At 38.0% G+C, this 144,179-nt stretch overlaps 1 protein-coding gene across 2 annotated transcripts; it reads right to left on the bottom strand.

The window, feature by feature from the left end:
* Nucleotides 1-71,802: 71,802 nt before the first annotated feature.
* On the bottom strand, nt 71,803-143,680 carry Hectd2 (HECT domain E3 ubiquitin protein ligase 2). Of its 2 annotated transcripts, none has more exons than XM_076834306.1 (21): nt 143,515-143,680; nt 125,461-125,596; nt 108,217-108,355; nt 107,460-107,562; nt 106,988-107,077; nt 100,271-100,335; nt 98,813-98,858; nt 97,347-97,456; nt 95,775-95,923; nt 95,070-95,193; nt 92,629-92,725; nt 89,346-89,453; nt 88,391-88,523; nt 85,253-85,341; nt 81,648-81,806; nt 80,147-80,221; nt 79,490-79,577; nt 79,304-79,410; nt 77,934-78,049; nt 77,000-77,143; nt 71,803-74,062 (listed from the first exon to the last, which is right to left on the bottom strand). In XM_076834306.1, the coding sequence occupies exons 1-21, from the start codon at nt 143,650-143,652 to the stop codon at nt 73,942-73,944; spliced, it is 2,337 nt and encodes a 778-aa protein (XP_076690421.1). In that variant the 5' UTR covers nt 143,653-143,680; the 3' UTR covers nt 71,803-73,941. The 2 variants fall into 2 exon arrangements, with proteins under 2 accessions (XP_076690421.1, XP_076690422.1); XM_076834307.1 differs by having other exon boundaries at nt 125,467-125,596.
* Between the last annotated feature and the right edge of the window lie 499 nt (nt 143,681-144,179).

Raw genomic sequence — 144,179 nt, 5'->3', positions numbered from 1 at the left:
AAACACTCTGAAGTGTGTCTCTACATGGAAGCAATGCAATGAGAGCAGAGGCTTAGAAGGTTTGGCCAGGATGGCTGAGGGAGAGAGATGGGGCTCTGAAGGTCAGTTCTGGAGTCATGGTGGTGAAGCAGCTGAGAAGAGATTGACACTTGGGCTGGGGGTGTGCAGTGGGTCTGACTGGATGTGAGGGGAGCAAGGCAGCCCCAGCTCTTCTTCTGCACTAGCTGTTTTGGGGCCTTGAGTATGGAACGAAAAGAGACTACTGGCTGGGCTGGTTTGGCCATTGTTGTCCAGTTAATGCAAAGTGGCTTGCTGCTTGTGAGAATGACCCAGAGGATAGTGCTGGGTGAAATATGCTTTTGGTGCCTCCTAATCCACTTGAAGGTGTAGCATCTGTGGCTGTTTGCTTCTGGTTATTTGTTTTATATAGTAAATGGTAATGGCCAAGAATTGAAGGTCAGCGCACATGCCATGATTTTGATTTGGTTCGGTGAGTGAGTTTTTGATTCTTCATTGGAATCCAATTTGCAGAAATTTTAATTGCCAACTCTTTCATCAGAAAGGACTCATGTGTTTACTTTTTGTTTTTCAGAGCATGTAACTGAACAATGATGACTTCTGAGCACTCGAAATCGTGAATGAGGAACTTGCACTAAGTTTTAGCTATTATAAGGAGACATCTTCCTTAAGGATTTCCTAACTCAGAACCTAAACATCTCCTTTGTCTTAGCTCACAGAACAGTGGAGGGTTAGAAAGTGTTGGTGTGTGTAAAAAATCAGTATGTGTGTGGGTTTATTTGTGTGTGTGTGTGTGTGTGTGTGTGTGTGTGTAAAATGGTGGTGGTGATTACACTAGCAACAGTGAAATGAAATAATTAATAATCAGAGAGAAAAGGATAAGATAAAAGCCAAATAACTCATGAGGGCATTTCTGCATGGCATAATCACTGAGTTTCACAGTGACCACCTTAATTTTTGATGAGAAACTTATGTTATTTTCTAGATATTCTGTTAAGGAGACTAGGAAGGACATAACACTTTCCAGAATGATTTCCATCTTTATGAGGGGTAATGAGCTCAAATGTCTTCCAAAGCCAGTGAGCAGATAATTAGTGAAGTGGACCAGGCATATATAATAAAAGGGGTGGTGTGTCCAAAGACATGGAAATCTAGTTTAAAAAATGCTCTCATGCCAACAGACACACATATGCCAGCTAGATTTGGCCAGTAGGCTGCCACTGTGAGATGCCTGGTCTAAGTGGTTAAGTTTAAGTTTAAGGGCTGGAAGCCTTTTGAAAAGTGCTGAATGAGGAAGAGTTGGCTTCCTAGAAACAGATAACCTCGCCCTGAATTCAAAATATTTAGCAGAACTTGCCTAGCAGAGAAAATGTCAAACTTTCTCTTGTCTTCGGTGCATGAGGCCAGCAAGCAGATGACTGAACGGAAGCATAAGTGAGTCATTTCTCTTAAGAAGTCTCATACTTAGCAGGGATATTAACAATGGGCATTGAGGAATTTTCCCTCTCATTTTCTAGAATTTCTGTCTTTTTCTGAGCAAACTAGGAAACAAAACTCAAAACATCTCAAAGGGCCACTGTAAACATGATCATTCCTTTGTCCAGAGAATCCCTACTTTCTGAAGTCAATTAATTATTCCTTAATTCAAATCAACCCAGAGATTTCATGGATATCCCTGCTTTAATTCCATTTGCTTTGGGCAATTCAGAATTGCAGGAGAATTGAATGTCTCTTAGCAGATCCTTTGCTGTATTGGGGGAATCAAGGGAATGTCTGCCACTGGCACTCACAGCTACCCTTCTGGTTTGTTTTCACTGTCACCAGTCCCAAAGTTGTGCTTCTTATTGGTTTTCAAGTGAGTTTGTTTTCACAAGTCAATTTGTGTGTGATGGGATCAGATAAGCCCTTCCTACAGGAAAGAACAACATTCTGAAGTCTGACTTGCTTTTAGAAATCCTTGGCCCTAAATCAGAGTTGGAGACATGTTTATATTTGGGGCTAAAAATGACCAACTGAGACTTGGTAAACAAGTGAATGAACATGACACTGGACCCAAAGGAGAAGAATTGCAGCTTTGATAAATGGCAACTTGATTTGGAAAAGAGATGCCTTTATTTAAACATCATCATAAGCCAAGTGGCCTGGGATGAAGACTTTGCAATGGGTCTTTGAGCAGACCACATGAGGTACGGCTCTGCATTGCAAAAGATCCTTTCATTTGCCACTAAATCAGTCCTTTATCAAAACAGCACCAGCCTCTGAAAGAAGGTTTTCATGTTGAAAATAGAATTTGCTTGCAAAAAAACTGGTTGGATCTATTATATAACTTAGAAGAATTTTCCTTTACGTCAACACTGCTGTGTTTGAACTAGCCTTGTGGTCCCTTAAACATGGAAGGATTCGACTTAGCTTCATTCCTTCTTGACCTTGAATGCTGAAGAAACCACAGTCTTTATTGGGGTATGTTCTACATTTTAAATTTCAACACATCATTTATCTTCTTCTTTTGATTTATATTTGGGGATAACAGTACAACCTTGAATGAGAAACAGCCACTGGGCTGATCAACAGCTATTTGTCTGTGCTCACTGTGGCTTCAAAATTAGGAATGAGTCTAAATGGATAAACCCAAGATATGCAGGTTTGGCAGCATTTTTGTTTGTCATTAATTAATCAAGGGAGGATGGTTTTCTGCCTTGGGTCCCGGTTTGTTTTCTGACTCCTGTGCAAGACAAGAGGAGAGGTGGTGGTAACTGAGAGCGGCACACCATCCTCGCTGTGCCTCTGCTTAACAGTTGCTGAGTGCTGAATGGTGCCGGGCACTGGGCTCGACCCGAGATTCACAAGTATGTGTAACAGGTACAGTCCCTGCCTACAGAAAGTCCCAGTCTAGTGGGAGAGGCAGACACTAATGAGACAGTCTCCCATTATAAGTGTTTAATTATACACTGGTGTAGGTGTCATGAAGGAAAGCAGTTGGTGTTAGCAGAATTCTGAGGGAAGCCTGACATAGCGTGGGGGTCTTGGAAGGCTGTGTTCTGAAGGACGACCCTCACCAGGAGGGGAAACCAGATTCCAGGTGAAAGCTGGGGAACGATGTAGGGACCAGCATTGACACAGGAGTACTGGGCGGCACGAACAGCTCCATCTTGATTATGGCAACAGTCACGATGGAAGTCACCACAGGTTGTAACTCCTAGAAAACTTCTACCTCTCATTCAAAGACTATTTCAAAAAATTACCTTCTTTATGAAGTGTCCTTTGAATCCTACAGACGGAATTACTCCCATGCCAGAACTTGGCTTATACCCCTGATGAAACATTGGGGAGACCCTTTGTGCTTTGAATCTGAGAGGTAGTGTGTGTCTATGGAGCCAGACCCCCTGAGTTCAAATCCTGAATCAACTCTTCATTTGACCTTGGGAAAATTCCATAACCCCTCTGCATTTCAGTTTTGCCATTTGTAAAATGGAACTATCAATAGCACCTTCCTCATTGGTTTGATGGGAAGATTGGAAGTGTCATTATAAACACTGTGCCTGGTTCAGTGCTTTGGATGTAGTAAAACTACTAATGTGATCTGTACTTTTCTAAACATGTCTGTTTCCTCATTAGTTTTGCCCAAGTGCTCAGAGCTGGCTGGAGTCCAATCAGGAACTCCACCCGTATCTATAACATTGGGTTCAGTGCTCATTCTGGGAAAATCAGGCTGCCTTCAATTACAGTGCCTCTCAAACTTTATGTGTACTTGAATAGCCTAGAAATCTTGTTAAAATGCAGGTTCTAGTTCAGTTGATCTAGGTGATGATCTATGCAGCTGGTGTGTATATTGAGAAGTAAGGGTCTATATACCAGCCTGAGTGAGCTCTCTGATTCTACCTGAGTTCTGGGGGAGAGACAGGAGCCTGTGGAATGCCTGCACTGGACATTGCACCCCTCTCCTTGTCTGGACCAGTGTCCCATCTGCCTTAGCTACTCAGTTGGTATGAGGTGACTATCATCAGATTACCAGTAATGGTCCAGTTATTGAGAACTCTGTCAGTTAGGGTTCTCCAGAAAAAAGAAAAAAAAGAGTGAGATTTATTTTAAGGGACTGTAGGGTAGACTGGCATGCTGGAAATTCAGATGAGTATTATTATTGAAGTCTCTAGTCTGAGATGTGTTGGGTGGTCCAGCAGGCTGGAAGCTCAGACAGAATTTCATAAGCTAGAATTCCTTCGTTCCTGGGAAATCTTTGAGTTTGCTTTGATGTTCTTCCACTGATTAGATGAATCCCACCTATGTGAGACAGGGTAATCTGTTTTACTTAAAGTCTGTGGATAGATGTTGATTACATATGCAAAATACCTTCAGAGCAACATCTATACTAGTGTTTGTCAAAACAATTGGGCACCATAGCCCAGCAAGTTGACACAAAGATGAACCCACATAAGCACCAAAGAGCATGGTGCTTCACAGTATCAATCATCCTTTTCATTTCTACCATAGCCAACTGTGGAAAAATCCCTGTAAACCTACCTCCTTTGTGGGGCAGAGTCTCCATGTGCGTGACCCTCATCTTGGGGTTTGAAAGGTGCCATTAATGTTTGAGAGTTGCCAGTGATTGTGGTCTGTGCTCTGTTATAGTCAACTTGAACCCAATTAACCAACGCTTTTGGCTAGGTTTCTTAGTGAAAATCTGAAATTACCCCCGTTCAAACAATTGCCCACCTTGGTGTGCCCAGCTCAGGGTTGAGAATTCAGATACTGTTTGTGTGGGGTCACACCACTGGATTGTAAGCAACAGTTCTTTCAGGAGGTCTTGGACAGCTGCTAAGACCCCGCTGTGGTCTTGGCCACATCTGGCCACAGAGACAGAGCTGAACCAATATTCTGCCGTCCTTAGGGAAACGCTTGTTGAGCCAACACCACACTGTGGGATTGTGGCAGCAGGTACATTCAGACCTCATATTTACTTCTGTTCAGCTTTCCCAAGGCAATTTCCAGGTTGTGATTTCATTTTATGTTGATTATAGTTTGGTGGGATAGTTGGAGTAGATGGTGTTAATGTTCATGTTTTCCTGAGTTGGTGAAATGGTACCATTTGGAAACCGGCAGAATTCAGTTGGAATTTGTATCCATCTCTTACTAGCTGAGTGACCCTGGACAAGTTGCTTCAACTCAGTAGCCATATCTGCAATAACCACCTTAAATGTTTGAAGCAAGGATCATATATCATATAGCTCAGCATCTCTTATCTAGTAGATGCTTAAAAAATGACTTTTTATCACTATTTTAGTACACATGCCTTGGGTCCTGCCTTCCCCAGAACCCTTCTATGCTGACTATGCCTACCCACGACCCTTGAGGAGGTGCCAGCTGAAGTGCCTGGGCTTGTGCTATGTGATCTGCATCACAAACACAGCTGATTAGGGAAGTAAAGTCACCTTGCCTACGATGGACTTGGATTCCTCTCCTAGGAATTGGAACATTAAGGGATTGAACTCTTGAGCAGTGGAGAACTAAGCTAAAAGGTTGTATGGTTTTGGGAACCAGGGCAACTATGATAACTACTGTATACGTCTAGGTAGTTACAGGGGAAGCCTTTTGGTGGAGAAAGAGGGAGACAGAAGCGAGAAGGCATAAGAAGAGAGGTGTTGTAGAGTTCTTAAAAAACAGAGCCACAGTTAATAGCTTTCCAGTTCCCATTAGGCCTGATGGAGTCTTTCCCACCCTTGGATTTCATGGAACCTAAATTCTTTTGATAAATCAAAACCTTTTTCTTGGCTGGGTTCATAGGTAGCGTTCTGTGAAATAAGATCAATGATGTGAAGGAGCTAATGAAGAGGTCAGGGCTCTAACAGGCAAGCATTTAAGCAGCCTGGATGCCCAGTCCAAGGTTCATGCTTTTCGCTGCCTTGTCTGATGAGTGCAGTTATAATGATTATTTTCTCTGCTCTGGGGCTGCTGGGGAGTGGTTGGAGAAGGAAGTATGGTATAGGAGGCATGATGTGGAGGTAATTCTGTTTGACATTTCCTCTCTGTGACTTCCATGCAGCTGCTCTCCCAGGCTCATTTCGGAATCATGAAAGTATCTTTGATCCTTCCTTCTTGTATTGGGCACCAGTTCTCAATGACCTCCCTATCTTCTCTGAAGGAGAGAAGTTATTGGATTATTGGGGATGAATCCCAGGGGATTTGATTTAATATGGTTCCCACCTAATGAAATCATCTGACTCAGAAGTCAGGTTTCTCTGACCTTTTAGTGCTGGCTGTGAACCAATATGTTGGTAGTAAAGATGAAGGGGCCTAAAGATGAAGATAAATCTGGGGAAGACCTAGGCACTCCCCTTGAATATTCCAGAGTGACTTGTCTGAGCTTAAAACTCACCATTGGCATCACCGGGGCTAGGGTGTTGCAGGAAACTGGAGTACCTCCTCAAACTTGGCTGTCACAATGGGGTAGCATGTCAAGCCTCCTGTGATGGTTGGCTAGACCTGAGCTTTCAAACTTTGAGGGCATTGAAGGCTAACCATATCAGAATCAAAGAAGCATCAGTCCCTTTCTGATTCAGAATGTATAGGATGAAGTTTTGGGTAGCTCTAATTTTAACAAATACTAGGTGATTCTAATCAAATCATCAGCCATGATAGAAACCACCCTCATGTAGATGGCCTCAATGGAGGTCAGTCTAAAATTCTCTGAAATGATGTAGCAAATATGTTGCATGGGAAGTTTTTTAGTTTAAGCCCCAACTTCAAAATAGATGCTACTATAGGTTAAGTTATGTCCCTCCAAATTCGTGTTTGAGTTCTAACCCCCCCAAGACCTCAGAATATGACCTTATTTAGAAATAGGGCCTTGTAGGTATAGTTAGTTAAGATGAGCTAATATGGAATAGAGTAGACCCCTAATTCAAAATAACTAAGATATTGCAGGTTCTTATAAAAAGGGGAAATTTGGACATAAAGACAGACATAGCTAGAGGGAAGATGATATGAAGAGACATAGGAAGAACTATGTTGCCACAACCCAAGGAGCATCTGGAATCACCAGCAGCTGGAAGACATCGTTTTCAGGGGAGTATGGCTCTGCCAACACCTTGATTTCAGACTTGTAACTACTGTGTGTGTAACAGTCGATTTTCATTGTTGTAAGTCACAAAGCTTGTGGTTCTTTGTTACACTGTCCCTAGGAAACTAATACTGATGCTTCCACTTTTTTAAGTTTTTCATATTAGCCACTCTCCATTTCATTCCTTTTGAGTTGCTCCTCCTATTCTCTTGGGTGTGAAATGATGATTCTATGAGGCCTGGGCGTAGTCTCTGGGAGTGTCCTTGTGGGTAGGGTGGAGTGGGGTGTTGAACAGACAGGAAATCTCCATTCCCCTGAGGAATGTACCAGTACCAAATGAAGTGAGCAGGAAACTAAGGCCTTAATGTACAAGAGTCAGGTTGCTTCTCCTTTTATTCCCCTTTGTGAATCTGACCAGTTATTTTAAAAAGCTAAACATCTTTTTTTTCTTTTTTTTAATTTTTATTGTTGGTTGTTCAAAACATTATATAGTTCTTGATATATCATATTTCACACTTTGATTCAAGTGGGATATGAACTCCCATTTTTACCCCGTATACAGATTGCAGAATCACATCAGTTACACATCCATTGATTTACATATTGCCATACTAGTGTCTGTTGTATTCTGCTGCCTTTCCTATCCTCTACTATCCCCCCTCCCCCCTTCTCTCTCTACCCCATCTACTGTAATTCATTTCTCCCCCTTATATTTTTTTCCCTTTCCCCTCACTTCCTCTTGTATGTAATTTTGTATACCCCTGAGGGTCTCCTTCCATTTCCATGCAATTTCCCTTCTCTCTCCCTTTCCCTCCCACCTCTCATCCCTGTTTAATGTTAATCTTCTTCTCATGCTCTTCGTGTCTACTCTGTTCTTGGTTACTCTCCTTATATCAAAGAAGACATTTGGCATTTGTTTTCAAGGGATTGGCTAGCTTCACTTAGCATGATCTGCTCTAATGCCATCCATTTCCCTGCAAATTCTATGATTTTGTCATTTTTTAATGCAGAGTAATACTCCATTGTGTATAAATGCCACATTTTTTTTATCCATTCGTCTATTGAAGGGCATCTAGGTTGGTTCCACAGTCTTGCTATTGTGAATTGTGCTGCTATGAACATGGATGTAGCAGTGTCCCTGTAGTATGCTCTTTTTAGGTCTTTAGGGAATAGACCGAGAAGGGGAATAGCTGGGTCAAATGGTGGTTCCATTCCCAGCTTTCCAAGAAATCTCCATACTGCTTTCCAAATTGGCCGCACCAATTTGCAGTCCCACCAGCAATGTACAAGTGAACCCTTTCCCCCACATCCTCGCCAGCACTTGTTGTTGTTTGACTTCCTAATGGCTGCCAATCTTACTGGAGTGAGATGGTATCTTAGGGTAGTTTTGATTTGCATTTCTCTGACTGCTAGAGATGGTGAGCATTTTTTCATGTACTTGTTGATTGATTGCATGTCCTCCTCTGAGAAATGTCTGTTCAGGTCCTTGGCCCATTTGTTGATTGGGTTATTTGTTATCTTATTGTCTAATTTTTTGAGTTCTTTGTATATTCTGGATATTAGGGCTCTGTCTGAAGTGTGAGAAGTAAAGATTTGTTCCCAGGATGTAGGCTCCCTATTTACCTCTCTTATTGTTTCTTTTGCTGAGAAAAAACTTTTTAGTTTGAGTAAGTCCCATTTGTTGATTCTAGTTATTAACTGTTGTGCTATGGGTGTCCTATTGAGGAATTTGGAGCCCGACCCCACAGTATGTAGATCATAGCCAACTTTTTCTTCTATCAGACACCGTGTCTCTGATTTGATATCAAGTTCCTTGATCCACTTTGAGTTAACTTTTGTGCATGGCAAGAGAAAGGGATTCAGTTTCATTTTGTTGCATAGCTAAGCATCTTTTAATGCCTGAAAATTCTCTGAATTTTGAGTGTGTGATTGTAGGTAGGTTCTTATTTTTTGGGTCCAGGTAAATTCATAGCATAATAGTTAAGAGCAGGGCTTTTGAGCCAAATTGCTGGTATCTGGATCCTACTGGCTGTGTGGTTTTGAGAAAGTTGTCTGGTCTATGGGTCCTCATACTGGAGTGTTCAGGGCTTGCCAAAAGACAGATTGCCCCACCCCTAGAATTTCTGAGTCAGTACAGCTGAGGTGGGGTCTGAGAAACTTAATTTCTAACAAGTTCCCAGGTGATGCTGATATTGCTGGTCCTGGACCAGCACTTTGAGAACTTCCAAACCCTAGACTCTCTCAGCCTCTGTTTTCCCATCAGTAAAATGGGGTTTGTGGTATTTCCAAGTTACAGAGCTGTGATGCTTAAGTGAGGTGATGAATGTTAAGGGCTTAGTGCATTGCTCTGGATGGATATTGATTAAAGCCCTCTTCTGTGCTTGACCTGCTGAGTCTCCCCAAGATGTTCCAAAGTCAGGAAACATCCAAAGAGAATTCTGGCTGGCATGCAAAGAAATGTCACCTCCTGTTTGAATTTTCAAGGAGTTAATTATTCTAAAACTAAGGGATACCTCTAACTACATCAAGGACGTGTCTCCCTCGTAAGCCAGTAATTGGGCACTGAGTGAGGCCTTTGGAAGAGATGGGGCTAGAAAAGAGGAGAGAGATTGCATCTCACCTTCAGGGACATCAATAGGAAGCCCTGAGAGTTAGGCTCAGGAGTTTGTGAGCACTCCTTTGCCTGGGGCTGCAGCCAGCAGCTTCTGCTGCTCCACATCAGCACTGCCCATCTGTTCAGGAAACATTCTGTGGCCTGAGCCCTTTCCCACACTCCCAGCTCAACGCAGTGATTGTCTTGGTGTTCAAGTGTCAAGTGTTAAGGTCTTTCAGAAGCCACTGTGTATGTTTGCTCTGCATCTCCTCTAGTCTGGCCTCAGCGCAGACATACAGACTGTTAATGGCTTGGCCTTCCTGATCCAATATGACATCCTGGCACCGAGTCTCCTCATTAGCTTGGTCCTAGGGATTCCAGCTTCGGAAGCAAGACAGTTCATGTCGATAAATAGTTCTTTGTCTCTGGGTTTCTGGCCCCATCAGAAGACTGCGGCTCTGCTTAGGAGCTACTGTCTTGTTGCTAAGATTCTTGGAGCTCATCCAAATTCACATTTCCCAGGATGGTGGAGAATAATGATTACAAAGCTCTGAAAATGTATATACTGATTTCATTCCAACACCACTTAAAAAATAAACTGGAGTACCCAGAGAATGCTATTTCTGGTTTTGTTTGACTTTTGTGTAGCTGAACTTTGAGGGCAAAAAAGTCCTTTTTTAAAAAATGTGTATTTTGGTGCAAGCATCCCCCATCAATGTAGTGAGCTCTTCTTGAACATTACTGTGTGCAAAATAACAATGGGAGAGGCAGTAAGAAAAGGCAGGATTCTCCCACTTTAATTAGAAGAGGTGAAGTATATGATCTAAATGTCCTGTTTTCTCTTTTCATGTTCTGAATTTTTTATTTGCCCCAAACATCAATCTTTCCCCTTTACATACTGTCTTCCCTTATGGCAGGACCAGCCAGCCACTTGAACATTGTGGAAATCATTTCAAGAGTGCTTCCTTCTGGTTGTATCTTCTTGGAGCCAAATTATCTCTGCACTGTCCCCAATGTGCTTCCTCAAATCCTAGTTTAGCTCCACATGCATATTTACCATTCAGTTAATGGGAAAACTTTGTTTTCTTGGCTATGTAGTTATGAACTTTTCCTGTTTAGTGCTTCCTGCTGATTACAGAGTTTACTTGTGTGTTTATTCACCTTGTCTCCCACTAGAATATCATTAACATTATACCTGAGAAGGTAGTGACCTTGTCAAAGTAGTCTGTCTAGGCCGCCAAGTTAAATAGGCCAAAAAGAAATCAAGGGTTCAAACTACATGGCATATTATCTACTAAATCTAAGTAGACTAGAATTTAGGAATATACCTTGAAGCTTGAATACTTTGTTTAGTACAAATAAAAACAAGGCCTGCTTTCTGGCTTGTCACTGTGGGAAGTCAACTCATCACTTAGTCTATGTTCTGGGAGAATGCTGGCTAGAAAGCACTTTTAAAAACCAGGCTTTCCATAGCTAAACAGTCTTTCCATCCAGCAATCGTCATTCTCCGTACTTACCTGAATGAGCTAAAAACTTATATCCACACAAAATCTTCACACAAATGCTTCTAACAGTTTTATTATTGCCCCAAATTGGAAACAACCATAATGTCCTTCAATAGGTGAATGGATAAAAAAACCATGGTACACCAGTGGAATATTATTCAATAACAAAGAAAAATGTGCTATCAAACCACAAAAGAACAATGAGGGAAACGTCAATGTACTTGCCAGTTGTACAGAAGTCGGTCTGAAAAGGTTTCATACTACATGAAGTTCCCACCTATATGACACTCTGGAAGAGGCAAAACTATAGAGACAGTAAAAAAGGTCAGGGGTTGCAGGAGTTAGGAGTTGAGCACGAAGAGGTGACCCACACAGGATTTTTAGGGCAGTGAATCTATTCTTAATGATATTGTAATGGCAGATACATGACATTATACATTTGGCAAAATCCATAGAGGTTATATTCTGTGGACTTTAATGAATAATAATGTATCAATATGGATTGATCAATTTTAACAAATGTCCCATCAAGGCAGATGTAAATAATAGGGAAAACTGTGTGTGGCAGGGTTGGAGTTAGGTGGGAGTGGGAACCAGGAAGGAATAGATGAGAACTCTAGGCACCTTCTGTTAAATTTTTCTGAAAACCTAAAATATAAACCTACTAATGGGAATAAAACACCCAACTTAATTAATTTATTTATTGACTTTTTTTTAAAGTTTCCAATAAAATCTATTGAGCACCTAGCATTTTTCAGGCATCACACAGGCTATACCATTAGGATAATCTATGGCATTTGTTCACAGAGAGGAAGTTCCAGTGTTGTCATTTAAAGAAACTCAGTTCTCTATAAGGTTGAAATAGATAATAGCAAATGTTGCTGAAGGATGATGTGGAAGATAGGATGATGTGGAGGATAAAGTCAAAGAGCATGAGCCCTTCCATAATCCACACCTAAAGGCTAAAAGTATCCAGAGGTCAGGAACTTTTGTACCTGGAAGCATAAACCATCTGCTAATGTTAGGTAAAATAATAATAATAATATCCAGGAAGAAACTATGGAGCAGACCTCAGGTTTAAGAAACAATATATTCATTCATTTTTTTAAACTGACAGTAACCCAGCTTGAGTACCCTGATTTTATTCCTTAGGTAGAGGAGAAATTCAATGTCAATTATTAGTGGGGCCCCCTCCCTTCCTCCCATTAAAGTTGAGAGTAGGACGGTGATTCAAGATTCCTGGCTACTGGGAACATGTGGGAGGCACCTGGGCTGTTGCACATGGAAGGTCCCTTGTTGCATTATTCTTTTGCTTCCCTGGTTGTGACTGGTGCTGTGACTTTCTGCCATCTGCACCACACTGCTTCTTGGAAAGTACTTCCAACTATCCTGGTTTTATTCTCCCTTGTTGACCTTAAGTTTTCTTTTGTTCATAGGCTTGATCACAGGGAACTTCTCAAGGCCACTCTCTGTGCTTAGTGCCTAGCCTTCGAAGGCATCTTGCTGTCACCTCCCACCCAAGGTCAGGCATTGTGGGACACAGCATGGAGTAGAGTATGGGTATCCACACCTTAGATACCTCCCGCCCCTTTGTCCACTATTTCCTCCAGGAAATCTCTTCTTTAGGAGTCTGCCTCCATCATAAATTATCATAAATATTATGGAAGATAGTATGGAAATTACTGAAAAATTAAAAATAGCACTATCATATCATCAAACAATCTTACTACTGGGTATACATCCAAAGGAAATGAAATCAGTCTGGTGAAGAGACATCTGCCACTCCCATGTTTATTGTAGCATTAGTCACAATAGCCAAGAAGTGTAAATAACATAAGCATCAGTCAACTGATGAATGAAAAATATGGTACTTACACACAATAAAATACTATTCATTATGTGTATATACCAGTTTCTTTATCCATTCATCTATTGAAGGGCATCTAGGTTGGTTCCACAGTTTAGCTATTGTGAATTGTGCTGCTATAAACATTGATGTAGCTGTGTCCCTGTAGTATGCTGATTTTAAGTACTTTGGGTATAGATCGAGGAGTGAGATAGCTGGTCAAATGGAAGTTCCATTCCAAAGTTCCATTCTAAGGAATCTCCATACTGCTTTCCATAGTGGTTGCACCAATTTGCAGTCCCACCAGCAATGTATGAGTGTGCCTTTCCCCCCACATCCTTGCCAACATTCATTGTTGTCTGTATTCTTGATAACTGCCATTCTGACTGGTGTGAGATGAAATCTTAGAGCAGTTTTGATTTGCATTTTTCTAATTACTAGAGATGTTAAACATTTTTTCATATATTTGTTGATCAAGTGTATATCTTCTTCTGAGAATTGTCTGTTCAGCTCCTTAGCCCATTTATTGATTGGGTTATTTGATTTTTTTGGTGTTAAGTTTTTTTAGTTCTTTATATATCCTGGAGATTAGTGCTCTATCTGACATGTGTGTGGCAAAAATTTGCTCCCAAAATGTAGGCCCTCCATTCACTTCATTGATTGTTTCTTTTGTTGAGAAGAAGCTTTTTAGTTTGAGTCCATCCCATTTATTAATTATTGATTTTATTTCTTGTGCTTTAGGAGTCTTTTTAAGGAAGTTGGGGCCTAATCTGACATGATGAAGATTTGGACCTACTTTTTCGGCTATTAGGTGCAGGGTCTCTTGACTAATACCGAAGTCCTTGATTCTCTTTGAGTTGAGTTTTATGCATGGTGAGATAAAGGGGTTTATTTTCATTTTGCTGCATATGGATTTCCAGTTCTCCCAGCACCATTTGTTGAAGAGGCTATCTTTTCTCTACTGTATATTTTTGGCACCTTTTCTAGTATTATATAACTGTATTTATGTGTGTTTGTTTCTGTGTCTTCTATTCTGTACCATTTGTCTACATTTCTATTTTGGTTAAAATTATGGCATTTGCAGGTAAATGGATGGAGTTGGAGAATATCATGCTAAGTGAAGTAAGCCAATCCCAAAAAACCAAAGGCTGAATGTTCTCTCTGATAAGTGGATGTTAATCCATAAAAGAAAGAGGAGAGGCATATATAAAATGGAGGAACTTTGGGCAAAGGGGAGGGAGGGTAAGGAGGGTTCACGGGGACAGGAAACATGGTGGAATGAGAGTCATTACCCTGGGTACATGTATGACTGCACATATGGTGTAACACTACACTGAATACAACCATAGAAATGTAAAGTTATGCTTTATGTAAAATTGTATACAATGAATCAAAATGCATTCTGCTGTCATATATATCTAATTAAAATAAATAAATTAATTAAAAATAAAATAAAATGAGTTTATTGTATCAAAAACCAAAATACTATTCAGTCATGAAAAAGATAAAAACATTGTCATTTGCAACAACATGGTTGGAATTGGAGATAATTATGTTAAGTGAAATAAGCCAGGCACAAGTAGACAAGTACTGCATGATCTCACTCATTGGTGGAATATAAAAAAGTCAATCTCATAGAAGTTGGGAGTAGAATGGTAAGTACCAAAGATTGGTGTTATGGTTTGGATGTAAGGTGACACCCAAAAGATCCTGTATTAATGCAGGAATATTCAGAGGTAGAATGATTGGATTATGAGAGCTGTAACCATCCTAGTTTGAATGGCCTTACTGGGTGGTAACTGTAGGCACGTGGGGCACTAAGGGAATTCCTTGAAGGGGTTCATCTTCCCTGTGGTCCCTTTTCCCCCTCTCTGTTCCTAGCCCCAAGAGTAGATCAGCTTTCCTCTGCCACACCCTTCTGCCATGATGTCCTGGCTCATCTTGGGCCCAGGGCAATGGACTCATGAATTAAATCTCTGAAACCAGGACCCAAAATAAAATGTTTCTTCCCTCAGTTGTTCTTGTTGGGTATTTTGGTCACAGTGAGGAAAAGCTGACTCACACAGTTTGAGGGACGGAGGAGGGAGGGATGGGGAGAGATTGGTCAGTGGGTACAAAGTTATAGTTAGGTAGGAGTAAGACGTTCTGGTGCACTATTGCAAAACAAGGTGACAACAGACAATGATAATGTACTGCATATTTAAAAAATCTGTAAGGAAGGATTTTGAATGTTTTCACCATAAAGAAACCTCATAAATATGTACCATTTTTATTTATGTTAAAATAATTTAAATGAAACAACAACAACAAAATCTACCTCCATCTGTTCCAGCCTTGTCTATCTGCCAACAGGGCTAGGTTGTAGTACACAAAGACCCCTAAAGTCTCTGTAGGTGTAAGAGAAACTTAGATTTCCTGAAGTTAAGGGATAAAGGAGAAAGGAGTAGGGAAAAGAAAATGACTTTCTTTGTTTCCTGAAAAGCCTCCACAAATATATTCCCCAGTTGGGTTAGCCTGCCACACTATAATTGCTAGTGGTCGGGAACTTAGCTGTCTTTATTTTTAAAATGAAACCACTTTTCGTGAACCATATATCATGCCAGACTTTGGCTTCTGGGCCTGAGCCTTCAGAAGATGCCCCACGACATCGAGCATCCAGACAATGGAGTCTCATCAACCTGGGAATGTGTCCAAGACAGTACACAAGATTCAAACCTTATGCAGTCAAAATTCCCCAGGACTCTGCATTGAGAAAATAACACTTTGCAGAATTTCACTTGGTCCTCCACAAAGATCTTATTTCTAGCATTCCATTTTTTCCACACTTTATTTAGATGAGCCTTGGAGGAGCTGGTTGGTTTGCATGTAGAGGTTTTAATGGAGGAGAAATATTTGTCTATAAACATAACAATCATCTTAAATGTCATGTGGGACTCTAAGAGCAGTCCTCCAGGACCCATCTCAGAGATGGATAGCAGACCTTCTCACATTCACTGAGGGGCATGTGTTCACGGAGTGCAATGCATGGTGAGGTCAAAGGGGCCATTTAATTTGTTCCCCTTTTCTTCCCCCTCTCTGACTGCATCTCCACTGTCCCAAGTACATTTAGTTTTCTTGGACTATGAAGAGACTTTGTGTTGCAAACACCAGTCTGTTCTGACTCAGGCGGGTGGAACCAGTCTTGCTCTGCCAGCTCACTTCCTGGTCTCTCTGACCTTTCTGTTGGTATTCTTTGTGGGCTCCCATCTTGGATGGCCCCTGATAGCTCTTGCTGGTGTAGGGTTTTACTTTTTTTGTTGGATTCCTTGACTACACAATGCAGCTTTCATTAAATCTAGAATGGGTTTGGTATCAGTCATACCTTTAGATAATTTGACTTTGGCACAGGTCCTATGGGGGTTTGGGGGGCTGGTGACGACAGATGGAAGGGTTCCTGTGTTTTGCAGTAATGCACCAGGAGATCTGTCTGGCTCTGTCTCCAGGGTCCATTCTTGTCAGCCTTGTTTGAGAATGAAATACTCCTCTGTATTTGTCTATAAGTTCCTGCCTCAGTATGAATTCTTCTCTGTAGAGCACAATTTCCAAGGTCCTTTCTTAGTGATCTTCCTGGAGTTATAGGTAATAAATGAAAATTTGATGCTTGTCGCTTCTTCAAAGCTGGGAGCAGTGACGGGGAAGGCTTTGCACCAAGACTTTCAAGGTTGGAATATTGGCTCTGCCTCTAACTGCATGACCCAGCATAAATTCTTTAGGCTCTCTGGGCATCTCTAAAGACTCCCACTATAAAATGGAATTGAATTGACTTCTTGGAGGTTATTTTGAGGAATAGAGTTCTGCAAAAATCCCTGGTACACATAGCTATTGCATTGACTTCATTTGGGTTGGTGGGAAGGGGGGGATGAGCTAGATGAGTTGCAAGACATCTTTTCTTAGAACATTTGAAGCAATTTTTCTTCCTCCTTTGGACAGCTAATCCTGTTTTTTCCTTAGACTGAGGCAAAGCGCAGTGGTGGGGACATTCCTGGGCTTAAGTTTCCACTCTGACACTTACTTGGTGCTAGACTTGGGTGAGTCTTTTGTCTCTCACTGCAGTTTTCTCATTTATAAGGGTAATAATATTTACTGCATAGAATTTTGGGGAGTGTACGAGGCAAAGTGCCTGTTATCATCACCTGGTACTAAGCACACACCTCTCCTCTCTCAGACCATAAGTTCTGTGTGGGCAGGAACACATCCGAGTCACCCCTGGCCCAGTTCCTGGTGGGAAGAGGGACCTCTGCAGCTAGGGAAGGAAAATACAAATCTCTCTTCTTTTCCTGCTGTTCTCTAGAGACCCTGATTGAAACCTGTAACATTAAGGTCTCATAGCAATTTAAAAGATAAACAACCCCAGAATAGGTTCCTGCAGCATTAAATAGGGCAACTTTCAAATGGGTCATGATGGAAAAAACAAAGAGCTCAATGTGTTACGTAAAGGCAGGCTCGCAGGACTTGGTTCACATAAGAATAAAAGGTCTGGAAAATTGGACTAGAGCTTTCGAAACAAAGGCAAATAAATACATTTATGGTAAAAATGTTGCATAGGATTTGCTGAAAATCTTTAAAGGTTAAAAAAAAAATCATAACCTCACTGAAAAAGTCACTGTGGGGCTCAGTTTCCTTTTCTTCCAAAGCCCAACAGCTGAATTAGATCCATGCAACCCTTAAGCTTCAATAAGATGTTTGGATCTTTTCCTAAATACAGGGAGAAGCCATTGGCATTTTAAACAGAAGTAGGCCCTAATGCAATTTGCTTTTTTAAAGCCTAGATTTTTTTCTCGCTTGCCCCCTGCTCCCCTATGGACAGTCTGCATCCTGCTTTTGTACTTTTATCTCACGTCAGCTTCTCTTTCCACTGTCTCCTCCCCCACCCACGTTTAGCCAGCCCACAGCAATTGCTTCTTCCTCTTTACTCATAGCATCTGTTGAGATCTTTTTCACACTCTGCTCCATGACTTCGCATGCTATTCTTATCTTCTGCATGTTAATGAATTAATTCAACAGGCATGTACTGAACAGCTGCAACCTGTCATGCACTAAAGTCCAGCAGCCTGGTGTCTGGGGACCAAGATAACGGGTCTCTAACCAACGGGCAGGGGGATATCTGCGGGGGGTCGGGGGGATGTTAAAGCACCCTCTGGCTGTGAGGAGGTTGGACCGATTCTTTAAGCCTGACTAGGAGGGTGCTGAGGGGTCAGGGTGAGCAGAAACAGAAGGGTGAGAAATGGCAAGCCATTCACTCCATTTAGTGGGCACCTGGAAGAGTGGAGACAAGGCTAGAGAAACAGAACCAAAATACAACACAGTACAAACACAACAGCCAGGATGTCTCTCTTCTCCTGAAAGGAATTCTGGATCTGAATTGGGGAAAAGCTGCAGGATAATCCATTGGTGGCTAGAGGTAGTAGCCATTGATTTCTTCACTGAAATACCACACTGAGGATACGAGTTAAGTAAATCCGACAGGGTCTCTGCCCTCTAAGAGCCTGTGGAAGACTAGCTTGTGGCATGGCCTCAGTGCTGTGGGAGCCCCTGGGAGAGAACCCTGATGCAGCCTCTGGGTAGGGAAGGCTCCCTGGAGGTAGTGTCCTCTGGCCAGTTCTCCTGACAGTTGGGTTTCACGGGGTTGAAGGAATAGGGACTAAGAAATCATCTGTGCAGAGAGAGAGATCCCAGTGGCCCACTTTCCTCTTGAATTCCACGCTTCCAGGACCAAGAAACCAAGCCACAGACCCAGGCTGGAGCAAGGGGATGGGGAGTCTGCTGGAGAGAGGCCTGCAGAGAATCCTGGCTGTTTTGTGGCCTCCTGGGCTGTCTCCTGGAACATGAGGCTGTTTTGCAAACACAGCGAGTCAGGCCAAATATGTGGGGTTTGGCTCTGGCTCGGCCAACCCAGATCCCTGAGCAAATAGTAAGGGATTTTCCCCCCCCTCTTTTCTTTGTAAACTAAATCTTCTCTGGGTGCACAATTTATAGAATTCCAGTGAACTGCAGTTTGGCTTTCTTCCCAAGAAAGAAAAACATCTCATTTTCCACGTGCTCTCCCCACCCCTGATGGCCTGGAGCCAAGACTTCCCAGCAAGCCTGGGGAGAAGTACAGCTGTGGAGAGGATGGACTGTCTCCCCAGCGGGAAGCAGGGCAGGAATTTCAGGGTAGCTGCTGTAGTGTTGTGGATGGGTGTTCACTACAGGAGAGGGAAGGCTAAGAGTAGGTGGGTGGGGGTGAGGAGCAGGTAACTGCACACAGCAGTGCTGCTAGAAAGAGTGCAAGGACCAACAGACCCTGGCACAGCTCATTAATGTTTACAAAGCACCTTCTTATCTCATCTGAGTCTCCCACCAACCCCAGGAGGGCAGAACATATGTGATTACTATTACCATTTAATGGAGGAGTTCCTAAGAGTATGAAACAGCAACTTGAAACTAGCCCATCTCTACCATTGAATGACCTTGAGCACGTTACAAAATCTCTTGCAGCCTCATTTGTGTTTTAGGGATGATAGTGGTGCTTCCCCACAAAGGATTGTTCTGAGGATTAAATGGATGCTGTGTAGGAGGATAAATATCATGGATAAATAATGTCCCCACCATGCCTGGCCTCTGGCACATGCTCACTGGTTTCTATAATGATGGCTGGAAAAGTTACCCGGCTCTGCTAGGATTGTGGCCCATGTGTTTTGATTGCTATCACAGACTTTTCTGCTGCCTCAGTTACCTCGGGGCTTGCCAGGTCAGCCTGCCCTGAAAAGATGCTACCTTGGTGCCCCCAGCTCAGAGGTCTGGTCCAACAGCTGAGTAGCCTGTAAGTTCAGTAGAGCAGCCTTTAAGACCAAATTCCTGCCCTTCTCTTCAGCAGAAAACGGCTCCAGAAACTGCACAGTGGGTGAAACTTAAGCTTCAGAACATGAGCCCCAGTTCTTAGTCCGCCTGTTTCCTCTTATAGTCAAGGGCGAGCATCCAAATCCCCCTTCATTTATCATTGTCATTGCTGCTCAGAAAGGTCAGCACGCATGCCTGCGTTTGCCTCCAGACACTTGGCTCTGAGCACTGATTAGACTTAGAGGCGCTGAGCCTTGCATGCAGTGGGCACTCATGAATATTAGCAGGGGAGAAGTCTGCTCATGCCCCCATCAGGTCCTGGAGAGTCTACCATATCAGAGTGTATGTAAAGACAGCATATCCTCACGTGGCCTAGCTCATTGGCTCCTGTGTTAGAGACCCAGACTGTTTCCCTGAAGAAAATTCTACAACTTTGGTAACAATTCCCTCTGCCCTCTACCCCTAGAATGCCCATGGAGGACTCGTTCTCTTCATTCAGTTCTCAGGCTAAGTGTTGTCTCCTTTCTGGCCTTCTCTAACCTATGAAGAATGCCTCTTCTTTCCCCACCCAAGGTGGTGATTATCATTATTCTTTTTTTTTTTTTTTTTTTTTTTTTGTGGTTTCCTATTTTCCACAGATATTTTGTCTGTTATCTTCATGACGACAACATAAGCTCCATCAGAGCAAGACCTTGTCTAGGTCCCCGTGCTATCCCAGCACCTGGCACACCTACAGCAAGAGCAGGATTATGGATAAATAAAGCAGCCTCAGGATCATGGGGTCCAATGTCTTCTTTTTGCAGAAGAGGAAACTGAATCTCAGAAGTGTTAAGATGTCCAATGTCAATTCACTTGTACAAGAGCCAACTGCTATGAGCTCTTTCTCCAGTAACTTCTTCCTCAATTCTGAAGGTGAGGAAGGGGAAATAGTCCATCAGAGCAGGAAAGAATGATGGGGGTTGATAAGGACAGATGTCAGGACCACTGCTTGAGGTGTGTTCCCCCGTTTAATGTGCTCTAGCATGTCCAACAACAATATCTGTTTCCTCAAAGGGACAAAAGACTGCATCAATGCAACTAAAGCTGAACCTGCATGCAACAGTTAAAATCTCAAGGACAGGTTACAGGGGGTCAGTCAACTTCCCTTCAGTGCTTCTAAAAGAAGGGATGGCAAGAGACCATGGTGGCACTTCACCCCTCCCATACTGTCCATTTGGGAACTTTCTTACACTTCTGAACCTTGGCCTTCTCTTTTATAAATTTTTGTTTACTTGCTTATCTTGGCATTCTCTATGTTCATTCTTCAACTCCGTGGACCCCCATTTCTACTGGTAACCAAGGGTCTCTGGAACAAATGTATGTTAATGATATTTTTTTTCTGTTTTTGAAGGAGAATGATTTTGTATCTATGAAGCATTCCAGCAGTAAAAATATCTCATGTGCATCCTAATAAGTTAAAGGACAGTTAGCTTATTTGGGCTGAAAAAGAAAAACACACAGATACACATGCAAATGCCCTGAAAAGAATTAGAATGGACAAACTGTGTGGGTGAGGTATGATCATATATGATGATGTCATTTTGTTGGATGTCCACTACCCAGAGAAACACCATAAGTGGGTCATGGCCCTTGAAGTCAGGGGAGATGTTTCCCTCTAGATTCTGCAGGAAGAATGAGGGGGCTCATAAAGAATGATAGCTTCCTCTGAAGGGGGCCAGGACAGAACCTGCTCAGTAAGGGGTGGTTCTGTTATTATCCCTAAAGATGAATTATTCTGACTGAGGACTAATATGCTTCCATGTTTCACTGACTCCCACTGGTTTTCTCATATTTATCCCAAGGGAGATGATAAGAGATGAATCATTCTGAGTAGCAGAATGAACCAGCGGGCTAGCTCTGGAACAAGGTTACCCAGGACAGTAAGTAGCTAATAATAATTATTATGTTAACATCCACAACTTCACTGTTTTACACTTACCATGTCCCAGGCAATGTGGAAGGGCTTAGATGTATTATCTCATTCAATTGTATGAGGTGGCAACTTTTTTGTTCTGCTTAACAGATAAGCAACAATCATTCAATCTTATGAGGAATGAAGGAACTATTTTAACTCCTATTTTACAAATCAAAAATGGAGTTGGGGCCTGGGGTTTTGGCTCAGCAGTAGAGTGCTCGCCTAGCGAGGCCCCGGGTTTGATCCTCAGCACCACATAAACAAATAAATAAATAAATGAAGTGAAGGTATTGTGTCCAACTACAACTTAAAAAAAAAAAAAAAGAAAAGAAAAAGAAAAAAAAATGGAGTTGGGAAGAGGTCAAGTGGTTTGCCCAAGGTTACTTAGTTCATTCTAGCTGTGACCTGTGGTCTGACTCTAGAGCCCAGGTGCAAACATGTTTCCTGTATCACCTTAGGCAGACAGATGGCTAAGTACATCAGAGCTGGAGGAGTTTTGGTGGCCGTCAGTTTCTCATGTTGTCACTAGACCCTTTATTTTGTAATTGATAGTACATAACCCCTAAGAATTAAAAAATGCATTGTTATAAATTAAAGGGCATGAGTTTAAAGAGAAGATGCTCTGGGGCAGCACAAATTATTGTTATAACCATGATAATCCAATGAAATGAAGTTTTAAGCAACAAGTACTCTGTTCTCTCCACACAACTCTTTGTACTGGAAAGCCAGGGATTGGTTTGTTTTTTGTTTTTGTTTTTGTTTTTTTTTGTGTGTGTGTGCATTTGATTAAATGAAAAAGTATGTGAAAGCATTGTTTCAGTGCTTGACACAAAGAAGGCACTTAATTGCAAGATGTTATCTTCTGTACTTCTGTATTTCTGTAATACCTATTACTGTACTTAGTACATAGTAGATGCTTAACACATACTAGTTATTTGGGTTTTTTTTGACATCAAGTATTTGTTACTTTAAAAAATAAATATTTACTGATTCTTCATGCTAATTATTTCCAGACAAAATCACTTCTATCCCTTACACTCAAACAGTGGAGTAAGCAAAGTTAACATCCTTATTTAACAATGGAATTTCCTTTTGTGAAAAAGAATACAGGCACACACAGGTTAAATGTTTTCCTGAAGACACTGAACTATCAAGTGGTAAGTAACAGAACAAGGGGCTTGAATGAATGGGTTCTCATGGTTCCCATAGTGACCAAAGAAGTTGAATGTCTGTCCCTTAGAATCTTATTTCTTTCAAAATATTCTCCCTATCTTTGCTTTCTGTTATGTCTGTCCATAGTTCAATCTAAATTAATGTTTTAAGTCAATGACAAGTCTTGTAACTTAATTCATCCTCTTTTCTAATCTTTATATTATCTTGATACTTTAGAAAGATGCACTGTGTTTGTTCTGTGGCTTCCTGTTCTTCTGGCAAACCACCAGAGCTATGCATGCCTGGTTTGAACTTGGGGCTGGAGGAATCTGGCAAGTTTCCTGGAAGAAATGAATTGAACCTAGAATTTAACTGGATGACAGAGGTAAAACTGGGACTTGGATTTTATATCCTTTCTTCCATTTATCTCTTTCCTCACTTTATCCCCTGGTCAGGGTAGAGCAGAGTAGAGGCTCAACACAGAGCTCAGGACATAGCAGGTCCTTCCTCATGATGAATGAATGAATGAATGATTAAGTGACTGGGTAGATGGATGATGTCTGGTCAGTGATGGGCATCACCACCCTCTTGGAAAGAGCAATAGCTTGAGCGAGGATAAGGGAACTTTTTATCATAAAGGCACTCCCTGGAGAGGAGATTGTAGCCACCAGGGGCACACATAACAGCCTTACCACCTACATGAGTCCTTTCTAGACATCTTAGGCTATTATTGATGCTGCTGTGATCCCTAAGTGTCAGTCAGTTAAGGATCGTCATGTGCCTGAGCACTGGGTACTAGTAATCAACTGGAAAAGTAACTCAGAGATCCCTAGAGATTTTCTAGTCTACGCTCTCATTTTAGAGATAAGAAAATTGCTTTGTTGATTGAGTTGCACCTGAATGGTGCTCCTGCAGAAAATTAGGGGTCCCAGGAAGATCATGCAGATAGATCTGCGATTTGGACTTGAACTTTGTAATCAGTAGGATTAGACAGGAACACACAAAATACCCTCAAGGTTTTATTATGTCACAAAGCACTAGTTGTGACAGTTCCATGAAGTCACCAGGGACTCTGATTCCCCATCTCTGATCCGTATCTCTAGGGTGTGTGTAAACTTTACCATCAAGTCCAAAAGGACTCTGAGAGAGCCATTATTGTATCTATGCCCCAGGCATCCAAATAGATACACGGCAGGAAGAATTTTATGCCTCCCCCTTTTTAAAGGCCAAAATAGGTTTCATTGTTCTTTGAACTGGTCCTCTTCATCTTTTCTCCTCTCTTTCCTTTCTCTCTGATCCCTAAATAATAACATGGGAGCTCAAACTAGATTTTAGAGTCCACTATAATTCAGGTTTAGTTTTCTAGTATTCTCAATAAGTGTTGTTTCTAGTGATGAAGGGAACACATGACCTCCTTTGCTTTCCAGCTTCTAGGGCAGGGCTCACCCTCCCTAAGGCCCTACAAATCCAGGCAGGAAGTGATAGAATTGATAGCATAGTTTGGTTTAGGAAGATGAGAAGTGGTGGCGGTTGTCATAAACTGGAAGGCACAACCCCCTTGAAAGGAGACATTGTCATTCAGCTCCTGCAAGTGCTTGTCAAGTGGGAATGAAAATTCCCCGTTGCCATCTCTTCCATTATTCAATAGAAGCTGAAAATCTGTATTTTAATGTTAAATATGATTTTTAAATGTTAGGCCAACACTGTGCAATTGTTAGGCTAGGAGTGAATGTTGAGATAAAATATTGTATTTGATTAATTCAGCAGAATCTGGAATGTCATGGATACTCAGTATTTATTGAATGGATAAATTAAAACTTTTCCAATGGCTTTCTTCTCCCCAGAAGGCTGCCTAAAGCATCTGGCAAGACTGTTGCACGTCAAAGACATTTGTGTCTTTATCATGCATTAGTTAGTTGTTCCAGTGTTGTCTTATTTCTCTCAAACTACCCCATGTAGTTTGTAGTCTATGCAAGAAGAGACGATCTTATTCATCAGTCTTTCCTTTTTAAGCAGAGTTCTCTGATGATGTTTCCTCTTATATCTCATCAGATGGAACATTGCTGACATCCTGGGAAATTCAGCCTTTGGCTGAGTGGCTATTGTTCACTAAAAACTGGAGTTCTTTGATGAAGAAGGAGGGAAGGACATTGGGAAATTACTATCAGTCTCTTTCACACGATTAAGAAGAGGAAACCATGGGCACTGCCAGTGGTGGTCACTGGATTCCATGCTATAGAAGATAACATGAATTACTGTCTATCACATCTAGTGCTGGTCACTCATTTTATAGGTAAGACATTTGAGGCCCAGAATAGTGAAGGAATTTACCAAGGTCCCATGATAACAGAGGCAGTCCTTCTAACTCTAAACATGAGGGCACCATCTACTCTTTTGAGTGACCCAAATCCAACATTCAGTTCTTCTCTGCCATTGCAATGCACCCAGACTCTCTAAGCTTCCCACCATCCTCTGAACTTGGCACCATCTGACCCTCTTTCCAAATCAAATCTCTATTTAAGATGTTTCTCAGGCCTGAGAATGGCTCATATATTTCAATATTTCCTTCTATGAAGCAATTAGTATTGATTGGTAGTGGTTCCCAGGGATGGTCTACCATGGATAATGTGGGGGTTCAGTGGGAAAAAGAACTGGGATTGATTACTGAGGTCTGCTCTGGTTGTTGCTGTGGACATGGTAACTCTTAGGCAAGATTTTGCCTAAGACCTGCCTTCTTTTCCTTCTGGAGCAAGAAAAACTCCCCCTTCCTGGGCTCCTTCTACAAGTTGTCTGGTTCTAACAAAGGACACCCTGTTTCTACAAGCTGGGTGAGCCTTTAGCCGCACACGCAGCCATCCGGGAGGGGAGAGGGTGGTGGTGTGACTTCTCACATATCAGAAGCTCAAGGCCATTTATTACTGGGCAGGCCCATCTGATCCTGTCTTGCATCAGAAAGATAACTCTTATCACCACTCCACAAACTGAACCTGTAAAAATAGACAGGATTAGGTTGTGACCAGTGTCCTGGAGTTTTTGAGGCAACCTCGCAGTGAGGTTCTAGTGACAGCCCTCCCACAGGCCTCACACTAAATCTATCTTCCCCATGGTGACAAGGACTATATCAGGGAACACACCAAACACATGATCCTTCCAAGTCACAAGGAGAGAAAACCCAAGCACTTTGCTCTGAGTCTATTCTCAGGCCCAGACTGAGAATAGATTCCTGCAATGTGGACAACTGCCCTACTTATGGTTTCCAGATGGGACACTATATATCTTACTCTGACAAACACGTCCTCTGGGGAGGTGGCAGGATCCTTGGGCGTGACTTGAGAGAATTCTTTGTATCAGGGAGTATGACTTTGTATGACTTCTACCTATACCATGGACTATGAGAAAAGGAGGAAGTCCCGGATTGGTGGGGTTGGAGGAGACGGGAGCAGGAAGTGCCCCCTCTCTTCCAGCATGTTCACACAAGCACCATTCTGACTCCCTCCAAAATGAATCCATGGCTGATCACTTGCATTTGGTCATATGTGCCCATTATTTCTCAAACACATCATTTTTGAATAGCAAACATCTGTTAGCTAAAATTTTAATTATACAAGTATTTCACTAATACATTTTTATTGTAAAAGCCTTCAAACAAAACAAAATAGAAAAAGAGAAAGTTCCTTCTCTCCAAGAAATAACTAGTCAACAGTTTTATATGCATCTTTCATAGCTTCCTATGCATATACCACCCAATATACAACACACACACACACACACACACACACACACACACACACACACATATAATGATAACATAGTATGGTGTACAAAGTTTCAAATAATCACTATATGATTGCCTATGTTCAAGTTATACATCCTTGGACAAACTAATTTGTTCTCTCTACCTTGGGTTCTTCTTCTGTAAAATGAGGATGACATTAATCTCTACCTTATAGGGTTATTTAGAAAAATAGATGGGATGTTGCTATTTTTAAGACAGTGACTAACACAAAGGGCTTACATCTTATTATAATATGTGGAAATATGATCATACTAGTTGTCCATTGTTGCAAATAAATTACATCAGAAGTTAGTGTATTAAATCTGCAAATATTTATATCTCACAGTTTTTGTGCACCAGGAATTTAGAAGCAGCTTAGCTGGGTGGTTCTAACTCAGGGTCTCTTATATAGTTTGGTGTCAACAGAGACAGAAATCAACTGAATACTTAACTAAGGATGTGTGGAATATCCTTCCAAGATGGCTTATTCATAGTTGTTGGCAGGAGGCTTCAGGTTCCTCTTACATAGATATTCCTGTTGGCTGATGAAATGTCCTTAAGATATGGCAACAAACATCCCCTCCCTCAAGACTGAGCATTGTTAAGAGTAAGTGAGTGGAGAGGAAGCCACGGTACCTTTTATGACTTTGTCTCTGAAGTCATCTACCACTAGTTTATTCTATTCATTAGAAGTGGATCCCTAAGTATGGGTATGATGATGCATGCCCATAATCCCAGCAACTTGGGATGCTGAGATAGGAGGATTGCAAATTGGAAGCCAGGCTCAGCAATTTAGCAAGGCCCTCAGCAACCTACTGAGACCCTGTCTCAAAATAAAAAAAATAAAAAAGGACTGAGGATGTAGCTCAGTAGCAAAGAGCTCCTGGGTTCAATCTCCAGTACCAAAAAGAAGAAGGAGGAGGAACGGAAGGAGGTAAAGGAGGAGGAGGAGGAAAAGAACAAGAAGGGAAGGAAGGATGATAAAAAAAGAAAAATTGGATAACTCAATCTAGCCTACATTCAAGGAGAGAAGGATTGAGGGAGTTGTATGACAGAATTTATTATCACATTTTACAACCACCACAGAGGTTATCTCAGGAATACAAGATATTGTGTTCTCTTGCAGTTTGCTTTTTTCATTTAACAAAACACCTTGGAGCTCTTTCCAAACCCATGCATACAGAGCTGTATTGTTCTCTGCAAGTGTCACATGACATTTCATTAGAAAGATATGCCATGGTTTGTTTAGCCATTTTCTGCTTGGTAGGCATTTAGGTTTATTTTTCTTTCTTTGCAGAAAGCAAGGGCCTATGTAAGGACAAGGGGGCATTTCTTACAGGCCCACAGTCAAAAAAAAAAAAAAAAGAAAAGCTCCTAAATATCTAATTCTAGGAAATTATCAGTGACATCTAAAGGGACCTTTAGATTTCCAAGTTATCAGACAGATTTTAAAACTGGGACACGTACAGACAATTGTTTACACGAAACCACTAACATACAACACGGCCATCACTGATTCCAGAGCAGCTACTGCTGCTTCTGCCCCTGGTTTTATACCTCTGTCCCTGTGTGAGGCTTGCCTGGGGTCCCAAGGAAGGTCTTCAGCCTGATATGCAGCTGGGATGGCCAGTGCTCATAGCATTAGGCATCAAACTTCAATGAGGTCTCATTTTGGTTTAAATCTCATCGGGACAAACAGTTTTAGGCAGCTACTTCCAATCCCTGTCCTCTCTACATACCAATAGGGTGGTAATGGCCTGGACTCTGAAGATGAATTATGGTTAGTTAAAGTCAATGACTATAATTCCACTCACTGGATATTCACAATTCCAGCCTCCCTTATAGCTAGGAGTGGTTCACGGAGGTGTTTTGGCCAATGTAGTTTGTGTTAGCTAGTTTTTCATTGCCATAACAAATACCTGAGACAACCAACTTATAAAAAGAAAAGGTTTACTTTGGCTCGCAGTTTCAAGGCCATTAACGACTGTCCCTCTTGCTTTGGTTTGGGCAAGGCAGCACAATATGGCTGGAGTCTGGCAGATCAGAACTGTTTACCTCATGACTGGGAAGGGAAAGAGGAAGAGAAATGGGCAGGGATCCCAATATCCTTTCCAAGAACACACCCTCAATGGATGTAAAGACCTCTCCACTAGGCCCCACTTAAACAACAGGACTTTACCACATGAACCAGCAGGGACACTACAAAGTCCCAACCATAGCATAGTCTAAGCACAGTCTAAGCAGATGTCTGCTGAGGGACTTTTGGGAACTCCTTTGCTGTGGTTCCCATCTTGAGACATGGAGTGAACAAAACTGAACAGCCATCTTGTGGAAGACTGAGGTGGAGGGGACACATAGGAACTCTGGTGACATTGTTCATCTGCTATAACAGTCCTGGGCTGTCTACCCATAGGCTTTGTTATGGAGAAAAATAACCCTACTTTTTGAAAGGCCCTGCTTGCTGGCTTTTCTCTTACTTGTGGCTGAGAGCATTTCTGATACATTTCCCACTTCTCCCTAAGCTCTGTGAGTGTAAAGACTCTAACATGCTTCCTGCGGAATCTCCAGTGCCAAGAACTGTGCCTGAAACATAGAAGACCCTGGTGAATGAATAAACTGAACCAGACAGCACCTCTTGTTATAGTTTAGATCTGGAATGTCCCCCAAAGGCTCATGTGTTGAAGGCTTGGGTCCCCAGGGCAGCAATGTTCAGAGGTGGAGATCTGGGGGAAATGATAGGATCATAAGGATTCTAATCTCATCAATGGATTAATCCATTGAGGGGCTAAATAATTTGGTGGCATTGTCCAGAGGTGGTAGAAACTATAGAAGATAGGACCTAGCAGAAGGAGTGGGTCCTTGGGGGTGTGCCCAGGGGACTATATCTGTTCTTGGCCCCTTCCTCTCATTCTTTTTGCTTTTCTGCAGCCTTGACATGAGCAACTTTGATCTACCACGGCCCCTCTGCCATGATGCTTTGCCTCACCGCAGGCCCGAAGCAATAGAGCCAAATGACCATGGATCAAAACCTCTGAAATCATGAACCAAAATAAATCTTTCCTCAAAGTTGTTTTCCTCGGTTATTTGGGCTACAGTAATGAAAAGGTAACTAACACACCAACTTAGGTACTGGAAGCTTCTATATAAAAGCATTAGCCTTTTGGAGACTCTTCTCTTTTGGTTCAGATAATCACACATTTCTAGTTCAGCAGAGGTAGGGATTCCCTGGATATGTAGACAGGTTCATCAAATCTAGGCCACTGCAGAAATGTCCTTTAATTTAGTCATAGTTTGAACACTAGGATACATGACATCAAATCACTCCATAAAAGCTGAGAAATAAAATTTGTCTTCATCCTTTTCTAGCTAAACACTCTTGTATAGGTTCAGGGTGGATTAATCTTATATTAAATAGTGTTCCCACAGGAGAAGACAACCACCAACCTCTTACTTGGTGATGGTTGGTTCAGGGAATGTTGGCTGGTACATTATCTAGCAAAAGAATACTATCTCCTGGAAAGTGAAGTGGTTCTTTAGTGAAGTGGAGAGAAAATATTTTAAGAGCCTCATTAACTGTTGATGTAAGAAAACCATGAGTTAAAGTAAAACAAAAAAACTCCAAACCAACCAACCAAACAAGGGGTTGTGGCTCTGCGGCAAGCACTTGCCTGGGATATGTGAGGCACTGGGTTTGATCCTCACCACCACATAAAAAGAAATAAACAAAATAAAGATATTATGTCCATGTATAGCTAAAAAAAATTTAAAAAATTAAAAAAGACCCAAAACAGAGCATGTTGAGTTTGTTGAATGTAATTGGACCTGTAGATAACTCTAGAACCTAGGACAGAATTAGCCCTTCACCGTCGGATTTTTGATAATATTAGAGACTGGTAGCATCTGGATTTTCTCATGTGTTATAGAAGAAGGAAGGATTTTTTTTGAGTTCATAGATCTAGGGATCCAGCAACCAGCCCTTACTAATTAAAACAGTGGGCCAACTACTTTCTCTGATCTTTGGTTTTCTCCTTTATAATACTACCTGCCTCAGAGAGTTGTGATGAAGATAGAAATGAAAGTGCACATCCAAAATGCCAGGCACATACTACTGCTACTCCTCCTGCCTCTGCCAACACTGCCACCCCCACAAGACAACTGCTAGTGTCCCTTCTGCCACTGTTGCCCCCACCAACACTGCCGTAAGGGCTATGATTTACAGTGGAAAGACGGAGCAGCCTTCCCGTCACTGTTAGTTCTCTGCTGTTCTGGATGGAGGTGTTGTCAACGAAGAAGACAAACTTTTCTTTCAGTGAAGAATCATAGCATCCAATTCCCCTTCCCTCTTGAAAACAAATCACCTGCCTTTGGGGTTTGGAGGGAACATCTGGCAGGAAAATTGGTCTCACTGCTTTAGGCCAAAGGAGACAGGAGAAATGTTGTCTGCCTTCCCTCTGCGTGGCTCTGTAACTGTGTTTTGGATCTGAGGTCCTTGCAGGAAGCATGAACACATATCTATGCTGCCATTCTGTTTGCAGGGCTCTGGGTTTCAGTTTCTGACCTCCAGGAAGAATTTATGATTTCCTCCCTAGTTCCCCATCTCCTGAGTCCCTGAATTAAAAGATTGTTCCCCTCACCTCCTGCAGATGCTGCAGCATATCATTTAAAGTCTGTTCAAATGGTGGGTGTGAGCACAGCAGTATGGCCAACGTGGAATCTTGTTGTTTGGAACTCCTTTTCCATGGCCAGAGCATGTTCTCCACTGATGAGTTATAGTAATGATAAAAACAGTGCTTCTAATTGTAAGGGAATGCTGCTATAAAAAAAAACAACAACAACTTTTTCCTTTTGAAAATCATAATGCACTCTCATTACAATTCACTTTGTCACATTGTGGATGCATTCTTTTTCCTGTACATATATTTCATTTTCAAACTGCAATGGATTTTATTCCATAACATCATGTTCAGTATGTTCCCTTTAATTGGTGAGACATCTTTACTTGTGTTCAGCATTGTTTTCACTGACTCTCAAAATTCTATGCTCAAAATTGTATTCTATGTTTATTTAGCCAGTTCCCTGTTGTTGGGCATTTAGGTCCTTTATACCTTTTCACAATTGCCTACAATGCTGTGGTGATTACCAGCCTGTGCACTCTTCCTTGATTTCTTCCTCTCCAGGGTCTATGCCTAGCTCATGCTTTGCTGGCAAGGGTGTACATGTATTAAAGATTTAAGAAATTCACTTTACCATCTGTCCTTCCCATAAAGGCTTTGTCCATTTGTGCCGTGTGTGGCAGTCCTTCATACTCTCAGGGTATTGTCTCAGTGGGCTCTCTGCACAGTTCTGAATGATGGCCTGGCAAATACAACTATTTGTATGTTGGAAGCTGAAAGCATTCAAGTACAAAGAGGTTACTGTTTTATCAGTTCTTTATCACCGTGACCTAAAGATCTGACGAGAACAGCTTAGGGGAGGAAAAGTTTATTTGGGCTTCAGGTTTCAGGAGTTTAGTCCACAGTCAGCTGACTCTATTTCCCTGGGTCCAAGGGGAGGCAGAACATCATGGTGGAAAGACATGGCAGAGAAAAGCTGCTCAGTTCATGAGAGCCAGGAAATAGAGAGAGCTCCAGTGAGAGGAGCCAGGGATAAAATAATCCCCAAGGGCATCCCCCAGTGACCTATCTCCTCCAGCCATGCCCTACCTGCCTACAGTTACTACCCATCAACCCATTATTAAATCATTAGTCCATCAACTGGATTGATCCACTCATTAGGTTACCGCTCTCATTCCTGCATTGTCTCACACCTTGCAAGGAACACCTCATATCTAAACCAGACAGTTATAAAAGATGCTTTGGGTAACAGAATGAGGTGAGTTGCCATAGAGAGAAACTGAATATGATAAAACAAATGCTGGAAGAGAGTCAGCAAAACAAAATAACTTCAGTAGCTATTCTGAACTTCATCTCTAATCTTAGTTTTATTTTTGTTTGACATGTAATAATTGCACATCCTTTTGGATTGCGATGGTCTACTAAGTGTTTGGTAATAAGGCCATGTCTTCAGTATATTGGAGAAAACAAGCTACCCTTTCTGTTTTATGACCTGAGACCTGGCACTTGGGGGGTCAGGCATCCAGCTTGTCCAAGATTCTATAGGGTTAAGTGACTTAACCAAGACCGCTCAGAGAGTTAGTGGGAAACTCAGAAATGGAAGCCAGGTCATCCAACTCCTAGGTCGGTACTCCTCACAAAGAATGTTCTCTAAGACAGCTGGGCTCTTACCATGTCACTCAAACTTCTACAGTTGGCTCCATTAAAATAATCACTTGAGGATCCCATTAAAATGCAGGTTCTGATGCAGTTGTCTGGGTTGGGGCCTGATGATCTACATTTCTCACAAGTTCCCAGTTGATGTTTCTTTGGTTCAGACCACTCTTTGAGTAGCAAGCAGCCAGAGAATGACTCAGAAAACAGAGAAACAAATGACCTAGATAAAGACAGGACTTATTGGAAAATAGTACAGCATTTTAAATGCTGGTTGAAAAGGGTGTTACTGATTGTTATGAGAGTGTAAAAAATAATCTCTCCTGTGCCAGAAACACCTTTACAGAAGACCGACTCAACGGGCCAAAGGCAGCCCTAGGATTGGGTTGGCCAAGAGATGTTCAGACACACCTACCAGCAGCACAGTCCACCCCTTCATTGTGTGGAAGAAATTGCAGCAAAGCAGCCAGAATAAAAGCCACTTTGTTTAATATTCCCAAGGCATTGCCAGTGTTCCCCAGGGTCCTCATTAATTACCTGGAGAGTTACCAAGGGGTTCTGGGATGGGGTGAATGCCTCCCACCACTGCAACCGTGCCAGCCCTTCTGACACTTGGATGACAAAAAGAAGCACTGAATGAGAAGAGAGGAAATGGAGCCTGGGCACAGAAGCAGAGGGCTTTGGCCTGTGAGATTTCTGAATCATAGGCATGGCTTGCCCTCTCGCCAGCAGAGGCAAAAGATGTCAGCATTGTTCACAGTTCTGGGCACAGAGCTTTGGGATGGCAATAGTAATGGTTTTCAAGACATGGGGAGTAGGCAAGGGAAGAGTTTTGGGCACCACTGGGGGAGTGAACAGACAGGGGGTGGAGGCAGGCAGGGCTGAACCTGGGGCCAGGAACAGAGGATTGTGCTGTTTCTTCAGAACTTGGAGAAGTTGGAACTAGGAGAAGTTGGCATTAAGTCCCGAACAAGCTGGGGTGTAGCTCAGTGGCAGAGTGCTTGCCTAGCAAGCCCCAGGGCCCTGGGTTGATCTCCAGCAAGCACATGCACACACAGGCACACAGAGATATACACATAAGAACAAGTAAGTCACAGGAAAGGATCTAGAGATTATATAATGTGGGCATCTTGAACTAATGTTCTTCAGACTTCTAAATATTTGATGTGAAGGTGTTTCAGGGGCTGCTGTCTAGTGAGAGATATATGAGGATATGGTGTTTACACTTCACCCCCTAGTTTAGCATCACTTTGTATTTGTTATATACGTTGGGGCTCTGAATATGATTTATTTCAGTAAAGGGTTTTGTACCTATGCTGGTTTCCTTCACAATTTTACCTGGAGTTGCAACTAAGTGGAAATTAAATGCATTTTTTTTCTGTTTGATTTTATCATCCCTTTCTCTCAGGTTCCTCCTTCTCCCACCTCTATCACCTGCACTATTGTTGCACCCCGTGGCTGGGAGATGACTTTATAGAGTATAAATAACCCAGGAAATAAGGTGTGAAAAAAGTTATGTGTTTGATGTGATGCTGTAGATCATTTGGTTCAATAGTCTCAACCATTTTTAATAGGACCATTCCCACTTCTAACAAGTTAATATAGAACCCTGATTTATACCCAAATAACAAGGATGAATGGGTTTTCAGAGAATTAAAATATTTCTAGTGAAAAATATTTAATTTCTTGAGGAATCCCTAGTATCATAAAACAACTTAAGTGGTCCAAATTATATGGTCCAACTCCCTAATTTTACAATCGGGCCACTGTGGAGGTCCAAAGAGGAGAGTAAATTTTTCCTAAGTGACAAATTAATTTATGAAAGAGACAGAATGAGTCCTAATCTCCTGATTTTTATTGCTCATTCTGAAAGTCTCTGCTGAGTATCTATCAATTCCAGATTTGAAGGCGGGCCGGGAAGAGCCCATGGCAAGCATCCCACAGGGGGTCCATCATCTGGGCTCTGTTGCTGGGGTCTAAACCTGGTGTTTGCCACCTTCATCTCTGATGATTCTGTGGCAGAGTCTGGCTCTCCTAAGTCACCTTAGCATGGCATCTCTGGCACTTGGCACAGTGGGGATGTGTGGAGGCTTCCTATCTGAGGAGAGCTTGAGGGGAGTTCAGGACAAGCTTGGCTGTAGGAGGTGTTAATGTGTGGAAATGGCACTACTCCAGTTTGCCCATCACTGAAGGGTATTGTGCAGGCTGGGCACAAGTTCTAAGAAATGGCTGAGCCATGGAACAGTGGGCATTGGCTGGTCATCATGGGAATATTCATAAAGACATGAGAAAGTGGCCTGAGAGATACACAGGAGATGTTGGCCTGATACTCTGGTTGGGTTAGTGATTCTGGCTAAGGATAGGGACTCCCTTCCCTGTTCCAGGAGTTGCTTGGTTTAGATACCTGTGTTAGAAGCAAAAACTCATGGGAAAGAAGGGACTTTTTGATCACCCATTCTGCTGGGGCACATCCACTACCCTTGCAGTTTTAAATTGTAAGTCATGAGCCTTGGGTATTCCTCAGAGGCCCCTGAGAGGGTGAGGACACAAAGGGAGGTCCTGGTGAAAAATCAAATCACTCATCTTTATCTTGATATTGGAATTTTGTGTAAGATTTAATCCTAATGAAGAGTTCTATGACTAAAAGTGCCTGTGATGTCTACTGGCCTGCCCCCAAACTTCCCTGATGATCAATGTGAATGGGTTATTAGTTTTATTTTTATCTTCATGGAGAATGTTCTCAGGACTTTCATAGGTCATCTGAGTTAGAAGAATCTACCTTACATGAAACTTAAATTCCTTGTGGGGCAATTTAAGTCTCTTCTAAATGTCTCCACAATTTTTGCAGAGGGACAGGGACTAGGTGACTCAGGGCAGGCACTGAGTGTAGATGAAGAGCAGCATTAGCTGCTCTCCTCCCTCCTCCCCCTGTCTGAACACTGTTCTTCATCTTGGACCCACATGGACACATTCCTGTGGCCAGAGTTCCTTTCCTCCCAGGTTCCTCCCTCTCCCAACCCAATAACCTGCATTATTGTTGCACCATGTGGCTGGGGGATGACTTTACTAAATTCTGGCCAACTGTAATATTATATCTCTTTTGTTCCCATTGCTCTAGTTTCTCTGTTCTTCATAAGAAGAAAGTCTGATATCTTCCTTTTATCTCCTCAAAATTCTCCAAAAAATCCCAAATGGCTATCAATACCATTTTCAAGGTAAGGAAGCCTCTAGGAGTCTCTGTCATCCCATAGTGTCATATTTGGTCACGGCAATCCTCATTGTCCATGGACATCTTTCCAGCAGTGTAGACAGCTCAGAGTGATCACAGTGGGGCAGCATCCTTGGATCCAGGATCATAGCTCTCAGTTCTCTCCTGTGTTCAGTGGATGCTTCCAAAGCAGCTTGGGTCCGAGGTACTTTTGTCCCATGTCCTCACCTTGTGCCACACTAACTGCCTTAACTTAGTGTTAAACTCAGGTCATGAGCCCAGAGTTCCCTTTTTTTCATGGCAAGATTCTGCTGGGGCCACTGAATCCCTTTCCTGCTAATTGGACCATAGTCAGGGTTATTTGCTTCTATCCTTCTGCCCTGGGAAGAGGATTGGGGTTGGGGGTCCCTTATTCTCCCAGAAAACTCTTCAAATTGCTTCTCCTCCTCTCTTGGCCTCCTTTTCCCAAGGACTCTTTACTAAGAGGTGGCGGTGGGGGTAGCTTTGGCAAGACCACAGGAAAAACTCCCTGTTCTTTCCATTTTCTGGACAAGGAGTCATTAAAGTGATTTTTCCTAAATACAAAAGTCTACTCCAAGATGACTTGCCATCTCCGCTTCTGGACTTGGGAAGAGATTGGCATTGCACAATTCCATCTCACCAGCACCCCTTACAAAACATCTCAAATAGGCATTAATGGCCTGCAGTGACTTGGTCTGTCACGCCCTGAGGCATTGGTGTCATTCTGGGTGAGATAATCTGTTCAGGACTTTTCTTTTTCCATGACTGCGTTCTACCTCCTTATTTTTTCTTGTCCAGAAATGCTTTCTACTCAATCTATCTCCACCTTTCAATTCTCCCTATTCTTCAGAGAGCCACCCAGGAGCATCCTCTTCTACCCAGCCTTTCCTAGAAACATAAACTGAGGGTCACAAAGCAATCCATTCTCCCCCTCTTTTGTGTGCCCACTGTTCTTGGCCTGTCTCTAGCTCATTGTACTTTCCTGGTGTCCCTGGATTGTGACCTGCATGGTGTAGCACAGTGGATGCCACTGTCTGTTTTTGGAGCTGCTTGATCTGCACTCTGGCTCACAATTTTTTTTTTTTTTTTTTGGCTATGTGGTCTTAGCAAATGTACTGACTCTCTCTAAATCTGGTCTATAAAATAAGGATGATGACAATTCTTGCCTCATAGGTTAATTGTGAAGCTTATGTGTGTGGGGACCTGAGGATCTTGGAGTGAATAGACCAAGTTCCTGCCTTTTCTATTTATGGGAAAGACACAATCAAATAAATCTTAACAACAATGGCCATCGTGTATTCAACAACTTCCATGTGCCATTCATTGCTCTAAGTATTTTAATGAAATATTCCACTTTTGTCTTCACAAAAATCTTGTAAGCTATGTACAATTATCTGCTTACAGATAGGAAATTGAAGCTCAGAGGCCCCAAATCACACAACTAGAAAATGGCAAGGCCAGCATTGGAATCCAGACAATAAGACCTCAAAGCCTGCACCTAAGCATTCAGAAGAAAATAAAGCTAGGAAAGAGTGAGGGGTGTGTACCCAAGGGGCAAAGCAGGCAAAGGATAAAGGACAGGCCACCTTGGGAAGGTCATGGGAGATAGGGCAGAGACTCTGAGGCAGGATGAGCAGAGACCAGTCTGGTCATCTTTTTGTTTGTTTGTTGTTTTGCAGTTCTGGGGATTGAACCCAGGGCTCACCCATGCTAGGCAAGCACTCTATCACTGAGCTACATCCTCTGCCTAGGCAGACTTCGTGACTGAGGGGAGGAGGGTGCACGATGGGGTGGAAGAGCTATGAATACTGACTATTGGAACTGCTGTTAGTTTCTGGTCTCTGTAATTACAAGTCTTGCTTCTGTTAGCCTGGAAGGCAGGGACTTTATGTTTGTGCATATTTGTGCCTACACAGGGCCTGGTTCTATGACTTGGTCATAGTAGGTATTTAATATCTTTCTGGTGTTGCTTTTTAATTAGATTTTCAACCTAATTGAGAAAAACATGGGCTCTGCTGAAAATGAGAACTGGCTTTGCTACTTACTAGCACCCACAGGCAACTGGCTCTCTCCCTCTAAATCTTTCTTCATTTGTTATGTGCAGAGAGGCCATTTCTCTTCTAACATTTTGTCAGAATTAGGAGAGATAATGTGTAAAAATAGCCAGTGCATAGTAGACATTCAATAACTGTAATTTCTTAACCCCTCTTCTTCTCCCAACACTGATATCTTGCCCTTGGTACCATCCATTTGTTATTTCTCAACAAAATTTTCTTTCCATTCCCTGAATGCATTGGAAAGCTGCCCTATCCTGACTCCCCAGATGCTTTCCATGGACTAAAATGTCCCTCAACTATTTATTGTCTGGGCTCCATGGAAGCTTGAAATCTATAAGCCTTTGACCAGTCCTTGCTCCAGGTGTCCTTTTGTGGGGAGATCACCTTGTCGGTGAGCAGAAATTTCAGAATTCTGCGTTGTGTTAGAGCACGTACAGGCAGGGTCTCACTCTCAGCCCATAGATGCCAGCCAACTTGGGGCTGTGAAGGCATCAGTGGGACCTACCATTTAGAGGGCAGCATGGTTGCAGCTCTCCAGCTGTGAAGTGGGAGACTACTGAAGTGTGCAGCGTGATTGACTTACCCCTGTCAACTGGCTCCTAATAAGAGAACTAGTGGTCCCTCTAGTAAACAAATAGTGGTCCCTCCAGTAGACAAATGATTGTTTTTTTTTTGTTTTTTTTTTGTTTTGTTTTTGTAATAGGGATTGAACCTAGAAGTTCTTTGCCACTAAACTGTATCCTTAGCCCTTTTAATTTTTGTTTTTTAAATTTTGGAATAGGTTCTCACTAGGTTGCCCAGACCAACCTTGAACTTGCAATCACCCTATCTCAGCTACTCGAGTCTCTGGGATTGTAGGCATGTACCTCCACACCCAGCAACAAATGATTCTCATTTTACTCTTGGTCAGTTCTTCAGTGATAACATTTCCTAGGACACTCTCAAACAGGAGACTACCTCTTTCACCATTGGATAGTGCTATGGTTTGGATCCCCTAAAGGCCTATGTGTTAAAGGCTTTTTCCTCAGAGTGAGGAAATGGGGGAACTTTTAAGAGGTGAGGCCTAATGGGAGGTATTTGGGTCATGAGGGTTGCTATCCTTGACAGAGATAGTAGGACCCTGGCCAGCTCTTCACTCCCTTCTCCTCTCTGGCCATGAGGTGAGTGGGGTTTTTTCTGCCACATTCTCCTGCCATGATATACTGTCCCTCCACAGACTCAAAAACAATGGGGACAACTGATCATGGACTAAAATCTCCAAAACTGTGAGCCAAAATAAATCTCTTTTCTTCCTAAGCTGATCATCTAAGGTATTTGTTACAGTAATGCAAATCTCACAGTCCTACTTCTAGCCACCAGTGGAATTCAGGCATTTTCCTTTTTTGGTCTGAGACCTAAATCTTAAGACTTGGCTCCTTGTCACCCCTTCTGTCTCAAACTTGATTTGTGGTGAATCATCTGAAGCATATGACCCTTCCAGAGCTAAATTTTACAACTTTGTGAGGAATTTCAGGGTGTATGTGATATGCAGAAAGGCAATTTGCAGATATGCTACAAAGTCTCAGACCAGCTTAGCCCGGCTGTAGGCATTTCACTCATTCCCCAGTCTGGCCCATGAGTTTGCTCCGCTTGAATTCCTGGTTGGTGAAACTTAGCTCTTTCTGGGTAGTCTTCAATTCTACCTCTTCTGAAGTCACTAAATAATATTGGTAAAAAATAGCTATTTGAAGTAAGAAGGGGAGATACTGAACATCAATAAAACTTTCCTCTGGTTCAGAGGGGCTTACATGGAGGAAATATTGCAGCTTTTCAAGTGAATGTAGAATTCAGAAGAAGGAATCAATAGTATCTGTCATTTGCCAGAGTTACTGTAATAGGGCAGTGGGGCTCAACAATGTCTTGGGTAGACTGGTCTTCTCTCACATATCTATATATGGGACACACACACACACACACACACACACACACACACACAAGCACTATAGAAATTTTAGAGAGAGACATTATTGGATTTTCTCTGGTCTTAAAGGATGAACATGTGATAGTGGTGTAATAAGTTTCTTGAGTAAAGGAAAACCTAAAAATCCCACAACTTAAGAGTAGGATGCTGTCAGCATGTCTCCAAGAAATTGACTTAGCTGGTCATCTTGGCTCACAAACAGTCACTCCAAGGTATCTATCTCTTAGTTAGGCAAATACAGTCTCCTGTTACCCTGGGAGAAAGGTGTAATGGTGAAATCTATTTTTTTATGGCTTAACAGCAGCTGCTCCTCCTCTTGGTTTCCAGCACTTTGAAGAAGTTTGGATCAATCTGCATAAAAAGCTCAGGCTTCTTCTGGGTGGGAAAGGACAGGAGTATAAACTCTTTTCACAGAGTTGGGAATTGAGGGGGAATCTGATTGATTGGGAGTGACCAGGACCTGGAAACTGACAGCAAATCACTCTCGTATCTCCAGAGATGAACTAACTTTAGGGGAAAGCAGTGTCAGGCTTTTTGTGACTTGGGCTCAACACAAACACTGATAAGGATGGTTGTAGAAGCCACTGGAATCAATCTTGGAGACACGACTCAGTACATAGCCGTTAAGAGAAGTGCGGTCATCTGCAACCTGGGTCAGGTCCTGGGCCAGGAGCATAACCACAGGTAGAAAAGTGTCCTAAAATGGTGCAGGTGAGCTTTCAATAGCATTAGGCAACAAGAAGCAATGGCAGGAATGAACAGATTAGATTTTCCAATTGTTATTTTATTTATACTTCATAAGCCCCTGGGATTCTTTTATAAATTTGGGGTGAACAAAAAGAGGTTGTTCCTATAGAAATATATGTGACCTTTAAGAAGAAAAAGTATGACTGTTACGTACCAAGCTAGTGAAGTAGATCACACCAGTTAATGGGTTAAGAAACAAAGGAAATTTGTCAGAAAAGAGGCACCAATTGAGCACAGGAGTAGAGATGGAAATGAGTCTCTGTGGGTTTGAGGGATTGTGAAAAATCTTAAGTCTATAGTGAGAAGGGTTAAATTCAATAGTAGTCAGATATGAGCTCATATGAGGAAACAAAGTTAAATTATGGATCTGCTACTGTGGTGGCAGCCCAGAAATGTGGACTTTATAAAAAAGATATGATTTTTGGAGCATGTAAGTCCAATAAATTATTCTTATGGTGCCTGGAGAGATAATTGGCAGGGGCGGTAGTCTGGAGCCAGAGAGGTCAGCCAGAAGCATTGGTCAGGGAAGGTGGTGATGTCTAGAGGGCAGAGATTGAGTCTTTATACTCACTAATACCCCAGTAGGGTGTGTATCACATAAAGAATTTGTTAAGTGGAGTAATAGCAATATAGTCTATGGTGGAAAACAATTTCTGGGGTCCACATGGAGTTCCTGGATTTAGAAATGGGGAAACTCAGATTTAAAGTTCTCACACTTTCTTATGTGATGTGCAATTCACTTCACCTTGTTGGAATTTTAATTTCCTTAGGTGTGAAGATCATTCAGCCATTAATTCACCAAGCACTTGTTGATCACAGCCAACTGCCATATATTCTGCTAAGTTTGGAGGAATAACTGGAGATTCCTATCTTCTGATTTATTTGGAGAAGCAGATGTACATTCAAGTGAATGTAGAATTCAGAAGACTTAATTATTATTACTATGTGGAGTACACTTTCACTGAGGATGTACAAAGTGTTGTGAGATTCTAGGCTGATTCTTATTGAACACTTTACTATGCACCAGGCACTATTCAATGTTCTTGCTGGTATTGTCTCACTTAATCCTGATAACAATCTGCCAGGCAGGTATTTATATGACCTCAATTTTCTGGAAAATTGGTTAAATAACTTGCCTTAGTTTCCACAGTTAGAACTTGCAGAGTCAGGACCAGTCTAACGGTTCTTAAGCATATTGAGGGTAGATTGTATGGATGGAAGTTGATGTTCATTGAAAGATTCATAGAGACATAGTGTTTAAACGGTGTTTGAAAGCTAAGTAGATATATGACAGGTGGGAAAGGGACGATTACAATAGTACATGCAAGAAGAGCACAAGAGCCTGAATGAACGTTTTGTTTGTTAGGAGCTCCATACGTGAGACTATAAAATAGTACGGAACCAAGCCATATTGACTTTGAATTCTATATCAGTGAACTTGAACTCTATCCAAGAAAGCTTTCCAGCATTTTCAAAAGAAACCCAAGTTCTGAGGGACAGTAATTACTGTGTGTTAATAAAAGAAATGGTCTATAGATTCTGTGCTCCAGAGAAACAGAATCAATTGGTTACTTTTTTACTTACTTATTTTAAAGAATTAGAGGTTGAGAAATTCCAAGATCTTCAGCCAGCATGCTAGAGATTGAGGATATCTGCTGTATAGTTCCTGTCCAAGTTCAAAGGCTTGAGAACCATGAGAACTAGTGGTCTGAGTTCCAGTCCAAAGACAAGCAGGATTGAAAACAAAGAAGACCTGATATTCCATTCAAGTCCAAAGGTTGGAAAAGACCAATGTCTCAGCTCAGTCCATGCAGCAAGAGGAGTTCTGTTTTAGTTGACATTTTTGGTCCATTCAGGTTTTCAGGAGATTAGATGAGGCCCACCCATAGTAGGAAAGGCAATCTTTGTTCAACCCACCAATCCAAATATTAATCTCATCCAGAAATACCCTCACAGACACACTTAGAAAAGATACATGGCCATGGTTATGTCAACTTGACACATAAAATTAACCTTCCCAAGGTATTAGGTATAAAAAGGGGTTTATGGTGAGTGGAGATTGATGGATGCCTATCTATTCTCCTCTTTCCCTTTTGTCCAGGAATCTATTTAAACTCCATGATGGCACATGCTTCAGGGAAGATGACCCACCTCCAGCTAGAGAGGCACTGCTCAGAGGAAAATGCCATTCTTTTTGCCAGTGATTGGTCCAGAAGTGGACATGTGACCTGGTTTTTGGCCAATGAAACTTGAACAGACAGCAGGGGCATATGGGAAAGTTTCTTATCTCCTGAGAGAGGCTACATGCAGAAATGGTCTCTCCCTTTCTTTGCCATGTATCAGGCCTGAGTATGATGTCTCTAACAGCCATCCATGATTGACATGAAGACGAGGCTGACATTGAGGATGCTAGAGTAGAACAATGTGAGGAAAAGTCCCAAACATCTGTTTTGTGAGGTCCCACAATAGACCTTACTTTGAGTTAAGGTTGCAGCTGTATCCTACCTGATACAATATAAAATAAGGTTGGATGCTTGGTTTATACAAAGTTAATGATAAGTAAGCTTTTTAAATGTGAGGGTGTCTTATTCAATCCATCAGCATTTACTTTGTAGATGTACACTGCAAACATCTAAGATAGGATAGGATATAACCTATAGCATTCTTCCAACATGGGTGACCATGGAAACCATTGGAAAAAAGAATCCATGGATGTTCTGCAGAAATGCCACTACAGGCAATGGGGACTTGGGAGATCTTGAAGCCACCAGATCATAATACCACCTGCTCAAGGAAATCCTACCCTTTGTTTTCTAGCCACAGTAAAAATTGTGTCTCTGGTGGTCATAAAATTTGGGTGAGCTTAAAGCATAAAACAAACAAACAAACTAAAAATTCACCCAAAACAGGTTGCAAGCCTGGGTTTATTGGTTTATTAGTTTCCTTCCAGTTCTCAAATTCAGCGAGGCTTGTATAATTTGGTACATGCATCTCTGAACTTTGAAAAAAGTTTCCTTTCTTTTTTTAGTCGCTTTGCCAACATCTGTGAATGAAGTTGTGAGATATATATACATACATGTGTGATATATATGCACGCGTGTGTGTTTTCTCATCTCTTTTTTTCTGTAATGAATTATTTAAAATAACCAACTGAATGAATTTCTGTTCAGTGGATCTCTGCCTAACATCCAAGTTTCATTCAGGCTCTGGCCACATTTTTTATTTCTCTCTCTTTTAGTCCAATAGCCTCAGGGAAATGGCTTAGGGCCGCAAAGGGCAATTTCAGAATGTTTTCTCTGCAGTTAATGACAGAGTGGACAAATGGCATAAAAATAAAAAGCAGATACTCCATTCCAGATGGGAAACCTTGCTTCTGTTACTTATGGTGACCTATCTTACATTCATCATGGTTTTCTAACTGAAACTGCTTCAACCTCAAAAGACAAAGGGCAAAAAAGAAGAGGGGCGGGGAAATGTGACAGATCTCCATGTTAGATGACTGGATCCCCTTGAGAAAGTTGCAGATTTGGGCGGACTAGTTATCCTCAGTTTCCTCCTCCACATGATGAAATTACTGATGACTATCTCCCAGGATGGTATGACAGCTATGTGAGCTGAGGAACTCAGCAAACAGCAGAGTTCCTGAGTGATGAGGTGGCTACGTTGCTACTGGTTTCTTCCCCCGAGTGGCACTGTTGTAAAGTCACCCCAGAATGTGAGGGTGTCTGTGGTAGGTGGCGACTTATCACGAACTGGGGGCCACGTAAAGAAACCCTCACCCTGTCACATTCTTTCCTTTGTTAGGAGAGAGGCCCCATTCCTACCCCAAAGCCCAAACCTCAAAGATCTCCCCTGGATATCCCTCCTCCATTCCATGCTCACGTTGATACAGCACAGAGTCCCTCGATTCTCTGCCATGGCAGAGGCCAAACCAATATGGGAGCTTAATGAAAAGCCCAGGTAGGGCCAGGAAGGCCAGGGAAGTGGACTTTCATTTCAGGTCAAGGATTGTGTGTTTCTTTTGACCAGGTAATTATCAGTTATGGGACAAAGAGGAAGCCTGATCAATCAACAGAGTGGAATTAAAAATTAACATGCTTTTCTGTTTGCTCAACTGTAATCTTTGAATCAGTCAATACCCAGAGCCTGGGCCAGTAACCTGGTTTGAGGGCAGCCACAGATTCTGCTCAAAGATCAGCCCAAGTAAACAATTAAGGCTGAGACCCGGTTGGGCAAGACTGGGATTAAATACTTCTAGAAGCTGGATACTCAAAAAGTGCTTTCTGGGGGCTGGCATGTAGAGAGCTGGTGTGGTGGGTTTGAGAGGACCCAGGGCCCCAGTCTTTATAAATGGCATTTATTCCTGATGCTCATTCCAAGGAAGGCCAAGGGAACTAGTTGACACACTTTCCTTCTCTCCTTTATTCTGCTCCTTTCTCTCTTCCCAGCCCAATATGGTGGCTCCGCAGGGCAAATGGAAGTGGAGGGGGGTCTTGTCAGAGACAAGAGTGATATGTCTCTGATATGTTTATAGGAGTCTGAGGTACAACCAGTCAGAATTGGGGCATAATTTCTTCACACTCCTTTCATTTTGAGGGGCTAAAAAATACCTGGGAAGTAGACCTTTATTATTTAAAACTATCTATTAGCAGTCACTATCACTTTGTAGGTACTCAGTAAGCCCTTGATGAACGAAATACAGAATGAATGAGTGAGCCAGGCGTGGTGGTATTTGTCTATAATCCCAGAGGTTCAGGAGGCTGAGACGGGAGTATTGCGAGTTCAAAGCCAGACTCAGCAAAAGGGAGGCTCTAAGCAACTTGGTGGGACCTTGTCTCTAAATAGGGCTGGGGATGTGGCTCAGTGGTCAAGTGCCCCTGAGTTCAATCCACCAAAAAAAGGAATGAATGAATGAAATAAAGACCGTGAATAGGGAATCTACAAGACTAGGAATCAGAGAATAGGAATTTTAATCTACATTCGACCAATTACACATAATTGTCGATCTCTGTATCATCATCTCTTTCTTTCTCTTATTGCTTTTTCTCTCAATTTCACTCTCACTCTTGGTATTATATACAACATAAGAAGATGTGGGGAGGGGAGTGTCAGAGTTGGCCCCTGGAGACACTTTGGAATGTTTGAAGATATTTTTGGTTGTCACAACTGGGGGAATGCTGGCATCTGGTGGGTAGAGGCTGGATATGCTGCCAATCATCCTATAACACAGAATTGTCTGGCCCCAAACATCAATAGTGCAATATTGAGAAATACTCATACAAAAGAATGTTGCCAAATGGATCATAATGAATATTTATGGGGAAGGAGGTAGAACAGAATTTTGGAAAACTTTCCACTTACTAAGTTAAATTATTTATCTATTGGGGGGATTTTTAAATCAATACCAATGTATCACATTTATAATCAGAGTAGCTTAGACAGACATAGAAATATTTACTGAACACTTAATAAATAGGTACTATCTAGACCGTGGGGATATAGAAATGAGTAAATAGTAGATGCTGCACTTAAGGGGCCAGATCAACAGGGAAATTCAGACAAGCACTCAGCAGGGTAGAAATTGCATGAACTTACTGAAATATTACCTTTTTATTTTTTTTTCAATTCCAAAGAAAAAGCGCTTGGTGTCCCCAGGTATAATTACTGGGAAGCATGGTTCCAAAGCACTGTAAGAGTGCTTCCTGCCTTAGAAGGAGCTGGTGAGACTTTGCCAGGCCTAGGAAACTGTAGTCTGGGTCTGGCCTCCATGGCAGCGGCCCTGCCTGCCTCTCCGGTCTGGCCCAGCTGCCCTGACCTCACCAGCTTGATTCCAGTGGCCCTGGGGCCTCAGGGTACAGGGAGAAGAGTCCCATGAGAGGATCAGTATGAGAGGGGCAAAGCAAGACTCACTGATTGAACCCAGTCCTTATGCTGGGAGTTCTCTAGAAACAGCAGTACTAACACCTTCATTTTAAGAAAGAGGAGATGAGGCCCAGAGAGGGTAAAGGTTTGTCTGAGGTCACACAGTGAGTTAATATCAGGGTAGGACTGGCTTCTGATTCCTAGAATTAGGTGCGTGTTCCTGCTCCAGGGCATCTCTGATTTCTTACTGGCTGACCAATTTCCTGCCTCCCCTCTATCACCAGCCTCCAAAATGCTTGGCTCTGGGCTTTGTCCATGTTCCCAGGCCACAGTTTTTAATCCCTGGGAGTCTGGATGGGGTTGTGGAGATTACAAGGGCATTCTGCTCAGCAGTCTAGCCTGGGCCCAGTGGACTGCATTTAACCACCTGTTGGAGGAAGATCAGCAAGGTCTGGAAGGTGGTTGTGAGGGGGAAACCATACAGAAGTAACCACATGTTTGGCAGTCTGGGGCCACAGGTGGGGACAGTGTCATCATGAATAGCCTTGGGGCTAGGGTGGTAGGGGATGGGCACAGCTGTGTTAGCTTAAGTAGATGTGGATTAAATGTGTGTGAGCAGCCATTAGAAAGAGCTCTATAAGTACTGAGTTGAAGGATGCCCAAAATATAGTGTTAAAGAAATAAGTTGCTGAAAAAATAAGCTTGGTAATAATCCTATTTGTACATGTAAAAATCCTCAATGAATGTTTACATGATTTTGCATCAGTGTAGAGAAAGATACAGGAGGATGCATATCAAATTGCTTACACTAAGGGATTAACATTATTACTTTAAAATGATATTTAGCATTATTACTTTAAAATGATATTTTCAAAATGAAAATTTTGAATAAAATAAGAAAGAAGAAGGTTCATGTAGTTACATGTGTATGCATCTCTGGTGATGTGTGTGAACATGTATCTATGTATCTGAGTATTTATGTGAGTATCTTACATGGTTGTATAGATGGGGCAGGAAGTCTCAAGAGAGAGCAGTATTTTGGGTGCTAATTCCAGACACTGGTCACATTCTCCAAACCTTGCACTTTGGAAAAATCCTCAAGGGTGTGCACCTACTTGAAAGTTTTCACATAAACCTCACCTGCCCTTGTAGGTGTGAACTGTCCATGAGTGCTTGGCTTAACTGAATGGCCTTGGATAAGTTACAAATGGGAGAGACTGCCCCTTGCAGCCAAGACCACTTGTGGTTTAGGTGCTTCTCCAGAAAAATCCACATTCCCCTGCACAGTGTTTGTGGGGTACCTCCTGTGTGCAAATTGCTGTGTGTAATAGGAAATGGTTCTTCTAGGAGGCCAGGGCACCAAGGAAGACTCAGCCTGCCTGGGTCAGATGCCTTCTAAAGGCAGAACTTGTTTCTTTTTCTCTCTTTCCCAATCCCCTCTTCCCCCTGTCTGTCCCTCCTATCTCTTCGATCTCATTCCGGAGATCCCAATTTCCCAGGCACGAGGACACATTTGACTAGGGTCCAACAAAGCACTTAAAGCTGGTTTTCATACTTTCAAATTCCCATTTCCAACTGCAAGAGTCCATTTCTAATCTCTGGGGATTAGAATGACTTTTTCCTAACGTGGGACAACTTACTCAGTGTGTGTATGAGTGTGTCTAAGAAGAGACAGTCCTGCCCCCTTGAGGAGACTGGCCAGGGCTGACCCAGGGCCTTACTGGCTGAGGCTGGCCACAGGCCTGAGCACAGGCCCTCCCTCTGCAATAGAAGCCAGTTGTTCTAGGGATCAATGTCCTTCATGCCCTACATGCCACTGCATCCCCTTTTTAACTAAGCTTGACAGCAGCTTGGGGGTTTGGAGAGAAGGTGGATGCCCCTGGACGCCCTTCCATTGAACAGGTTTCTGGGACGAGGCAGTGGGAGCCAGGGCTGGTGGAAGGGACAGGTAGAGGCACTTTAGAATCTTCCTGATGTCACCTAGGCCTAGAAAGATGGTGGGTTGGTCTTCTAAGAACTGGGGGCACAGTGGAGGTAACTGTGGTTCCTAGTCCCCCAGAAGTCCTCCAAAAAACTTAGAAGAGGAGGGGGAGGAAAAGGAGGAGGAGGAGGAGGAGGAAGGGAAAAGGAGGTTAAGAAGGACAGAGACAGGGAGAGATGTGGGGGGCGGGGAGAAAGAGAATCTCCCTCTTGGGGATTTCCAAAGCCAGGAGGGACCTGGCCAGGCCATTTCCTAAGTGTCCTCTATCCCGTGGTGTCAGTGTGAGACTTGGTGGGGATGTGGAGCAGCTGTGCGTGTCCTCCGCCTGCACAAGGGGAGATTCTGGTGTCCTGGGCACAAAGTCCTGGAGCCAAGCCTCTTGGCTTCTGCATCTAGTGTCTGTGTTTAATCTCCAAGCTCAGCTGTTTCTGCCCTCATTTATGCCTCTCCAATCTGCCCATCTTCTTTATTTTCATGGACTCTCACTGCTCCATCCCCGTAAAACCCACCTCTGTTTTAGGAGTTGGGGCCATCTAGTCTTTTCCTTGTCTCCAGTTCCCTGTAGGAACTTCAGCTGGACACTAGCCACACAGTACTGCCCAGGAGCCTGCTTCAGGACATAGGACTGCCTCCTCCAGTCAGGCTTCTTGCTCATCTCTCTCCTCATTATCCTGCTCACCAGCTTCCTCCTCCTCCCTGAAGGAAGCCCTCAGCTAGCCTCCCTGATGAGCCCTGTGCATACTGATCTCATTTCTGACTCTGTGCCTTGCTTTGCAGCATGGTTCAATTCCCATCCCTTCTGCATCTAAAGCTAACTCATCTCTCCAGACCTTATTCAAGTCCTATCCCCAGGAAGCCTCCCCAACCTTGTCAACAGACTTTCCTAAGGATAGCAGGCTCAGGCCTGTTGTGTTAACCCTTTAGTGCATACAAATCCAGTCTTCTTTGATACTTGTTTTCTCAGCCTCTCTTGCAGCCAAGAGTGGTCACATGACTCAACTCTGATTAATAAATTGCAAGGGGAGAGTGTTATGATAATAGCTGGAGCTGTGGCAGTCATCTTGTGACAAACACCAGGACAAACAAACAAAAAACCCTAATGCTTCAAAGGTGGTATATGGAAAGGTGGAAAGAAACTAGGACCTTGGTAATGTCTTTAAATCAAGCCATCATTGTGGGAACAAAATAGCTCCACATTTCTTTTGTTATGGTAGATAATTAAGTGCTATTATAGTTTAAGTAATGTTTAGAGGCAGGCCTCTGTATCTCATTGTCCATGTATCAGCCTCATGGATGAGTCTAACTGGCCTGGATCACATGCTCTTTCACTGAGAAGAGGGATCAGATACTGTTATTGACAGCCTCACTATGAAATAGGAAGGAATTCCCCAAAGGATCCAAAGAAAGGAGCATGGGAGAATGTTCTGGACTTATGAAAATGAACAGTACTGCATCTACTACAACATTTTTCAGTCTTCTCTTCTCTCACAATCCCTGATCTCTTAGAGCTGGACTACTGGGGTCCTCTGCTGGTCATTCAATGTCCACATACTGCATGTCCCCATCTTCTCCAGTCATCACTTCCTCCAAAATGGCACCAGATAGAGGCAAATTCCTCTTAACAAAGAGCTGTCAGACTCAGGCCTTTTTTGGTAATTACTATCTCCTTTCAGCCTAACCACCTGGACCCCAGTCTTCTTGGTCCTACTCTCTCTTAGTTCATTGAGGAAGAGAGCTATGTGCATGTGAAGAATTACCAAGAGTTAGTTACCTGTGTGCTCTTTCCCTCAGCTTATGGAGTCACATTTGACTGGCCCTTACTTACTTCAGGGAAGAGAAGCCAACAGCAGGAACTGTGTGCACAGAATCAGTCCAGGGATATAAATTACCTTGGATAGGTAAGCCTCGGCTTCTTGTGTATTTCATTGTATTGTTTTTTGTTGGTTTTTTTTCCCCATGATCTCAGCCAGGGTTTCTGACAGGGAGCTGACTGCTGTCCCTCTCAGTTGGAGGAAACCAGAGTAGCCAAGAGGAATAAGGCCAACATCACTTCATTTCCTGTCAGGCAAATGATTTGTTTCCAAGTAGTAAAGCAGAGTTAGCAAGAGGTTGCTGGAACTCCAGTGCAGTAATCTTGGCCTGCATACCTCAGTATTCAATGATCTTTTTCTTTCTCTTTTTAAAATTTTTTGTAGTATTAGAGATTGAGTCCAGCATGCTCTACCATTGTTACATCTCCATCCCATTTTGTTTCTTTAAGGTAAGGCCTTGCTAAGTTGCTGAGGCTGGTCTTGAGCTTGCAATCCTCCTGCCTCAGCCTCCCTCGTCACTGGGATTACAGGTGTGCACCACCACACTTGACTTGCATTCAGCCTTCTTGAGAACAAGGCAGGATTTAGGGAGCCCATCTGCTGAAGGTGAAACTAGTAAGAACTCATCACTCTTAGATTTATCCACTCACTGGTTTATAAAAGACTGAATTGCATAGTGGTCAAGGTGGCCTACGTGTACGTTCTTGAGGGAGGTTCTGAGTTCTGCACAGCTCCCAGAGCGCTATTCATAAGGCCCATATGCAGCAGGAGGGGCACTTGGTCTGAGTTACACTTCTTGGTTAAAAATATGTCTCAACCTTCTCCAATTATGTGACCTTGGGTGAGATTCTTCATGTTTTTGTGGCTCGGTGGCCTCAAATGCAAAACGAGGATAATCCCTGCCTCGGAGGGTTGTCATAAGAATTAAATGAGTGAATACATTCTTAGTACTCTGGGACACACTTTAAGTAGCATTGTAATTATTCACTACATTACATTAAATTCAAGGGTTGTGCGAATACCGTTGAGAAGCCATCTGGGTCTAGGGCGTGTGTGTGTGTGTGTGTGTGTGTGTGTGTGTGTGTGTGTGTGTTTTCCTGGACAATTTGAATTCAGAAAGCATATTCTCTCACCCATAAATACAGATGTAAATTATGCCTATAGCAGAAAAAGTTTTAAAAAATTAAAGTGGAAACAATATCACACTCATAGATAATGCCATTATCACATATACATAATTAATAACACATAAATATCATTAATAAAGCCAATACATATTCAAATTCCTTTCTTTTTAAAAATATCTTTTAGTTGTCAATGGACCTTTATTTTTTAAAGAAATCTATTTATATATGGTGCTGAGAATCGAGTCCAGTGCCTCACACATGCCAGGCAAGCACTCACCACTGAGCTACAACCCCAGCCCAAATTCCCTTGTCTTAATCACTTTCTTATTGGGATGGTTCAACACTCATCTTGATTCAGGGTGTTTTTAGTTCTAAGGCTTATCCTTCTGGAAGCTTGCCTTTCCTCCTGCAGGCTGGCAGAGGACAGCGGAGTTAACATACACAGCTACTGCTTATGTATGACTAAAGACTATAATGATTTTGTAGCATCTTTGGACTGTATGTCGATGAGGTAGGAACTGGGGCTTTGCATTGGGATCTTCTGTATTCCCTCTTCTCTTCTGGAGGAAAATTAAGAGGAACTTCAAGAGACATGGTCTTGAAGAGGTAATTACTGCTGGAAAGTTCAATTTCTCTTTACAGTTGGTTTTCAAATTAGAATCTGGAGTCCACAGATAGTGCTTATTTTATATTTTACTTAATTTGTTTTTAATCTATAACATTTACCCTGTTCACCTCTGCTCTTTTCCCATGAATCATTTATCCTATAAAATTTTCTGCCTTCTGGATTTGGCTCATTGCTCTCCCATGGGGCAGTTTAATTTATTCATGTATGCTCTGTACTTCCTGCAAATATTAGTGCATTAGATCTAGAGTCCTGATTGAATTTTATTTTTGTAAAATGCCTTAAAAGTAGCAGTAAGTTGCCATAGAAGGAACATAATGTCTAATTACTTTGTTTTTGGTGATTGCTCAGTAACTTCAAATATTGCCAGCTTAATTTTTTTTCCATTTGAAGTTTCTTAAAAACATTTGACCATTGATAGTTGCTGCCTAATCAATCATTTAATTTGAAGTTACGAAATGGGGATTTTCAAATTCTATCATAAGCGTGTGTGTGTGTGTGTGTGGTCCCACATTTATCATGGTTTATTTTTTTTAAGTATTGTTTACCTGTATCACTATAACTTAATCCTTCATTTATTTATAAAGTATTTATTGCTGGGTGTGGTGGCCCATGCCTACAATCTCAGGGGCTCAGGAGGCTGAGATAGGAGGATCACGAGTTCAAACTCAGCCTCAGCAACTTAGAAAGGACCTATGCAACTTAGTGAGACCTTGTCTCAAAATATAAAATAAAAAGGACTGGAGATGTGGTTCAGTAGTTAAGCGTCCCTAGGTTCAATACCTGGTGGGTGCCAAAAATAAATGAATCCATAAAATACCTATTAATTTCCTAATATGAGCAATAATCTTGTTTTTTTAAATCCATTGCTCTATTATCTTCCTCCATCAAAAGTTACCTTACAGATCTGAACCTAATTCAATTTTTTTCTTTTATAAATAACTTAATATTTTTCCCCCCTCAATGCCCAAAGAGCTTTTGCTTTATCTTTGAAGTCTAGTAAATTTACTACGTTAAACTCCATGGTAGTTTTCTGCATCAATTCTTTCTGGATTACTCTGTGCCCTTTCAATGTATAGATTTAGCTCTTATGGTCCAAGATTTTGTGAGGACTTTACTTTTGTATCTCCCAATGGAGACAATTAACTGTGGTTCTCTTCTTACTCCTAATTCCTATTACTAAGATTCTTTCTTCCTTTCTTTACTTTTTTCTTTTTCTTTTTCTTTTTTTTTTTTTTTTTTTGGTATTGGGGAATGAACCCAGGGTTCTTAACCACTGAACTACATCCCCAGCTGTTTTTTAAAAATATTTTATTTAGAGAAAACGTCTCACTAAGTTGCCTAGGCCTCATTAAGTTCCTTAGGCTGGTTTTGAACTTGCAATCCTCCTGCCTGAGTCTCCCGAGTGGCTGGGATTAGGTTTGTGCCACCATGCCTGGCTCTTTCTTCTTCTTCTGTCCCATACCAACTGCTTCGTGCAATTCTGGCTCATCTATGTGATGGATAATTTAGCCTTACTCCTCTAATTCCCCCCCCAAAAAAACCCACATCAAATAATTTTTGTATAGCATCATTTCTCTGCTTGCTCCTTTGAGTCCCACTTGATTTTCTGCTTAATCTTCATTACTTTTGCCATCTGAGATCCATCTCTTGATTGCACCAAAAAGAGAGTTTGCATTTTTGTTACTCATTCTCCTTGACACATAGACGTTTCCACCCAGGAAAAAGAGGAAGAAATACAGACTGCACCTGAGCCTACCCTAACAGAAACCCTGATTGCATGGCTCTTCAGCTGACTTCTTCCTATAGGTCTGCTCATTCTATTCCACACTGAGTTCTTAAAGGGATGGTGTCTTATTTCCCTGAGCCTCCCTTTCACCCAGCCCAATACCCGATGCTTCCTGAGCACTGTTTCATTGAGTCTTAGATGAATAACACACATGGTACAGCAGGCACAAAATAATATATTACCTGGACATCTGCCATCTGGATGTCTCATGTCTTCCTGCCTTCTGATGTCATCCTGCTTTAAGGCATCTGAATACAAAGGCCTCAAACCCCTTCCCAAACACTGTGGAAAGTCCTGGTGATCTGGTTAGTGATCATGGTCACCTCTTGTAGCCATTCCCTGCCTTTGTAAAGTCTCAATCTCTGCTTCTCAAGGCTACTTTCTCCTTCAGGTTTCCGCCCACGATGGACCATGTCCTATTTCCCTTCATTTCCTTCAAATATTGCTTGCATACAACTTTCTAGACATTCAGAGCAATTGCAAGCAGGTGTGGTCTGGGTGGAGAACTCATATAACTATAGCAACACACAGCACAAAAACATTCTGGTTCTTAAATGTCCCTCCAGTTCTGCTGTCACCTGAGACTTCTCACTGGTCCTTGCTTTCCCAGGAATCCTGGCTCCTTGCCATCTTGCTGGGCCCCGTCCTTATTCCCCCTGAAGCAGGGTCTCCCCATTCCTGCACTTCCTCACTGCCTTTTTCTGGGATGGCCATGGAAACTCCATTAGGCCAGGAACCTACTTCCCTTAGTCTGACTGCTGTGCCTTTGGCCCAAGCCCTAGGACTTACTGCCATGAAAAGCCTCATCAGAATGTTTTATTAAACAAAAGTTTGAGTTCTTCACTTGCCCAAACTCCCATTCTATATCCCCTGTTGCCTCTGCTACTGCACCAGGCAGGACCAGCGTCATTGTTCACCCGGACTATTGCAGTAGCCTCTTCCTGGGTCTCCCAGATGTCATGGCCCTCTCCCCCTCATACTTCACAGCCAGAGTTTCTTTTACAGACAAAAATGTGACCACACCACTTCCCTGGTTGAAATGCATCGGTGCATTTCAGAGAACTTCTCACTGTGCTCTGGGGGTCCAGCCCCGCCAGCTCCCCTGCCTCATCTCACCCTGTTCCCCTCTTGCTCTTGGTCTCCACTGGTTTTTGTTCAGTTCCAAACAGTGGCTGGACCAGGGTTATGTCTTTCCCTTGCCAGCTTTGCTCCTCTCCTCCCTCCTTTCATCTGGCTGCCTCCCATGCCTCCTCTGCCTATTTGCTTAAGGAGAACTTCCCTCATCTCTCCTGTGTCCAGCACTTTCCTCCACCTTTGTTGTTACTGACAACACTTAGAATTTTTCCCTGACATCTGGCTTTTGTTTGACTTCAGCTTCATATAGTTAGAGTGTGAGCTACATGAAGGAGGAAGGATTGCTGTCTTGTCCATTACTCTGTCTCCAACTCCTGATACAGCATCTGGCACAAATCCTAAATTAAAAATTATATCTTGAATTGAACATCGAAGAGGATGCTATGGCTGCCTACTGGTGCTGCGGACACTGGTGCCAATGGAGAAAGAATCTCAGTAACTCAGAAATGGAATGCTCAGTCTTTTAAGGAAATCAATAATACTGCATTCATATGCAGGTGCCAGGGTTCTGTCATTTCAAAGGGAGAAGAAAGTAGTGCATCCAAAGCTGCCCAGCTGGTGCTTACAGAAATGCTGCTCTGTGATATTTCTTTCTTCACCCAGGAGAGATTATTTTTTAAACCATGTTTTCTGAATTACACAGTTGCATATGAAATGTCTCGGCTCCTGCTGATGAAGTAGTTTCTGCAGAAAACTGGTTGTCTTCCAAGAGGAAGGAAGGGCCCCTGAGATGCTTCCGAAAAAGATGAAAGAATTTCCAAAATAGAAACTTAATGTTGTACTGCATATGGGATTTTTAAATTCACAGCTGGTTGGAAAACCATTTCCGGCTTCAAACTATTCGAGTTACTGTCTCCGTGACTTCAAATAGCTAGAACTATATCTATGTCCTGGTTGTCAGGGGTTTTTCTGTCTTTTTCCTCCCACATTTATTCCTTCCTGTTGAAAATGGTATTTCCAGCTGTGTGATAGTAGCATTTGCTAAGTAGCCACACAAGATGCAAGCTCCATGGAAGTGGTGCCACATCTGTGCTTTGTCCTTTTGGTCCTACAAATAGCTAGACCTTAATATGTATTGTTGAATAAATGAATCCTCAGTTGAAAGGTTGTATACTAATGAAAAAATCATACAGGAAAAAAATCATCCATCAACATAAAGGAGAACATTGCTATCAATTGGAACCCTCAATTTAATTTTTTTTTTTTTTTTTTTTTTTAGTTGTAGCTGGACACAGTACCTTTATTTTATTTATTTCTATGTGGTGCTGAGGATTGAACCCAGTGCCTCACCCATTCGAGGCAAGCACTCTACCACTGAGCCACAACCTCAGCCCCCTTCAATTTAAATTTAAGTATGTCCAGAAATGCCCATATTATGCACATTCCCTCTTCCCATTACTATTGCTGCATCGAAGCCACTCCAAAACGTAGTGACTTAAAACAATAACCTTTTCTATTATGCTTATAGATTCTATGGGTCAGGAATTTAGACAGGGAATAAAAGATGTGGCTTGGCCTCTGCAGCATAATTTCAGCTGGTAATGCTGAAAGGCTAGGGTGACTTGACAGATGTCTATAAGCATCTTGGGAATCCTTCATCCACTCCTCTGGTGCCTAGGCTGCTATAACTTGACCTAGGTGTGGCTTCTCCAAATGTCTTGGGCTTCTTCATGGCATGGTGGCTTCAGGGTAATTGACCTTCTTACACAATTGGAAGTTTAATGCTATACCACATATAGCAAGGTACACATGTGATACAACATGAAGGTACATTCCAGTGGCAAGTTAGAAGCTGCCCCACTTGTCATGACTCAGCCCAGGAAGTCACACTGTGTCATTTTCTGCCATACTCTATTAGTCAAAGCAGTTGAAAAGCCACTGAGAGTCAAGGGGAGGAGAAATCAACTCAGCCTCCTGATAGGGGAATGGTGAGATTGCATTGTAGAAGAGAAAATGGGATAGGAGAGAATTTTGCAGCATACAGTCTGGCACCTGCTCTCAAGCTTCACGTACTATATAGATGGGTTACCAACTTGCCTGTGTCCGGTGTTGGAGGATGACCCACAGTTGAGGTCATCCAGTGCTCATCCTGAAGCTTTTTTTGTCTTTTTTTTCCCAAGTCTTTTTCTTTTTAACTGTGATAGATTTGGGTTTAGAAAGTGACATTTTTAATGTAAGTATGTAGGTGAGATGAAACCAAGCCTTCTCACCTGTGTTATTTATCAAGACAAAAGTTTGGGAAAAGTTTTACAAATAATTTTCCCTTTATAAGTGAATAAATGTTATTATCATAAAACAGCTGGAAAGACGTGTAATAAAGAAATATTTTATTATTTAATTTGGGCATGTTGATTTCTACCCCCAATGTGATCCTTGATGAACTGAGACTTTCTGGGCCTTGATTTCTTCATCTATAAAGTGATGGTTTGAACGTGTACTTTATAGTAATAGCAGTATATAAAAGGTACTAACAGATAGCAACTATTAGCATTACTGAACCATCAGAGTGTTTTTCTATCCCCTCATTCTTCTCCAGGTCTCCACAATGAACAGAAATCTGCAGTTTCTACCTCTGAATTCTTCCCCCATCCCCACTGAGCCAGAGACAAGCAACCCAGCCCTCTCTCATGGAAGTGGACCAAGGGAAGATGCCCAAAATGCCACTCCTCATGGGAAATCCTACTCTGGGGAGGTCTTACCATGAAACTGGTACTACTTCTGTGGAGACAAGGTACTTCAGTGAAAGGAACTTGTAGGGTGGAAGGTGCTTAATTCTCTCTGCATCACCTGCTTCTTCCCCAGCCCCAGGGCACTTACCTTCCATCTTGGGAGTAGGAGGGAAGGGAGGGAGCGAGAGCTCCACCTCAGTTGGGTTCACCCCATCTGGGGTGTTCCAGCATTCCCAAAGGAAGCAAGCACACCCATTCCCACCAACTGTGTTGGCTTCAGTTCTGTACTGAGCCAACCAGGAAGACTGCTAACAGAACATGGAGGGGTAGAGAGAAAGGCTGGTTAGAGTACAGCTAAAGTTGAACCTCAAAGCTCTGGCTGGGACATGGGGATTCATATGGGCTGAAGCAATTGGGACAGAATAAAGAACAAAAATCTGTCCCCAAGGTACCTGGGTACCTCTGCAAAGTTGTCCCATTTTGGCTGTGTGACCTGGGCAGGTCACTTGCCCTCACTGGGCCTTGGTTTTCCTCATCTGAAACAAGTGCTAGGGTAGAACTCTTGTTCTGGAATGGTGGGTGACTTTAAACAGTTTGACATTATATCCTAAAACAGAACACTGAACACCCTAGGACCAAGAAATTCCCAAAGATACAAAGAAGAATGTTTTTATCAGCACTTTTTGTAATATCCCCAGGCTGGGAATTACCTGAATATTCATTCACAGTCAAATACAATCATGTAATAAAATACTATGCAACAGTGAAAAGGCCATGAACTACAATTACATGCAGTAACATATAATAACACTGACCCTAAGCAACTCCAATTTAGAAGACCTAGAGTGGCTATTTGCATTTTCAAATGGCCTGTTTCGTGGGACTGTTGTGAAGGATCAAGTGTGATAGTGTGTGGTGAAGATGCTGCATAAACTTGTCAGAGATTACTATTCTGTTATGATAACAACTCAAAGGTAAGATCAGAGTCTGCTCGTGGAGCGACTGAATGAACAGGTATGTGGATTATTAATTGTACTTCTGATTACTCGAAGTTGAACATATAAACCATCTTTTGGGAAGAAAATTTCAGACAAACAGGTTGGAATTTATAGGCCAACAGGCTGGGTTTTGAAACCAGTTAAGCAAACGGCAACTTCCACAGAGCCTTGGTGACGTTGGGTGTTTTCTTCACAAGAAAGAATTTACCAGAAGCTGGAGGTTGTGGCTGCCCTGTCTGTGTTCCCCCTGAGAACCTTACCCTGTGCCCCCTACCATTCAGGATTTGACTAGGGAGTGACACTTGCCAGACAGCCCAGACTACATGGATTCCAAGGCTGTGACAGTTCACAATGTTTATTAAGTGCGTAATAGATGTCGAGCTTTGTGCCAATCATCTTCTAAGTTATGTACTGTAGTCCTCCCAGTAGCTCTCTGGGTTGGGTTTTTCTATAATTCCCACAGTATAGGTGAGGAAGCAAATTAAGAAAGGCCACACCCTTTGGTAAGATTTGAACTCAGGTCTTAGCCCTTGCTGTAGTCATTGGCCTCAGAGTTTGCACTGAGTTCTTCCATGGGAATAAAAAAAAAAAAAAAAAATGGTGACTGAGCACTCACAAGAAGGCACAATCTCCCAAGTCTCCAACACCTTGTGAGGTGAGTATTATTGTGTTACAGTGAGACGGGTCCAGAGGTGTTAGCATGTAAAAAGTCATACAACTGGAAACAGAAGACTTAAACGGATGGGCCCCACCCCAAGAGTTCTTACTCTGGATCCCTCTGCACCGGCTCCTGGTCCTCCCTGAGTCTTCCCAGATGAACTTGTGGAAATGATCACTCCTTTCTTGGGATCCCTTGAGCATAGCCATGAACTCCATGTGAACCAGTGCTCACACATCCCATCTCTATAGCAGGGGGAGAACTTTGAAAGGGCAGGGCCAAGGTCTTATTTCATCTTTGTTTTCTGTGTTCCCATGCCAAAGGAGGAGAGAAGACATGCTGAGCTGGATGGAGTTCAGAGCTGGACTGTAGAGAAACTTGATTGTAAAGTCCTTGGAGGAATTTTTGGGGGTTGAGGAAGGGAGGAGCCTAGGAGCTTATTGGCAGAGGGTAATGCATCGGAACAGATACTTCAATTGGAGGAAGTGTGGTAGACATTCTAGTGCTTCAGAGATTAACCACTGGACAAAAACTCAGGGAGGAATGGGGGAGTTGGTAAGGAAGTAAGAGATATGAGAAGTGCTGACACATGCTGCTGAGTGCTAGTCATAGTCTCAACAGAGATTCTGACTCGCAAGAAATGTGTCTTTCTAGAGACCCACCACTCCCACATTTTTGCTCTTTCAACTGCTCTCTCAGGAATGCCAGAAAGACTATAGTTTCACCCCATGGCCACCCTCTGTCCACGTGTTTTTTCCTAAATGCTATGTCTAGGACCAGGAGTTATGCCACTGCGGGACTTGCTGCAAGTTCGCGTGACTTCAAGAAATCTTGAAAGAGGAAGAGCGTTTGGTAAAGTCCACACTGCCTGGGGAGCCAGGGTGAGCCAAGCTGACCTTGGCCAGGTGTGTGAAGGGAACAGGTCATTCTCTCCTGCATGACAGCAAACCATTGTGGCAACATTTGATGTGTGATTTTGTCTACTGTGTAGGGCTTTGGAAACTCTGAGGCTCTATGAAAAGGTCTTGAGGGGAAGTACAAGCCAGAGAGCAGGTGACCAGAGCCCTGAAACTCTCACTCCAAATTCAAAGAAGGCAGCTCTTGTTTTCTGAGCTCATTGAGGTCTCTATGATAATAGAGTCTTTCCTCCTGCCTGGGCTGCCAGTACTAAATAAAGTGAGGGCCTGAGACCTCTGCTGCTCTCCTCTCTCTTTCCAGATGCGTGTACATGCTCATGTGCACAAGATTATGAAAAGGTTTTCTTCTGCGGGATCACAGGGATCTACTGCATGGCAGTCCCTCTTATCTACTGTTTTGCTTTCTGCAGTTTCAGTCACCTGTAGTCAATTGTGATCCAAAAATATTAGATGGATGTCATTTGACTCTTCCTTGGAAAAAACTGGATTCAAACACACAAGCTGTGTCTGGAGTCACAACCCACCATGGTTCCCAGTGACCAGGAATGAACCCAGTATTCAGAATTATATGTCCCTCTTGATGAGCCAGAAGGGCCTCGTGGAAATCTTTTTAGGTTATCAAAAGAAAAAAGAAAATGATGCAGAGAGCCCATTGACTTGCAGGAGGATGTGTGTGGACCCTGGAGGTCACCAGCTCGAGGTTTTAGGAGGGGAGGTAGACTTAATATTCTTGTCCTACTTAATAGTTGAATTATGAAGGGTCTTTGAGGTCACTTATCCAAGGTGACAGAGCAGGTGGGGGCCTGAGCAGGACTGAGGTGGTCTTTTCCCCTCAGTTATGGATGGTTCATCTGATCCATAAAAGGAATGGGCTGGGACTTCCTACAGGACCAATCTGTACCTTTTGGGGGGCATCTATTCTCTGCCAGGCTTTGGATGTGGGAACTACTGAGGGGTGGCAGGAGGAGGGATGGGCCCAGATCACCCATTGAGGAAAGCTCCTTTTTTTTACAATCCATCTGTCAACCACCTAGGCTGGCATTTTAACAGGTTCTCTGCCCAGAATTACCAATGGGCAGGAGTGGTGCTCCATGCCTGGTCCACTGTGGCTCTGGATGTCCAAGAGCTAACCCAGCAGCCTTGCTGGGTGGTCAGAACTGATGTTTGTTTTGAATTTCCCAATGCTTTCCTGGGAGGGACCCAAGCGGGGAGGGCTTGGCAGCTGCATCCTCAGCTGCAATGTACAGAGAGCTTCCCAACTTTTCCCTTGACCACTGGAACCTCAGAGGTGACAGTCGAAAGAGAAAAGTAGGTCACTTGGTACAAAGTGGGGGATTCAATGCTAGGTCTCCAGATTTCTCTCTTGGACTGGGAAAGTGATCATAGACTCTCAGCACCTTGGAGGTCAAAGCGGATGGGTCCAGGCATAAACAAACACAGTTGCATAATTCAATGGCCGTGTTTCATCTTCCATTTTGACTTAATAAATCATTTAAGCATTCATACTCTCTCTAAAAGAAGCTTAATTCAGCAACAAAAGCTAGAGATGGAAGCTACATTGATCAGGCATCCACAGTCTACGCACCTTCCAAACATTAATGCTTGAGTTGGGTTCGTGGTGCCAATCACCTTGCTCCATTAAGGGTTCTAGCAGATGTAGTGAGCATGTGTGTCTAACTGGAGACCAAACTACCTGGTAGGTCACTGAACTTCCAAGCACTGGGCTCCTTTGTCTAATCAGTTTGGACAACACGCTGATATCTTGCCTGACTGCTAGCTGTCATCAAACTCTGCTTCCCCCCTCTTCTTAAGCACACAGCTGGATCACAATTTCAGACTCCTTCATAGCCATGCTCAGCAGACAGTATCTGTCAGTCCACTTAGTCAGGTTGGCTTCAGCTGCAGAACCTCGGCTGCCTTGCCCCATGTCACACCCTTCCAGGGGCTGCTTCTGGTGACTGCATGAGGCACAATCATTTTGGCTCAGGAGAGGATACTTCTGATAGGCAATATTTGCTCCTGAGCTCCCCACTGGGTTAGCCATTGCTTGGTCAGGACTATGTCACAGTTTGACTTCTGCTAAATTGTTTCCTCCTCTCCTTTCATAGGTATTGATTCTGGTAAACTTCATGTACTCTCAAATTTTGTGTCAGCATCGGCTTCCTGAGTATCCAGCCTGCAACTCTGTGACTGAGATGTCACTGATGCAGGATAAGGAGAAGCGGTGTGGGTTTTCTGGGGCCCGGCCTTCAAAAACCTCCTGGGAAGATCCTCATGCTTTCTTCTTCAGCTCTCTGGATACAGACTTCAGTGATGCCCTAGGGCATGGTGGAGCCCCAAATGGAAGTAGCCTAGGGGTCATGAGGAAGAGACATGCACCTAGCCCTCACCTGAACACCCTTCCAGAGCCATTCGGAGAATTGGAAATGAGCTTCTTTCATACAAAGCCACTGAGTCTGGGGCATCTACTTGTTACTTTAGTCTGTCCTGACTTGTCTCCTTTTCTAATTTGCCTCTTCAGATGCAAACAGAGAGGGTGGCCATTGGCCAGGTGTGACTGGAAGCCCAAGTGCTCACTGTGCCTAGACTCAAGCAGGCCAGTGGTTACCACAGAACAAGAGAGAACAAGGCTTGGGGAGGCTTTTCTGTGCAGAGATCCACAGTCCCTTAAAATGTGGCTCAATGCCACCAGATTTGTCCATCAAAGGGCAACTGCTTGCTTTTAGGAGCAGGAATCATGGGATAGAGAGGAAGTAAGTTCTTATTCCACTCCCTGAGTGGAGAGCAGAATTAAAGGCCTTTTTATGTGGCTCAAGGTTGGAATAGGAAAAAGAGCATGATTCCCCTCACAATGGAATCATCCAATCCTTTTGTTATTGTGTAGAGAGGGGTAGATAGATAGATGATAGAGTCATGATATATAAAGGGATGGATTGCATACAGATAATGGGTAGATGGAGATGGTAGACAGGTGATGGATGATAGACAAATATAAGTAGATGATATTTAATACTGGATAGAGGGCAGATAAGTAGAGAGGAAATTGAGGTTCAGAGGCACTAAGTGTGTTCCCACGGTCACACAGGTCACAAATTAATCATGGAGACAATTCAACTCTTGGCTCACAGGTGGAATTCACAACCCAATTATGCATTCTTTCCTCTCCTGAGGATGGCAATGAACATGTTCCATTTGCACCATACACAGGGTTTCACTAGTCCTATACAATGTTTTGTTTACTTTTGTTTTATTAGGTTTAAAATTAATCCACTTGTACTCTAATTTTAACTTAGGTTTTGTCATCTTGTAGGGTTTTATAAGATCTTTTTATTTTTTCTTTCTTTTTTGAATGGTGATGGTGGAGTAGGCATTTAAAAGCTGCATTCCCTAAATTCTTGCATGTTCAAACATGATTTTTTTGTTTGAAGGACGACTTGGGTGGGTGCACAGTTTCTTAGTAACACTTTCGACTGGAACCCTTGGGATGGATTTATGACAAGTCTTTGTGCTGTCTGGGAGAAATACAGCATATCCAGAAGAGACACCTAAGGTTGAACAAATTGAGTTGGACAGTGGAGATACCTTTAGTTCCTGGCTGTTTTATTTTGACTATGTACTGTTGGCAATGGAGGGCGTTGAAGGTTTCTGGGCAAGGCAGTGGTAATTATGTGTAGATGGATTTGAGAAGGAGGATACTCGTCACTGAGAGGCCAGATCAGAGCTACCACATAATGGTTAGGTGGCCAAGGCCTGAACTAGGGCAGTGGCAGTGTTAACAGATACATTGTGGATGCAGAACTGATAGAGTTCAGCAAGGTTATCAAAGGGACAAGGACAAAGCGGGAGGGGAGCTGCTAAAAAACAATGCCTGAGGTTAAACTGGGGGCAATTAGGAAGATAGTATCATTTATAGATCCACAGAAAGAAGGCAGAGGAAGGAATGGAAAAGGGAATGGGAAGAGGAAGAGAAGGGAAAGAGGAGATCCAAGTGAAGACATTTTGGAGGAGCAGGTAGAAGCTTCAGTGGAGTAGCCCAGATACAGCTGAAATCTGGGGCTGGAGTTCAAAGAAGAGGTTAGGGGAAGGATAGCGTGAAGGTAAGAGTCTCCAAGTGGGATAAGTCTGCCCAATGTAAGTTTCTTTCCAAAGGTAAATCCTTAGTCATTTTCTGGAGGGTGTTGTGAAAACAGCCTCTGAAATTCACTTGTGAACCTCAAGTTTCTTCAAGGCAGTGAGAGAATCGCAACCTCTGCAGAGTGAACAACCCTGGGCTCCTAGACTTTCCTTGAGATCTCATTTCTACATTCACGTTTTTTTTTTTTCTTTTTTCTTGATTAATATTTGCTAGAAGTTTATTGATTTTTTTTTTCAGGCTTTAAAAAGAAACTTTTCTTGGGTTAATGACTCAATTACACCGTCTTTATATTTCCTTATTCCATTACATATTGATGCTTTTCTTTCTATTTTTCTTCGATACCTGCCTTCTCACCTTCATTGAACTTTTATTTGTTGAACACATTAATTTTATCTTTGGTAATACAAATATTTAAAGCTGTAGATTTACTCACAAATACTGCTTTTGAAACCGCTGTTGACCGGTGACGAGTTCTTGCTTCCCCAATGTTGAAGAATAACACCAAAGAAGCATGCCGAGGCAAGGTCAGAATAGAAATCAGAAGTTTATTAAAGGACAGCAGAAAAGACTTCTCCCGGAGGAAGAAGGGGACCCAAGAGGTGGGAATCCGTGGAAGGGCTGTTCTTTCCCCTTTTTATAGTTCTTTCAGTGATGGAATGTAGGTTGGAGGCCTACAGGTGGGCTTAATTATCACCTTTGGGATGGGCTATCTCCAAGTCTGTTGGGGGCTGTTTTCTGAGCTCCATTAACATTTCTTTGAGGTGGACTTTGGCCTAGGGCCTTTTCAGGACTTCATTAACATTCCATGAGTTGTCCTGCGTTTTCCCTGAGTCATTCCCAGCATGGCCTCCATTTTAGATTTCACTCGATATTAGACCCGATTTACCTAACTACACTGACTACCTAACTTTAAATCTGGCTTCACTTTCTCCATATTCCAGGTGGTCAGAGATACAGTATTTTCACTGACGTGGTTATCTAAGTGGTCATTATTATAGGCAACTTTTCTCTTGGTTGAGAAAAACTTGTTATTATGTACTTTATTTTAAAATTCCACAAATATCCATCTTTTTTTTTTTTAAAGAAAAAACATGGAAACAGGGGGAAGCAGATACAGGAAACATCTAGAGTTATATAGCCTTTGCAAGATTTGAGACCAGAACCCAGGTTCATTGACTCTGATCTAATCAGTGAGAAAATGTTTTTCTACTTCTAAAATAATTGTTCAAGCTTGAGAGTTTCTGGAAAACTCTTCGGTGAAATGTGAAATGGAGAATTGCAATGTTTAGAGTTGGGAAGTCAGATTCTGCCTTGGCTGCTTGAGAGCTTTTTGACCTTGAGCAAGCCTCTAGTTCTCTTTGAGTTTCAACCTCATTACTTGCAATATGGAAAAAAAAACCAAAACATTAATTTTATATTGTAAAGATGAAAAATCAAATTGTCACATAAAATGCCTCATATACCACAAGTGATCCATAAATATTCATCTCTGCTCCTTTAATTAACATCCCTTGCTTTAATATATATATTTATATAATATATAATATATGCATATTATATATATTATATATATATATATATATATATATACATACATACATATATATATGTATTTAGCTCTGCAGAGGTTGCAAATCTGTCACTGCTTTGAAGAAACTTGAGCTTAATAAGTGAATTTCAGAGGCTGTTTTCACAATATCCTCCAGAAAATGACTAAGGATTTGCCTTTGGAAAGAAACTCACATTGGGCAGACTGATCCCACTTGGAGACTGAAGGTAATAGATATTTATGGAAATTTAATTTAAAAATTAAAAAGTAAAAGAATGCATTATCCCAGTGCTAACTACTATTAATGAAGTATAATGAAATATTTGAGAATTTATACATGCATATATATGTGTATATGTGTGTGTGTGTGTGTGTGTGTGTGTGTGTGTGTATGTGCATATACATATATATAAACACATATTCATACCCACACACTCAAACATAGACTTAAAATTTGGATATTACTGCCACCACTATGTGGTGGGCGAGTCGCCTGGTAAGTGAAGACTCAGGTTTGAGTGGAAAGGTAGACCAGACTGATGGCAACATGGCGGGGGTGTTAGAAAGTGCTTCCTGAGGCTGGGACACTGTCAGGGTATGAGCAGGTTTGGGTGAGTGCAGCAGACTACAATTTTGAAAGACCTACTTACTCACAGAGTATCTGGTTCACTACACTGATTTTGGCATTTCACTGCCTAGTCAACAAGTCAGGCTGGATTTTTATTGAAGTTTACTGACCCAGCACTGTGTGAGGTGCTAGGTGGGGACACAGGAAATTCCTATGTTCTTGAGTGGCTGATGTGCATGCATTTAAGTACGCACACATTTGAAAAGACTAAATGCCACCTGAAATGATTGGTGTGGTGGTTATGAAAAAGAGGGATATTTGCCTTCCAGCTAGATGTTTTGGTTGGCGGGGGTGGAGATGGTTCAGGGTAAGTTTTGGCAGGGGAGATTTTTGGTCTGGGGAGATTGTAGATGGGAGGAGACTTAAACAGGTTTGGGATAGATAAGGAGGAGTTGGTTGGTGGAAAGAAACAGAAAGAGTATCTCAGAAGGCTCCCTAGATTGAGCAGGGATGAGATGGAAGAGCAAGTATTCAGGAGACAGTATAGGACCTATCCTTTCAGAAATTGGTACTGGGAAACAAAAAAAAAAAAAAAAAAAAAATCATACAAACCTAGAGTGGATGCTAGATTTTGCAACTGGAAGGTGCTCAAATGAGCCAATTAGATTCTTGACAGGGAGGTACATAATAAAAATAGAATTTTATAGAGATTAACTGTGAGGACCTTAGAACAAATAGAAGAATAAATCTACACTCAGGGAGGCCAGTTGTCTATGAAGGATTGAGAAGTTATATGAACCAAGGAAAAGGCTGTAGAGAGAGAGAGTAGAAATGACAAATCTAAGAGACAATGTAAAGATGCTGCTTGCTGTTCATGCCAAAGAGAAGGAAAAGTCAATGAGACCAAGGTTTACAAGCCAATGAAAACACATTAAAATCCCTAGTAATAGAAATAGTCAAAGAGGCATTTGGAAATCCTTATAAATTGAGGTGGCACAAACACAAGATATGCTTGATGAATGAGCTACAATAATAATAGCAATAGTGATACTCAGGCTTAAATGTAAGTCCTGCATATATGGTATATTCATTAAGTTTATGTATATATTATCTGTAAGTGTACAAATCTGATACTATATTACACAAACTTATTGAAGTTATACATAATTATATATTACATATACATATGTATACATATAGCTACACACTTATTACTGATATTTACTTATATATAAACTTATTTAAACCTATGAGCTTAGTATTATTTTATTTTACAGATGGGAAAAGTGAGGCAAAAAGATGCTAAACAATTTATCCAAAGTCACTTATTCATTTTCAGATCTGGGATTCAAACTGAAACAGCATAGCTTCTAACTGTTCACATAGAATCAGTATCCAGAATAAAGAACTCATAAAAATCAATGAAGGGCGGGGGGGGAGGGGTGCAAAAAAAAAAAAAAAACAGGAAAAAACAGGCAAAGAATACTGAACTGGTTTTTCACAAAAGAAATCTGAATGTATCTAAATGTGTTCCAATGTCACTAACGATTATGGAAATGCAAATTAAAACACACTAAATAAAATAAACAAGAAAAGGTCTGCTGAAACCAAGTGTTGAGGATGTGAAGAGATGACAACTCTTTTGTAAAGCTGGTGGAAATTAACACTAGAACTGCCAGTCTGGGGAGGAAGTGGACAATATCTAGTAAGGCCAAAGATGTGCATGCTGCAATTGCACAATGATACATCTGAGTTGTAATCCAGGGAAACTCAGGCACGTATGCTCAATAAGGTGCAGTGTCCCTCAGAGCCTGGTTCACACATGGAAACATGAGTGTATAGAAGGCTGGATCAAGAAAACATGACATACTCATTTAATAAGATCTTAACCTGCAGCTAAAAATAGATGAATTATATCTAACCGAATCATTGGGGATAAACCTAAAAAAGACAGTGTTGAAGGAAATAAGGTTGTAGAAAGATATGTAGAGCATATTATATAATCAATTATAATGACACTATATAGCATTTATAGTGTCATTATATATATTACATTTATATATATTAAATTTTACATTTTTACAATGTAAAAATGCTGTGGGAAGGATTCACACAAACCACAGGTTGATAGGGATCACAGGGAGTATGCTGGGAATGGTTAAGGCATTTATTAGATGGAAGGGTGGGGATGTTTTCATTATGATCATTCCTGAAAATTTTCTCTATATTTGAAATATTTCATTAAAATAAACTGCTCACTTGTTTTTTGGGGGAGGCTGGAAACCATAACTTAGACTTTATTATATAACTTTAATGTATTAAATTAATAAATATTATCACTAATCATTCACATATTCCCTCAAAAACATAGAACTGTAAAAAATATTTATTTCAAAGTTACCACTTGTGATATATTTGTTGTTAATTTAAGATTTTTAGGTATTCCATAAATGGAATGATGGGTCATAATGAGTTGATTTATTAACAAAAAGGCAGACAATTTAGTAGAAAAATGGGTGAGAGACTTTGTATTAGTGTGGATCTGCTAAGAAGTAAAGACCCAAATGGGATTAACATGCAAGGGTTTTATTAGAAGAAATGTCTGGCAGGCAGCTGGGGAATGCTGAAAGAGCCAAAGGTTAGGCTGGGGAGGTAGCTCGGTGGTAGAATGGTGGAGTTCTTAAGGCCCTGTAGAAGGAAGGAAGGAAGGGAGGAAGGGAGGGAGGGGAGAGGAAGGGAGGGAGGGGAGAGGAAGGGAGGGAGGGGAGAGGAAGGGAGGGAGGAAGGACCCACTTAATAGTTCACAATGAAAAGCTGATGATGAGTGAGAGGAAGAGGGAGAAAAGAGTGGCTGGAAGCCTCTTAAATTGCTTTGTAGTTGGGAGACCTACTGAGGCCTGGAGCCCTGGAAGGGGCAGGGTGACTGTGATTTCTGTGGGGGAGCAGGAACATCCCTCGCAGAGAAGCAGTATTCTCACTACTTGAGTCCCAGGTCACAGAGTGACACAGAGTGCTGCCTCCCTTTGGCCCCCAATCTTGGATCCTCTGCTCACTTGTTTTTGAGTTTTAAAATACTATCTTGTTACCCATGTATAACAGTATTTAAAACCTTTGCCTAGTGAGACTTAGGATAAATTCTAAAGTCATTTCTAGAATATGAAAGATTTTGGGGCAATTTTAAAACCTCAAAAAAAACTTCCTTTTCTTTAATTTGTAGCTGAGCCCAATGTTTGAGAGTTCAAAACCTCCAGATGGCTTCAAAAGCAATGACTTAAGTTGTTATCACAATAACACTACTATTTGTCTTGCATTCTTTAATATTGCTTACTCTATGTCAGGCACTGTGGGAATGTTTTACACATTCATTTACTCTTCCCTGCAAATCCCAGGTAGGTTTATTTTTCCCATCTTACAAATTATTTCTATTTACAATTGAGGCATGGGGAAGTTAATGTGTCTGAGGAGTAATAGCTAGTGAATGGTAAATCCAAGGCAGTCTGGGTTTATCAAAGATTATTTACTCTAGCCTGGAGTAAAGGACCTATGGGCCAGCCAGGTAAACAGATCTTGGGTCCTCCCCTGAGAAAACCCACCCTGGTCTTTCTTCCATCCAGCTACCTATCTTCCAAAAGTACCCAGTCATTGGCAATTTAGGATTCAAAATTAAGCAATGCAACTCCCATTATACAAAGGATCAATATCCAGAGTGAAGAAATATCTCTTAAAAGTTATTCAGGAGGAATTAAACTCCTAAGACTTTTAGAAGTAGTTTTATTTGTATATGTATCACTTAAAACATTCTTTCCTACATTTTCATAATCTCTTCTTTCTTCTTTAGGGTTAGGAAATGTGGGCAAGAGAGGAAAGGGCCAGAGGATTGGTTCTGAGGAGGAATACTTAAGATCTGAAGTTGTCTATCTGTGGCCAATAAAATGTCAAACTCAATTTACTTCTGGGTGTACTTGATTGGCAATAATATTCATTTGGTGGGGTATCTGTGTGATCATCCAGATACTGGATATACATTGTTTCATAATGAAAATATGCTAATGAAGCCAGATTTAAAGTTAGGTAGTCAGTGTAGTTAGATAAATCGGGTCTAATACCGAGTGAAATCTAAAATGGAGGCCATGCAGGACAACTCATGGAATGTCAATGAAGTCCTGAAAAGGCCCTAGGCCAAAGTCCATCCCAAAGGAATGTTAATGAAACCCAGGAAACAGCCCCAACAGATTTGGAGATAGCCCATCCCAGAGAAGCGATAATCCCATCCCAAAAGGTGATAATTAAGCCCACCTGTGTCCCACCCCTCGGGCCTCCAAGCTACATTCCATCACCAAAACTATAAAAAGGGGAAACAACCACACTTCCACGGATTCCACCTCTTGGGTCCCCTTCTTCCTCTGGGAGAAGTCTTTTCTGCTGTCCTTTAATAAACTTCTAATTTCTACTCTGACCTTGCCTCGGAGTGCTTCTTTGGTGTTATTCTTCAACATTGGGGAAGCAAGGACTCATCACCGGTCAACAGCAGTAACACTAAGGAAATTGGTTATACGTGGTGTCAACAGCATGTCTTCTGAAGCTATATTTTAGCAGTTTTCCTAAACTTATCAGTTTTCCTAGTTACTAGTTTAAGGGATAGAGTAATGCAAAGAATAGCTTGCATTTATATTTTAAACCTATGGCTTTAGTTAATTTCCTAGTGTTCAAAATGAACTAAGCCTAATGATATTATTTAATATTTCAAAAATTTTATCCAGAAACTAACAATACAGATTTGTAACAAAAGGGGGACTACTAAAAAAAAAGACAAAGCATTTTATAAATACTGATAAATACTGTGTAATGCTTTAATTTACTATGGTAGATACAAAAATCAAGAATTCATAACAGATTATAAAAAAAAGTAACAACATGAATTTTCTAGTTCTTTAAATTAACAAAATGTAACAGTAGTGGTTTTATTTTATAAATGAGGTATTATTACAATGTAAACCAAAAACAGCATAAATAAATAAGGGTAATGTGCAATTTAGTGATAAATGGTTATGACTTTCAACTCAGTAACAATAAATGACAAAAATTCTCCAGTTATTTATGAACTTCATCATTTAAAATTTGGCTTGCTTATGTATTTCTTACTTAAAATGACAAATCTATCAATATACAAGCATGTCATTAAACATGCAGACCAAGCCAACACAATTTTTCCATGAGTCATCTCTACCAAATAAAAACTTTGTTTACATTTTACTTGAAATACTTACATCTGATTTCTTATACATAATTCTTTTGTGCTTATTAGTTAGTAGTAACCTACATTAAACATCTTACTTTCTAGTTCAAAGCAGGGTAAGAGAGAAGCAGTTTTATTTGCATATGGGTTAAAAACAGTATAACAAAACAAATCAAAACCAATATGCCTTTAACTCTCTTAGGCTTTCCAAGATTTTAAAGAAGAAATACCCTTTAACAGTATACTCAAATGGAAACACATAGTCACTTTTGTCTCAAAGAGAATAGTAAGTGAAGTAACTACTTTTCCTCAAATAGATTTGTGGTTTGGGTTCAGTATGTTCAGAAAACAAGTTGATTAATTCCTCCACCCTTGAAGAATTCTGCTGGTTGGGTGCAGGAAGTATAGCAACAAAAACATAGCCTAAACTCATAAAAATTTTGGGAAAATATTATTTGTCTATGAACCATATGCTGGTACTAAATGCTGGTTTTATTATTATTGCAAATAGAACTTCAGAATTTTCTGAAGGAAAGCTAGCAAAGAATAGAGAAGTCTTGATCTGGATATATTTGTAACATGCTAATAAAACTGCTTCATTTGCTATGAATTTAAAAAACCCATTTACTGTGACTTAAAATACAGTTTCTTTTTACATGCTACTTTATTAGAAACAAAACAGACAAACAACAAAGGGTGCTTTTGAATTTGCTATGTTCGGAATCCAGTGAAAAAAAAACATTTTGGCCAAAATATTGAACTTAAATTTTATACCAAGTTACATCATTTTGACACAAATGTTGCTATTGTATTCACTTTTGTCAAATACCTTATCCTATTTTTTTTTTCAAAAATTAGTGTTTCATTACAATTGGTGATCAAAAAATGTAGATTGTACATCAATCAATTACAATTGGTGATCAAAAAAGGTAGACGTAGTCAACCAAAATATATATAAAAGCAGTTCTTTTTTTTTGTGCTTGTAATTGACTTAATTCATCAATGGTTAAGTTAGATCCAATTTTTTCTAATGTCTTGATCCTTAAGAAGAAATGATCATTATACAAATATTAGAGTATTCAGGTAACTAGTTACTGCCAATGTGCATGCAGACTAACAATACTTAAAAGAATATAACCTTGAATCCAATTAAGTCTGAAAATACTCTTGTACAATCATCTTTATTGATTTGTAAAAGCTGTATACACATCTAAAACCCTGAATTTACTTTGTAAAAATAAATCTTTAGCAATAAATGACACTATCAAAATCCCATTATTTCTCAGGCTATTATGTAATTATTTACATGCTTTTCAGCAATAGTTGAAAAGAATCTTATAGGACCCAAAGCCAGTATATCAAAAAACCCTGTAAACTGCATTTGCAATTATACTGTTGTTTACCTCTATATGAAAATATGGCTACATGCTTTATGGTAAATATTATGTAGCTATTTGCTTTGCTACTGTGTGCTAGTAGCACATAATCTGCCACTGGGTTCGACTATGTCCTAAATGCATTCTTTACTACCCTTCATTTTCCCAGTGGAACACCTGTGGCAAACTACTTATGGAAAATGATAAAGTGCTAAAAAAATGAGTGACTGGACTCAATATCTGTTTCTGCCATGTGGTCTTTTCCTCACTCAAGAAAATTCTGTGTTTTTAGAAAATCATGCCTTCATTTAACAGACTTCATAATTGATTACAAAAAAACCCAAAAAACCAAAAACTAAAAAAACAACAGCTCAGTCTTTTAAAGTTGGAGCTTTTTGAAAGTGTTTTGAGACAGAAACATGAAAAGGTTAAAGGCACAATAAGAGGGAAGTGAATGCTACATATAAAATATTATATTTCAAGTCTTTTAGGCTACTCGAGTCCAAAACCTTCTGAATTTGAAATTCCAATGATCAATTTCTGTTTCAGGTCTTTTTTGCTCTTGTAGGGGGGAAGGCAAAGTTGATTGAAGCAGGTGTGGGCCACAGGTAACCTAGGGAAAATAATTTTTTGAAAACATTAAGTCTTAAAATGCACACAAAATGACTGCTAAAGAAATTTTTAAAATATCAGACACAATCTATTTTACTTTGTCAAGATATGACTCATGTATTCCTATACTGAACAAATATTTATTTAGTACCTAACTAGTACCATTCTGGACACTATGGCTACATTTACAGACTAGACAATCAATATCCCTGCTCTAATGAAACTTTCATTTGAAAAGCATCTGTTTTGGAATCAGACAGATCTGAATTTGAATATTGCTTTCCTCACTTATTAGCAATGGGGACTTTCTTTGAGTTGCTTAAAGTCTTCAAATCTTTGTCTTAATCAACACAATAGGGTAAATTATCCAATTAAATTGTTTAAAAGAACAGATGAGCTATCTACATAAAACACCTAGAAAGTAAAAGATAATATAATGTTAATGTATTCCAGTCCGAATCATCAAAAAGTTATGAAAAGAGCACTTTGGGAACCCTAATGGATACACTTTTTAATGTTTTTTGCCTTTGATGCAAATGCTATAGGCATCCTCTGGATTCTTTGGTTAGCTCCCTTAACCCCTCTACCAGACGACATTGTTTTCTTCATTCCAGATTTCTATAGATATCTTAGATCCTTTTTTTTCCAGTTTTTATGGACTCATAGCATCAGAATAGCTATCAGAGAAGTCAACAAATAAAAAAATGAGAATACACCAGAGAAAAGGAGAACATTTTTAAAGAAGTTTATATGATTAGAAACTGAACTTTGAGAGCTCTCCTGACTTAATAATAATTAGGATCAGTTAGCATTTATTGAATGCTTGTCTATGATAAGCATTGTGCCTAATGCTTTTACATATATTACTTCATTTACGAGTCAAAACAACCTAAGAAGTCGTTATTAGTTTCATTTTATAGGTGAAGAAAAATATATGTGGAAGTATACAGGTTAAATAACCTATTCAAAGCTATAGAGCTGGTAAAGAGGCAGACCTCAGATTCAAACCCAGATCAGTCTGACTCAAAACCAGTGCTGTAACCTGTAAATACTTAAAATTCTTATTTAATAAAAAATGGAGTGTATTTTCATGGTGGGAGGAGGAGTGGAAACTCCCCTTTTATCTGAATTGTTGTTCTCTGAGTCAGATTGAAATGTCATGTGTCTGTGACAGATACATTTAATCTATGTGAAGTTCCCACTGGGAGTCCTTGCATTGTGGTATATTCATGACTAAGCCATATTAGCACATGAAATAATCACTGAAATAATAATAATAATAATGATTAAAAAAGTTTATATGTAATTGACATTATTTGTTTGTTGTATTATTTATTCAGACATCTATTGTTTTATTAGTAATTATTGTTTTACTATTATTTGTATTAAAATACACTACTCAGATTACCTTTTTAAATGGTTATTTGGCTGGGGATGTAGCTCAGTTGTAAAGCATTTGCCTATCATGTACAAGGCCCTGGGTTTGATTCCTAGCATCAAGCACAAACAAATTAAATTTATAGTATTTTTGTTAATATAAAATATTATGAAAAATTAATTTCTGTTGAGCAAATAAATCTGAAAGCTTGGAAGGCTTCTCTTGTAGTTTTCTCATTTTAGGTCTTTAATTATAAATATAGTTCAGAAATAGTAATTATATACACATATGTGTATAAACATTTGTTTTAAGTTTTGAAATATAATTCTGATGTTTGCTTAAATATTTGTTCAATGTATGGGCTATAGGGAGAATACAAAGGCATATAAGGCTTGGCCTCTGCCTTGAAGAGCTAAATGACTTAAGATATAAAATATAATACAGTAAATAGAATTATCACTTCCGTGTTGGAGGCACTCACTGAATGAATGATGACTTTTGGCTTACAGAGGAAGTAGACATTGAACTGGGTCTTCCAAAGAGATAGCAAGCAAATAAGAGAAAAACTTAAAGTCGTGGAGGAAGGAAGGCATGGAATGTGTTTAAGAAACTAGCAAAACAGCCTGTTGATCAGAGCATTAAAAAAATGAAAATGATACATAGTATGGAAGGATATAGAGCTTTGTTTGATAGGTTCTAGATTCTAGAACTTAAACTTTTGGGGAGCAATGAAGTATTACTGCCCTGGAAAACATCATGATCAAAACAGTGTTAAGGAAAATGAGCTTAATAGGACAATTTAATTAGACAAGAAAGAACTTGAGCAGGTAAATTAGGAAGAAGACTATTTAAATAAGTTAGGACTGAGGTAAAAAGTTAACTAATCAGGGTGGTAGCAATGGGGAAAGCAAAGGACAGCTCTAAAATGAAAGAAAAAACTGACAGGACTTGAGGAATATTCAATGCATAGAACAGGAGGGGAAAAATAATTATACTCAGAGTTTGTATCTACTCAAATTGGCTTTAGTAATTACAAAGTATTTGGGAAAAGTAATAAGTAGATAAGCATTAACCAATAAACAGTACTAGCAAATAATTCAAAGCCATTCTCAGTACTACTTCATTATGTAAAGAGCATGACATTAAAAAAAGACTTGTTTTAGAGGTGCCTATAGTGCTAAGTATAATAGGACCAAACCCCTATAAATAAATAAGAAACTCCAACTTAATATTTTCCCTAAAAATAAAAACTATATTTAAATACAAAGGAAAGTTAGACAATATACTACTACCAAGTAGGCTAGGTTCTAAAAGAGACTACAAAGCAATTATTTAACCTAGCAAAGTAAAAAGTTGATGGAAATTAATTACTATCAGTTAGTATTGGTATGTGTCAAAAGCTAATAGAGAACTTTCAGCTAAAGTCTTTCTCATTTCAAGGCCATGTTTACTCTGAAGATTCTTTTATGAAAATGATTTCAAATTAAGAGAATTCCAAATATAATACTGTTATTAGTAATAACCTATAAATTAAAATAAAATTATAATCTGGAAATTTACCAGTTAGTAGAAGTTTCATTCTTTGAGATTTTAAAGTTCAAATCAGCCATCCCTCCTACAGGAACTCTGTCACTTCCTGTAGTAAAATGTAGCAATTTCTTTTGAAGATCAAGAGGAAATCCAAGTACAACATCCCAAAAGTATCTATAAAACAACAAAGAAAATTTATATGAAATAGCCTGACAAAAATTCATGTAGATCATAATAAAGAAATATGAAGTAAGCTATGAGAAAAAAACTTTCCTTACAATATATAATATCCCTAATGTAAAATTAAAGAATGAGTTTCTATATATGAATTAGATTTTTGAATATCATTATAAATAACAATTTTATAAAATTACATAAATAGTCCAATAATATATAGTACAAAACTCATTTTTGTTCCATACATAACTTACAAGTCTTATCAACACAATGCTATGTTTTCACCCCGTACTGGGGATTAAATCCAGGGCTTTGTTCATGCTAGGCAAGCACTATACCTAGGAGCACCTCCCCAGCCCAACAAGTGCTATTAAAATGTTATTTGTAAATATAGACCAAAGTTACTTTTTAAAATAAGTGAAAAATATACTTTTATAGAAAGTCATTTGCAGGGCTGGGTTGTGGCTCAGTGGTAGAGTGCTTGCCTAGTGTGTGCGAGGCCCTGGGTTTGATCCTTAGCACCACATAAAAATAAATAGAATAAAGGTATTCTGTCCAACTACAACTAAAAAATAAATATTTAAAAAAGTCATTTGCATAACTTTTTCCCAAGGGGATTTCTAAGAGATTTCATATTTAGTATTCTTATTACTTTCTACAGATGAAATAAGATAGTAAAGGATTCAGTTAACTTGACTGATTCATATTATAAGTTATACAAATAAGCAAACCATATTCTATTTGTTTTCTTTTCTACAACCCCCTACCAGAAGTATAAGGAGCTCACCTTATAGTTAAGTCTGTTTTCGCATACCCATCATACTGAGTACTTCTCTGTAGAGCATACATGTCCAGTTCAGGACTTCCACAGACCAGAATTTCGACTTCTTCTGGACGAAGCAGCTGTCAATAATTATAAAAAAATCATAATTAAAGTGATGGGTTTTTTTAAAGTGATGGTTTTAAATGAAAAAGGAACTATTTTCACTGACTCAAATCACAAAAATCATGACTTAAAATCAAATAATTTTTGTTAAAGAAAAATTGTTTCCACTTGCATTTTTCCTACTAAAGTAAGATATTTTTGCATTAAGGTTTATTATACCTTATAAAATAGTAATTAGTAGTTTGTCAGAAAAACAAGCAAATGACTTAGCATGAATCCAAATTACTCTTCTCCCAAAGCATCATAAAGCTCTTATATCTACTGATTTGCCTGCCTTCTACCAATATCCCACAAAACCATCTTAGTGTACTGAAGAGCTGGGGTATTTACAGTCTGTTTTGGTGCTCACTTGTTTCACCCTTTAGGTGGTTAGTCTCTCACCTAAGAGATTAAATATATCTAAAATAGAGATCATGATATGCCATTTAATTCTTATTTTAACTCTTTCCATCCCCACAACCATCGGTGTATCATAATTAAAACTTAGACTTGATAACATATTTTTTTCAAAGGTACTTTCAACAACAAACATGCTATAAATATTGCTCAAAATCGAGCAAGATTAAAGATCCCTGCTCCTGCTCCAAGTAACTTCTACAGTCCATTTCTCAGTGCTAAGAAAAATAATTCAAATGAAAGATCTTATTTCAATCATTCATAAAATTGAAGTGAGATACAAGTGGCACAGTTGAATTTGCCCTGGGTACTGGGGTGAAGGGTATCATCTGATATTTCCAACTTGACATTCTAACCCATATTCACACAATTAAGACAAGCCAAACCAACCTGAGTCTACCATGACTCTGGCGATAAACTATTTCTTATGGGTAAGAGGCAACTCAGAGTTGCTAAGTGACCCTTGAGGAAACAGAAAACACACACATGATATCAGAGAGAAGTTCTGGTTTTTGCCCTGGAACTAAATGTTAACTCTGTTCTGTGTTTGGGTCCCTCAGTTGTAAGCTTAAGTTCATAAGTCTCTTCTACTTTCTTTGGGAGAGTTTTACAAGTCTTAAAACACACAGTATAAGACAACAAAAGAGGAGAGGAAAAAAATGAAGTGACTGGGGTTTTTGTTTGTTTTTACCTCTAGAGAATGGGAGAATTATTAAGTAGAAAAATTTCCTAATTTTAAAAGCATACTTAAGGAATTATTTGTCAATGTTATAGTATTAGAAAACCCAGTTGAAAGCTTAAAGTTTTGAACTCACCATTAGGGCATTTGAAGCACACACACTATGAAATCCATAATAAAATGCAGCAAACTGCTTATAGATGGATTTGTTGATAAGGAAGTCAGTATAAAGCTGTACATATTCTGAAAAGCAATTTTACATCTGTTATGCAGTAAAAGTAAATGGTAAATACTAGTTCATTTTATTTTAAAAATATCTTACCTTTCCTATTTTGATTGGTAACTGGAATTTTATCACCTCCAGGCTTTAAATTATAGGATTTAATTATTCCAAATTCTTCTTGAAAAACCTGATGGGAGACACCATAACAGCATGTTTATTGGTATCACTGACATAACAACAGGCTTAGATGAACAGGTTTGTAAATTTTAAAAAGAATAGGTATTGTCCCTTCCCTTTTGAACACATAACATACAACTAGCTGTGTGGTCATCAGGCGGATACACTTAAGAGCTATGCGGATCACTGTAATTTCCATCTCCTAACTATTGCAAGAACAGTGAAAATGAGAGTGTTTTGGTCTGACCCATCAGATTCAACTCTTAACTTCTTGTGTTGATGCTACAGGAGAGGCTTAGTTTTGAAAACTAAAAACCCTGGAGAAAGTAACTGAGTAAAGGGAACATGTAAAACTGCTTAGCTGAGTACCTCATACTTGGTGAATTTTCTTTAAGGACTTTCACTGACTGCTTTACCACATGTGTCTGCTTCACTGTCTCTACCAGGTTAAGATCCTTTCAGAAGGGGATTGTGATGACTAATCCTTGTTCATCTTTTCTAACAGCAAGTGTTTAGTAACAAATAGCATTTTTCATATATGAGTTAATGGCTAACAAATAGCTCTATGCCTATTAGTACCTGGAATGTTGAATAGAAATCTTCTTCAACATTGCCTTCATATGATAAGAGTTCAGTTAATCCGTGGGCCAATTCCTATAAAAAGAAATCTATTATCTATCTTTTCAGATCAACTAGTATTACCTTAAATAGTTAAATAGATCTATCATAGTTCACTTACATATGAGATAAAAGAGTAAACTATTTCAGATTTCAAAATAAGTATTTGAGATGTATTTTCCAGGATACAAAATGCTTGTTAATGATTTTTACCATCCAAAGGCTTAGGAAAACTCATTATAGGCCATGTAAGAAGAAGCTATCCAAAGAAACCATAGAAGTGTAACTGCAGGATCTATTCCTAAGCAGCAAGCGAAGCATACCTCTACTGTGGTTTCCAGCATAACTCAATGCTATATTCTGCACTGCTGCTTCTTTCAATATCTTTTTTCTTTTTATACTGAAGATTGAACTCAGGGGCACTAAACTGCATCCCCAGTCCTTTTTTTTTTTTTTTTTAATTTGAGACAGTTTCTCACTAAATTGCTGTGAGTCTCACTAAATTACCCAAGTTGGCCTTGAACTTGTCATCTTCCTACCTCAGCCTCCTGAGTCGCTAAGATTACAGGTGTTTGCTATCACACCTGGCTTCAATTTATATTCTTATTAAAATCTGCTAATGTCTTATGATTCACTTACTAAACATAAAATATGCAGTTCACATGTTAAGTAGTTCATACATTTTAGTTACTATGCCCTTCTCTCCCAAGGAAAAGTTCAGAAAACTGGAAGAAATATTTTCTTAAATTTTGTTATAACTCAAGTTATCCATGAATAAGGACTTAAAAATAGAATGAGGGGCTGGGGTTGTGGCTCAGTGGTAGTACGCTTGCCTAGCATGTGTGAGGCACTGGGTTCGATTCTCAGCACCACATACAAATAAATAAAATAAAGGTCCATCAACGATTAAAAAATATTTTAAAAAATACAATGACTGATCTAATATTGCTGAAACTTTTTTAAGTTTCATGAAAAAATGAGTTTTATTTTTAAAATTATTAAAAAGATAAATAACAGAATGGTTGGAATTATTTTATATACTTTACACAATACATTGACCATACAAATCTAAGGTGGTATAGATTTGGCATAACTGTCATCATTTGTCTTAATTATTAAAAAAGACTATTCCACTGTTTACATAGAAAACTGGAGCACAGAAAGTTTAAATTAAATGCAAATTCATAAAGCTAAAAAGTGGAGAGACTGGATTCAAAATCACAGAAATCACTACTTCTGTGATTTCAAAGTCTGTTCTATTCTGTAAGAGCTTAGGCACGCTGCAAAGTGATGATGTGTTTCTGTAAAGAAGGGGGAAGCTATATGAAAAAAAAAGATGAGTTTCCAAAAGTAGAGGGAAATAATATTTAAGAATAAAATAGCACTAGAAGGAGAAAGACTGTTTAGGTAGAAGAGACATGATTTAGCATTAAGGGACTAGATGTCAGTAATCTATACTTACAGGCATAATTTGACATAAGTCGTCAATGGCAACACTGCAGATGCCTACTGGTGTATTTTGATCACTAGGAACGATGGGAGGGCTCAATAATTTCTTGTAACAGCAAGGAGGGAAACGAATATCCAAGGTGATGCTGTTATAAACAGCTAGTCCCATAAGCTATGCATACTAAATGTTAAGCATTAACATAAAATCCATGACAACAAATGAGTTTTGAATTATGCAACAGTCTACTTTTTACATACTTCTTTCAGATTCAACACTGATGTTACCATTAGTCCCACATAGTTCCTTTCCTCTCTTTCACTTATTTTCCCTTTATTTTATGTAATATAACTCCTTGATTATCAAAAGTCATGTATAAAGGAGGTATTCAATTGATAGAATGTAGTGATTTCCCTGGAAAAGCTTATTTAAGATTATGATAGACAGCAACTTCAGACATTTCTTTAAATTATTTAACATTAAAGATTTTCTAAATTTAAATAAAGATGTTGGTGGTTTTATAAGTAGCAGCAAGAGTTTATTTAAGACTCACTGCAGAATGCACTACTGATTTTAGAAATGTTATTTAGGCTATTTTAAAATTAAATACAAAACATGTGAAGGAAAGAATAAGCATATGGATATATACACACTATTGATAAGTTAATAGGGCAAGTAGTCTTCTACAGTAAAATGTAAGAAGAATTTGTTACTTGAATTTATCAGTATCAAAATTTAAAAAAACTCAGATGTTATAAACTTTACCTATTTGTATTTTAGCTATTAATTATGTGACAAAAGTAACTTACCCATTTGCTGAAAGGTCAAATTTCATAATATTTCAACTGCCATCATTACATAAAGTTATTTTAGAAGTAATTCATTTGATAGACTCAAAAGGAAATTTAAACATAAGGCTGAGTAAATTATTGAAAACAACTTAAATACTGAAAGACTGATAATATTTTAATGTGTTATGACAGAATGAAGGCTCATAATAACATAAGAAATAGCTATTCCATTTCATAAGTAACCATATAAATACAGACTGATTAGGGTGTTGAAGGAAACAGATATTGAAAATGTATTCTAATACATTTCTACAATTATAATAATAGCAACAATGACTGCCACAATACTATAGTTATTATTAACTACAATATTACAATTATTGATTGTAATAGTTATTATAATCTATTATGGTGATGAGTTCTAAGCATATTTTCATTTAAAATTTAAATATTAGGGCTGGGGTTGTAGCCTCAGTGGTAGGATACTTGCCTAGCACATGTGTGGCACTGGATGAGATCCTCAGCACCAAATAAAAATAAATAAATAAAATAATGTCCATCTACAAACTAAAAAAAATACTTTAAAAATTTAAATATTATAATCCTGAGTGGTAGGATGAGGCAGGTGAGGAAGTGGGATTATAGCATTTACTACAGGGCACTCTCACATGCAGACACAGCATAGCATTTCATTTCACACTCGATCAACCTGCTCTGGTTGAAGCAGGGAAGGAGATGGGGTAATTTTTTTGTTGGAACCTCTGAGATGTTATACAAATAGCAGAGTCTGAAAATGCTATACTATACTGTATTGCCTCCTCTCTTGATTCCAATGTCCTTTTTGATAATAGACAATTCTAGTTTTAAAACAATGATATATTATAACTTTCCATGTAATCTTCAAAGCATTTTACAATTATTATTGTAGGTATTATTACAATATTAATTGTAAATTCCAAGGTCTTACCATATTTAAAAATAATTTTGTAAAAGAAACACAATACCAATAGAACAAAAAAATCTTTGGTTCTAAAATTTAAAAAACTAGAGATATATAGACCCAAGTATTTTTTTTTGAATGGTCATGCCTATTACATCTGAATTTTCAGGTCTTCTCACCTTTGATAGATGACAGATCTCCTAACCACTGACAGGACCCTAACTCACTATCATCTAACATTTTTCTTATTTTTCCTATAGTATCACACTTTTTGGGGCATCAGTCTTGCTTTCTATATGTTTCTGTGTATGTGTGATAATACACATAGTAAGAGTATAATTTTAGGTTTAATTGTGTAAATTGGAATATATGACATGTAAACACATTTAATATGCTCTTTTGGGTAATAACTAAATGAAAACTAATCTAATGCAGAAGAAGATTATCAAATTCATGATTGTATCTATAAAGCACTATTTTAAAAGTGTAATAACTAAGTACTTTATTACAAGTATTAGAAAGCCAAAATATCACCCAAATTAAGTTGTAGTATAAGAATATAAAGTGTGACAATCACATATATCAGGAAATTTAAATTGGTCTTAGTGTAGTGAGAAGTACCAATGACTGGGGCCTCCAATGAAATTGAAACACATTCACCAAATAAGTACTGTAGGTAACAGAATAAAGCAGTCTAAGAATTGTTAAGCTTTCTTCTATATCGTGAAGCTTAACACTCTGGATGTTTAGACATGATAATATATACAAAAAATTTAATTAAGCTTACTATCTCAATGTGAGGTTTTTTTTTCCTGCTACCTTTTCTTTCATTTGACCTTTAAATTTCTATATACATTCCCCAGGATTTATCCCAATGCAGGCAAAAAAGACAGACACTCAAAGTTCTCAATAAGATGGCTCTTAATTCTTTTTCCTTCTAGTAGCTTTAGTAATTCCCATTGTGCTCACTGTTCTGTAATAAGCCCAACATAATTCAACCTTTTTTTCTTGCCATCCTCTCAGCTTATTATAATGTCATACTCTCCCCAGTCTTCTGTAAACCAAATGTGATTGCTCCTTTTAAAATCTCTACCTTACTGGGAGGAATATACTCATTTTGTCCTTCTCTTAGCACTTAATGTACAGTCTACCTTGCAATCGAGGTCATCTGTTCATTTAGATGGTAATCTTCTAAGGTAAAGAATCTCTCCTTTTTACCCTATAAGTCTCTAATGCTTGCTCATTTATTTACTCTTCCCTCCTTTCTTTCATAATTGTATTCTTTAGAATTTAAAAAGTTAATGTAGAAGGCATCTTACTAGTCTCCCACCCTGTAGGAATGTCCTCCACAATATAACTGCTAGAGACCAGAGAATGAGATATGGATTTATAAAATTTTAAAAACACTACCAAATACTACCATATGCTTTATACATTCCTATTATATTCACTTTTTAAGAATTTCTTCCTTATGTCTCAAGATTTGGGGTTTTACAGAACTAGATTTAATTACCACAATTTCAATTTATTAAACTGAGTGATATAAGCACAAAATGAAAGAACACAAAAGTATTATAAATGGAAAATACTTTAATTTTTAAAAATGTTTTAAATTTCTGATAATTTAGATTATATATAAAATATATAATAGCCCATTTTTATTTTGAGTAAGAGTTTTAGAAAAAAATCAATAGTTAGCCATTCTTTTCAATTAACTAAGTCTGATGCTATATAGCTGTGATATTACATGTAGTAAAGATGACAGAAAAATCTATTTATATATCTGACAAGAATGCTTAATTTACTAAAAGAACACTTTTCCAAAATAAAAAAAATCTTTCAAAATCTCTTGTCTATTAGCACCTCCTAGTGGAAAGTTTAAAGGATACAATTCCAACCAATCGGAATTCAGAATAGTTATCACATTTAAAGCTGCTAAACCAATGGCAGTGTGAGTCCTTGTGATATGTAAACATGCCTGAAAAAAGAAAACACAGTTCTGTTCACATGATTCCTTAAAACAATTGAAGTGGTTAAAATGTACATATTATTGATTAGAAGCAAATCATTTTAGCAATTTTCTTTTACATACCATCTTTCATCTAAAAACTCTATAGATTACTTAACAGACTATATATTTGCAAATCTTGGTGTGTGCATGTGTGTGTGTGTGTGTGTGTATGTGTGTGTGTGTGTATAAATAACAATATATGGAGAGGGCGTTTTACTGTTCATTGGTATCTTGAATTTAGAATAGAAATGGGATAAAAAGATAAACACTAAATTTAACAGATAAATTCATAAAAACTATAGTTTTAGAATTTTAATTATAAAGTATGATCAAAGTAAAATGAGGATTATCCAGAGATTTCAATTTATCTGTCATCCCTATTTCCCCACTACCAGAAATATCTTATTTATATATAACTGTATTATATAGAAAATACAGAAAACGATATATACATAATACAGAAAATATAGAAATAAAGAATAAGAAAACCACTAAAAACTCTCCTTTGAAAAAACACACTTGACAGACATTAAGGATTATAAGTGAGAAAAAGTTTCTTCTCAGCAAAAGAAACAATATATGAGGTGAATAGAGAGCCTACATCCTGGGAGCAAATTTTTACCCCTCACACATCAGATAGAGCACTAATCTCTAAGGTATATAAAGAACTCAAAAAGCTAAGCACCAAAAACACAAAAACCCAATCAATAAATGGCCCAAGGGCCTGAACAGGCACTTCTCTGAAGTATACAATCAATCAAGAAATATTTGTTCAAGATTAAATATTTTATCTTCATTGTCCAATTTCCTATCTTCCATGTAGTCTACTCTGTTGGTGATGCTTTCATTTGAGCTTTTAATTTGGTTTATTGTTTCTTTCATTTCAAGGATTTCTGTTTGGGTTTTTTTTAGAACCTCTACCTCCCTTTTGAGGTGATCTTTAGCTTCTTGGATTTGTTTATGTAGCTCCTTGTCAAAGTGATCTTTCACTGCTTATATTTGCTCTCTTATATCTTCCTTGAGTTCAAAGAATATTTTAACCATGTATATCCTGAACTCCTTCTCTGTAATTTTTTCTGCTATGGCTGCCAATGATTCTAAAGATGTGGTGTCTTGATTTGTTTGTGGTACTTTCTTCCCTTGTCTTCCCATGTTGCTCATGTGTTTTCCTTTCCAGCTCTGTGGGTCTGGGGTGTTATTATTTTACCCTATAGGTTTGTAATGCTCTTGTAGGGTCCCAAGATCCCTCCTAGCCTCTTAAACAAATGGTGCTGGGAAAACTGGCCATCTATATGCAACAAAATGAAATTAAACCCCTATCTCTCACCATGCACAAAACTCAACTCAAAGTGGATCAAGGACCTAGGAATTAAACCAGAGACTCTGTATCTAATAGAAGAAAAAGTAGGCCCTAATCTTCATCATGTGGGATTAGGCCCCAACTTCCTTAATAAGACTCTTATAGCGCAAGAATTAAAACTAAGAATCAATAAATGGGATGGATTCAAACTAAAAAGTTTCTTCTCAGCAAAAGAAACAATCTGTGAGGTGAACAGAGAGCCTACATCCTGGGAGCAAATTTTTACCTCTCACACATCAGATAGAGCACTAATCTCTAGAGTATATAAAGAACTCAAAAAGCTAACCACCAAAAAAACCAAATAACTCAATCAATAAATGGGCGAAGGACCTGAAGAGATACTTCTCCAAAGAGGATATACAATTAATCAACAAATATATGAAAAAATGTTCACATCTCTAGCAATTAGAAAAATGCAAATCAAAACTACTCTAAGATATCATCTCACTTCAGTCAGAATGGCAGCTATTATGAAGACAAACAATAATAAGTTTTGGCAAGGATGTGGGGAAAAAGGTACACTCATACATTGCTGGTGGAACAGCAAACTGGTGCAGCCAATATGGAAAGCAGTATGAAGATTCCTTGGAAAACTGGGAATTGAACCACCATTTGGCCCAGCTATCCCTTTCTTCGGTCTATACCCAAAAGACTTAAAAACAACATATTACAGGGACATAGCCACATCAATGTTTTTAGCAGCACAATTCACAACAGCTAAATTGTGGAACCAACCTAGATGCCCTTCAGTGGATGAATGGATAAAAAAAATGTGGCATATATACACGATGGAATTTTACTCAGCAATAAAAGAGAATAAAATCATGGCATTTCAGGTAAATGAATGGAGTTGGAGAAGATAATGCTAAGTGAAGTTAGCCAATCCCCAAAAAACAAATGCCAAATGTTTTCTCTGCTATAAGGAGTCTGACTCCTAGTTGGGTAGGGATGGGGAGCATGGGAGGAATAGAAGAACTCTAGATAGGGCAGAGGGTGTGAGGGGAAGGGAGGGGGCAGGGGGTTAGCAATGATGGTGGAATGTGATGTACATCATTATCCAAAGTATATGTATGAAGACATGAATTGGTGTGAACATACTTTATGTACAGAGATATGAAAAACTGTACTCTATATGTGTAATAAGAATTGTAATGCATTCTACTGTTACATATTTAAAAAATAAAATCAATTAAAAAAGGATTACAGGTGGTTTCTCTAAATAAAATTTAAATTTCACATGCTCATTTTTCCTAAAAAATTAATTCATGAATTCCTATTTCTTAAAATGAATCATTATTAATGATTGGGACTTCAAATACTAGTATAGCAGAAACTACAGCTTTGTTTTTTAATTTTGAATGTTCTTTATTTCAATAAAAAATTAAATTTTCATGCATCTGGCTTATTCAGGAATGGTATGGATATTTCCTCACAAATGCATACTCTTAGTCTTGACACATTTGTGTAGGATACCCAGTAACATAACTAACGTTTCAATCACCAAGTTAGTCAAGTTTTAAATGTAAATTAAAGTTCTTAAATAATTATTCAAAATTTATGACTGACAAGTTTATAAAATACTGATTAAAAATAAGGGTTACTACTTGATGCTTTACAATTAGGAAGAAACACTGTTTATAAAAATTAAATCCTTACCATAATCTGGATGAAAAATCTGCCGAATTAGAAGAAGGAACCACTCTTTAGTCAAGCCACCCATATCCAAACCAGCTTCCCCTACAAATGTAACTTTCAATTTCTTTTTCAAGTCCGCTCTTTTCCGGGTTAACTATTTGAAGAAATTATACAGTAGAGGAAAACAAAGGTCAGTGAAAAGGGAATTAACTTTTTAAATTCTGGGAATCATGTTAGGCAGTCTTCATCACAAAACCCCACCCATCCATCCAACAAATCTGCTCAACCCTGTGTAAGCTAGGTGTTGTTCTTTTTTTTTGCAGAACAGAAAAATGAGTTAAGAGGTCAGGTGTTTTGCCCAAGGTTACTGCTTCCAAGTATCATAATATGTCTCCAAAATTTTAAGTTGGCAGGCTACAATATACAATAACTCATTTTGTTTTAACATTCCTTTAACATTAAACCTTTAAAAGTCATGTAGCTAAATCAGTCATTATCTTCTAATAGCTACATGAAGGTCTGGCTGAAATATACATGCAGGAAACTTTTATAATGTACACACAGACAATCAATGTTTGTTTGAATCTGAACAGGCCCAATATTCCTTGAAAGGTCAGACCTATAATTTCATAGATGAGTAATCTGAGGCCCGGAAAAGTTAAAATGACTTGCTAATACTGAATCAGCAGCAAAGATGGGTGGGTCTAGAATTCAGATCACAAAATAAGAAACATGAATTACTAATTTACGTGTTCCACATTGAACACTTTTCTAAGAAGTAACAAGGAAATATTAAAATAAGTATATAAAAAATCAACATAAGGTTTATAGAGAACTGATTTTAGGTATAGTATCAAAATTTAAGGAAGCACCATCAGTAGAAATAAAAAAGTTTACCAAGATTTTAGTAATAAATAATACTGTAAAATTTACTTAAAGATTTAATCAATTAATACCATTTTGTAATAAATTATACCTCATCAAGCGAATCGCTAACCAGATGTGTCCGCCTTACTTTCATATTTAGAAATAACATATTCATATCAGGTCTCTGTCTTCGAGATACTTTATCCACCAGACTTTGCTAATTAAATAGGAAAGCAAACATTTTCACTTTTACTTAAAACTATAATTTCATTTAAAACATTTAAACACATTAGTCAAAATCACTTAATTCTTATCTATTCCACCTCTCAAACAATTCATGAAACCAGTTATACAAATTTTGATTTGTGAAAATGCCTTATTATTACTTTATGTTGGAACAGTGATAATTAAAGGGGGCCCAAAATAGAGGACGAAAAACAATTTACCTCCTATAGTAAAGAATGTTACATTATAGTTTCCATATGTCTCATTTCTTAAATACCAAAGTTTTGTTTAATAAATATAAACATAAAATGGGAACATTTGAAACAATATATGCACTTCTGACTATACACCTGGATTTCTTAAACTTTTTCAGACATTAAATTTACTCTAAAAGCACAATTAGTCTACTTTTAAAAAGTAAGTGGTCAACATTTATTAAGACCTTAACAATGTTTACAACCTTGTTCTAATAATTCTACTTCTGAGAATTCTAAAGATAAAAATATTTTATTTTTTAAAAAATATTTTTATTAGTTATTGATGGACCTTTATTTATTTGTTTTATATGTGGTGCTGAGAATCGAACCCATTTGCCTCACATGTACTAGGCAAGTGCTCTACCACTGAGCCACAACCCCAGCCCCTAGAAAATATTTTATATCATTGGATGTTCAACACAGTATTATCCTTAAGAGTAAAACTTTAGAAATATCCTAAGTATATATCTACTTGATAGACTATAATAATGCAGGTACTAAAAAATAATGGTCATAACAACTATATAAACAGTACAAGGAAGGCGTATCTGAATAAAGTAGTAAATAAAACTATGTGTATAGTACGATTTCAACCCTGTTGATTTTTAAAGATAATATAGGGAAAAATATCAAAATATAATTTATTAAAATGTTAACAATACTTATGCTTGGGTTATAGAGATATGGGTGATTTTAAAAATCCATTTTTAGGAGTTTTCAAAATATAAGCACTGAATATATAAAAACCAACATTTTAAAAATGTACACAAAGCTATATAAATGTTACTTATCATATAAAATCTACATGCATATATATTTATCTACCTAAATAATCTTTATCAAACTACTTCATATTCTTTGGTAACAATGAAAATCAATTTTTGTGCAGATTAAAGATGAAAATTTCAAACACTTTAAGTTCATATGGTAATTTACTTTAATAAAATTGTAATACCCTAAATCTATATGATTTGAGGTTACTTATGGTTTTGTAGATTACCATAACAAGACCAACTAATTTAGAATCTTTTCCATTGCTCCAATATCCAATCCTAAAGGCTTAAAAGCCTTTTGCTTCTCTGGTTTCTCCCTTACCAAAGAGATCTACATTCCCGGGATAGCTATGCTGTGGACCTTTTTCCAGGAAACTGTCCTATTCCTAGTTTAGCTACTTGGAAGCTATCACAATGAAAATACCTAATAAATAAATGTATTCTAGGATGGTAATAGCAGAAAACCTTAGTGCTACTACTTAGGAATTTATATTTCCTAGAAAATGCTCCAAATGAAAGAAACCTAACAATGGTAGAATTCTAGATAATCTGAGTGATAAAGTTGTTTTTAGGGGAGCCCCCTTTGCAATTGTAGACTGTATCATATAGGCTCTTGCTCACACTGACTACCTGTAAGGCTATCCTTGTGTCAAAAATAGTTATCAGTCATTTAATTCCAAGTGGTATGGCAGTTTATAAGTTAAAATGTTGGGAAAAGTCTGTAACAGATAATGCCATCTGACTCTTCAGTCTCTACTCATTTGCTTTCATGTTCTGTGATAGACAGTCTCTGACTATACCTGCCACTTTTAAGAAGATAAAAAATCCACAAAACGATATTTAAGATCTTAAATGTGAGTGACGTAAAAATGCTAGATATTTAGATAAACTTGTAGTTCTTTAGATTTTTCTTACAAATATAAAAATTAATAGCCCAAATTGAAAAAGCATTAAAAAGCCCATGACATTGTACAAATGCAAAATGAGTGATACAGATCAATCTTTGAGCCAGTATCTACCCAAGATCAAGTAACAATTCTGGTGCTAAATATACCTGTTTAAACTCAATCTTCAAGGGGACAATGTGACTTTGGAACTCCTTTGGAAGGCACAGGCAATAAACTTTTTTCTAATAGACCCATACTTGTTATAAGATGACTTTGGGATATTACCAGTCACTGAAACCTTTTGTCCTCTTCTGTGATAGAAAAAAATACTCACCTTCTGGGAATGAATTACTTAAGAATAAACAACTCGTTTATTTATAGTACTTTGAAATATTACAATTTATGCCTTAGGATTTTTTTATATTCTTGGACAAGACACAAAAATCATTTACTCTTCCTATTATAAGAAGACTATAGTCAAGCTTCCCTTTAATTTTTAAAGTTATGAGCAATCATGTTATGTAAGAAGCTTGAAATATACAGCATATAAATGTATAGTCTAGAACTCTAATTAAAAATTCATTGTACCTGGTTTCTATTAAATAAAGTACATAACTTTACTGTGCTGTGCTAACCAAAGCAGTAGAGAGTGATAAGGACAATGTCCCAGAGATAAACTTCATCTGGCTTTACAATTTGCCTAACGTCAGCCTGACTGTAATCCTAGCTTCTACAAGCATCCATGCATTCTGGTTTCCTAAGAACCAATAAAAAACCTTTTTGCCTATTTTGAGAATATTTCTCAGTTCTCCAAGATGTATGCTTCTTGTTATATTTACTAATTTTTTGGTAGTTTCTGATTTTCATAAAACCTTGAAAATGTTAAATTTTTTTTTTTTTTTAGTAATTTTTTTAAGGACGCTCCTTTCCTCTCTGTAATTTTCACTTATGTTTTTCTGGTTACTTAGAGCAAGAGCTTTACAAGGTTCAACAAACTTCCTGTAATTTGAATCTGTGAGAACATTTAATCTTCTGTTATATTTAAAATATAATGAGAAATTGATTTGATGAGGGGTGTCTTGTCTCCCATGTGAACAGGTTTAAGCACTTTTGGAGGGACTAGGATATGAATTTTATTTTTAACATTTCCTGATTACACTAGAACAATTCACAAAACATTTGACTTATTTATTAAATTATTTACTGTATTGATTATAGTCAGCATAAATATTTTTTTATATCTGGCTTACCCTTGCGATGCTTATCATCTGTTGTTCTGAGTCTCTCTGAATAATGATTTTTTTTGCAGCTATAGAAATAACGAATGGGTACTGACAGAAGGAAAACCTGCTCAACAAGTGAAAACAGAAAAAGCAAAATGGTGTATTTTTAGCAAAATTACACTAAGGGAATCTAGGTACCCCTTCTAACAATATAAAACATTACTTTTGTATTGTGTTTTACCATTTACGAAATGATTTTATGTGCACCTTTTAATTCCCACAGCCCTGTGAAGAATGTATCATTACTAGATGTGCAGTGCCTTCATTCTCTAAAGGAAGCTACATCTAATTTTCTGAAATGTATGCTAATCATGTACATTGTTTATACAAATAACTTCAGTTTATATAGTCACCTATATATGATAATCTGAAAAACACAGCCAATACCAGAACCAGGAGGCCGAAGTGTTAATAAAAAAGGCTTAGGACAGAGACTCATATGTTCAAGTTAAGATAAGAATCCATTATTATAAGAAATATAGCAATAACCATAGTATGCAAAAGCAAAGTAATAAATTTAAGACAAAATAAAAATTAGGAAAAGGAGTATGTTGCTAGTGGTACTGTATTTAATAGTGTAGTGATATGAAGTGGTACCTAATTGTAAAGGCATAACATTATCATCAAAATTTATGAAAATAATGTCTCTCCTGGGTCAGAGTTTTAATGTACAAAAGCCACAGACTACACAGATAGAAATGCATTTAGAAAAAAATGGGTATGGCAGCAATGATACTTTAGGATTTAGACTCCTATCAGAAGTGACTGCAATAAATCTATCAGTTATAGTTGGAAACCACCTGAGCAGAGTCAGGTACCATCTGAGCAGAGTCAGGTAGAGCATCATGATGTAATGAAGACATTATGAAGAAAAAGGAGATAGGCATCATGTGAACTGAAAATGAGATAGCTTTCACTCTGGGACAAAGCTGTTAATACACAGGAGGAACTGAGAGGTAGTGCATTGCAATTTTGAATCACTAATGCCAACCAAAAATTTGGAAACAAAAGAAAATGCAATGAAATTAGCAGGATATGTGTTGGTTTTATTATGTACTTTAAAATACTGCTTCTTAACCTTTCCCCTTGAAAAAAGATACCATGTGTATGAAACACCCAGAGAAACAGATGAGACTGCTCATGGTCAGAAGCAATTTGCCCTACCTAAGATTCTAGCTCCCTCTTCTCATGTTCAGGGTGTCATCAAGGGCTGATGGATCCTATGTAATTCATTCTCAATACACTGTGCTGTGGAAACTTTGTATTAAAGATGTCACTGAAACATGCACAACTGTGGGAGTTGTTTTATGGTTATGATTGTATTAAAATGGGAGGGAAAAGCGTCTTTGCAAAATAAACTTTGCCAAGAAAACATCCATCAGACTGATCAGAATTCTCTAAACAATTTTTGTTTAGTCTTGAGTGTTCAGATGTGGACTGAGGCATCTCTGGAAGGCCATTCTGTGTTTTAGGTCAATTCTGATAGCTTGGAGGGCCCTGGAAAATTTAACCAATTTATGAACCAATATGGGGTTTTGAGTTTATTTATATCTAAACCATATCTCTTACTCAGTAACTTTAAAATATGACAACTTCCTGAATATCTCATGGTTTGGGAATGTTTAGAATAGTCTTGTTGGTTTAATCCAAACTAGAACTATGAAGATAAAGTGTAGTATATTAAAAAATTTGGTCAAGTATTCTGAAAATCTACTACTGTAAGAAATTTGTGGTGAAGCCCTTTCTCTGTAATATCTATTTATTTTGTACTGTTTCTAGTGGATAGTCACTTTTCCTACAGAACCAAGGAGAAAAGGAGTGAATGTGTATGTTTATGTGTACATCTTTATGTGGTCAATGTATTAGATTAGGCACTGGCAAACCATGTTCCCCAGGACAAATATGGCCTACCATCTGTTTTTGTAAACAAAGCTATATGGAATACAAATGTACTCATTCATTTATATAATCATCTAAGGCTGTTTATGTTCTAAAATAACAGAACAATCTGTATAGCTCACAGAACTGAAGATATTTACCATTTAATCCTTTACAGAAAAAATTTATTGATCTCTTTGCTAGATGACAGCATATAGAACAATAAGATATAAGAAACTTTTTACTAGGACAGAACCTTTCCCTTCTTGAAAAGATGCTATCAACCAAACTAAAACTAAATCAACATATATATAAAATCAAAATATAGCAGAAAAAGAAAATGTTTTAACAAATACAATGATATTTCAAGTCTGGATATCTAGATTATAAAGGTTTATATGTAAAGGTATGGTGTGTATATATCTATAACTATATACCTATATATAGATATAGATATTTTATTTATACAAACCTAAAATCCAATCATTATTTTGAATAGTATTTCATTTAGGTGAATAATTAAATGGTACCTGTGAGAGTTTCCAAAGCTCTGCCAAGTATGATATTCTTCCATGAGATCAATGTGATCCAATGTAGAATTATAGAAATCAGTATAAGGAATAAGGGGAGGGTCAACCAAATTGTTTGCAGTGTCTGTAAAGATAAATTCTAACATAATGATCTTTTCCAACATGCACATAATTTCCTTTTAATAATAAAAACACCATTTTAATGTCCAGTGGCTTTCCTTGACCTAAAAGCTGCTGTTTTAAACAACTAAAGTTCCAAATGAAAAAGATAATTTTAACATTGTGGTCAAAGCACAGCTAACCATTTCTGACTTTAAAAAAAACTTGCTATGTGGATCATAAAAGTACTAAGAAGAGCATGCAGATGGCCATTTATTCATATATTGCTGTATCAGTGAATTCTTCCTAAGGGTCCTCAGTAACTAAAGCTCATGTTTTCTTGGGAATCACACTTAGCAGATCATTTATATGCAATTAACTATATGCACTTAATACCATAATATAGAATATTGCTCAGTAAAAGGTATAAAGCTTTTTTCATGCTTGTAAATTAGTTGTGAAATCTATTATCAAAACCAAATATATTTTTTTCCTTCAAAGGAATAGTTTAAAATTTAACGTTGATTCTACAGTACTTTGAGATCCTTAAGAATGTCCCTGAGATTTAACAAAAGCAAAGAAAATGATAGAATAATAAAAACGTACTAAGTAAAGCCAACACTTTAGATGCTGATGGAATCCACCAGGAACATTTTGCTATAGGGGGAAATTCTTCAGGCTTTGCAGGAAACAGGCGTAAAGAAATAAATTGCAGCAATCTCTCTACCAATTGTTTGAACCTCTTCTGGGATAATCTGGTAAAGATTTTGAAATAATTCTAATCAAAATTCACATTTTAAATTTTGGCAATATATTTATAAGATATCAAACTATATCCTACACACATAAAATTTTAGACTAGTCTCTCAAATTCTATCTCTTAAGTTGCCAAATATTTGAAAAGATATAAAATCTTACCTTGAATACTGTTTCTTAATTAAGAAATAAATACCAAAATTATTATAAGGTTAATAATTAAATTTTTAAGACTTTGAATATTTGCTCAATCTTCATTATTCACAGATTTTATACATGCAAATTTGCCTACTTGCTAATATTTAATTGCAACCTCAAAATCAATACTTGTGCTTTGGGAACATGCAAGAAATGGTGAAAATTTTGAGTTGACACGCACATTCCCAGCTGAGGTCAAATAACTTTCTTTATTTAGGAAATGACCCTAAAGTTATACTCTGCTTTCTTATTTTAGCTCTCAGAGAGTAAACAAATGTCCTCTACATGTTTTTCATATTTTTGTGTGTTTTTGGTGAGGATGCTATTTCAAATGGCCCTTAAGCATAGTGACGAATTGCTATACAGTGTTCTTATGAGCAAGAAGGATGTGATGTGCCTTATGGAGAAAATATGTATTAGACAAGTTTCAAACAGGCACAATCATACTGCTGGCCATGAGTTCAATGTTAATGAATCAACAACTTAAGTGTCTTTAAAGTAGAACATTCATAAAGCAAAGTTGTTCACTGACTGATTGACAAAAATACAATTAGAAAGTCCCAGGAACCTAACCCTGTATTTTCCTAAGAAGCATTGTCTCAGTCAGTATTTTTTAATTCAATGTTTATGATGACTTTGTAGAATATTGTGAATAATAAGGACTGAATAATAAGAACTGGAAATATTTTGCCTTTTAAGCTTTGACCTACCATAGAGAAAAGTCTTTGTTAATATAGATAAAGATCTGTGAAAAAAGAGTATAGTGCTTTTACAACTTGATATTGATGGCTAACCTATACATCAATAATGATGTTTTTAGCTGAGGAGGAAGCACCATTTAAATAATGATGAAATTTTTTTATAAATCAATCATATAATAAAAAAACATACATTAAAATGTAAGATCTGAGCAAACCCAGTCACCATCTTTGAGATACGTGAAAAACCAATGATATGAATGTGCTATATAAAAATTGAAAACAGTGGATGGAAATTCTCAACAGCTTACACAAGCAAAATGGTTAGTTACACTAAAAACACTAATGCTTATCACCTTTTGTAGTACTATATATATTTTTATAATTGACTTTTTAGCATTATTAATTATAAAAGCATAATTTCTAAAGACCTAAAGCCATTCAAATATATTTTATTACAAAATTATTACTATCAAATTTAAAACTGTGAGATTACAAAAGTTCTCAATATTATAGAATGATTTACTTTTTAAACCAGTGAACTAGGAAATGATGGTCAGCTTCCACTAAAGTAGCTGTCTGTCGTAGCAAGTGAGCATAGATGACATAAGTAGATGTGTTATTAAATTGAGGATTCTGAAAAAGATATTAAAAATAATTGTATTAAAATTTTGTTAAGTCAAAGGAAACACACTAAATGAGTTAAGTGAAAAATTCAGGAAACTAAATTTGAGATTATAAAATAGTTTAAAACAATAATATATCTGTTATTTAGTTATAAATAGAGATTGATTTAGGCTGTGATAAAGTGAAAACAGCATGAACTGTGGAGTTAAGACAGATCCAAGTCTGAGGCCAATTCTACTACTTACTAACAGTTTACCTTTAGGCATATTCCTTAAACTTTGTCAATTTCCTCATCTGTAAAATGGGAATAATTGTATCTATCTTAAGAGTTGTTGTATTTAAAAAGGAAAGTGTATATAAAACATCTAGCTCAATGCCTTCATAAAAGTTGGCAATCACTATTACCCAATTAAACAAAATTTTCAGCTTTTCTTTGATTTTAAAAATGCTAAAAAAAGTGAAAAGCTAGTTGGGAAATTTTTGCCACTGTGAGAGTCAGCTGCATATCTCACAAAGAATAAGAGGAGAATCTCATAATTGCATCTAACAACTTTTAAATGTGAAAGGGAGACTGAAGGAGTGCTAAGCAAAACCTCCATTTATGTCCTCAAAATGTAAAACTTTACCACAATGCACATTTCATCATTTCATGTGAAAAGTGAACTTAATGGAAAAATGAACTGAAATTGTGAAAAACAAGAAAGTATCATGAGTTTTTCAAAACTGATTTACTGGCAGGACAATTCAAAATTAGGAAATGACCATACTTGATAACTTCATGTAGTGATGGCTCCAGAGAAGAACATCATGAACAGAGCTTATTGCACTCTCTTCTTAACTACCTCTTAGCCATTTTTTCTGCCTTTCCACTTTCTCTTTTTTGTTCTGTCTCCCTTTCTCTTTTTTTCCTTTTATTGGGCATAATATTGATTTTATAGCATTGCATTATTGAAATAAGCACTATCTTATTTAATGTATTTTTACCTTTAAACAAATTAATATACATGAACAATTTTTATGAACTGTAAAGAATAAAATGAGTGTAGTATGCTGCTAAGATAACATCTTAGAGCTCATTAAAGTTAATTGGAAGAAAGATAATTTGAAAGGAGAAGGAAGAAGCACTGCCATTGTACTGCCCGAATACTATGGCAGCTAAGGTGAGAACTTTATTAAAATTTTAATCCTCCATAATTTAGCTTCTGAATGTTTGTTTGTTACAGCATTGGTTACAAGTCATTATAACTCTAAAAAGTATCAATAACATTGACCAAAATGATACTCATCATTTGATATAATTTCACTTACATATGTACATATTGAGGTCTGAATTAGACAATTTTCACTAAATTCCTTCTCTCTTACCTGTAAAAGGATGAAATATGCTCTAAGATCATCTTTTGTTCGTGGGCTGAAACAGAAACAAGCATAATTGATTATAATGAATGTTTTAATCTCATGGTATCTAACTAAAAGTGACCAATAAATATTCCTGTAAGAATTGAGAAAAGCAAAATACAAAACAAAACAAAAACCTTAAGTGAACATAACATTATTATTACTGACAGGAACATCTCTCTAACATGCTGGAATATAAATTACTCTATGTCTATCCTAGGCTGGTTCTGAAGATATCTAAAGACTGAGTTAACTAAGACAGCAATAATATTTTGTAAGATAAAAAATCATGACTATCTCTGGAAATAGTTAAGTATCTAATAATAATCTTCAATTTTACATTCTTGTGTTTTTGTTTTAATAAGGGATAATCTTTACCTATTAGTTATTCATTAAAGAATATATGTCTGTGTTTATAGATTCATTCCTGAAGTGACAGAAATGTCTGCAAATCAAATCATACTCTGAATGCACCTAGAATATTTTAATCAAAAGAATCGTATTTTGGATATCTCTGAAAAGAGAGTAATTTAAATTGTTTTCCCATGTTAATCTGAATTTTCACAGCATCAGATTTCACTGACAACTTTTGTTATTCCGTAAGCTAGTGTTACTCAATTGCTCAAGACATATTTGATACTCACCACAGATAACCAGAAGTTAACTTTCAGAATTAAATATATTTAACCTATATGACAACCAGATGCAATTCAAGATCCTTCATGGGATCCTGGATGAAAAAACTCAGATACTAAAGCATTTGTTATTCTCAAGGTTGATGAGTGCTTCTTTCTCATCCACTCAATCTATTTCTAATCTATCACCTTTAATTCCAAGTCCTTGCCTGGTCTACCTAGGACTTTATATGTCTGGCAATGTCATTCATACCCACATGAATTATCAGGCACATACAACAAGTAGTATGAGTAGGTTTTATTCCTTACAATGTTTTTGATATTTTTATTAAAATACTCAAAATAGCTGACTCCCAGTTTAGCCTCATCTTTTCAGTCCTGAGATAGTTAACTGAGAAGTAACAAGAATTTCTTCTTTCTGAGGCCAGCAACTGATTTTCTCAGGCTATCAGGAAGCCCAAGGTTAAATATAATATGCATATTATTTCACTTAGGTTACTGAGTAGTACCTATCCATTGTTTGCAAACAAAATATATCTGTACACAAAATTTTATACGCAATTTTAAAAGAATCACAGATTTTCTTCATTCCTGTCTATGTACAGATCCTCCTGAGACTTCATATATCTTATGTCAGTTTTGTTGAAAATGGCTTTTAATTCCTTTCTCATCCATGTTATAATTATAACTCAAAAGTATTTCCTGAGAGTGAAATACATTCACATAAACTAAAGATATATAAGATGTGTAAATTAATCATCTATTCTTATTACATATTAGTTATAATTACCCTTTCCATTCTCGTAATAGGCTGTTAATGATTCCCTTTAATACTGTCTTCTGAATATCTTGAGGCTGTAGGCAAAAGAAAATTATAAGACACAGTAATTAGTATTAGCTATTTAGGTGACTTTTATATGTTAATTTTATTTACAGATATGTTTCAATAACTAAGTTCAGAATTGATGACTGAGGACGAAAAGGTAGACTCATTTTGCATGTAAAAATTCTAGGGAGCACCAATGACATAAAATTACAATGAGATGTATAATGTATATACATTTGATGTATAATGTAAATCTGCACAAATATATATGGTGGTCCTTTGATGATCAATAATATGTATGTAGAAATATTGTTCTACATAACTGAAAAACAATTTTACTTTCCCTGACTTTTAACCTTAAAATCATGAACACAAACCCAACAGTAGTGAGTCTGCCAATTTAAAATGATTGTATATATTTCAAATATATTTAGTCCTAACCAGTTACAATTAATAGTTAAACTCACAATTCATTAAGTGCAACCAAATTATGTTTAATTAAAAATGTAAGCTAATTTTTTTTCATTATTGATTCCTTACAATATAATTGTAAAAAGTATAACATTTCTTTATAATTTAGTAGTTCAAATAATTTTTAAAAATCTTATTTACAAACCTCTTAAATAAGAATGAAAATGAAATATATCCAGATGGTACTTCAGTTTATAATAAATAATAAAATAAAAAATTAACTAAAAGCTTCAAATAATCAGAAAAAAATTTATTTGTGAGTTATGTTATTATATGAAAAAGGCAAAAAAGCACCCATGAGCACTTATTATGAATTTATTTAAAAACCACAACCATGAATTCTAAGACACATTTGTCAACATTCACCTGGTCTCTTACTCTGTGTGTATTTGTGTGTTTAAAGTATCATTCCTTTCTTTTCCTCTGCTAACAGTGATACTTCATACCCAGAAGGCAAACACTACTCCTGCTCAATCACTTATTTAGTGTCTGCCTGAGCAATAGAAGGTTGTAGAATAAAGATCAAACAAATGTCTTGATTACACAAAGTTTATGATCATGAATCTAAAAAAGACACTCAATACTACTAACATTCATACATTTCCCTAGTTCATTTACCTCCCTAATCACCAAGAGAACTATATTTCAAACTTGCTACTGAGTGTGAGTGTGTGTGTGTGTGTGTGTGTGTGTGTGTGTGTGTGTATTTGTATGTTTTTGGTCTTTCAAGATGCTGACCTTTTAAGAGTTTATGTCATTTGTTTTGCTGACTATCTCCAAACTTGGGATTTTTCTGTTATTTTTAGCATGAGTACATTTTTGGCAAGAAGACTTATAAATGTTGCATCTAAGTGTATCACATAGAGAAGCACTTGATGCCAATTGTCAGTTTGGTGATTTAATTAACTGGTTAAGATAATAACTGAATAAATTCTTACTAAAATAGTTGCAAATCTTAATTTTTAAACTTTATTATCATTTTTACATTTATTATTTCATATTTCTTTATTCTACATTTATCTATCTACATCATCTATGTATCATTTATTATCAGTATAGACTCAAAGATTCTTATTTCACCCAGTGGTTTAATTCATTATTATAATTTTAATAGCAAATTGTCTCAGATTTGGCCTTTGGGGCAAGCTGGCTCTGTGACATGCTCACATCATTTTCTTTATTTGTAACAGAATTTTTTTTTAAGAGCAGTCTTAGGTTTACAGAAAAGTTGTGCAGAAAGTAGTTATCATACATACCCTCCCCAATCCTTTACATAGTTTCCTTAGTATTGTGCATTAGTGTGGAACATTTGTAATAATTAATGAACCAATATTTAATACATTATTATTAACTAAGATCAATAGTTTACATGTGGGTTCACTTTTTGTGGTGATTATTCTATAGATTTTGACAAATGCCTAATGTCATGTTATCTGTCATTATAGTACCATATAGAATAGTTTTACCACTCATCCCTCCTTTCCTCTTTCTGCATCAAACTCCTGTCTCTTCCATTGGAATCATTTAGTGTGTAGTCTTTTAAGACCAGCTTCTTTCACTTAGCAATATGTATTTAAGGTTTCCACATGTCTTTTTGCAGCTTGTGGCTTATTTTTTATACTGTTGAACAGTATTTCATAATATAAATGTACCACAATGTGCTTATCCACTTACCCATCTGACATTTGGGTTGCTTCTAAATTTGACAATTATGAATAAAGCTGTTATGAACATTTGCATGTAGTTTTTTTGGTGAACATAAGTTCTCAACTCTAAATACCTAGAAGCACAACTGCTGGATCATATGGTAAGTTTATGTTTACCTTTGTAAAAAAAATACAAACATTATTAAAATTAGTGGGATATAGCAAAAAGAGTTCTCAGAAGAAAAGGTATAGACTGGACATATTAGAAGAAAAGTAAGATCTAAAACTAAAAAGAACAAAATAAATTCAAAGTAAATAGAAGAAAAGACATAATAAAAGCAGAAATCAATCAAATTGAAAATGGAACTATAAGGGAAAATCAAAATTCAAAATGCAGCAAAATCAAATATTTAGATGTTTATTTAAAAAGACTTCAGTAATAGGGAGTGAAGGGAAGGGAGGGGGGATAGGCAAAGAAAAGACAGTGGAATGAATCTGACACAACTCTCCATGTACATATATGAAAACAACATAGTGAATTCCACTATCATGTACATCCATAAGAATGGGACTCTTAACTAGAACAAGATATATTCCATGTTTATATAATTGTGTCAAAATGGATTTTGCTGTCATATGTAACTAAAAAGAACCAATAAATTAAAAAACAAACAAAAAAATTTAGATTCCCCCCCGCCCCCCCCTCCCAAAGGCCTCAGTAAAATTGATAAACTTCTGGCCAAACAAATCAAGAAAGGAAGAGAGAACACCTTAATTACTTTTAACTGAAATGAAAAAAAGGATCATTATTTCTGATCACAGGAACTTTAAAAGAATAATAAAAGACTATTATGAGTAAGTCCATGCCTATAAATTTGAAAACCTAGATGTGTTCTTGAAAGACACATAAACCAAAATTCACACCAGGAGAAACCAACCATCTGAATAGGCTTGTACCTAGTAGGCCTAACAGAATGAATAATTGACAAACTTCAAAAACAGAAAGCACCAGGCCCATATGGTTTTATTGGTAAATTCTATCAAACATTTAAGGAAGAGATCATATCAATTCTTCACAATTTCTCCCCGAAAATAGCAGCAGAGAGAATACTTCCTGATTCTATGAGGAGAGTAATACTCTAATACTTACATCAGAGAAAGATATCACAAAAAAGAAAAATTATGGGCCATCTCTCATGAACATAGATGCGAAACACTTTGCAAAATATTAGCAAATTGAATCAAAACTGTATAAAAAGAAGAATTATTCACCACTACCACGCAGCATTTATTCCAGGGATGCAGGGCAGGTTTAAAACTTAAGAATCAATTTATTTAATTCATTTTATCAACAAACTGAAGAAAAAAAACGTATGATTACAACCATACAAATGAATTACTTTACAAAAATCCAACACTCATTCATGATAAAACTATCAGCAAATTAGGAATAAAGATTTTTCTCAATTTGATAAGTAGAATCTATAAGAAACCTACAGCTAACATCATAATTAATGGTGAGAAACCATATGCTATAGGTTCATCTGTGCTTTCCTGCATTAGTCATGAAATTAGCTATTTCTCTAGTGAACTCTAATTCCTTTCAGTGGGAATGGTATTTACATGTAAAGATATATATGCTGAAGTGCTCACTGCTAGTGGGGTGTTATTGTTCCTAGGCCTTTTCAGTACATAGGGCTATTAATTTTTAATATATTTAAATGTGTGTGTGTGTGTGCATTTAAATCTACTAAAAACCACAAGGTCATCATGATATCTCCAATTTCAATTCAACAACCATAGTTATTTTTAGCATTCTTCCATGCCAGATTTCCACATTTGTATCTCCCTTCTCTAAAAGTGAGAAACACAACAGTCAGCATCTTAAATATGTTTACTTATTTGTTTAGTTCAATAATACACAGAAAGTTAACCCATACCAGTGAGGAAACAAACAAACAAATGAACAAGAAAAGCTGAAGATTAGTTTACAATTTTGAGCTTTTTTGGTGTCTTTAAATTTAAGATCTATAGTTTAAAGTACTGTGGTTAAAAGTTATCTTGCTGAGTTTTTAAAAAATATATGGTATATTTTGTATAACATTGAGGGTCTCCCTCCATTTCCATGCAACTTCCCTTTTCTCTCCCTTTCCCTCCCACCTCATGTCTCTGTTTAATGTTAATCATTTCTTCCTGCTCTTTCTCCCTGCTCTGTTCTTAGTTGCTCTCATTATATCAAAGAAGACATTTGGTATTTGTTTTTTAGGGATTGGCTAGCTTCACTAAGCATAATCTGCTCTAGTGCCATCCATTTCCCTGAAAATTCCATGATTTTGTCATTTTTTAGTGCTGCGTAATACTCCATGGTATATAAATGCCACATTTTTTTTATCCATTTATCTATTGAAGGGCATCTGGATTGGTTCCACAGTCTAGCAATTATGAATTGTGCTGCTATGAACATCAATGTGGCAGTATCTCTGTAGTACGCTCTTTTAAGGTCTTCAGGGAATAGTCCGAGAAGGGCAATGGCTGGGTCAAATGGTGGTTCCATTCCCAGCTTTCCCAGGAATCTCCATACTGCTTTCCAAATTGGCCGCACCAGTTTGCAGTCCCACCAGCAATGTACAAGAGTACCCTTTTCCCCACATCCTCGCCAGCACTTGTTGTTTGACTTCAGAATGGCTGCCAATCTTACTGGAGTGAGATGGTATCTTAGGGTGGTTTTGATTTGCATTTCTCTGACTGCTAGAGATGGTGAGCATTTTTTCATGTACTTGTTGATTGACTGTATGTCCTCCTCTGAGAAGTGTCTGTTCAGGTCCTTGGCCCATTTGTTGATTGGGTTATTTGTTACATATAAGAGGTTGTGAGGGGAAGGGGAAAATAAACAAGGAGGGAAATGAATTACAGTAGATGGGGTAGAGAGAGAAGATGGGAGGGGAGGGGAGGGGTGGGAGGATAGTAGAGGAGAGGAAAGATAGCAGAATACAACAGTTACTAATAGGGCATTATGTAAAAATGTGGATGTGTAACCGATGTGATTCTGCAATCTGTATTTGGTTGTAAAAATGGGAGTTCATAATCCACTTGAATCTAATGTATGAAATATGATATGTCAAGAGCTTTGTAATATTTTGAACAACCAATAAAAAAATACAAAAAAAAGAAGACAAAAAAAATAAAAAGTATATGGTATAGTATTCAAAGTATAGTTAGGTTTACTTATTTGAAATATATTTTAAATTTTTGTTTATATCTCATATTAGAAGGTTCCCCCCCAATGTCTATATGTTTGGTTTTTTTTTAGTGTACAGAAAACATTAATATCATTCCAAGTCAAAATATGTCATAGAAGTGTACACAGGGGTAGAACTACTGGGTCACAGTGCATACATATGTTTAGTGATTGTATATAATACCAAGTAGTTTTTCAAAAGTGATTGTACCAATTTATATTCACCTCATCAGGATATAAAAATTCTAATTTTTACATAATATTGCTAATACTTGATAAAGGGTTTGCAAAATTTTTATTGAATTTGATGAATATGTAAAGTTCATATTGCTTTGGTGACAAAGAATGTTAAGTACACATTTCATATATTTAACAATGAGGTATTCAGATTGGGAGTAGACAAAGAAGTCTGCTATTAATTCTTTTTTATAAGGGATTAGACAAGAGATATTAATCAGTGCAATAAGGCAAATATGTACAACATCCATTCAAGATATAAGAACTGAAAAGAGATAAAAAATTTGTATTTCTCCACAAATGATGATTGTGTACATAGAAAATCAAAGTAAATTTACTGATGTACTATTAGAATTAATGAGTGAATTTAGCAAGGTAACCAGATAAATACATAAAAGAATTGCCATATATTAGTTCCAGCTAAAAATTGAAAGTATAGTAGCATCAAAAAATCAAGTACCTAGAAATAAACATAACAAGAAATGTGCAAATCTCTACCCAGAAGAAAATTCAAAACTCTACTTAGAGAGTAATTGAACGTAACTGGAGGGATATATCATGCTGATGGAATGAAAGAATATCAATTTTTCACATACTACAGCTTTGGGATTCTCAAAATGTCATCCCTGGATCAGGAGCACCAATATACCCTAGGAACCTGTTACAAATGAAAATTCTTGTGTTCTATCCAGGACCTACAGAGTCTGAAACTCTGTATTATAGAAAGCATTTTTATGACTGATACATGCTAAAGTTTGAGAAACACTGATCTAACAGTACAATTCCAATACAATCAAATAACTTACTTACCTTCTTTTCCTGAATCAGTGAAGCATGCTATTCACAAGCCTTTCTAAACAAAGACTGCATGTAAAAGTATTTTATTTAGTTCTTAGTTAATTAGAAAAATAAGAGAATAAAATAACCTAAAATTTCTGAGAATTCCAAGTATATTTACTATAAAATTATATCAGAGTTTCTATGTAATCATTCTACAAGATGATTTTTCCAATGTTCATGTGGCTTTACTTGAACTACAGAAGAGACATAGAATTACATTATTTAAATGTTCCCATAAATAATACTCACAGTATTAAGTAAAGCATCATATACAGCATTCACAAATTTAGCATTAATCCCAGAGTCTTCAATGGTATTAAATGAGGCAGCGGCATCTTTCTGCAAATTCAATTAAAGAATTAAGTTTATATAACACATTAAGAACTGCCCTTGGTAATATTTGCACCATACTTTTCCTTGAAGTTTTCTATTTTGTGGTCTGATGATAAAAAGGAACTATTAGGGCAAAATTGCTGAAAATAAAAAACGACACCTAAGAACTGTTTCAATAACTTTCTTTTTTTGAAAATCAAAGAACTGGGTCAAACTTTAACACTAGTATAAATAAATATGTAATACATATAATTTAAAAATCAATACATATATACGCTATAAAGTTGTTTAAATCAATATTGGGTAGAAAATGAGGTAATTCTGCCATATCTTTTTGGGAAAATTCAAAATTAATAGTGAATTAAAAATGTGTTGTATGTATTATTACCTTAAATATAGCATTTAATCCAGGGAAAGAATCAAATGTTGTGAGATAGAAATCATGTACTGTTTTCCAATCTCCTGATGACTTAGCTTTTTCCACATCTTCCCTAAAATGAAAACACATATTAATCATACATAGATAGAAATATTATTCAGATAGTCACAGCATTCCTCTTTACAAATGTATGTCACCAAACATGCAATTTAAAATATTGAAATAGAATAAAAAAATCTGTTCAAGTTAGTTAACATAGTTTGTTAAGTTTCGCATTCATCTAATTTAAAAAATAGTTTATTCTTGACATGACCCTTTAGTTAGTTACTCTCTTTCCTCTCCTTCATAATAAAACTTATGGAGGTTTTGTTTACACTATGTGTCTCTGCTTTCTCATTCCCATCAAGTTTTTCAAATTATGCATTTTGGTTTTCTGAATAGTGACATATTTTATAACACTTTGCATAGTAGCTGAATTATTTTTTTAAATAACATTTTATTAGTTTATCATCACATTTATTTATTTATTTTTGCCTATTTTGACTCCTATTTCCTTTCTTTTGCTACAACATATTTAACCATAACCTGTTATCCTGTTATTCATACATTGGTTTTCACCTTCCATTTGAGTCTTCTGTGTCTTCTTTCTTGGCTAATAGCTCATAATGATGCACAAGTTCAACTAATTTTTCACACAAAGAAGTTAAATAAAGTTCTGACATGCAGATGAAAATACGTCTATGTATAAGAGTGAATTAAAACTTACTGAAAGTCTTTCATAGTTTTGGGCTGGGTAGGAAGGATAGGTTCTGTAAGGACTGGGGCCTTCATTTCAGATGATAATGTATCTATAGGGATACGCTGCTTTTGTCTAACATCAAGGCAAATTGGTGGTAGGTCTCTCACTGTGAAATATAAGAAAGCATTCAATATTATCAGTTACAAAATCTTTCCATTAAAAAATCCCAGGCTAATTCAACATGAACAGAAAGCAAACTATTTTGTATTGTATTCATTCTGGGATAATGTAACAGAAAAACCTATCAAAGTGAAGTGTACTTATTAAGTGAAGTGTACACGGGCTTATCCCCACCCTCTTTCACAATAGCCATGAGGCCATACCTTACTTTGAGGTATGTATTTAATATAAAGCTTTTCCCTTTCTCCTTCCTCACCTAAAAGTTGTCTTTTAAGGAATACATTAGTGAGGCTCAACATTTAATGTTTATAGGCTTTTTAATATATGTCCTCTGTAATTCTTTGTTGGAGCATTAGCATTTTCTTATCAATTAGCATGACATTTTTAAACATTTTTTAAAAATTTAAAAATATTTGACAATGTGCTGTTTGCCCTTTCCTTACATTTCATAACCTATTAATTGTAAAATAAAACAAATACAGAGGAAAAAAAATCTCAAAACAAATGTATGGCTTAATGAGTAATTATAAGGCATGCTAGGAAAGTGCTCCTTGCAGAACCACTGAGCTACATCATTCCCAGCTGTTTTTCTGTACCTTTTGGTTTATTTCTAATTTTTAAAAATATTTCTAATTCTTTCTTTTAATCTCTCCCCTTATCTCTTAGTTTTTTTTAAATTCTGATTTATGTTATTCTTTCAAGCGTTATATCATATTCTTAATGTATTTTGGTGGATTTTGAAATAGATTTTTCTTCCATTTTTGTGGCATGTATTTCAGTGTGCTTTTACTGTCTGAATGGCTGTTAACTTAGTTCCTTATTCTCTTTATCATAATAAAATTTTGTAATTCAAAATTATATAATTTGACCATGATCCTTTCATTAATTTTTATTTGTAAACATTATTTCCAAACTTTAAGAACCAGGTTTACCTTTTTTTTTTAAAATACAGAATTCAAACATATAATGGCTTTGCTTTCTGAGATTTCCATACCCTATGTCTCTCCTTCCGCTTTCATTCAGGTATCTTCTTTCTTTAAACTCCAATGTCCTTGTGCTGCTCAAAATTTATTCTAAGCTCTGTATGGGACCCTAACTGGAAGGAAGCACTAGTTAGTCTGGAGAATTATCAAGGGTTTCACTGCTTCCTTTAGACTTCAGCATGAGACTCCTGCATTCTCCTGCTCTTGACAAAATGATGTCTGGTTTCAGCCTTTGTTCTCAAATCATTCTCCTGAACTTCCCAGTGGATGTCTTTCATTTATTCTAAAGCTTTCCTGTTTTAAGGTCCACCAAAATACAGCCCTTGTGCTTTCTTCTGATGCCTCCTGCCCAGATGATAACACATGGAAAACTTAAGAGTTTTGGTGATTGTCCTTCTTATCTTTTAGGGTTTATGTGGACATTTTATCAGCTAATTTTGATGTAAATGATGCCTATGATTTTAAATGAAGCAACCCAACACAGGAAGTTATTTATTTCATGAATTTTCCTTCCTTTATTTCATACTGAAAACATTAAAGGCTATGATTTAAGTATAGCTTTATTCCATAAATTGTGAGGCAGCATTCTTACAGCTGTTATTTCTCAAAACTTCAGGTTTAATTTATTTAACCTTAGATTAAGAATCTATTAAAACATTTTAAAACCACTATCCTCAAATTTCTTTTATTAATTGTAGTTTCTTGGCATTTCAATTGAGAAAATAAACCACAAACTACTCTATTTTGTGAAATTTTGTTTTTAAAACTCTTCTATTTGAAAGTTACAAAATTAGCCTCAGAAAATCATCATAATTAATGAGAAAATATTATAATCATTCCCTTTTAAACAAGACAAAGAAAATAAATAAATAATGCTAGGCCTGATGGCACACACCTGTAATCCTAGCAACTCAGGAGGGTAGCAAGTTAAAGGCCAGCCTCAGCAATTTAACAAGACCCTATCTCGAAATAAAAAATAAAAAGGACTTGGGATGTGACTTAGGTTTAATTGTCCCTGGGTTCAATCTCCAGTATTAAAAAAAAAAAGAAAGAAAAGAAAAAGCATACAATCAGCACTTTCATTCAATACTGCTCTGGAGATCCCAGTTTGCACATAAAAAATATATTAGAGACACAGGATTAGAAAAGAGGAAATAACACTCACTTGCAAATGATCTGTTATAGACAGGCAAATCCAAAAGAATCTACAGACACATAATTTGAAGTAGCAAAGTAGGGAGATTTAAAAAAAATCCACAAAATCAATTGCACTTCTAAATACCAGCAACAAACAAGTAGAAAACATAATTTAAAAGAAAAAATGTAAATTCAGGGGCATAATTCTGAGCTCTTTGTACTAAGTACTAATGAATGGAGTATTACTTAGCCATAAAGAACGACATATGGCATTTGTCAGTAAATGGACAGAACTAGAGACTATCATGCTAAGTGAAATAAGCCAGTTCCAAAAAGTCAAAGGTTGAATGTTTTCTCTGATTTGTGGAAGCTGAACCAAAATAAGGGATGAGGGGTAAAATAAATAAAGAGAGATAGGAAAAAAGGGGAGAGGGATTTCATCTAAAGATCAGTATTGTGGATGAAGGGAATTGAGGAGGAAGAAGGGAGGGGAAAAGGGAAGAACGTGGAATAAATCTGACCAAACTTTTGTATGTACATGTACGGATGTGGCACAGTGGGGACTAGCATGGGGTATACTCACAGAGATAGAGATACAGAGAAAGAGAGAGAGAGATACTGACTGATGGAAAGAAGGGAGGAAGGGAGTAAGAGTTGGCAGGGAAGTGCTGGAGGCTGAATTGGAGCAGGTTGTATTCCAAACTTTTGTGATAATGTCAGGATGTATCCTGGTGTTATATATAACTAAAATCAATAATTTTTTTAAAAATGTAAGCTCTCTAGAAACAAAATGAAATTGTGTTGAGAGATTAAAGACCTAAGTAAATGGCTAGAAATACTATCATAAAGAAGTCACTTTTCCTTGCAATTACAGATTCTATGCAATTCAATAAAAATCATAGTCTATTTTATAACTTAAAAAATAATTCTAAAAGTTATATGGAAGACAAAAGGAGCAAGAATAACCCATGTTGTTTCTAAAGAAAAGGAAAAATAAAAGGAAGAGGGGAAAAAAAGAGAGAGGGGATCTTGTTCCACCAGATATCCAAACTTTTAAAGTTTACTCAGACTGTGTTTGACTAATACAGGCTCAGATACATAAACTAATGGAACAAAGAACTCAAGAGTCATATCCAGACATACATGAAACTTCAATATATTAAATATATGGCACATTACTGAAAAAAAAAAGAACCCGAAAATATGGAAAACATCAAGGAAATAAAATAAAGGTGGGTTCTTATCTCACATTCTGCCTCTGGCCAAATGTATGAAGTTTTTAGTCATTCTATCTTTTCAGCCCTATTCTCTTTTTCCTCTATTTCTGGTACTCTAATGATAGGAATGTAACATTTTTTGTTATATTACCACAGGTCCCTGAGACTCTCTTCATTTTTTTCTTAGTCTACTTCCTTTCTACTCTTTAAAATTTGCTAATTTCTAGTCTTCTATCTTCCAATTCTGTCCTCTCCACTCTGCTGTTAGGTCTATCCACTAAGTTTTTTACTTTGTTTTATTGTATTTCTCAATACTTCTAAATCAATAGAACAGATCAATATTTTACAGAGTTGAAATTCTACAATAATGAAATGCACATTTATAGAACTTAATTCTACTCTAATATAATCAGGATATATTTTTAACTAAGCTAGTACAGCTATATCAATAATCACAGCACAATAACATAGCTATAAGGTCTTCCTTTCTTCCTTCCTCTCCTTCCCATTTAGAGTGTCTATTTTAGATTTATCATCAATTTTAATAGGCAAAAAAATTAGTGTGTTTGGGTATGTTTTAAGGCTAACTTTTATATCAGAAGATAGTTTAGAGATGCCAATTTTTCATATACAACAGAAATGGTTTTCAAACTTTACTGTATCTCAGAATTGTCCAGAAAGCTTGTTAAAACAAAGATTACTAGGACCTCTCCAGAGTTTGTGGTTAAGTAGGTCTGGGGTGGGGCATAAGAATTGGATTTATAACATTCACCCAGGTGATGCTCTTGCTGGTAAATCTGGAGACTATAGTGATAAACACTGTTCAATAGTTTAAGATGAGAGGACAATGATGCCAACAATACAGAATAGATTATTAAATTTCCTTAATTATGTTTTAATTAATTAATTAATTTGATGCTGGAGATTAAACCCAGGGCTTTGCACATGCTAAGCAAGCACACTACCACTGATTTATATCACCAACCCTTTTCATTTAATTTTGAGAAAATTAAAGGATGGCCTTGAGTTAGCCATTTTCCTGTCTAAGCTTCCTCAGTAGCTGATTATGTTTTACAACAGGTCTTAATTATGCTTTATAATTGATTTTATGTCCTTTACTAAATATGGAAATATTAGAATTTATATTATAAGCATAAATTGAATACAGCTGAATTTATCCACAAATGTTATCTTATGGATTATATATAGAAATTTTATTAATAGGAAAGAAAAGGGTATTTTAGCAGGAAAGAAATAAACACCAGTCTTTAACACCAGTCTTGTCATTGTTAACCCTATGGCTCCTCTACAGTTTTTCTTCCTCTTTCCTATCCCTTCCCACATACCTTTCTCAACCTAGCTATAAACACCCACTATTAGATACAAATAGACTTATTCAAATATAAATTAACTTATTAACTCACTGAGCACATATACACATTTTTATACCCACACATTTTTATTAATCATGCTGAAGTAGAAGAAGAGTGAAATCTGAGGTAGTAAGAGAAGAGGATTTTGGCAGAGTCTGAATGGGGAGATTCTTACATAAGAGAAAGAATAATGCCAAGATCTGGAGAATTATATTGTGAGGTTAGGACCAGAGACCTAGATGGGATCTATTTTTGGTGCAAAAGGTAACTTGGATTAAAGAATAATGCAGAATGTTAACATACTATGTTAATGAAACTTGAGTCAGAAGGAAAGGCCAAATACTTTGCTCACATTAGTGAATGAAAGCCAAACTACAGGATGTGACATTCAGCTATTAAGAAAGGAAAAATAACAGCTCACAGCTGCTCTCATGTCCCTGAATATCAAGGCATTGTTTCCAGAGACAGACTTTTCTGCCTATTCTCACAGATGGTTTATTAAAATCTAATTCAAAAGAGAAAAATCAATAACTATGGCTAAGGAGATTAATTAAATCTCAAACTAATACCATAAATAGAACAAGCAAGTCTTTGTTCTGTCATATGCAACTTTGTCTATAATATAGGATATTGTAATATACTGAATAAAGCAAAAATATATTTATCTGTGAAAACCTGTCATTTAGGTTTCATTCAGTCCATACCTGGGAACGCTTTGTGCTAAATTGATAAGCAGTAATCATTTTCCCTTTCTTTTAATACACTGTTGCCAATTTTAGTTGGTTGCTTAGAAACATGAAGTAAAACACTTGAAGCCAATGTAAGAATAAGGACTGTGGTGCAGGCTGATGGTTTATCTAAAAATGTGAAGATCATAATACAACTATGTATAAGGGTGTAAGAATACCAGCCAAATTTTGCTGGCTCACTGTTTTCAAAGTCTGACTTTGATTGGAAACTATAAATATATAGTTTTCCACAACTTCAGTCACCAATATGAAGACTGGCATTTTCAAATGGCCACATGATTAGGGGACGGTAGATTGTTTCTGGATAGCTAGCACAGATGGCAACAGCAGGATTAGAGGAAATAAGAGACTCTAAGTAGATTGAGTGTTCAGTAGGAGAACCTTTTCCTCTCTACTGCTGGAGAGGAAATCTTGACATAAAAAAGATTTGCGGCTGGTAAGACACTCTTACCATAAGCTTCATATGTAACGGAAAACACCAGCTTTAGAAATTACAGAGTAAAATCCTTCTGGTATCTGAGTTACTAAATTTGATAATCCTAGACAAGTCATTGAATCTTTAGGCCTCAGTTTTGATTTTATAAAATGAAACAAAAAGCTTGAGGTAATTGCTCTTAAGATTCCAAAGAAGAAATTTAAAGGCCAATTTGGGTGCTAATGGAACAGGTTTACTGAGAGTAGCTCAGCTTTTCTCAGCTTAATATATCGATGCTTTAATTTTTTGTTTTTTAAAATAGACTTTTTCAACAAAAATAAACAACGACTGTGATTATTCAAAAACAAAACAGACTCTGATTAAACAGTTTGTAAGATACACTTACAAACTAATCGAAAAGCTTAAGAGTTCCCATTACAGTGATGTATAAATTGATCTGTAATAGACAAACTGAAGAAACTTGAAAACCTAAAATGTATAAGTCATCTAAAAACCTGATTTTAGTTATGTTTTTCTGTCCTACAATATGCTGTTAGGAAAAGTTCTGAAGTAATAGTCAAACACTCTTGCCTTCACTTCACAGAAGAAGAAATACGATCAGTCAACAAATATATGAAAAAATGTTCAACACCTCTAGCAAATAAAGAGATGCAAATCTCTTTCATCTCACTCCAGTAAGAATGGCAATTATCAAGAATACAGGTAACATTAAATGTTGGAGAGAATGTGGGGAAAAATGTACACTCATACATTGCTGGTGGGACTGAAAATTGGTGAAACCACTTTGCACAGAAGTATGGAGATTCCTCAAAAAACTAGGAATGAAACCACCATTTGACCCCAGTTATCCCACTCCAAAGTATATATCCAAAGGATTTAAAATCAGTGTGCTACAGTGACACAGCCACATCAATGTTCATAGCAGCTGAATTCACAATAGCTAAGCTATGGAACAACCTAGGTGCCCTTCTAGAGAGGATCGGATAAAGAAAATGTGGTATGAGCTGAGAAAATGTGGTATGAGCTAGGTTGTAGCTCAGTGCAGAGCACTTACCTAGCACACGTGAGGCAATGGGTTCAGTCCTTAGCACCACATAAAAATAAGTAAATAAAATAAAAATATTGTGTCCATCCATAACTAAAAATATTTTTAAGAAAGAAAATGTGGTATATATACACAATGGGGTATTACTCATCCATAAAGAAAAATGGCTTTATGACATTTCCCATAAATCGATGAATCTGGAGACTAACATGCTAAGTGAAATAACCCATTACCCCAAAAAGCCAAAGGTCAAATGTTTTCTCTGATATGTGGAAGCTAAACCACAATAAGGGGCAGGGAGGGAAAGAACAGTAGTTCAGTGATTAGACAATGATGACTGGAGGGAAAGGAGGGAAGATATGCAAAGGAAAAATAGTATAATGAATCTGACATAATTTTCCTATGAATATACATGAAAACATCACAGTGAACCTAACCATCATGTATATCCACCAGAGTGGGTCCTATCTAGAAGATATATGCCATGCTTGTATAATTATATCAAAATGGATTCTATGTCATATATAATTAACAAGAATCAATAAATTTTAAAAAAATCTATCTTCTTTTCCTGGATCTATATATTACATTCATAGATACAATAATTAAAAAATATGTCCATAAATTCTTTGATGCTCCTTCCATAAAAAGACGGAGTCTAATTCTCTTGCCTTTGAATATGGGCCAGTTTTAATGGTTCCCTGCTAATTAACAAATGTGACAGAAGTGATTCTGTATGACTAGGTTGTAAAAGGCAATAAAATTTCTTCTTGGGCTGGGGTTTTAGCTCAGCCGTAGAGTGCTCGCCTAGCACGTGCGAGGCCCTGGGTTCAATCCTCAGCACCACATAAAATAAATAAAGAAATAAAATACAGGTATTTTTTTAAAAAATTTCTTCTTGGCTCTCTTTTTTGGGATGCTTAACCTCAGAAGTTAGTCATCATACTGTGAGAAAGCCATGAAGCTACACAAGTAGGTCATATGTAGGTGATCTAGCCCTAAACCCATCTAAGGTCCAAGCCTACAACAAGCATCAATGATCAGGCGCAGGAGTGAGCAGGTCCTAGGTGATTCTAGCTACCTCAGTCTTCAAGTCACTTCAGCCAATGCTCAGTAGAACAAAGATGAGCCATCCCCACTGATTTTCACCAAAATTACACATTTGTGAAAAAAAATGTTACTGTTTTAAGTCATTAAGTTTTGAGGTGGTTTATTATAATGCATTATAGACAACAGAATATGTTACCTTGTATAAGTCATGTCATCTCTCAGAATCTCATATTTCTCATCTATTAAATAAAGGAACAGATGGAGGTTTTTCAGGTTAAAATGGCATATCAAGGATGAACATTTAATTCCTCCAAAAATTCCATTAAAATTATAGCAAAAGGTTTGTTGTTTTAAAGACAAATCTTCAAAAACAACAACAGACAGGCAAGAAAGTCAGACCCTAAAAAGTAAAAAGAAGCTAGAAAACACAGACAACTATTAACACTCACTTAAAAGACCTGAAACAGCCAAATACCAAGCCTCAACAAGGAAAGATGAAAAGTAACTTGTTTTACACTGCAGATTTCTTAAAGGAGACAGAATCTGGATCTGTGGGTATAAATAGAGAGGCTAAAATAAAAACACAGGTGAAAACTAAGTAAAACGTTAGATCCCTAAATTTTCTCCTTGTCCTTGGGTCACTATCCCTCCTCCATGCCTACTCCAAAGGAACTCTGAAATTTTACAATATTCAGAGAGGGTAAAACAGAGGTGCTTTGGGCTAGGGTAACACCAGACACAGATGAGATTGTAAGATGAAACTATAACAGGAAATGAGGCAGTAACTAACTTAGTTGAATACTGAAAGTGATCAATAAAATAAGAGATTCCCATCCCTCTTCCCCCAGCAAACGGATCACCTTGTCTCTGACCCCAAACAAGAGATTAGAAGAAACTTTCTTGGGGAATATGACACTTTCTTGGGAGTCCAAGAAGAAAAAAACTAAAGATACTTACCTTACAGTTCCCCCAAACCCTCCCATATTGTCCTATAATGAAGCTTATGGTCAATAAACTAGGCTTCAACTTCCATCATCTGTTTGTTTGCCTACTATTAACCCCAGGCAGAAAAGCAAGGATTATAAAACTTCTGATGAAGCCTTCAATATAGAAGGTAGAGACCAAAACAGACAGACAGAACTTGGAGCAATCAAAAACCATAAAGGGAGAAGAAAAATTAAAAAACATATAACTCATTTGCTCAGAGGGACAAAAGAACGTGAAGATGATGCTAAAAAAGGAAATATTGAGTGAAGAATTCTTGATAATTAAAAACACGGAAGCAGAAATAAAATACTTAATATAAGGGGTTTGAGAAAATTGTCTATACATAGAGCAAAAGAGAAAGGGAAAATGATACTGGGGAAAATTAATAAAAACAGGAGTCCAGGACTGGGGTTGTGGCTCAGTGGTGGAGCATTTGCCTCACATGTGTGAGGCACTGGGTTCAATTCTTAGCACCACATATAAATAAATGAATAACATAAAGGTCCATCAACAACAACAACAACAACAACAAATTTAAACAAAAGAAAAGAAAAACAGGAGTCCAGAGGTCATACATTTGAATTATAGGAGATCCAGAAAGAAAGTATATAAAAAGCAGAAGTCATCAAAAATAATTTTTAAAAATTTCCTGGAAATGAAGGACATGATCTATTGGATGGAAAGAGCCTACCAAGTACGCGGCATGCAGGATTAAAAACAGACTCATGCCAAGGCACATCACTGTGCAATTTTCAAAACCCTGAAAAAAACAAAGAGTTCCACAAATTTCCAGACAGTAAGTTATAGAGACAGAGGCAGAGATACACCTATCATAGTCAAAGGATTAGGAATCACAGTGGCCAAAGACGAATTTCACTTTGCCCAGACTAGAACAGAGTGGCCTGAGAATTAGTTATCTTTGATGTCTGTTATCACCAAAATCCTGACTGCCTTTGTACTATTGTAGATTGATAATTTGTACTATTATTTGTACTATTCTTTTCAACTGAAGATAGAATGAACAGATGAGCCTGGCCCAGATTTTGTTCTTATTCTTGGTGTGGCTTGCCAGTGGGCTGAAGAAGTTCCTTTTCTCCTTTTCTTGCTCTGCTATCTGAATCAGCTGAGGACAGTCCTTGCCCTCACAGGTCTAACCTACAGTACCCTAAAAAGTTGGAGTACTGATGCTAAACAGCTAATACATAATACATAATCAAATTAGCTCTGCCAAATGTCCCAGTAGGTATCCTTTATTTCCCAGGATTCACTTGCAAGGTATTTATACAAAGGGGAATAGCAGCTTCCTCTGGACAGAAGAGTTTGGCAATACAATTGGGGTGGGTTCATTGAGGCTTTTAAAACACTGGTAGTGTTTCTTTTCTTGATTTGAGTGGTGAGTTCATGCATTTTAATTTTATTATTACTAAAACATACAGAATGTTGATTACACTCAAAATGTGTGACACATTTTAAATTTTAAAAAACCCACACCATTAGTTGCTCTTGTGGTAAAACAGAAATCCTGCCCCATCATAATCCCTTCCCCAATCTACATGTATATTATATAAAGTATATAACTTACATAAATTTAAATTATATAGACTATATATAATCTATATAAATTATATAATTTAACATTATATAATCACTAGTTTTTATAAGGCATGAAATTGAATCCTTTTTAAATGCTTTTCTTTCATGTATTCTTATAACCTTATAAGGTTATAAGATGTGTGTGTTCATAAAACATGAATGAATGTTCTTTTATGGATTTAATTGTGAAAATTATAGAGTAGTTTTTTGTTTATTTGTTTTGATTGTTTTTTGTATTTTGCTTTTGTACCACAGATTGAACCCAGGAATGATTGACCATTGAGCCACATCCCCAGTCCATTTTTTAATTTTTTTGAGACAGAGTCTCGCTAAGTTGCTTAGGGCCTAAGTTGCTGCGGTTGGCTTTGAACTTGCATTCCTCCCGTCTTAGGCTCCTGAGCCGCTGGGATGACAGGCACGTGCCACTGCACCCAGCCAGTAGTTTCTTAATACTATTTTACAGATAGGAAAATAAGTACAGAGAGGTTAAGTAACTTTTCTAGCATGGTACAATTTATAAGTTAGAGCCAGGATTCAAACCCCACCTGAGAAGTTACAAAACTTATTTCCACTATCAAACAAAGCCCTAAACTTTCTACCACAAAGTAGAAATTAGTAAACTATAAAATGTCCAAAAAGTGAAAACAAAAATATTCACAGGGGATTAACCAAAATTAATATATTGGAAAATTAACCTTTTAAATAAAACTTAAGTGTGGAAAATATAATTTTTTTAAATTTATTTTTTTTAAAGAGAGAGAGAGAGAGAGAGAGAGAGAGAGAGAGAGAATTTTTCAATATTTATTTTTTAGTTTTTGGCGGGCACAACATCTCTGTTTGTATGTGGTGCTGAGAATCGAACCCGGGCTGCACGCATGCCAGGCGAGCGCGCTACCGCTTGAGCCACATCCCCAGCCCTGGAAAATATAATTATATATCTTATCGTGCCAAATTTTCTCATTCGATAAATGAGCAAATGAAGTCCTATAAGTAGCTGTTTAAGATCACACAGTTATTGGTAGCTGACTTAAAGTCTTGGTTCTTACTTGATATCATAACTACCAATGTATTAAGTACCAGGCAGATAATAAATAGACAATAATCTTAAGGATCCCTCTATCAGTTCAGTATTTTGGTACTGCTTTTGACTACTGCAATAGCAGCAGGAAGCTGAAACAGGGGAAAAACCAGAGTGCATTAGTCATAACAGGTGGTGTTTATATCACTGTTTATAGGATGACTTTTCTGAACATTTAGCAAAAAATAAAATTAAAGGTGGGAGGGATAAAGGAAGAAAGGGCAGGGGAAATCCTTCTTACTCATAAGACTTAAGCCATCAGAGTCAAGTAAAATACTATTTTCACTGGTTTTTAGAGATGGACATAGAAGTTCAGTGATATGTGTGTCATAAAACATGAATGAATGTTCTTTTATGGATTTAATTATGAAAATGTTCAGATGTTTCAATAGAAGGTTATCTTTAATGAAACAGATGACTTGTGCTGGATTATCTTATAGAATTCATTACAGCTTTAAAATGGGTTTTTCATTCCAACAGGGTAAACAGGCAGAAACCCAGAAAAAGTGCCTCTCAATCATTTCTTCATTCAGTAAATTATTTACCAAGTACACACTACACGTTATACGCATGCTAGGTTCTCGATACAGATAGATTCAAAACTTGACATTGTAAATGCATTTCCTCTTGGACCCAACAATTCCACGTCTAGGAATATTCTATAGATATACCTGCAATGAACAAAATCATTGTGGTCTTGTTTACAATAAGAGAAGAATGGACACAACTTATTTCTTTTAGTGGGGTCTGAGAAAATAAATTATAATACATTGAATAGAATGAAATATAGTTGTGAAAAGAATAAGGAAGCTTTCTATGTATTAATACAAAAAGATTTCGAATGCACTAACTAATAAGAAACAAGGTGATGGATAATGTATGCATAGTTACCTTATCTTTAAGAAAAGGAGGAAAATGAGAATACATATATTTGCTTGTCTCTGCATAAAGAAACACAGGAAAGTGTACAAGGGATAGCAGGAAAGAATGTGATGGTGAGACATTTGAAACATACTATGTTTTTATACTATACAGGGTGCAGTGGTGCACGCCTGTAATCCTAGTGCCTTGGGAGGCTGAGGCAGGTGAATCGTGGGTTCAAAGCCAGCCTCACCAAAAGCGAGGCGCTAAGCAACTCAGTGAGACCCTGTATCTAAATAAAATACAAAATAGTGTACAGATGTGGCTCAGGGTGGAGTGCCCTTGAGTTCAATCCCCAGTAGCCCCCACCGCCCCCCACACAAAAACATTAACTTTACTACTAAAAAAGATAGCTCTTTCCCTCTACAAAATAAAAGCTTAAGGAGCACAAAGATTAGTGAAGAGATGGATAAGTACACCAATACATGTAGATATACCTCTCACGAGGAATAGTTAAAAGCCAAATCCAAGGTACTCACTCTGCTCTAGGGAAAGATTTCAGAGATTTAGTCTAAAATCAATTCATTTTTCCAAGGAAACCTGGAGATGGGGTCATTTAAGGTCTTAGAGATTCTTCTAGGGTAGGAATCTTAAAGCAGCAAGTCCTCCCCAGACAGCAAGCACATAACAATCTCTGTGCTGGGTTTCTAACAGCTTGTTTCCTTGTCTGTCCCTCAAGTTGCTTTTAGAGAAACTGTGAAACCCTGTGGTACTTTACCTTCAAACAGATCACAAGACCACCCTGTTCTTCCCTTGACTATTTCAGAGGAGCAAAATAATGCCTTTCTCCAGGGTGTATAAAAACCGCAGAGTTCATTATATTAAATCAGAGCTCTGGTAGAGTACACACGAAATGAGCTGAGCTGGGAATGAAACACTGCCCTCAAGGTAAATGTCAGAGTTCATGTCGACCCTTCTGAAGTACCAAGAATGGGAAGGTATTTTAAAAGGTTTGAGAAAGAATTGCTTTGTTTCTTTTAAAGATGTTCTGTGGCATTTAAACATGTTTTAAGTTAGTCTGGAGAACAGGTACAATAACTTTAGAAAGGAAAATACAAAAAAGTAAGGGAAAATGTAGTGTTACCCCCCACCACTACACTCCCCAACTCCTGCATTACTTATCTTCTAGATTGTTTCTCTGAAGATGTATCATCTCTAGCAGCTGTTATAGTAGGTAAAACTCCTACACTTCTCAGATATTTAAAAGGACAGCCAACTTGACAGGCATACCTAGCCATGTGATCCTACAGGGAGGAAAGGCATCCCTCAGATGTTAGGTAAACCCACGCTGGGCTTTTGCAGCTTCTCTAATAACACTTGAAGATCAGAAGGAGAGACAAGCTGTTAGAGAATACCCAGCATAGGTCCTGGTACCAAAGAAGGAGGAGGAAAATTGTAATAACTGCCAGGAATGATGCATTTTTGAGGAAATAATCTTATTGGCAAGTAAGAAAGACTTCTCAAAAGATCAAGAAATTACAGACTTGGTTACATGTGGATGATTTAGTCTTAAATTCCCATCAATAAAAGAATTCTTTACGTGGCACTACATTCTCTCTTACTCTTTTATATTTTCCTTTAAAAAGTTATTATGCCTCTTTTCAGACTTATTTAAAACATTTTTATGAACATATGAACATACTTTAATTCAGGTGGTATCCAGATGGAAAAGGTAGGAGAAGTTAGCTCCAGAAGTTGTAAAAAGGCAAAAGATGTCTCTGAAAGGTCTATTGATCTACAGTGGTATATGTAAATAAATACTCCAAGTTCAGGTGGAGGCTAAGTCCAATTTTCACAAGATTGGCCCAGATGAGAGAGAAAAAGAAAAGCAGTAGCAATTCAAGTAGGTAGACCATATTCAGAGTCAATGTTTACTCCAAAACTTCTAAGTATACAAGCTAAGCTAACAGATCAAGATATTCATATAGACAGAATAAAGTAGTTATAAATCAAAGGTAGAATCAAAGGCTTAGGAATCTGAACAAAAAGCCAAAACCAAGGTTATGATTCATTTCTTAGACTAGCTATTATTCTTAGCAAATATACATTTCAATTTTTTTTTTTTAGGATCCTAAAACTCTGTTGCAAGTTGAACTTTCCCCCTACCTCTACAAAAAAAGACATGTTGCAGTCCTAAATCTTAGAACCTGTAAATGCAACCTTAAAAAAAGATATATCCAGGCAAAACCTAATCACACAAGTTCTTTAGAAGCAAACAGTTTTCTCCCATTGGTTGCAGAAGACAAAGTCAGAGACTAAAACCATAAAAGGGGATTTTGTTGCCAGCCTTAAATGAGTAAGTTTTGATTTTTTTTGTAAGACCCTGTGATAAGGCCTGTGGCAAGAAACTGTGTATGGCCTCAAAGAGCTTGTCCTAGATGCCAGTCAGACCAAGCAACAGGATGTCAGTCTTACAATCACAAAGAATGAATTCTGCCAATAACCTGAGGTAGCTTGGAAAAGGATTCTAGCTCATAGTCCAGACCAAACAACACCTTGATTTTTTCCCGGCAAAACCCTGAGTAAAAACACTCAGTCACATTCATCTGGACTTCTGACCTAAAGAGCTGTGAGCTAATGAATGAGGATTGTTCTTAAGACACTAGGTTATGAAAATTTGTTATGCAACAATAGAAAACAAATACAATAAGAATTCTAATGTCTGTTCAATTTTATGTGATTGTTATAAGGCTTAAAGAACAAACTTGAAAGTTTTCTATAAATTATCATGCAAAAAAGTCATTAATTATTATATAGTTAATGTCTAAAACAGAAATCATTTCTCTAAACTATGCTCCCACATCAAATATGCTAATTTTCTTTATTTCTCTGTTTCTATAATGGTACCACAATTATAGGTTTGTTTTACTGAGTTGTGGGTTGGGGAACTGTGACATAGGGGCATTGGGACCTCCAGTAAAACCTAATTGATGGAGGGGGTGGAAAGAGAAGTAACAAGGAAAAAAGAAGTTATCAAAGGCAGTTTCATTAATGAGGTGACATAGATACTAACCTAAAAGACTACAGAATTGATGTGCATTAGCTTGCAGTGTCAAACAGAAAATCTGCATAAGAATAATTTATGCCACATGTAGCTTATTGACATAAGATAATTTACCATAAAATATATTCTTAAACATTTCTAGGTGTTTGTCTAGAATGTGAGGAGCATTCAAACCTTTACATGTTCTTTTTATAGGGTTAAGAGGCACTTAGAAGTGTTCAAATAATGTATGTTTCATATAATAAAACAATACAGAGTTATAAAAACAAACATTAATAATACACACCCAATCCTACCTCCCCAAGAAAATCATTAACAGATTAGTGGGCACCCTTTCATTCTCAGAATATAAAAATTTCCTTCAATTTTAAAAAAACTGGAATCATATTCTATATATAACTATATAATTTGGTTTTTTTTATTCTACAACTTAAAAGTACCATACAATGTATTATGAGCATTTGTCCTAGTCACTTTATATACATATCACATTCTTATTAATAGAAGTACAATTTTTATAATATAGACAAACATAATTTCTCAATTCACTTTAATTGCTTCAAATACTATTATAAATAATGTGCATTCTTTCCTTGTATTTTTGCATATATGCTACATTATTTCCTTAGACTAAATTCCTGAAAGTGGATTTACTATGTCAGTGAGTACATGCACATTACAAATTCTCCTGCATACTCTTCTAGTACTTTTATAGTTTTAAAAAAATCTAACTTCATTATTTTTGAGAAGTTAGTCCATTGGCCTAATTCTACTTTTGTGAATAATTTAATGCTACTTACATACAATACTTTTTGCTGATCTATCTATTTGGCTTTCCTGGTGCCAAAACTATCAGTAGTACAGCTTTATAATATATGGCACTACAAAATAATGTACACCCTAATTATTTTGTCTTATATCCTCTCAGACATTTATTCTTAAAAATCAAATATTGAATCATTTTGTTAAATTTCCCCCAAAGAACTGTTGAAAATTTTACTAAATATAGGGAATAAATGGGTGAACCTAAAATCTTTATTATTATTTATAAGTCTTTCCATTCAAACCATCTTTTTAATCTTTTGAAAAAGTTTTATATTTTCTCTAGGTAGGTTTTGCATACTTCCTTTTAGGTTCATTTCTAAGCATCTTATGTATTTTCTATCAAGTCTTTTAGTTGGTTACTGCTCAAACATAAGAAATCTACTAAATATTTATATTTACACATTGCATAATAAAGATACATAAAATGTATTTTATATTTACATATTTATTGCATTTATATTGTATGTGGATTTCTAATCAAACTTTTAAAAATTATTCATGAGTTTTCTATTTCATTCTTTAGGTAACTATCACCTAATAATAATAATTTTTCTTCTTCTTACAAATATTTACATATTTTACTTATTTTTTTAATTGTATTAACTAGACCTACCAGATCAATACTGAACAGATTAAAATCTACACTTTAAATAGTTTAATACTATAATATACTTTTGGCCAAGACATACTGACCATTACCATTCTTGATGTTAGGGGAAACAAGATGTGTAGGTGAACTTTTATTTTCAGTAGCTTCTTTCTTCTGGCTAACACTTGAAGCAAAACCGCCCAAAGTGGAAATTTGGCCTTTGGCTCCTCTGTCCAAATCCTAAAAACAAAACAAGTTAAAGTTGTAGCTTAATTTCTATTACTTATGGGTAAGTTATTTTATTGCAGAAATAAAATAACGTTTACAATATTTAAATTTAATAACAGATAGATAAAACTGATGTATGTACAACTGACTTACTTTGCTAGAACCAAATTGTCTGAAGTACAAAGGAGCCACATAACCTAACTACCTACTAACTGATAAAGCTTGAAAAGGTGAGTGATAACTGTACTTACCTCAGAGAATTATTGTGAGGTTTAACTGAGATAAAGAATATAACTTCTTCCTTGGTATCCACATTTTTATTCTAAAGGTAACTTTTCCCTTTCATAATGAGGAAGAATTTTTTTCATGTCCTATTACTTCATTTACCATGTTAACTTCTATTTACTTTTTAAAAATCAGCTCATACAACATGGAGCAGAAGCACTTATGCTCACAAAAAAAACAACCATGTGCTCTTCCCATGTTCCCCACACTCTTCAGAGTCATTTGTAATTCTAACAGGACACAAGTAAAATAATATCTATCATTTATGGGCCAGGAAGAACCAATGCATTTAATACTGGTGGACAAAATATCAGCTCTTCACTTCTCTTCTACTGTGACAATACTGGCTAAGAGTTGAGGCTAACGGATCCAGTTTGAGTACCTCAGTGACTGTGGAGTATAATCACTGCTGACCAATATTAGATTATACCATAGTAAACCTCTACAGTTTTCAGACACTGAAACTTGGGGCTAATTTGTAACTGTAACATAATCTATCATAATTTTGCTGTGAAGCTTTTTTGGTATTCACATTTCTAAAAACCAATCACTCTTATTTATTCTTATAATTTCTTTAAATAATTCCACAGAAATTGTAACTGTTCTCTTTGGTTTGTCATGCTGCATTAGAAATTCCTTATTTATCACAGAGTTTGACATAACAGTGAATCTTGTGCATAGGTTCTGCACTTTAAAGTAAACTCACTACACTTTTATTTTTTTAAAGAGAATAATATAGAAAAGAGCCCAGAGAGAATAAATTTAAGATACTATACACAGAGAATTTAAAAGTTTCTAGACTTAAGAGACTTTTAGAAATCAGTTACTCTTGCCAGGCATGATGGCACATGCCTGTAATACCAGTGACTTGGGAAGCTGAGACAGAAAGATCATAAGTTCAAGGACAGCCTCAGCAACTTAGTGAGACATTGTCTCAAAATAGAAATAAAAAGGGCTGGAATTGTAACTCAGTGAAAATGTTATACGCCAGACTATACGGGCAATGACCAAACAGACTCCATTTTGCCTTGACACTCCATGTCAGGTAAGAAATGCTTCTCTCATGGGAACACCCTGTAACAATCAACAGTTGCTTAGCATAGCATGTTTGACAACACAAAATGGCAATTCTTATACAATGTAAAATTGTCCTCTTTTTGGTTCCTATTTTTCTCTGTAAGAGAATGAATGTCTAGACATTAGTAACCATTCTTTATCTTGTACTCAACTAGGGTTATTTTGACCCACTCCCCCTTCCACTTATGATTTTAGATCTCATGACGTTTGTTTATGGTTTTGAATCATAGCAACAGATACTCATGATTAATATAGTTTTGGACTATAAAGGTGTAGTCAAACCCTGGGAGGAGGTCAAAGGGTGTAGACTTGTAGCCTGTCCCTTGGCCTGCCCGTTGGTGGATCCAGACCACCAACTGGTGAATAAAAGTTCCATCTCCTGCTTTAAGATCAACTTGGTGACTTATTGCAATCTTGCCATTAACAATAAAGTGCCTCTGGATTCAATCCCAGTACCAAAAGAAAAAAACAGTAGCTAACTCTTATTTCACAGATGAGAAAATTGAAATTGTCTAAGACTCACCAAAAGTCACTTGGCTAACAAGCAACAGAAATGTGGGCACTAAACAAGAAATTGAGAGATACTTCCATACGTATATAGGTACGAATTTGTGTGTGTGTGTATGTGTGTGACATCTTTGGCTACTCATAGACTTTGTTGATATCTGTGCTATTTGTTTTATTTGCTTTTGCTTGTTTCTTGATTCTTGGCTATATTTAAGCTCAGTGAAGTCTGAGGTAATATTTCTACATTAGGATTTGTCTATATAATTCAGGCTATAAAAGTAAAACATACTATCTAAATGAAATGAAGTAGTCATATAATAGATGTGGGATATAAATCTGAAATCTCAGAATCACAGACAGTATCATCTAGGATCTTGGGCAGAATCTACAACATAATGGGTACTTTTTATTATAAATGTTTATTATAATGATAACTACATACTACAACAAATCATTTTTGAGTGCTTATTATATCTACTACTATACTAATACATTATAATATTCCTGTGAGATATTTATTTATACCTTATTTTACAGATGGGCAAATTAAGATGCAGTACCCAAATTCAGAGGGCTAACAAATGGGAAGCCAGAATTTAAACCCCAGTCTAAAGACCATGAAGTCAGTACTCTTAAATTATCACATCCACAGTGTCTCTAGATATAGTAACTATCACTCATTAAGGGCTTACCATGTTGGTTGGTATGTTAAATACATCAGTCTATTTTCATAACAACCCTTTTTGGTTGATATTATCTTCTCTACTTTCATAGATGTACTATCATTGAATGATATGTAATAGTTTTAGGAACAACTCACCTAACCAGAAGAAATAAACAGATGCACAAAAAATAAATGTACTTCAGAAAAACTTCTGATAGCCTATCAATCAAAATACTCAATTCTCTTCTTTCCCTCTCCCTTCATTCACTTTGTCTTAATCAGAGATGGCTCCAAAGAATATTGGTTAGTTCACTTGTAAAATCTCCAAATAATAAAAAATAAGTATAATTCAATTAATGGTTATTCAACAACTATCAATTCCAATCTCTAGTAGATTTATATAAAGATTCATGAAGGTAAAAGAAAAAATTGAAAAGAGATAAATAAGATAGTGGTACATAATATTTCTATCTGTATTCTAGAAAAAAATCATTGCAGTAGCAGTCTAGGGAATATAGTGAAAGGAGTAAAACAGAAGCTAAACCAGCTCTAAGAAATGAAGCCTGAACAGAGAGAGCAGTAGAGGGAAAGAGGAATGGCAGCTTGGGTCAAGCAAGAACAAAATGGCCAAGAGCTATTTCAGGTATAAGTTTGAAGCATAATGAAAATGAGAGACTATTACATGTGGAGAGTGGTGACTTGGATTGTGAGCTTTGACTGCCTCAGGGCTGCGTTTGTGCTGGAAACTTCCCCATGCAAAGGTGCAGTTCCAGATTACTGGGTTACTATAGTGACACCTGGCCTGCTGAAACCCTGTACAAAGGTATGGAGTTATATCAGTCTGGATCTTGAGCTCAGGGCACCAGCTCCTGGGGAAATAGAATTCTGAGCTTAACAAGATAACCCTAATGTCTCAACAGTGCTGCATCCTTCAGTCTGCCCGCTTTTCAGAAACTTTCCCAACTTTTTGGTGATAAAACCTATATAATAAATGTGCTAATTTAGCTCTGGGTCATGTTCCTCCATCAGAGACGGTGTCCTACCTGGTCCCAGCTTTCTCTCTATACAGGAGTTTGTCTTTTTCAATCCCTTACCAGTTTCTGAATTAATGGCCGTGCTGGTCATGGTAACTCCACAACTCATAAAACAAATAAAAGAACAATGCAAAATTAGTTATTGTAATTACTACATAAAATGTTTATGCTCTTTACAATATTGAACTTACTGAGTTTCAATTCATTGTCAGCCTCTGCCTAGAGTCAAGTCTACTATTTACTATTCCAGATTTATGTATTTTAAATACTCCCCATGAATTCATAAAATACTTTTTTTCTAGGTTAAAGCTAGAATATCTCATTATCTTGAAGTCTCTCAACTAAAATATTTTAAATTGACTTTCTATGTATGCAAAATCCACCAATGAGTTCAGTTCTATGATCGATATAAAAACTACTTTTTTTTTTTTTTAAAGAGTGGATAGCTTCCTGAGATACTAAGCAAAGGACTGGTGAACAAATATACAGCTATATGTTTTACGTTAAAATTTAAAACTTTAAGATACCTCACTTTGCCAGCTTTTAAAATAACTGACCTAAACTACCAGTCAAGGGTGTATCGTATATGACACCTCAACTATATTTAGAATCCACAAAAGAAATTATTTTAGTCTTGTTATTTGGTACAGATATTTCCTTTTTTATATTTTTATTCACAGTTCCTTATTAGGATGCTGGGTTACCAAATCAAAAGTGCTAACCTTACATCCTTCTATTAGGATGTGAAAAGTCAGTTACTTTCAAGGTGTGAATTTCCCTCCCAAACTAAATAGCACCAGCCCAAGTGGAATTGCTTTTTTTAAATGACATAAATCATACCTTTCAAAGGAAATGAGGAAATAAGGATGTGAATTTTGAAATAAAATTCTGTCACCAAAAAAAGTCAGAATGCAATTGATCTTAGTGATAGCTGATAATTAAGCCTACAGATATTAGTCTGGAAGCTCAGAAATAACAGTGATAATTACCATCAGGAAGGCCAGATGGCATTAGAGATTTTATTCACTTATTTTGCAACACAGAAAAAGACGAAACTGCATCAAGAGATTATGCTTCTATAGTAAAATACTACTTTCGGAATGCATACTTGATGCAGTTACAGTTTTGCAACCAATTAAGAATCTTGCTGGGTTTTTTTTTTTGTTTGTTTGTTTGTATCCTGGATTGAACACAGTAGTGTTAACCACTGAGTCACATTTCCAGCCCTTTTTTTAATATTTTATTTTAAAACAGGACGTTGGTAAGTTGCTGAGACTGGCTTTGAATTCATGATCCTCCTATCTTAGCCTTCCTCCCCAACTACTGGGATTATAGGTATGTGCCACCATGCCTGGCTCTTGCCATTCTTTAATAAAAAACATGTGAATCAAAATCAAATTAATTTGAATATAAAAGGCTGTGAAGGAAAGTACCAATGCCATAGGACAGAAGCAGAAAGGGTTAGCTGACTTAAAACAGCTTTTTAGCTATAGATGTTAGTTTGTATGTAATAATATCATCTAACACCTGAGGGGCTTGCTTTGCACAAGACTTTTCTAAATGCTTTATATGTATTAATTAATTTAGACTTCATATCTACCTTACCCTCATATAACCTATATGGGTTCTATTATTATTTTCCTCATTTTATACACAAAGAGTTACAACAGCAAAGCAGTATCATATTTGACACTTTAGAGGTTCTCTGGTTCACAGTTTATAATGAGCACTTTCCTCCAATTGTTAAATACAGTCAAATTATTTGTGTGAAACATCCTGGATTAATAATGAATGGGAGACTGAGCAGAAAACTACATATGGCTTTGCAGCTGGGGAAAAAAAAAAACCCACAAAACTCACTTTTTAACTTATCCAAATTAGACACACTCAAGGTATGTATGTAATTAGTGTTAGCCCTCCCTTTTTATCTTTTAAGATTTTCAACTTATTTTTGCTTATTATATGATTTTTTACACAGAATTTAGCTATATATTTATTCTATAATATTAAAACCAGGGGCTGGGGTGTGGCTCAGGGGTAGAGTGCTTGCCTAGCATGTCCGAGACCCTGGGTTTGATCCTCAGCACCACATAAAAATAAATGAAATAATATTAAAACCAAAATGATCAGAAATCCTAGAACATGTATTTCTCTTCCACAACAGTTCTAACTCTGGTAACAAAATTTTGAACAAATATGTTACTGGACTACATCCTTTTTCCTGAACTAGAAGTACTGTTATAGATGGAGGTTCTTTGCACCACATGGTTCTTTTTTTTTTTTTAAATTGGTTGTTCAAAACATTACAAAGCTCATGATATATCATCTTTCATACATTTGACTCAATTGGGTTATGAACTCCCATTTTTACCCCAAATACAAATTGCAGAATCACATCGGTTACACACTCACATTTTTACATAATGGCATATTAGTGACTGTTGTATTCTGCTACCTTTCCTATCCCCTACTATCCCCCCTCCCCTCCCCTCCCATCTTCCCTCTCTACCTCATCTGCTGTTGTTCTATTCTCTCCCTTGTTTCCCCCCGCTTTCCCCTCACAACCTCATATGTAATTTTGTGTAACACTGAGGGTCCCCTACCATTTCCATATGCTTTCCCTTCTCTCACCCTTTCTCTCCCCCGACTCGTCTTTGTTTAATGTTAATCTTTTCCTTATGCTCTTCCTCCCTGTTCTATTCTTAGTTGCTCTCTTTATATCAAAGAAGACATTTGGCATTTGTTTTTTAAGGATTGGCTAGCTTCACTTAGCATAATCTGCTCTAATGCCATCCATTTCCCTGCAAATTCTATGATTTTGTCATTTTTTAGTGCTGCGTAATACGCCATTGTGTATAGATGCCACATTTTTTTATCATCTATTGAAGGGCATCTAGGTTGGTTCCACAATCTAGCTATTGTGAATTGTGCCGCTATGATCATTGATGTGGCAGTATCCCTTTAGTAAGCTCTTTTAAGATCCTCAGGGAATAGTTCGAGAAGGGCGATAGCTGGGTCAAATGGTGGATCCATTCCCAGCTTTCCCAGGAATCTCCATACTGCTTTCCAAATTGGCCTCACCAATTTGCAGTCCCACCAGCAGTGTACAAGTGTACCCTTTTCCCCACATCCTCACCAACACTTATTGTTGTTTGACTTCATAATGGCTGCCACTCTTACTGGAGTGAGATGGTATCTTAAGGTGGTTTTGATTTGCATTTCTCTGACTGCTAGAGATGGTGAGAATTTTTTCATGTACTTGTTGATTGATTGTATGTCCTCCTCTGTGAAGTGTCTGTTCAGGTCCTTGGCCCATTTGTTGATTGGGTTATTTGTTATCTTATTGTTCAATTTTTTGAGTTCTTTGTATATTCTGGATATTAGGGCTCTATCTGAAGTGTGAGGGGTAAAAATTTGTTCCCAGGATGTAGGCTCCCTATTTACCTCTCTTATTGTTTCTCTTGCTGAGAAAAAACTTTTTAGTTTAAGTAAGTCCCATTTGTTTATTCTTGTTATTAACTCTTGGGCTATGGGCGTCCTATTAAGGAATTTGGAGCCCGACCCCACAGTATGTAGATCGTAGCCAACTTTTTCTTCTATCAGAAGCAGTGTCTCTGATTTGATATCTAGCTCCTTGATCCATTTTGAGTTAATTTTTGTGCATGGCGAGAGAAAGGGATTCAGTTTCATTTTGTTGCATGTGGATTTCCAATTTCCCCAGCACCATATGTTGAAGATGCTATCCTCCCTCCATTGCATGTTTTTAGCCCCTTTATCAAATATAAGAAAGTTGTAATTTTGTGGATTGGTTTCTGTGTCCTCTATTCTGTACCACTGGTCCACCTGCCTGTTTTGGTACCAGTACCACGCTGTTTTTATTACTATTGCTTTGTAGTACAGTTTGAACTCTGGTATCACTATACCTCCAGATTCACACTTCCTGCTTAGAATTGCTTTTGCTCTTCTGGGTCTTTTATTTTTCCATATGAATTTCATGATTGCTTTATCTATTTCTACAAGAAATACCATTGGGATTTTGATTGGCATCGCATTAAACCTGTAGAGAACTTTGGGTAATATCGCCATTTTGATGATGTTAGTTCTGCCTATCCATGAACAGGGTACATTTTTCCATCTTCTAAGATCTTCTTCTATCTCTCTCTTTAGAGTTCTGTAGTTTTCCTTGTATAAATCTTTCACCTCTTTTGATAGGTTGATTCCCAAGTATCTTATTTTCTTTGAGGATATTGTGAATGGAGTGTTTTTCCTCATTTCCATTTCAGAAGTTTTGTTGCTGATATACAGGAATGCCTTTGATTTATGCGTGTTGATTTTATATCCTGCCACTTTGCTGAATTCATTTATTAACTCTAGCAGTTTCTTTGTAGACCCTTTTGGGTCTGTTAAATATATTATCATGTCATCCGCAAAGAGCGATAATTTAAGTTCTTCTTTTCCTATTTTTATGCCTTTAATTTCTTTTGTCTGTCTAATTGCTCTGGCTAGTATTTCAAGAACTAAATTGAATAGAAGTGGTGATAGAGGGCATCCCTGTCTTGTTCCAGATTTTAGAGGGAATGCCGTCAGTTTTTCTCCATTTAGGATGATGCAAGCCTGAGGTTTAGCATATATAGCTTTTACAATGTTGAGGTAAGTTCCTGTTATCCCTAGTTTTTCTAGTGTTTTGAACATAAAGGGATGCTGTACTTTGTCGAATGCTTTTTCTGCATCTATCGAGATGCTCATATGGTTCTTGTCTTTAAGTCTATTGATGTGGTGAATAGCATTTATTGATTTCTGTATATTGAACCAGCCTTGCATCCCAGGGATGAATCCTACTTGATCATGGTGCACAATTTTTTTGATATGCTTTTGTATTCGATTCACCAGGATTTTATTGAGAATTTTTGCATCCAAGTTCATTAGAGATATTGGTCTGTAGTTTTCTTTCTTTGAAGTGTCTTTGTCTGGTTTCGGGATCAGGGTGATGTTGGCCTCATAGAATGAATTTGGAAGAGCTCCTTCTTTTTCTATTTCTTGAAATAGCTTGAAAAGTATTGGTATTAATTCTTCTTTGAAGGTTTTGTAAAACTCCGCTGTATACCCATCCGGTCCAGGGCTTTTTTTGGTTAGTAGTCTTTTGATGGCTTCTTCTATTTCTTCCTTTGTTATTGGTCTGTTTAAATTATGTGTGTCTTCCTGACTCAATCTGGGCAGATCGTATGACTTAAGAAGTTTATCGATATCTTCACTATCTTCTATTTTATTTGAATATAGGGTTTCAAAATACTTTCTAATTATCTTCTGTATTTCTGTAGTCTGTTGTGATACTGCCTTTTTCATCCCGTATGTTAGTAATTTGAGTTCTCTCTCTTCTTCTCTTCGTTAACATGGCTAAGGGCCTGTTGATCTTATTTATTTTTTCAAAGAACCAAGTTTTAGTTTTATCAATTTTTTCAATGGTTTTTGTTTCAATTTCGTTGATTTCTGCTCTAATTTTAATTATCTCTTGTCTTCTACTACATTTGCTGTTGTTTTGCTCTTCCTTTTCTGGGTTTTTGAGGTGTAGTGTGAGTTCATTTATTTGTTGGTTTTTTCTCTTTTTTTGAGGAAAGAACTCCAAGAAATGAATTTCCCTCTTAAAACTGCTTTCATTTTGTCCCATAGAGTCCGGTATGTTGTGTCTGTATTGTCATTTGTCTCTAAGAATTTTTTAATCTCCTCCTTTATGTCTTCTATAACCCATTGATCATTCAGTAACATATTGTTCATTTTCCATGTGATGTAGGATTTTTCCTTCCTTCTTTTATCATTGATTTCCAGTTTCATTCCATTATGATCAGATATGGTGCATGGTATTATCTCCACACCTTTATATTTACTAAGAGTTGCCCTATGGCATAATATATGGTCTATCTTTGAGTAGGATCCATGTGCTGCTGAGAAGAACGTGTATCCACTTGATGATGATTGATATATTCTATATATGTCGGTTAAGTCTAGGTTATTGATTGTGCTGTTGAGTTCTATAGTTTCTTTATTCAGCTTTTGTCTAGAGGATCTGTCTAATGGCGAGAGCGGTGTGTTGAAGTCACCCATAATTATTGTGTTGTAGTCCATTTGACTCTTGAACTTGAGGAGAGTTTGTTTTATGAACGTTGCAGCTCCATTGTTTGGTGCATACAAATTGATAATTGTTATGTCTTGTTGGTGGATGGTTCCTTTTAACAGTATATAGTGTCCTTCTTTATCCCTTTTGATTAACTTAGGTTTGAAGTTGATTTTATTCGATATGAGTATGGCCACTCCTGCTTGCTTCCGAGGGCCATGTGAGTGGAATGATTTTTCCCAACCTTTCACCTTCAGCCTGTGTATGTCTTTTCCTATCATATGAGTCTCCTGAAGGCAGCATATTGTTGGATTTGTTTTTTTGATCCAGGTTACTAGCCTATGTCTCTTGATTGGTAAGTTTAGGCCATTAACATTTAAGGTTACAATTGAAATATGATTTGTACTTCCAGTCATGTTTATTTATTTATTTATTTTAGTTTGGCTAGTTTTTACTTTTTGGTTATTTTCCTCCCCCTTTACTGAGATACCTCCTGCTGTTAGTTTTGGGCACTATTTTTCAATTCCTCTTCTTGTAGTATTTTGCTCAAAATGCTTTGCAGTGCTGGTTTTCTGGCTGCGAATTCTTTTAGCTTTTGTTTATCGTGAAAGATTTTAATTTCATTGTCAAATCTGAAGCTTAATTTTGCTGGATACAGTATTCTTAGTTGGAATCCATTGTTTGTCAGCGTTTGAAATACATTGTTCCAGGATCTTCTTGCTTTCAAAGTCTGTGATGAAAAATCAGTCATTAACCTAATTGGTTTACCCCTGAATGTAATCTGCCTCCTTTCTCTAGTAGCTTTTAATATTCTCTCCTTGTCCTGTATGTTGGCTATCTTCATAATTATATGTCTTGGAGTTGGTCTATTATGGTTTTGAATGTTTGGGGTCCTGCAGGCTTCCAGGATTTGGCAATCCATTCCATCTTTCATCTCTGGGAAGTTTTCTAGAATTATTTCCTTTAATATGTTGTCCATTCCTTTGGTTTGAATCTCCATGCCTTCTTCTATCCCGATGACTCTCAAATTTGTTTTTTTATGACATCCCATATCTCTTGAATAGATTGCTTGTGGGATTTAAGCATCTTTTCTGTGTTGACTATATTCTTTTCAAGTTGATAAACTTTGTCTTCATTATCTGATGTTCTGACTTCTACTTGATCTAGTCTATTTGTAATATTCTCGTTTGAGTTTTTAATTTGGTTTATAGTTTCCTGCGTTTCTAGGATTACTGTTTGATTTTTTAAAGATCTCTATCTCCTGGTAAAGCTCGTTCTTTGCCATTTGAATTTGTTTGTTTAATTCATTTTCAAAATATACTTTTATTGCTTGGACTTGCTGTCTCATGTCTTCTCTAATATTCCTTTCCATCTGAGTTAGGTATGCCTTGAGTTCTTTCCCTATCCACGTTTCTGATGCTTCTAGGTCCTCCTGTAGATTTAAGTTGTCCTGCATTGTTTGTAATCCTTTTTTCCCTTGTTTTTTCATGATGTTCACGTTACTTTCCAGCTCTATTTGATTGCTGTGTTTCTGCTCTCTTCTATAGATTTGTTTTGGTTTTGTATATCTCTGTTGTCTCTCCTTTGTGTTGGTAGACTATGCCTGCTAAAGTGGATTCCGCTGGGAAGGAATTCCGATGGCCAAGCTCCAGTGACGTCACCTCTCTGCTATGGCGGGCCTCTGGCTCCTTGCCCGGGTATCCGAATGGGGGGGTGGGACTGGACTGTCTCTGGTTGGTTTCAGCTCCCGGTTGCCGGCGGGCGGGTGGTCTCCAGCTGCCCAGTCGCGCTGGCAGCCGGTGGGCGATCAGTCACTGGCTGGCGGGCGGACTCCAGCCGCCCAGTCGTGCGGGTGGGTGGTCTCCAGCCGCCCAGTCACGCAGGCAGCGGGCGGGTGATAGGTCGCCAGCAGGCGTGCAGTCTCCAGCCGCCCAGTCGCAGGGGCAACGGGCCGGCTGTTGCTGATGGGTGGGTGATCTCTAGCCGCCCAGTCGCGTGGTCTGTGGCCGGCGGGCCGGCGGTCTCCAGCCACCCAGTTGCGCGGGCAGCAGGTGGGCTGTCGCCGGCAGGCGTGCGGTCTCCAGGCACCCAGTTGCGAGGGCCTAGCCTCTAGTCCCTTGGTTTCTCCTGCTAGTCCTGGTTTCTCCTGCTAGACCAGATTTCCCCTGAGTGATGCCTCTTGGCAGTTCAAACTGTACTCTGGGCCTGCCATTTGTTGGGTGTGGAGGGTGGCTATTGGGAACCTCGGCACTCTATTGTTTTGATTTTTTCCACTTGCCCCTCCCCCAGCGCTGGCAAGACAGTTTTCTTTTTCGCCGGTCAGGTGTCTCTAGTTTTCCCCTCGTCTTTATGCAGGCTTGCTCTGATAATCCCTCCCCCGGAAAGCCTAGGAGAGATTTTATGCGAATTCCCCGCTGTATGGGAGATGAGCTGAGTAACACACACCTGTTTTATTGTTGCAATCTGTCGGAGAGTGGCAGTGGTTACTTCAATTCTCCAAGATGGTGGCCGCTGGTTTCCTTGGTGGAGTTTCCGTTGTGGGGGATAGAACTGTACCGCTTCCTTCTCCGTCTCTATTTCGTTCTTTAGGTCAGGGAATTTTCACTCTCCCACATCCAACTGTAGGACTAAGTAAGGGTGGGGAGCATTTCCCCATGCTCTTTGTCCTACTGCAGCAATATGGCCCACTCTCTGAAAGCCAGGTCAAACAATTCCAGGCCCTCAGCCCTTCTACAAGGTCACTACCTCCCCCTGCACCCTGTGCTACAGGCTACCAGTGCCCATAGGACAGCCTCTCCCTGGTTGGCCCAGCCTCAAAGCTCCCAGACTGCCCCAGCTGCATGCCTGTCTCCATAACCAGTATTCTCCATTGGTCTTGGTTGCAGTTTCTCTCCTTGGGGAATCCTCCATAAGAAACCAGTTCACATGGATGTCTGAGTCCAAATCAGCCCTCTTAGCTGCTTCTGGAGATAAGGCAGAGGGTATGAGAGGGCAATAAAGCAGAATGCAAATGACTGGGGGCCAGGAAAAAAGTGAAACTACCACATCTTATGCTTATGACCACAGATAGTGTTCAGAACAGAGGAAAGAGCATTTTTTTAATTAAAAAAATCTCAATTATAAACAACCTCTGTCCCTTATGAGCTACTTTATCCTTTGGTAAGGAACACGTAATCTGACTCTCAGATTCCTTTTCTGTGAAAAGGGGTTGTTGAGTGATTGTTATCTGCATTTTCTGACTAAATGACAGAACATATGGGAAAAAGCATAGCACAGAGTAGGTACTCAACAGATATTATTATACACACACACACACACACACACATATATATATATATGAAATACCTGAAAACATATTTGCCATAATAATATCCACCCTTCCCTCTTATTTAGAACATAATTAAGAAAGGGCAGAAGATTTTCCATAGATTGTTCCAAAGACCTATCTGGGAAGAATTTAGGTAAGTATACACAACACACACAACATGTACATATATATATACACACACACATACACAGATTTGAAATGCTATTGTCTTTTTAGATAAATATTTTTCTAAGAAAATTTGTCTAGTGAGAATCTCTTTCTGTTATCCAGTTAGGTTCCATATTGTGTGGATTCTTCCATCTTTACACTTCATCCCTGGTCACTTCTCTAGGGGATGTACTCATCACCTCAGGCATGAACCACAAAGTTCCTTTCTTCACTTCTTTTTCCTCTCTTCCAGTTTAACTATATACTACCACTGATTTCATCAGTGGTGTTCCTCTACTTAAAGAATTCCAATGGCTTCCCATTAACCACAGGGGGAAAAAAAGTCCAAACTTCTCTGCCTGGTGATCTGGCTCCAGCCCCCATGCAATTTCACTTACCTCCCACAAGTTCCCAGCATGCTTCCATTGGGCTTGCTTTATGGCTCTCTAATTTTTCCGCTTAAGGCTTGTTCATGTTGTTTTCCCAATTGGATTACTTGGCCCACTTTCTTTTGCCCATCCAAAGCCTATCATCCTTCAATGGCCAGCCAGTTTAAATAATTACCTTTACTTCAAGGCCTTTCTTCACAGTTCTACCAACACTGATCTCCTTTCTCTGACCTCCTATAGGGCAAACTGTTTGTACAGCTCACTGTGGATTTTACATACTGTTTGCTTTTCAAGCATTAGCCCTGCATACCCTAAGGTAGGGACTTTTTTTTTTATTATTTTTTAGTTCTAAGGTGGACACAATATCTTTATTTTATTTTATGTGGCACTGAGGATCGAACCCAGTTCCTCACGCATGCCAGGCGAGCCCACTACCAAATGAGCCACATCCCCAGCCCTGGGACTTTTTTTTTTTAAAAAAAAAAAAAAAACATTTTCTGCAACATCTTGGGTAAAGATCTACATAATAGATGTTCAATAACTAGTAGTTAGACTTTGGTTGAAGAGCCCCACCAACCCCATTTGTATACAACTGAAACAAAGTATACAAACTTCCCAATCTCATAATAGAATAACCATCAATCCCCTTTATGCTCTCACTCAAGCTCTTTTCACCTGGTAGCTACTTGACATGTTTCCTGACCTCCCTTTGTGGGCAAAATTCCCTTTAAAATTCTTAAGCCAGGGCTACAGACATAGCTCAGTGGTAAAGAGCATATGCCCAAAGACCTAGGTCCAATCCTCAGCAATACACACACACACACACACAAAAAAAAAAAAAAAAAAAAAAAACTGGTTTCTTCTATTTGCTTTCACCTAAGTAAAAAGTAGCTCTTTCTTGAACCCACTTCATTCCCTATCCCATGGAGAATCTCCCTTTTCCTGTTCACCTGATTAAATGCTGAAGTAAGCAGTCAAAACTTGTCCTTATTTGCCACTGTTATTTATAGCCCTCCTGCATTTTCTCCTTCTCCATTCACCACTTTTCCGTAACATCTGCATCAGCAACTAACCCATATTATTCTGATTCACTCTAATCTTAACTATCATCAGTTTTTCCATACACATTTATTACTTCAAATTCTTTATTCTCCTTGACTCTGTGGAGCTGCATCACTTCTTCACAGTAGCAAGACCAAATCTCAAACACCGATAGTTCTGTGAGGGTTCTATCTTGAGCCTGTTGAGCATCTCTAACTAGAACCATTTTGCCATTTTTTTCAATTCCCACACTGCACCTGGTTTCTACTGTGCCTCATTCACTTAATCCAAACCTCTCCCCAATCCTTTTCAAATGTTGTTCCATGAACTAAATAGACTTGTGAGATGTGTGGGGTGAGGTGTAGTGGGCTATAGTTAAAAATACATGTTCCTGGGCCTCACGCATGAAGCTTCAAATTTAGTACATACAGTATCAATTTTAAATCTTAGCTATACCACGGGATTTATTTTTAAATGCCTGAACTTCATCCCCCCAAAAATTTGATTTTAAAAGCCTGCATTTGGGTCTGGATAATAATAGCTTTAAAAAATTTCCCAGGTGAGTCTAATGAGCATCAAAGATTGAAAACTAGTGCACCAGGGTGAGATGCAAGAATCAGGACCTTAACTTACCACCAAAGTAACCCTCTGGTCAGATTTGAGACCACTGTGTTAGGAACCTCCTATTTAGAATGCACTTCCTTCACACTTAGAGGGTTTTAGAATCTATCACTACCCTTTCCAGAATTCTTTCTCCTACCCCTACACTTTTATTTAAACCTTAAGGATGTGTCCTTATAATCTGGTCTACTATCTACTATTATTTTTTTTTTGAGTTTTCATTCTAAATTGTTTTCTACTCTTATAAATGTGGTACAATGATTAAAAAAAACAAAAAACACTATTACAGGGCCACCTGAATTAAGTCATAAACTCAACCTAAAGAAAAGACACCTGTTAACCTGGGGTAAAATGGAAGAATCACTAAAATGGCTTAAAGAAAAAGTTATTGATGACAATTAGATTCCTAAATAAACTCCCAGGGACTCTATTTAATCCAGAAGGAGGCTGAAAAAACTTAACAGGCTGCAAAATATCTTTCCTTGCCTGCCCTACCACATCAGGATCCCCTCACCCCAAACACACATTAAGGCCTTCCCTACCCACTGGTAAACTTCATTCATCATCCCAGTTATCCTGGCTTTTTTGACTTCTGGAAGAACCAAGTATATATTTTCTTGACTTAGTCTTTTCACTGCTACATATAACTCAGAATTACAGCTCTGACAATCTCTCTTTGAGACAAACACATAATCTACAATAAACTGTCATAAATTCTGTTTATAAACTGTCATTAAAACAAAACACAATGGTACCAAAACTTAAAGTCCTTATAAATTACCAGAAACTGCTTTCAGAATCTAAGGTTTTTCTGTTCATCCCATCTTCTACTCTAACCTATGTCTTTTCAAAGTTTAATTCAAGATTTCAGTTTTTTTCTTGAACTGTATTCTTTTTTTACTAGTAGTACAAATCCATAAACGCTTTTTTTTTTTTTTTTTTTTTTTTTTTACAATTACTAAATTCTACAAATTCTTGAAGTGGAAATATTTTTGCAACTCATTTGAGGTCACAAAGCATAAACCTGAACTGAACTGACATGAGTCTGACTTTATCCCATTTAAGGTGAACACATATACATTTTCTTGCAGTTTTTTTTTAACATGTTTGAATATAGGAAGCCTCACTGTGGGTATATATATATATATATATATATATATCAAATTACCTTCCTAAAAATCTGAAAATGTAGAAATTCCAAAGCCATGTGGGCCTCAGATAACACATACCTGCAACCACATTTTATCAATTTCTGTAAATTTTTATTCCATACCTTCACATTTAGTTACAATAAGATAAATAGTTTTGGGGGAAGGTGTCTACTTCAGAAACTAAACCCATTCACATAATTGTATAAGCACATACATTTATTGTTTTAAACAAACCACCTTAGAAATGAACTGTTTGAACACTGTGAGTTAGGAACTTCCTATATAAGGTTTAAAAACCTAGTGTACCAGAAGGAGGAATCAGGTATATAAGAAGTTGGGTGACAAATTCCTTGAAACATTTCCCGAGGTAATCCCTAATTGCAGGTCCAATTTATCAATGGTAGCTATGCTTTTAAATTCATACCATTACTGTTCACAGTTTGCCACATTGACTTAGCAAAGTTGTTTTTAACAATTTCTAGTTTCCCAGCCCTGAGACATTTCAAAAACTTATCAAATCAAAACATTATTCTAGTACTAATACTTTAAAGAAGAGTGAGTTATTTTAGTAAGTTCTTAGTCATTTAAGAGGGAGGTTTTCAGAAATTAATTGCAAGTAGGAATAAAGAATGTATAATGTTCACTAAACTTTTACTACTTTGTCACGCACAGTTGCATGACAAATCACAATCTTTGATGTATCAAAGCAAACTTTCAAAAAGTATTTAAATATTATGTCAAACATAAATCTCAAAACGAGAGGCTAATTTTTTATTGTGTTCAAAAGTAACCAGAGTCAAAACTACCAGTGCAAATCGGGAAAAGGGAGAGAGGGGGCTGTCCCATGACATCATCTGGCAACACGTAGTTTGAAGCCCTAGAGCGCTCTCCAAATAACCCTTCCGAAAATCCGGCTGGGAAATCATCTCTGTCAAGCTTAGACAAGTTGAGTTTAAACAAAAGGTTCAAAAGGCCTCCCCCCACTTAAGTCACATGTCTGTACCATATGAAAAATAAAACCATCATCCATGTATCTACCTCCCACTACCTTGAGAGCAACGGAAAGGTCACAATTAAGTGGAAACTCGCCGCAGAGCCTGTTCAATCGGAAGGGGGAAGGGAAAGAAAAGAGCGAAATATCCACACCTCCAAGGCAGGCAGGCAGGCAGCTCCGTGGAAAACCCACTCCTGCCTGCCTGACATGTCTGTTCATCCAACAGATAATGCCACTCCAGGATGCATGTCATGCCCTTAGACAAAAGTGTCTGTGTGTGTGCTCGCGCGCGCGTGTGTGTGTGCAGGGAGCTTGGGGGTTAAGCCCCAGAAAATAGCCAAAAAGATCCATCAGAACCGGCCACCCCCCAACATTTCCAGAGCGTGAAAGGTGCAGCTCGCCAAGTGTGCGCGGCTGTCCAAGAGGCGCAACTCTTTCAATTCGGCCAAGGAAGTCCAACCCAGGTGCATCGACCCGGGCAGCGCCCGGACACCCCAGAGGAGATGCGGGTCCCGGGCGCCCCTCACCCGACCGCCCCCCCTCCTGCCGTCGGGGCGGCCCGCGGCCCCCGCCCCGTACCTACCGCCGTCGCGCCGGCGCCGGCGGGTACGATGGGTGGCAGCTTCTCGCGCTCCGGTTCCTTCCCTTTCTTTTCCTCAGAGGCGGCCGCCGCCACCGCCGGCGGAGCGGCAGGCGAAGGCGCCCGATCCGCCTCACTCATGTCGGGCCGGATGGCAAGAGCGCGAGGCGGCGGCGGCGGCGGCGGCGGCCGGACTGCTGCTGGGGCTGGCGCTGCTGCCGCCGCGGCCGCGAGAGGGCTCTGAGCTGCCGCTTCCAACCACCGCTGCCGCTCCGCCCCCGCCCGCGTCCGCGCCTCCGCGCGCGAGCCTGAGCCCGAGCCCGAGCCCGCGCCCTCCCGCCGCCCCCGCGCGCGCCTGGCTAGCGGATTCGGCAACGCGCCGCTCCTTCCAGTTCTCGGCCCCGGCCTCCCCGCCCCTCCCGGGTTTGCCCGCCGCAGGGCCCGGGCGCTGGCCGCAGCTAACCTCGTCAACCTCGAGGGCCCGGAGAGGAGGCGCCGCGGTCGACGCCCGGCCGCCATGTTTTCTGGAGATTGCCGCCCGAAATGACGAGGAGGGGATCCCGCACAGGAGGGCCTGGACTCGGGGGCAACCAGGCGAGCCCTTGAAAGGGTCAGGCGGGGATGAGGCGAGCCCCAGTGGCACCCATAAGGCGGGCGGACGCTCAGCT

This window comes from Callospermophilus lateralis, chromosome 15, assembly GCF_048772815.1.
Source record: "Callospermophilus lateralis isolate mCalLat2 chromosome 15, mCalLat2.hap1, whole genome shotgun sequence".
Taxonomy (NCBI): Eukaryota; Metazoa; Chordata; class Mammalia; order Rodentia; family Sciuridae; genus Callospermophilus; species Callospermophilus lateralis.
This window is presented reverse-complemented; position numbering and strand designations above follow the sequence as displayed.

Excerpts from the sequence above, each read along its gene's own strand:
- Hectd2 (XM_076834306.1), bottom strand. The coding sequence starts at position 143,652 with ATGAGTGAGGCGGATCGGGCGCCTTCGCCTGCCGCTCCGCCGGCGGTG. Across the intron at positions 95,194-95,774 it reads TAAAGTGTTGGCTTTACTTA|ACACTGCAAACAATTTGGTT; the intron begins GTACGTTTTTAT and ends TTATCTTTACAG. Across the intron at positions 89,454-92,628 it reads AGATGATAAGCATCGCAAGG|CAAAGTCTGGTGGATAAAGT; the intron begins GTAAGCCAGATA and ends CTATTTAATTAG.